The 143688-nt window shown below is 43.6% G+C and overlaps 4 protein-coding genes across 5 annotated transcripts; 2 read left to right on the forward strand and 2 right to left on the reverse strand.

Annotated features, from left to right (window-relative positions):
- The first annotated feature begins 8372 nt into the window (after positions 1–8372).
- Positions 8373–63127, forward strand: GPA33 (glycoprotein A33). 2 transcript variants are annotated; one of them, XM_031045033.2, is made up of 8 exons: positions 8373–8416; positions 8812–8934; positions 57053–57204; positions 57493–57703; positions 58209–58367; positions 60625–60738; positions 61271–61394; positions 62056–63127. In XM_031045033.2, exons 2-8 carry the CDS (start codon positions 8883–8885, stop codon positions 62132–62134), a joined length of 891 nt encoding a protein of 296 aa, XP_030900893.2. In that variant the 5' UTR covers positions 8373–8416; positions 8812–8882; the 3' UTR covers positions 62135–63127. The 2 variants fall into 2 exon arrangements, with proteins under 2 accessions (XP_030900893.2, XP_005144554.2); XM_005144497.4 differs by lacking the exons at positions 8373–8416; positions 8812–8934 and adding an exon at positions 52635–52931.
- On the reverse strand, positions 34038–43648 carry STYXL2 (serine/threonine/tyrosine interacting like 2). The gene is made up of 5 exons (XM_005144473.3): positions 43536–43648; positions 41081–41175; positions 40011–40242; positions 39036–39253; positions 34038–36868 (listed from the first exon to the last, which is right to left on the reverse strand). The coding sequence occupies exons 1-5, from the start codon at positions 43646–43648 to the stop codon at positions 34038–34040; spliced, it is 3489 nt and encodes a 1162-aa protein (XP_005144530.3).
- An 11552-nt stretch (positions 63128–74679) lies between the features above and the next one.
- Positions 74680–87966, reverse strand: MAEL (maelstrom spermatogenic transposon silencer). The gene is made up of 12 exons (XM_005144498.2): positions 87835–87966; positions 87140–87226; positions 85011–85110; positions 82187–82342; positions 81636–81677; positions 80547–80674; positions 79704–79758; positions 78884–79025; positions 77458–77520; positions 75954–76086; positions 75622–75700; positions 74680–74795 (listed from the first exon to the last, which is right to left on the reverse strand). Exons 1-12 carry the CDS (start codon positions 87964–87966, stop codon positions 74680–74682), a joined length of 1233 nt encoding a protein of 410 aa, XP_005144555.2.
- A 7498-nt stretch (positions 87967–95464) lies between these two features.
- On the forward strand, positions 95465–133000 carry ILDR2 (immunoglobulin like domain containing receptor 2). Its single transcript, XM_034074484.1, has 10 exons — positions 95465–95536; positions 104136–104468; positions 105548–105667; positions 115573–115629; positions 119923–120069; positions 120808–120984; positions 126067–126186; positions 128274–128484; positions 129384–130074; positions 130888–133000. The coding sequence occupies exons 1-10, from the start codon at positions 95491–95493 to the stop codon at positions 130921–130923; spliced, it is 1938 nt and encodes a 645-aa protein (XP_033930375.1). The 5' UTR covers positions 95465–95490; the 3' UTR covers positions 130924–133000.
- The last annotated feature ends 10688 nt before the right edge of the window (positions 133001–143688 follow it).

Genomic DNA, 143688 nt, shown 5'->3' on the forward strand with positions numbered 1-143688 from the left:
ACCAAGTGCTAGGACAGGTGCCAAGTAAACAGTAGTATCACATGGCTGAGAGCATGACTCCCCATTTATGCCAACAGGAAAGCCATCAGGGAGAATAAAATTATGAGAAGACTTGGATCAACATGTGTGCTTCTTGTTCCCTTCCTTGATTGGTATTGCTATTTGTCTAATCTTTTTGTAAGCCAGTTCAGAGATCTAAACCAACAAAAAAATGATTGATTCTTTTTGGCAAGGCTTGTTTTCTACCAATTTAATTCTCTGAACTAGCTCAGCAAAGGAATCAGGCAAGCATCTGCATCAGTGCAGAGAAGAGGGTAGGAAAACACAGGGAGAGGAGAACAGGCTTGGGCTGATTTAAGCTGTCATTGAACTGCGTACCCTACAGTAGATCTACACCACACTGTAGTTAGAACTGACAGTAATCTGTGCGTTTACAACAGGAGGACTTCATCTCTGATCAGAGAGCACATGAACAGCATTGAAACATACTAAGCAAAGCTTAACTTGAGCACGAGCTTGGACAATTACACATTAAAGCAGAAGAATCATATTACTCTTACCTTCAGAGATACTACAGATCATTAGCTAATTATTCCCCCACCAACACCCTTGTGAAAACAGGTTCTGTAATTCCCATTACATGGATTTAGCCCAGAACAGCACAGCAAGCAAAACTAGTGATAAACTCAGGACTGGAACACAGTAATCCTCTATACCAAATGAACACTCCACCATTCCGCTGTGTTGCTTATTAACCCTAAGTTAATTCAATTAGTTTCAATAAGCCAACAGCAGTCTATTACAAACTCCTTTTGCAAGGACTTTGTAACACACTTTAGAGCTCATAATTCATAACACAGTTAACAAATGTGGATATTTCATAGCTACTTGTGAAATAAGAAACTAGGGAAAGGAATAATACTGAGATCTTCAGTTTATTACTTTTACAGAGAAAAAATAAGTGTGCATTAAGCAGCACCAGTCCTATTTACACAACCAAGAAATTTAATGTAAAGAACTATAGAAAGGAAAACATATCTACATAGATTTTTTTTCCTTAGGTCAGCAATTGCTAAACAGTTGCAAATTAAATACAAGCAGCTACTTAACACACCCTAAGCAAGACCAGAATATTTTCTTAAATGTATCTCCCGAGCTCAGTCCAACAAATCCCACCCTTTTTTTTGCCCTGTATAACAAAGTAACACATTAGGAAAAGGGGTGGGAAAATTTGCTAACAGAGGAACAAATCTAGGTAGTAGTGAACAGCCAGCACTGTAAGTCTATGCAGCAACATGAGATAATCTTTCATTCACATACTAACTTAAGCACTCCAACCAAGCATATCACATTTGGGACATTCAAGTCATACTTAATTTTGTTCAACACCTTCTTTTGACAACAGCTTTGTCACAGAGACTGAAAATACATACGTCATAAAAGCCAGTCATTTGCCACGACTGTCACTGATTCTCTCAAGATGAAAATAATAAAGCCGTAAGTGCAAGTAGCAGAGGCTGCTGCCTCATTGTCACCTGTGTGAAGTATCAGCATTGAGATTATTATCCTATAGGCAGCAAGAGTTTGGATGCCTGAAAAAATATAAGAAAATTAACTGGACTAGGGTTTGCACATTAAAAATGCCATAATCTGGTTTGAAGTCTTGAAACCCACAGGAGCCAAAATCTGAGGAAAGCAAATGAAAACTGCTAGCTATAAAAGAAAACTACTGCATGCTATAAAGCTACTGCAAATTTGCTGAGAACCAGGACAGAAAACCAACATGTCTCTAAAGGAGATGAACACTATTTGAACACTATTAAAAAAAAAGGAAAACAAACATTCTGGACAGCATGAACAAAACATTTACCCCAAAATATTTGCATCCTTGAGCATCTGAACATAAGGAAAATAACAAAAATATGCTACGCTAAACAGGGAATTTACCACCTGAAATTTGACAGAGATTGACAATGGTGTCCAAAATCTCATTTTTCTGGGTAAGGCATTATTACAATCGAGTAGAAGTAGAAACAACACTTCTTCACGTCCTGTAAGAGATTCCTAATGCAGAATATGTTGGTGCTTCCCAGGTTTAAACGACAGAGTTGAAGGCTATCTCACAGATTCCACCGAGTGAGACAACTCCAAACATCAGCACCATAACTCAACCAAAACAAGCATCCAGAAGCTATCCACATTCAGCATCATCAAGCCAGCATTAACACTTACTGCTTGAATTATTACCGCAGGCTAATCCTTGAAAAACTGGTAGCACCATGAAACCTGAGATTTTTTTTTTTCCTGTTAAAATGAAAGGGTGGGGAAGCCTATATTCTTCCTCCTTCCTTCTAGAAAGCAAAGAGGAAGCCCCTAGCTCCTCTAGTTGGGCATCACCATATCGTCACAACTCTGCACCACATGCAGCAGCATGGCTGAATGACACAGTTTAGCCTGTTCTCCAGCCAGCTCTTAGACTGGTCAGTTTTCTTTGAAAAAAAGGAAAAAAGAAAATACAAGAGAAAAAGGGCAGAGACACCTTGGTAAGCGAGCAGAGATAATCAGGCAGAGGAACTATTTCATGGGGAGGACAAGCCTTCTTCTTTCTGTCTGTAATAAAACAAAAGCTGAAAGTACAGTAGAAATAGGAGAACATATTTCACTGGTAAAAATTAGGAAGCAACAGTAGCACAACCCTCTACTGTAACCAGAATCCATAGGGAAGAAAAAAAGAAGTTTTTTTTACTCTCCCATCCACCACTGATAAAGGTCCAAGAAGCAGCTAAAAACCTCACCAGTGATAAACTAACATAAAAGTTCTTACTCAAGATGGAGAAGTAGTACCCACTTATGAGTTTCAGCACCTTCTGACAAATGAAGATGACACCACAGTTTGGAAAAAGGGGCTTCCACTAATGTGTTGCTGATGAGCTTGACGGGTGAGGATGAATTTCTACCCACATAACGTCCAAGTAAAATTTTAAGCTACAATACAGGCACACAAATATATGTTTAAGAGAAATATATTTGTATTTTAGCATGTAAATACCTGAATTCAGAGTTATAAACCCCAGCTCAGCTATAAGACCACACAAGGCCACCATCCAGTATGCCATCCTATGAAAATTACTAAAACCTCAGCGACAAAAGAAATTTTGTTTGCAAGATGCAATGTACACTTTTATCATGCTGGATAAAATATCTACAGTCTCAGCAGTGGTTAAATTGCTGCTATAAAGGAAATTGTCTTCAGATAAATGGTTTCCCTATGAGAAGGTTTCAGTGCTACACCTCACCCCAGGTCAATAAATCAAATTAACTGCACCTTGTCCTCCGGCCAATGACATCATTGGCTTGACCACATCTTGTGAAGCGAGTGCAGAAACATATGCTATTTAAGGCATGAAATCATATTACTGCTTTTTGTCCAGCCAGCCTTGTGCTGCTGGTCTGTGAAACAGTCACCTGAACAGTCTCATTACCACTTCTACACATTTTTTTCCTTCTAGTATTCAAGGCCTGTCTTCACCAAGGGTGAAGAAAAAGGATAAAAAACCCGAGTTATTATTTTTTAAATCAAAATGCTTTTCATTAGCTGCAGCATAGTATTTTGTAACAGATTAAATTTAGCAGCAAACTACAAAATACACCATATGCATTTGTATGTTAACTCTCTTCCTAGTCAAGTCGCAAAGATGCTTACATGCTAATCTGGCACTGTTACTTTGAAGTACCCTGCTGTTAGGTCCTTTTTCCCCAGGGGGTGAAAACAATGGTCACTAATGAAAACCTCCAGTTTCAGCTGAAACCCATCCTCACACAAATATTTCCTTCTTTTTTTTTTTTAAATTACTACCTCTTTCTAATAAAGTAGCCCATTTGTTTTCTTTCTCAGTAGACCAATATCCAGTTCAAAACTGAATTACTCCAGGCAATTTAAGAGGATTAATTTCAATTTTCATTGGTGTTCTTATGACACAATCACAGAAAACTTATGTTCCTTTCTAGACCCTGTACTGCCTAGTGGTATCTTTTGTCATGAAACTCAAATCTAAATGAAAAGGGAAAATAAAAGAAGAAAAAACCCAAACCCAGAACAGTCAAAGATGCAAGCAGTGACAAAAGCATCTGACACACCACACTGTTAGACTGCATCCACATTAAGCAAAAAGGTGAATAAGATTATCTCCAATGTATTCAATTCTGTTTGTGTACAGAAGGAGGAGGAAGGCTGTTCAGATTTTCAGTGTGTCTTCTATAGCTCTCTCAGTGCCAGGAAATATAAATTAGAAGCAACTCTCCTTTAAGGAAAAGAATCAAGGACAAAGGGACCAAAAATGCCCAAGCCTCTGAAAAGCAGATATGAAAGGAACACCTTCAGTCTTGAGTTGCTATAAATTAAAAATAAGCTCCTTATTTAAAAGACATGAGTGTTTAAGAATCTATGAGCAGATCTGATACTGCTCAAGCCCCTGGAGGGTTTTGGTTTTGCTGGCAGGGGTGGAGTGGAGACAGGGGGGTCATTTTGGTTATTAGTAAATAAATCAAGCAGCAGAGAGTGAGGCCTAGGCGCCTGCCAGAGCAGCCAGGGCCTAGCTCTTCCCCTCCTCTCCTCACACAGCCTGGGCTTGATCTTGGGGCCCTGTGGGTTGCCAAGAAAATTTAAAAAAAACGAGAGAGAGAGAAAGAAGAATCATATTGAACCACAAAAGCACATGGGGCGAATGTAAAATATAAACACGGCGTTGGGCTCTGAGTGGCTGTTATTAAAGGTCTGAATTACTAAACATGAGAGGCGGGGAAAGCCAGGCGGCCATTTCAATAATATAAACCTCCCTGAATTAGACATTATTCAAATGAGAAGGAAAGAGAGAGCGAGCGAGGGACAGGGACGGGACCCGCAACCCCTGTGCCAGCCCACCCGGGCCGCCACCACCACCACCCGCTCCTGCCCCGGCGCCCAGGGCGAGGGGATCTGATCTCGGGTGCTCAGCACCCTGCGGGAAGGGGGGAGTTTGCCAAGCGGCCGCAGTGCCCTGCTCCCCCCAAACCCTCGGGGCTGTGAAAGCAGGAGGGCAAAAGGTGAGGAGGGCAACCACCTCTGCTAGGGCAGATCCAGCCTTCGGGGGTGCAAAACACGCGGCCTTTCCCGTTGGAGGGGAGCACGAAGAAACTCTGCCCGCACACCCCACAAGTCACCCCAGATTGAACCTACCCTTGGGGAGTGGGGGGAAATTTGCATAAAAAGCCAAACCACGCTCTCATTCTGCCTCCTTCCTAAGGCCATCCGCACCTATCCACCCCATGCCTGCAGGCCCCAGGCTCTGGGGAAATAACCTTGGCTGGGGTGACGCGGGGGGGAGTTAACGAGAGGAGAGAGAAGGAAATCAACTCTTCCCCGCTCACCCGGCCACACCGAGGGGCCAACACTCCCGTCCCCATCCGTCCTACCGCCGGGGGACCCTGCCCCACTCGGGGGGCCTCCCGCCTCCCTCCAGCCCGGCGGCCCGTGCCCCCCCCTCCCTCTCGGACCGCTCCAGCAGCATCCATGCCCCGCACACCACCACCACCACCCCCCCCCCACCCCCCCCCAATGAATATGTAAAGCGGCTTTTATTGTGGGCGTGTGAGCGGGGGGGGGAAGCAGCTACCCACCTCGGGCCGCTTTTGGGTGCGGGGATGCATCCCCCCTCATGGCTTCACCCTCACCCCTCCTCCCGCGCCCCCCCGCCCCACACCGACTCCCCACCCCGACCCGACCGCCTCGTCGTTGCGCCGCCGCCCCCCATCGCCCCACTGCCTGCCCCGCCGCCGGTGCCCCGGCATGCGGGCGGGTGCGAGTGCGACTCCGTGTGAAGGAGGCAGCCTGTGTGTGTGATGTGTGTGTGTGTGTGTGTATATATGCATGTATGTGTGCATCTCTCTGCACGGGGAGGCTGCTTTCCTTCTCTCTCCCCCCCTCCGCTTCCTCCTGTGCCGTTAATTATAATAATCCTGAGTACTAATAAATTATGCTAAGCGGGGCGGGCAGGCGGCGGGGGGGCCCGTGCGCGAGTATGAATATGAATATGTAAAACGCAGTAATGATTACCTGCCGCTGCCGCCACCGCCGCCGCCGAACTCTCATCTTGACTCGCTGCTCCTCCGTCCGCCATTTTGAATATTTTAACCAAAATCGGCCGCACGCTAAACCCTCCCTCGCGCCCGTACCCCCCACCCCCCTCCTCCTCAGCCCCTCCTCTTCTCCCCCCATCCCCCCCATCCGCCCTACTGCGCATGCACCACACCACCGCGCCACTGCCGCGTTCTGCGCATGCGCCACTTTTCCTTCCCCCCCCCCCCCCTCCGTTCCCCCGTCCACCGGGAGGTGCGTTCCCGCGCATGCGTCCTCTCCCCGCTCACCCCCGTACACCCGTGGTGCAGCCTGCGAGCGGCACTGCGCAGGCGTGTGTGTGTGTCTTCCATTCACTTTTGGCTGGAGTTTATTTAGCGTGTAAACCTTCACGCTGCACGCAGTGTTGTTTTAGTCATATCTCATCTGTACTTCTTACTCTCCCCATCCTCTTTCCCGACGCGTTCCTGTATATGATGGGGGGATCGCTGGTGGCACTGGATGGCGTGGGTGGGGGACACGGACCCTGTGCTGGTTCACTCAGCCGTCACCAGCCCAGTGTCTGACTCGGGAGGAGGTGTGCCCCCTGCGGCGCCGGGGGGTTTCGGAAAGCCTTGGCCGTGGGTTAACAGCGGCGGGGTAGGGAGTAGCCGCTCCTATTGAGGAAAGAGGGGTTGTACTCTCCGTTTTTCATGCAGTGTCCGTGAGCCGTTCTGCCGCTAGGCCGACCGGGTGTAGCGGGAGTGGTTAATAGCCGTACTAACAGAGGGGCGAGCAGATGACACTGGGTTCAAATGGAGCCGTTGGCCTGAAAGGGCATTTCTGAAAGAGCTGTTACCGGCAAGTGACGGTGTGAAAATACCTATAGTAGTTTCGCCTGCACGACAGGTACTCCTCAAGCTCAAAGCAAAATGAATCCCATGTAAATAAATAGGAATTGCTTGCAGAGAAAATTGCGTGCAACCCGCCGTTGACCGTGGAGGAGGGCAGGAGTGGTGGCCTGAAGAGGGCAATTGCTAAAGAGACGATTTTCCTCTGTCGAGAAACGCACACTGATTTCCACGCGATTTACCCCTCATTCCGGGCAGTACAATGCTCCTGGGGTGCCTTTCTCAACCAAGTATTTCCACTTACCGCATCAGATTTGACTAACATGAAGAGGAAGTCAGGCTTCCCACCTCCCTCATTAAAAGGGAGTAAATAGTAAGAGAATACAGGGACCAACAAATAAATTTAGCTTTAGATTCAAAACTTCCAAAGGGGACAGGCAATTGGCTAAGCAGGTAGAGGGGCAAAATTCAGCCGATTCTTGACAGATTTGGCAGAGTAAAAATAAGACTTTCTCACATGCTTAACCTTAATATTGTATAAATACAGGTTATGCCTGATCTTTTTAATGTACATCGATAAAAAGCAAAAGAAGATACAGAAAGTGATACAGAATGGCATTCATTAAGGATTCAGTCTTAATGTTTTCCAAGAGTCATTAACTTCAAGAGGTCAGAGTCCAAGCCAGATTTTCTTCTGGGGCTCAAAACCCTTGTGGAATAAGAGAAGGAGGCAACGATCCGTTCTTGCATGTCGTTGCTGAAGGAATTGCAAGTCATGTCAGAGGCAGTCACTAGATTTTTTTTCATTATGAGGGAAGAGCCAAAAAGGAAAGGCTGAAGGAGGGAAACAGCAGGGTTTCTCTCCAGGGGCTGAAACAGAAAGGTGGTTTTGACATTTTTATTTAAAAATAAGTTCCTCTGTTAATGGGATTTTTTTTCCACACTACAAAAAAGCCTCTTGATACTGCAGAAAACATTAGCAGAAATGCACTGCGCTATGAAAGCGAAAACGTTCCACTAACACTGTACTCTCCAGTGTTCATTAATGATACTCCATACTAGTAATTAAGAGCTTTGTCTCAGGAAGATCTGTGTTTCACTCTCAGAAGTGAACATGTAAACAAAGGCATACTGTCATGCTCCTCTTCTGTTCAGCCATGATCCTTGTGGGCCAGTTAATCCAGTTTTATGGCCACACAGTGGCTGCACCGCAACAGATTAAGGTGTAGAGAAGGGGCTGCCTAGATTAAGACTCTGAACAGCTCTAATCCTGCCTACTCTGAATATTCTCTTTTGTATCTTCCCATCTCACCTGTAGGCTCTTCTCAGTCTTGCATGCTACTTCCCACTAACCTCCTCCCTCATAGTAGCAACTTCTCACAGGTATTTGCTCCCATTACCACACCTTTCCTCTTGCTCAGTTTCTGCAGTTAGCTGGAACCCATAGCTGCCAAAGAAGTCTGAAAACAAACAGGTGGGTGGGTTGGTTTGGGTTTTTTTTTTTGGGAGAGTGCTTTTTTGGTTTTGTTTGGATTTGGGTTTGCTTTTTCCTGGTTGTCCATGTTTTCTAATTGACCAGCTATAAAGAGAACTTCATTCTGTTTGGCCACATAGCTGCTCTCCCTTTCTCTTTAAAGGTTGCTCTCAACCTATATTTGCATCCTCTTCCCTGCTTTACTTTGAATGCCTCTCTATCTGATGCCTTCCCCAAGATGTCATACATCCCTGGCTATATACCCAGGAAAGCTAACCAAATCATTAGTGATGAATAATTTATAAGGTAAATTTTACCTCTCTTTCAGTTGTGAATTGTCTGCAAACAGCTTGTGATTTCTGCAAACTTATTATTTGGTGTTACTTTCCACATAGTGCCTGTCTGGTGTCTTACTTGTGAGCAACTTTCTGGAAATACTCGAAATTTGAGAGAATTGGACACAAAGATGATACAAACCTTCCTGCAAGAAGCTGAGCACTCTGGTGTCATAAAAAGATGTAAGTGTGAAACCGAGTTGTTTGGCTGCAGTCAGAGAGACTGGGCTCACTATGGTGCTTTGGAACACACATCTTCTACTCAAACACAGCCCAAAGCAGCAAGCACCTTTGCAGTACTCCATGTTTCTGTTCTCTAACTGGACATGTCAGCCTTATAGAATCACCTCTTGCAGGGATTTTGCTTTAAAAATATTTCCTGACTGTGAAAAACAATACAGTGTTAAAATTCAACACACCTCTAAAGGGAAGAAATAGTATTTCAGGATCTTTTAAAGCTCTGCAGTATGTCTCTGTCCATTGTCTGCATTTTGATCAAGACGCCTCCTAATTCCTAGCTCTCCTTCATCTGTTCTTGTGCCTGTAGCCCAAAATTTTCTGTGATTGCTGTATTACCTTCTGAATTGTCTGTCTCTTGCTAGAATTAATTCAGTAGTGCTTCAGAGATAATTTTTATTTTTTAAGATGGGGAGGCAGGGGACAAAAGAAACACAACAGTATTTAAGCAAAAAGCACATTGGGAAGGAAATTACCCTTTTCCCCACATAGTTTTAGAATACAGAGAAATGAAGAGCAAACCTATTTGCTCTGCTCCAACTCCACTGTGCCACTCAGATGTGAATCCCAGATGCTGCTTTTCTCACACAATATCTCTTCTTTCTATCCTCTTCACAGCTGATTTCCTTCCTCAAGGAGGCCCTATTTGTAGAGTCATGGTTGCTTCAGCATTCCCTTTGGTCCTCCAGGTACTGCGGCAGAGGCTTCTGCCATGAAAGTAATTCTTTGCCCCTTAGGCTTTTGTGCATACCTCCTCAAAACCTCTCAAATCATTCCACTTTCAGACTGCTCAAACTGCCTCACCTTTAATTAAACTTACCTTTGTGTCTCTGTTTACCATTTTTCATCTGTAATACATGCCCTTTCAGAGAGACTGGCAGTCTCTCTTTTACAGTCTCATTTTTTGAATGTGCTATCAATAAATGAACAACAAAAGACCATCCATGTCTCAAAAAGGTTGTAATTTAGAGAGATGGCAGGCAGAGAGCATGGGAAAAATTGGATTAGTAGCTCCTTGGTTGAGGAGAAGTCATGAAAAGCAATAGAAAGACCATGCATAGCTCCTCCAGTGTCACGGCATCATCAGTGGGACTCAGCCTTGGGCCTAAGTGCTCTGAGGCTGTGGTGTTCAGTACTTTAACCACAAAGCTGTTTGTGTTGCTCCCCACCCTCCTCCTGTTATGAAGGTGGCAGAGACTCTCTGCCCTCACCCCCAAGGTTTGGGACCCACCAGAACCATCCCTTTCCAGTATTATGCTCTGCCCTACCTTCAAAGCTCCTTCCTGTGCACCTTGTGGGTGCTGAGCACAAACAGCAGAGGAATGGAGACTGTCCATTGCATATATAGGCTGTTATTTTCCCCTACACATGCTGCTGGCTGCCTTTGACCAGACTGCTTTCCAGCTCTGTTTTCATCCCCCTTCTGCTGTCTCTGGATTGGAGAAAAGATGAGTGGGAATCTCTGGTTTCTGAGACTTGTTGCCGATCCTCTGAGTCTCCCAGCTAATGAAATTGTAAGCAGGGAACTTGTTCCATCTTACAATACTCTGCCCCTCCCAGGTGCAGCTAGCTGCATTTTTGAAGGTAAGAAATGGAGCACAGACAGAAAGAAGCATGTTTTTCATATTAAAAAAAAAGAAAAAAAAAAGAAAAACCGTAATTCAGAACCTTCACACATCCTCATTAAAGAGAGAGGTAATCACTAGGAGAATACTTACCTTTTCAGGTGGGTTTTTCAATCTGTTTCTTGCTGTCTGGTGCTTTGGCTGCACTTTTTCTAGGTTAATTTTTTGTATTCATTTAAATGGTGGTCATGAGTGCAGCATCTGAGCGCCTTCCAATTTTAATCAATTACATCTTACAAATTACCAATTTAGAAGATACAGGAAAATTGTAACTGTGCTTTTTTAGCAATGGTAAACTAAGGCAGAGAAATTCAGTAGCGGTCTTCAGCTGCATGCGTGGTTGGGCAGCCCAAGAAGAGAGACTCCGATTCTCTACAGTGCCTTGATTGAAAGGCCCCAGAGATCCGCAAAGCTGGATCTATCTTTACCTCTCTCTCTACTCTGAGAGGGACAACAGCAGGGTCCCACAGCTTGATTCAGATCTCTTGCAATTGCCTGATTCAAGTTGTCACTGTAAAGCTGCCACAGATCTGCTTTCCATGGTTTTCTCTGCCTTCTTTTACTAAAGAGGAGCCCTTAAAAATACATAGTATTTTTTGTTATGACAGTTATTAACTGAGACTCAGGAAAAGCTCAGCTCTTACAGCAAGAATACTAGCAGTCTGACAGACCCCATATGGAAAGACAGTCTGTTTTGTACCTCTATGAAAAAGAGGGATGAGCTCCTGGTTTTTCTGACCAGTCATACAGCATGCTTTCTGCTGTAGACCTTGCGAATGCTTTGGTGCTGCTTACATGAGGAGCCAAATTGGTTTTGACCTCAGTGAAGAGGGGGCCAAGAGGGGCATATCTGACACCTTTTAGCAACCACAAGGTTTTCTGTGGAATAGATATAGCCTAAGAAACAAACACACAGCTGGAGTTAGGGTGCTTTTGAAACATTGTCTCTACCTCCCTTTCTTCCAGGACAGGGTTTTTGCTTATTCCCACTTCAGAAAGAGACTTTTCTGTCACACAGCCTAGGCTGGCTGAAGATTAGGGATTCTCTCTGCCCCTTCATCCTTGAATATTTCTTTTTAATTTCACTGTTTAAATTCCAGTTGTGTAATTACATTCTGCCTACCCCAAATTCCTCTGTAATTTCAATTGGACACGGTGTCCTTCACTTTCTAGGCAGAATTCTTGCAGTGCTCTGGGGCACTGTTAAAAGGCTGCCACTCTCCACTCTGGTCCCATTTCATGTAAATGGGGAAAGAGAATGGACCTAGATCCCTTTGAACTAAAACTGCTGATCCATATAAGCAAGACAGGGCTTGCTGTAGAGTGACAAGGCAGTCCTTACTCCATGGCAATACCCTGGGCATTTTTTACAGTGCCTCAGTCAGAGCAGGTTTTTGGAGTAAAAGTCTAAATCTGTCTAGAGGTATTTTTCCCCCGCAACACCATGCACTTTGATCACAAATAAAGCTGTGCAGGGATCCCCAGACCACTACTTTGCTGAATTTATGTGGCCTAGGAGTACCTGCTCTCACCGTTTAACATGGCAGAAATGGCATAGTGATTTAATTTAGGTGCAGAGAGTTGTATTGTGACGAAGGGGTACACAGTACAGATGCCTGCTTCAGTAAAATGCCTTACAAACATTGGTGAGTCCTGCTCAGTTTATGACCCAATCCCAACAGTTCTTACACATTTTTCTGTGCCAGCATTTTCCCTCAATCCCTACCCTTGTATCAGTCACCTAAGTCCGAGTTTGTTTTATCACAATATTCTTTTTCAAGTGTTGGTACCTACATTAGTGTGAAAGTATTTCTGCTTCTCCTACTTCCTCTCCTTTCCACTTCCTTCCTCACTGGTGGCACAGTTGCTTACTCGGTTGGTGTCCCTGCATGTGTCCCTTTTGAATATCAGAGGCACTCACCTTTTGTATCTCCACCACCACCTGCTGTGGTCTGGTGTGCAAACTGGGGGTGGAGAAGGGGAGGGAGTATTTGTTGATGGAAGGATACTTCTCCTTTGTGTTGTCTTTTAGAATATCATCTTCATGTCTCTTCATACAAGTTCTGTTCAGTGTTATGGAAGGAGTTGCTCACTTGGTTTAAAGTGATGTTCTGTGCAGCTCAGCAAAAAAGAATTGGTTTGATATAGAAACTGGAATTATTTGATGTTTGATCAATCGAAAGACATATTTTTTCACCACATGTACACCATTGTCAGAGGAAAATGGAGCTGATACAATCATTAGCAACAGAGCCCTTTGCCAAAGCTCATTTCCCCTCAATGCTAAAGTACCTTGGGTAATTCTCCTACCACACAGTGGTAAATCTTTACCTGAAATAAACATAATCTCATTGCTTGTAGTGCTGTATCTACATGGAGCCTCAGTAGTTTTGAATTTTAATAGGTTTTCTGCTATATATAGGTTTGGTCCTGCTCCCAAGAGATTCCTTTATGCCTACTGCCATGGTAGCAGACCTGAGGCTTCTGTTTGTGTCTCTGGCAAACAGCAAATAGATCAGGTGAGATTGAGTAGACCCTATTTCCATGTTTCCTTGGTTAGCTTATACAGTTAAAAGTGAGTTGTTGTTAGCAGGAAACAGAGCATGTAATAACTAGAGTTGGGTTTTGTTTGGCTTTGAGTCATAAATCTTAAAAGGAAAGGAAAGCCATCATGTTCATCCTCAAGTCTGTCATACAGTCAGCAAGGGGCAAGGCAGTAGTATGGGCAAGAAAATGAAACATGTGAAGGTACAAGTGCCAGCGGGGGGGAAGTCACTGTTGCTTATTGTCAGTTTTGGTGTGACACAGAAAGTTCAGCTAATCCTCTTAGTTACAGAGACACATGGGTGGGGGGAGATTGTTATCTCAAGCAATTTGCTGGCTCTATTCCTTTTTCTTCCTTAGAGTTTCTTTTCACCTAATTGAGCAGCATTTCTTCCTGGGACTGGTTTGCAATAATCCTGAGGCCTCATCTGGGAAAACACTGAAACATACAGGAGAATCAGCCCAAGCAAGGCAGCTATCACCCTGAGTTTCTCTCTTCATAAAGGCATCAGGTTGGCCTCAAGTGCTGATGGTTAAAAATAAGGTAAAGATTCAATGTGATGCAGAGCAGTGTGTTGATCAGAGTGAGTGATGACTCAGGAAGGTGTATCTCAGACATAGCTAAAAGGACGATAGTTAACAGCCATTCAGAAAACAAGGAACTTGAGGTGGAGCAGGGGGTGAGAATTCCACCAGAGCTTGCACGAGAAACTTTCAGTGCCAAAGGGATGTATCTGGGGTAAATCTAATCAAGAGTCAAAAGGTGAACAAGAACAATAATAACTGAGGAGGTTTGGTTTTATTTATCCAGGAGATAAGGATTCAACTACAGGAAGAGAATGAGAAAATGGCACCTCTTTTCTAAGTAGACAATTATTCCATGCACACTCACTCATGGTCAGGATTTTAATAGTCTGTTACTAAGGCTATTTAACAGTTTCTCAGCCTCAGGGCTGGCAATGTTGGTGCAGGTACTCTGCCAGATGCCACAGGTGTCTTTTTACAAAAGACCTGAATAATTAACATGGGAGAGTGCTGAAGATGGCTGTAGCCAGGAGCCATTCTTCAGCAGACTCCCAGCATTGTTCCTGGAGATAGAGCAGGGTTTGTGCTATTAGTGGGAGGACACATTTGAAAACCCTATTTTCATATGCAGACAGAGCCTTAGTCCCTGCAGATTTGAGACTGTTTCTAGCAGCATGACCTTACATTCCATGGGAGTTAAGGGCTCTGGCTCCCAAACCCTGGTGATTCACCCTGGAGAGTTTTAAGACATTACTGTCTTCGTTTACTAATAATACTCTATTACTATAGTACTAATAATAAACTTATTTTGCTGTGGTGGTTAAAGAATTCATTATCTCTGGCTGTGGATATAGGATAACTTTCAATTAGGGTAGCTACATTCCACAGAGACTATGAGTCAGAGCCACCAGATGTGAGAGAAAGAACCAGAGCAGACATAACTCACAAAGCAGTTGTAAAATAAAAGTAGTATAGTGCTTTTAATATAAAAGATGTTCTGCTGATGTCCTGCTAGCACAGGACAAGGAAGTGACAAGTTTGGTATGTATGTCATATCTAGACATATTTTTTATTTGGCTGAAGTTCATCAGTTGGCTGCTGGAACACCTCCATGCTCAAAGCTTGGTTCCAGAGAAAACTCCAGGGGTGTATTAAACAAGATTCATTGTGTGTTTCACCAGGTTTTTGACTCAGGTGCTTGGAGAATAAGGGCACCATCATGTGGTGTGTCTTGTACCTTCAGGTCACTTTGGTGTGTCTGCAGTGCACCTACATCACAGATAATAACTGTATTTCCTTAGTTCATGTCCATATTGTGAGAACAAATGTGTTAAGAAATGTAATTACCAGATGCGACAAGGGTGAGGACATCTTTGGTGAATTTCTTTTTTAGGTTTTTTTGTTTCTTTAGTTTGATGAAGTGTATTTATATTGGTAAAGTTTGATCAAAGTCAGAATTTGCTTTTCTATTCAGTAATGATTTATTTGTGTGGGGAGCAGAGGCAAGAAGAAGGGAACTTGTACATTGTACTATGTGTGACCAGCACAAAGCGGACCTTGCATCACAAGATACACAGGGAATGCTCCTTGATGACTTCTCCGGGATACTGCAATGCTTCAAACAGAACAAGGAGGAGTAAGAAAAGGGCAGGAATTGCTGGATTCATGGATCTGTCTCTTCCTTTTGCAGGTCTGCACATTTAGCTAGTTGCATGCAGGTCTAATGCACACCCTTTAACCCTTTCAGTGAGCATTTCAGCTTGCTACACTGAAAATATATGGAAAAGTCATGTGGTTTTTAGCCACAGATAAGCTTTCTGAATACCTACTCTGTAATATTAAACTGCAGCTCTGACAGTGATATAGCATTCACAGTTGCAGAGACTGTAAAAAAAATGAGAAATTTATGAAATGCATACATAATGATTTCTAAAAACATGTTTACTTTAATAAATATTCTTGTGGTTATATTTCAGATAGATAATCATTAGATTTCTATTAATCAGAAAATGAATGTCTAACACCACTAGAAGAAACAGACAGAATTACAGCCAAATATCACAAATGATAAAGCACTCTCCACTGTGAATAGGACTATCATATTTCCCAGTAGCAGCTCCCTGCCTTCCCCTAATTCCCCCCTCGTTTTCCCCTCCTTCCTTAAACACATACACATACACTATGGGAGGAATGACAGCTGTTCTTCATGGAATGACAGCCCAGGGATATTGCACCCTCCCTTAAAAAAAAAAACAGGCAAGATACAGAATAAGGTCAGGGAAGGGAGACAAAGGGGTCTCCCAGAGATGGCAAAGGGTAATTTATTGACAGATGAGATAGACGTTACTACAGAAAAATATTAAATGGATTCTTTTCCCCTGTCTTTGGAAGGGGAAAAAAAAAAAAAGGGAAGGGTTAGGAGGGATAGATGCCAGAAATAGAGACAAATTTCCCAGGAGAGGAAGCAGAAATCCTGAAGGAAATTAGGATCACGACACAGCACCAAAGAAAAAAAATATAAAATCAGTGCATCTGAAAAGCAACAAAATTCTGACTTAGAATCTTGTGTAGAAGCAATAAAATAAGTCAGTGATGGCCACTATTAGCAGCCACACTTCAAGTGCACTCTGTGAGAGAAGTGCTGGGGAAACAGAATCCCTGATTAAAAGCCAGTGGTTGAAAAGGGCTGTTGGGACATTACAGAGTTTTGCATGTGCCTGACGTCAGCAGTGAGGAAGACTCTGGGAGCACTAATCAAAGGGAGGCTGAGGGAGCATATGGAGCATGGAGATATTATTAAGGACAGAAGTGAGCCAGGGTTCATGTAGAAGAGCAGCCAAGCTCAGGATATGGGAGGAAAGAAATGGCCAGGTGTTCTGGTGCAATAAACTGGCATGGTGCTGTCAACTTTGACAGTATGTCAGGTCCCGCTGCAAGGACAGAACCTGGTAAAAGGCTTAAATAATGGTCGTTATGAATATAGTTTCCCTGGCCTAGATCTGTAACTTCTCCCAAAATAATTGCACAGAAGAGGGCAGGAAAATCCAAGGTACCAGTGCACTCTAGTTGGGGTTCTATAACTCCACACGCCTCTAGCCAAGATAGGAAGATACCAAGCAGTTGTTCCCAGAGCTGCTGACATTTAGAGAGGTTTACAATTTTCACGTCTCAGGGCTAGACTGAGAGCTAAGGCATCACCAAGGAAAAATTCCACAAAAATAAAAGCAGCAGAACAAAAGAAATTTGAAGAACAGATTTCATTTACAGAAGGAATAGATTTAAGCTGAACAGCTCCTTCATGCAAAGAACACGGGTTTTAAAGTGTGTGACTCAGTCCATGTGGTAGAATATGGGAGGAAGACTCTTTGTATGTCCACTGTAATGTGCCACATGTTGTATATTTTAATCCTGTCACCACCTGCCTACATCTTGGCCAGATATTTCCCTCAGAGCAGGTTCTTCTACCAGTTGGCTAATCTCACCCAAAAGCACCATAGCCCTTCTATTCCAGCAAGCACCCACAGCTCACAAAATCATCTCTTATGAAGTGCAAGATAGTCAGAAGCACTGGGCATTGTGTTGTCAGCTGAGTGCTTTCCAAACAGGTTAAAAAGTGACAGAATCAATATTAAACACAGGTTTAAATTATCTAGATGGGGAGTATTCATCCCATCTCTAAGACTGCCATGCTCAAGGCTGAAGGGAAAAAGAGCCAAGCCTACACTGGATTTGAAGCTTTGATACTCCAGAGCCATTTGCAGTCTTTTGAGCCTTGGGGGAGTGAATAGGACAAAGGAAAAATAAAAGCTGGTGCTTTCCTGAGTTTTGCTGTTAAATGCAAAGGAAGCGTTAAATGCTAAAGAAGGCTTCCGCTTTCAGTGAGTGATTTAGCCTAGCTTTCTGCTAGAAGGCTGCCACATGCTCAAGTGCAATCTGCCACACAGAGCCAGAGCCAATCTGATTGTTTATGAATCATTTCTCAAACAGAAAAACATAGGTAAAGCTGCCAATTTTGCCAAAAATATATGCCTCATCCATGTGATGGTCTGCATTTACATTTGAAACCACCTACATCATCACAGAGTGACCCAGATCCAAAAGATGATCTCAGCATTGGAACGTTCAGGGCAGCATATCTGGCTTTTAGGGACTTGCCTTGCATACAACCTTGCAGTTCTCTGCTGGGTCTGTTGAGTACCTGGCTTCCTTCTGTAACTGTCCTGACACCACCATGGTGAATGGGGAATCTCTTCAGAAAACAAATAAGAAATGCCAAATACTGGGTCTTCTGCAGTCTTACACTAGTGTATTTAAGGATTCCTACTGAGTTAGGGTCCTGCTGACGCTTTTATCTTGGAGATAGCGATTTCAGTGGCCACAGGACAGTTATTAACACCATACCATAACCTCTAAAAAAATTGATAAATTTTCTGTCAAATTAACAATTTGATTTGACAAGCCTCATACCCACATCATTACTAGATCTGGCATTAAAATTGTGATGTTCTTGTGCTTCCTGGAGTTTGAGAAAGGCAAACTGAAGGAGATGGGACCACCATTTCAAGCAGCAGTTATACTGAATTATAATGGATAAACATGAAAGTTCAATGAAGCACTTCTTTGCAGCCTGTGCTCACAGCTCTGAAGTTATCCTTGGTTCTCACAGGAGCCTTATCTACAGACAAGCCTATCCATGGCCCATAAGCAGGTAAGAAAAAGCAGAGAGTGGCCTTTATCAACTCAGTAGCTCAGTGTTCAGGCCCATCAGCACTTTAACTTACTGAGAGAACCTGAACCCACGTCTGAGGAAATAATCAGGCTCTTCCCTGTGTTGTTGGTTAGCCTAGCCTATTTCTTTATTTCTGTATTTTTACATTTCTATATTTCTATTCTGTTCTACTCTACTATACACTACTGTATGCTACCCTACTGTCCTGTCCTATCCCATCCTACATCATGAACTATTTCCCTTTGAATTAATTATTTAAGTATTCTTTGGGCCAGAAAGATGCAACTCAACTTTGCAGGTTAGCAGTCAGAAGTCATGGCTTGGGATGTGAAAAGCCTGCACAGATGAATGCTTAACTCTTTCACATTATGTGTTCTCTGGCAAAAGGCCTGAAATGTGTGTCTGCCCCTCTCAGGAGAATGCCTTAATCACCAGAGTTGTGCTTGTACTCTCTGGAGGCCAGTGAGTATTTAATTGTGCCACAGAGCTGAGTGATTGCTCAGGGACAATGACTTTGTCAGCAAGATGAATTTAACTGTATCTTTTGAAATTTTCCACAGACTTCCTCTGCTGCAGTATTCATGTGTGATGCTGGACTCAGTTTCAGGGTCTGAAACACACTGACAGCTGCAATCTCTTTTTCCCAGCCTGGATCTGTTTCATTCGTTTAATTTGTAAGTCTTTTAGGGTGAGAATATCTTGAATTGTACTGCATGCAGTACATACTGCTGTGGGGTTCTGGTGCTAGGCAAGACCTCTGGGTACTAATGCAGTAACAGTAAATAACTATATCCTTATGATACACGGGTAACCAATGTACAGGGGGGTAATACAGAAAAATTGTACAAGGGAGTTAAAGGAATTCCTTTGCTTAAACAAAAGTGTTGTCTGTCCTAAGTACCTGCCATTGCCATCTTGTCAAGGCATTGATTACTGCTGGAGGGGAAGAAACAGATGCTAATTCTACTGACAAAAGCAGATGAAAGGTCCTGCTGATAGGCGGCAGGAGAGGCAGACTGGGTGACCAAGCCTTAAGACCATGACAAAAGCACAGGTGTTGGGTCCTACTGATAAGCGGCAGGAGAAGCAGACTGGGTGCCGACTAACCCTAAGTCCATGTCTGAAGATTAAAAGGTGTAAAGGTTAAGAAGAGGAAGACTCATTTACTTCATCTTGAAGACCCCTACCCACAGGAGGAAGACTCATTTACTTCATCCTGAGACCCCTGCCCATGACCAGAAGGGGCACTGCGCAAGTGCAAAGGACCTTCTGGCTCATTATAATACGAAGCGGGGATAGATAATACATATGTATAGGTGGATTGGGCAACCTCATGTCTATGTATACCTTAAGAGAATAAATGTAAAGGGACAACAACCCTGAGGTGTGCATGCTTTGCAGGAGCTATCCCCATGCACCTCAGCGCTGAATAAAAGCATACCTACTTTACAACTTTAACTAGTTGTGGAGTCTATCCGCGCGTCACCTTAGCTACTACAAAATCCAAAAGGATGCTGAGAAATAAAAGGAGAAATATTTGGAAGTGTGTTGAGCATGGCTATCAGACAAAAAAGGCTCTCTCCACAAAAAGCAGGAAAAGCACAGTGTCCCCACATCAGGGCAGGTGCTATGGCGGGGCTCTGCTCTAGCACCTCAGCAGGCAGAGAGGGCCATGCTGTTTGGGAACAAAGTCTGTAGTCTTAAAGGTAAGCTAAAGCACCAGCTTAAAATGCTGGGTCTCAGTGTGGCACAGGAAGTGTCCCAGTTCTTGGGGAAAAGGGAGTGTGAGTTGAAGGCAAACAAATTTTTGTTCCTGTTTCCCTGTGTATAAAGTGGAGGAAATGTTCCCTATTAAATTCAGCAACCAACATTGAAAAAATTCTTTGGCATCCTCAGATAGAATATGCCTGGTTTTGAAATTCAACATTTGTACTTTTACCTTAAGTGGACTAAATTTTTTAAAACATGGGACTGACTTGTCAGAAATATTTCTGATGGTCTCTGCCTTTTTCCTAATGCTTTTGCAATGAATACCTATGATTTTTTCTTTTTTTGCAAAAGAGAGTCTAATTTCTACTTAGCAGTAACATTAAAGCCTTTGAATTGGGCCACATCCTGCTGCCCATGTAGTTTTGAGGACACTTGGAAAATATTTCTAACAGCAGAGAAGAACAGTGATTACCATTACACAGTGTCTTAATGGTGTGAATATTGTGGGTTATTTTCCATTTGACTGTTTATGCCCTATTTACAGTATAATCACACCAAATCAGGTTATGGCATGTCTTTTTTTTTTTCTTTCTTTCTTTTTTTTTTTTTGCAATGAAAATAGAATCTAACATATATATATATGTTTGTTTTTTGTTTGGTTTTTTTTTTCAATTTACTGTAGCTCTCCCTAAGAGCTAAGGAATTTTCAGGCATTAAGCAAGGATGATCTCTTCTCTGAAGCATTCACAACTGAGGTAGAGACCAGGAGAAAGTTGACTAAGAAAAATAACAGGCAAGTTATTTACCATTTCTGTACACTTGCAATAGCTATACTGTTGTGAACTCAGCAAAAAATGTGGAATTATAAAGGGGACTTAATTGCAGACTGAAGAGAGATTTGCCAGTGAGGTGAGGGATTGGTTTACAGTGTGTAACTGTCAACAGACAAAGCTGTGGACACGTGTATGAGGTCAGTTCAGTGAAACCATACTCTTGTCACACCATCCATATCAGGCAGTGATACTGTGTTATTGGATTAGAAGAAAACACTTAGTTGTCTGAATTTGTAAATGGTAGTATAACAGGTTAACAGCTCTGTTGATCAAGCTGAAGTCTCACACAAGTGCATGCTCACTAAAGAAAATCTGGCATCAGAACTAGGTGGCACTGAACCCCTGGCTTTCTAGCATGCTCTTTCTAGCATCCCATGGAGGAGGGAATCTGCTAGCCAGCACTTGAGAAGGCCTGGGCATCACTCACCTCAGAAAGCAGAAGACACATATCTACATATCTACTGATTGAAAATCACGTCCCAGCTGCCTCTCCAGTGAGCCCACAGGAAAAACAGGATTGCTCCCAGCGTTCAGAAGGATACATACAGATCAAAAGGGCAGTTTACTAAGCTGATCCATGGCAGTTAGTGAAGGAGATGCTTTCAGAGAGACAGCTGTGTTTTCTATTCTATACAATATGATACCATCTTCCAATTGTGATTCCTTTTTGTTATGAAGGAGAAATAAGCTTAAATGAGAAATTATATATTTGTTTACTGTCTTAGAACCACAGAATGGTTTGGCTTAGAAAGGACCTCAAAGATCACCTAGTTCTGATGCGCGGATAGACTCCACAACTAGTTAAAGTTGTAAAGTAGGTATGCTTTTATTCAGCGCTGAGGTGCATGGGGATAGCGCCTCCAAAGCATGCACACTTCAGGGTTGTTCTCCCTTTACATTTATTCTCTTATGGTATACATAGACATGAGGTTGCTCAATCTGCCTATACATATTTAGTATCTATCCCCACTTTGTATTATAATGAGCCGGAAGGTCCTTTGCACCTGCGCAGTGCCCCTTCTGGTCATGGGCAAGGGTCTCAGGATGAAGTAAATGAGTCTTCCTCTTGTGGGTAGGGGTCTTCAAGATGAAGTAAATGAGTCTTCCTCTTCTTAAACTTTACACATTTTAACCTTCAGACGTGGCCTTAGGATTTGGTTGGCGCCCAGTCTGCTTCTCCCCCACTTCTCAGTAGGACCAAACACCTGTGCTTTTGTCATGGTCTTAGGGCTTGGTCTCCCAGTCTTCCTCTCCCCAGCTTATCAGTAGGACCAATCATCTGCTTTTATCAGTAGAACTAGCATCTGCTTCTCCCCCTCCAGCAGTAATCAATGCCTTGGCAAGTGTACATTGGTTACCCATGTATCACTTCCAACCCCCATCCAACCTGGTCTTGAACACTGCCAGGGATGGGGCAACCACAGCTTCCTTGGGCAACCTATTCCAGTGTCTCATGATTTAGAGAAAACTCCAGGAACTCACCAACAAAGATTTAAGTTGACAAGCAGCTATTCTTTGTTGCGGCACCACCGGGAGACACAGGGGATAGCTCATCCAAGCGTGTCTCTGCCAGGCATAAACCAGGTTGTGATTATATTGTCCTTTGATACACGGGTAACCAATGTACAGGGGGGTAATACAGAGAAATTGTACAAGGGAGTTAAAGGAATTCCTTTGCTTAAACAAAAGTGTTGTCTGTCCTAAGTACCTGCCATTGCCACCTTGCCAAGGCATTGATTACTGCTGGAGGGGAAGAAGCAGATGCTAGTTCTACTGACAAAAGCAGATGAAAGGTCCTGCTGATAAGCCAGGGAGAGGCAGACTGGGCGACCACCATGACAAAAGCACAGGTGTTTGGTCCTACTGATAAGCGGCAGGAGAAGCAGACTGGGCGCCGACCAGACCCTAAGTCCATGTCTGAAGATTAAAAGGTGTAAAGGTTAAGAAGAGGAAGACTCATTTACTTCATCTTGAAGACCCCTACCCACAGGAGGAAGACTCATTTACTTCATCCTGAGACCCCTGCCCATGACCAGAAGGGGCACTGCGCAAGTGCAAAGGACCTTCTGGCTCATTATAATACGAAGCGGGGATAGATAATAAATATGTATAGGTGGATTGGGCAACCTCATGTCTATGTATACCTTAAGAGAATAAATGTAAAGGGACAACAACCCTGAGGTGTGCATGCTTTGCAGGAGCTATCCCCATGCACCTCAGCGCTGAATAAAAGCATACCTACTTTAAAACTTTAACTAGTTGTGGAGTCTTTCCGCGCATCACCTTAAACATGCATATTCACTAGATTACATACATTACATCATAATTCTTAGAGAATGCCTCCTGTATGCATACAAAAAAAGTGGTAGTGGGCTTTCGAAGCCCCGGGGGTTATTTCTTCATCACTTTGTTTTAGGATTATTGTCATATCAATAACCACCAGGTGGTTCTGGCAAAGCTTATTTTAGTAATTTTGTTTTCTCTATAGTTGCTAAGAAAGCCTAACATTCTTGAGGTTACATATTTACAACCCCATTCTTCAATCAACCCTATTCTTCAATCCACCCTATTTTTCAATCAACCCCACTCTTTACTGACCATCCTCACAGTAAAAAGTTTCTTCCCAATATCTCATCTAAATCTACCTGATAAATAATAGTAACCACTTGCCTTTTTTTGGTTTTGTTTTTGCTTGTTTTGTTTTATTTGTTTGAGATCCTGGCCCTTCTGTGACAGTTCACTCGACTCCTGTTTAAGATTTTCACTAACCCAGCTCATGCCAAGGCCTAATCTATGCTGGGAGTAGTGTTTTTAGTCATAGTGAGAGCATCAGATAGGCTGGGCAGGTGGCCCAGGAGAGCTGAGAGGCCATTGTGCAGCCATAATCACCTGAAAATTGCTGTCTCCTGCAACCATAATTTTTTGTCTGGTAGTTTCCTGTAAATTTAAGAGATTTAAAGAGGCTGTAATATTTTATTGGTGTCAGAAGAGGGATCTCCCTTGGACATGCTTTGTTGGCAAGCACAAGGTGCTTTGCCAGGCTTGTTGAAGCAATGGGTTTGGTGTAACTGTAAAGATAGTGTCTCTGTGCCACAATAAACAAAATACTGACTACCAACAACTGGTAGTAGAATCTGAGAAAGAGGAGTGGCAAAATTTCAGGCGGTTTGAGAGCCACTGCATGGATGTTGATCATATTTCAGAGGAGTTTGCCTCATGGTGGGCTTCTTTTAAATTAAAGAAGGGAAAAGGTAAGTTACTATGTGCTGGATGCTAGGCAGCTGTCAGAGGGCAGCAAAAGATGTGACTTGTCAAAAGGGGGAAATGTTCAGTTTAAAAGGATAACAGCTAGGGAGCCAGAGAATGCAGGGGATGTAAGCACAGGGATATACCCAAATCTATCAGTGCTAAACCTAGATCACGAACATGCAGGAAACAAGGGTGGAAGCTTGGTTCACTGGTAGTACTGGTGACCGCTGCTCCCACTGCTGAGGATTCCAGTCCAGAGGTGATGGTTGTAGTTAATGATCCCTGCCATACAGCATTCCTTATTGACACAGGAGCCCAAATACCGATGGTAGGTGAGAAGCTTACAAATGACAGCTTCTGCTTAGCAAGCAGTTAGCTTCTATTGTAGGCATTAATGGGAAAATCACTAACCACCCACTGGTCAGGGCTAAACTAGTTCTGTCTAATGGATAGACAATCCACCTGACCTTACTTTTAGGTTCCTGTAATATATAGGGTATGGATGTGCTAAAGGTTCAGTGGTGGGGAAAGTGGGAAATAGGGAACCACCCCCTCTGTCCACCAGTTTAGCTCCAACAAATGTATCCTCAAATGTTAATCTGTTGCAAACAGCTTCTCCTTTACCCCATAGCAAGCAAGTTAATATTCCACAATACACATTACCTTCTGGTGCTATTTGTCCTGTTACTGAATTGATAAAAGAGCTGGAGGAACAGGGGATCATTGTCACGTCTCATTTCCCCTACAATTCTCTTTTATGGCCAGTAAAGAAATGTAATGGCAAGTAGCAACTAACAGGAGATTACGAAGCCTTGAACACTACCACTGAACTGCTCCCTGCAGCTGTTCCCAGTATAAATGATGTAATCAGTTTTCTTAATGAACAGTCCCATGTGCTGAACCAACACCAGCAAGATACTTGAACTTGGTGTGGCATCCAGGAGATCGGCCAAGATCACTTGGAAAACACTGGATCACTTTGCAGCACTTTTGAGGGAAAGGAGTATGGGAGACTGTGGATGCTGTGGGAGTGAAATTAATCATATGATCCAAGACCTAGGTCTACTTTCCCTCTCCCTAGGAACTGTTGAATTCCTGGACAAACAATTGAAACCTGTCATTCAACCGGCATACTGTGGAAAATATCCACCTACAAAGTATGCTTAACTTTGTTAATGCTTTCTATGGTAAAGTGGTATCACTGAAGATAATGTTGAGAACATCTAAAAGTCAAGAGCCTTTGTGTGTTGGACAATTCAACCCTCACACCGGGGCATCTGACACTGTGTTATGTAAATGTAGATGTACTATGCAATGACCAAACACATCCATAGAAGCTTGCAACCTCCATACCACTTCCGGATATGCTCTTTGCTCGACTGGGGAGTATGAGCAGCTGTCTTGGGCAACATGGTCTAATGTGAGGTGTCCCTGCCCATGGCAGGGTGTTGGAACTGGATGATCTCAAGGTTCTTTCCAATCCTAACCATTCCGTGATTCTATATCTCTGTTTGTAAGACAGGGATGAGAACAGAGACAGAAATACTGGACTTTGGGTGCCTAAATCCTTTTTGTTGGTGTTTAATGTGTAGTAGCCCCAGATTATTCCAATATATTTTCAGAAATGAGTAGTGAAGTTCAGTGGAAGAAAAAGCTCCCTCAGAATAGAACAGAATAGCTTTCTCAGGACTACTCTCATACTTCTACAGTTAAAAAAAAATAAAATAAAAAATATACATGAGGGAGTTATTGATGAACAGTAGTTTCAGCCAATGAAACTAAAATGCTCCAGGCTGAAATCTCCTAAAAGCAGGTTGCAAGCTATCTCCACAGCCCTGATCACCAGACGGCAATTAGTTTCTCAGGCACTCACTCTTCCTTTCATCTTCCTGATGGATATTTCATCTGAGTTTATGCTCTCTTCTCTTGCCTTCCTTTCACCTCTCTGCCTCTGTTTCCAATAAGACTGTGATCTGTCACAGACTCTCAGTGGACAAGACCTATACCTCCCATCACTGTCATAGCCAGTTGCACTAGACAGACCAGGATGAAAAGTGGTTTGAGAGAAGCTGTCATGCTTCAGGGCATAGACTTGAACTCTAACCAAGGAAGAGAGATGCAGGAGGGCTTCAGGCCAGGCAGGGAGAAAAATGTACTCAGGGCAGGTTATTCCATAATTACCCACTTAAGCTTTTTTTATACCTTCTGAGATGCATCTGTTTCTGGCCAACATCAGAGACAGAAGGGGTAGATCACTGGCCTGATCCATAAGGCAAATGAGTTTCTTCATTATTTTTGCTGGTGCATCTTCTGAAACTGCAGTGAAATCCCTTGCCAAGCATGACCCTTGCTCTGCCAGTGATAGCCAAAACCCCTTCCCATAGCCCCATCCTTCACACTTCCACAAGCAACACAGAGAGAAGCCAGTACAAAGCCAGGTCAAGATGATAAGAACAAAGCCTTGAAGACTGCTTTTAGATACCAGCTTTACTTCAACAGAGAAGGAAATTTTCAAAGAAAGAGGTGAGCTCTTTCTATCTCTTTCTCAGGCAGGAGTCTCCTGGGAGGCGTAGAAAACAGCTTTCATTTTAGTGAGTCATGATATTTATGGCCCTTTTATGGGTTTTATTTAAAAATATAAAAATAGATGGACTTAAATCTATTTCAAAAGCAAGGGGATGGGAAGGGGAGAGACAGAGCATATGAAGGGCATGTAGGTCTGAATCATCTGCTGATGTTCAAAAGAGGATCAAACACCTTTGTTTTAATATGGACTCCTTCTACCAGTCATGAGGATAATGTCTGACCTTTTCTTGCATAGACCCTTTTATCCCTAATGACTTACAAATTTTGTACATACACTACCACCAAGAATCTTCACTTTAGGATTAAACTATTAAATTATGCAACCTCAGCACCATGCAACAGTTCAGGTGTGATTGCCCCCAGAAGCAGACTTTCAGATCATGTCTCCTGCAGAAATGAAAGCTTTATACTGTATTCCTGAGGGGCAGCTGTCAGCTTCTGCTTGCTCACATACCAGAGTCTCATGTGGGTTTTTATCCATCCTATTTGTGGTGTCTGTTCAGCAGCTGAGATTGCACACTTTTGAGGGCCTCCTGCTTTTCAAATGTGGAATCTTCTCTGACCCTTTGCCTCTAGGCAATACTTTTGATCCAATTCACAGACTAAGGAGCACATGCCTTGCAAAATTGTTGAGGGAGGGAAGTTTAAGTTGAAGGACTGGGGTTTGCATTTAGTTTTGAATGTAGTTAGGCCCATGGTCATTTTATCTGCTCTGGGAATGAACCTTCATAGATTGTGACAGATACTGGGAAATTTCCATGAGCAAAATGTACAAAGCTACCCATTAATTGGTAGCTCCATACGGGCTGTTGTGTTTCACAAAGCCCTCCTCTCAAGCAAGGGGGGAGAGATGTCCTGCAAAACTAATGAAGAGCTTTCAACTGGATCTGAGCTCAGTATGGAGTCATTGCAAAGATCAAACTGGTGGGATGGTCCATGGTGGTCCAGTTGCAATGTTTAATACCAGGTGGTTGCGTACTGCATCTTTCTTTGATATGGTGCCTGCAGGAATCAAATGGAGAGCTCACAAATAGCAAATCTTTAAAATCAGGCATGTTCCTGGCAGGACCTGACCTGAAGCATGTAGCTATCTGGCCAGCTGTAAACAGTTCTTGCCACCATGGTTATTTTCTAATATCATTCAGAAGTGCAAAAAGACTCTTAAGACATTGATCTCCAGGTAGATGCTGTTGGTAGTTGGGTGATACTACAAAAATGATCAGTTCCTTCAAATATTTCTGTGTTTTAACTAGTATCATCCGTGTCTTGGCTCAGTTTTTTGCCTACACACATGCCCTTCTGACTGGAGTCATCCTTTCTTTCATGGTTACTTGTGCAGAACCCTTACACCATTTTGTGCAAACTTGGTAAGTTTGAATCAGGTTTGAATATTTATTGATCTGACCTCGTCCATTCTGTGGTGTGTTCTTTGATTTAATTTAATGACCGTAAAACATTCAGGTATGCTGCCATGAAGGGTGCACTGGAAAAAAATAGGTGATTGGTTGATTGATTGATTGATTGATTATGTAGAGGCTTTATTCTCTCCATAGTTAGCAGTGAAGCTAGTTTTCCATTGTACATTTGTGTCATCCAGGGCATACATATCTGAAGTAAACCAGTCTGCCTGCCAGTATGAGTCATATATGGAAGCAGCTACATTCTCGTGTAAGGATTAAATTTGTCTATTTTAATGATACATGCAAATAAAAATCTTCAAAATGCAGTTCAGAGGGGAAGGTTCAAAGCACAGACAGGATGTCCCTTCTGCTCTCTCAGACAGTTTTCATGTCACCACACCAGGATAATTTGGCACAGACATCCCAACATTAACTTTAACCTGTTGGTCTTGGGAAGATATGAATTCATATTGTTGCCTGCTTTTAGAAGTCATAAATATTTCCGCTTTTTATCTATCTGTGCATGCACCCTGTGGCATGGGAACAGTAGTCACAGGAAAACTCCAAGCTCAGAAGCTGCTGAATGGTTGTAACAGGGGTATAGATGGAAGCAACATGAAATCAGCTCCTTAATATGTTGAAATGTACCAAAGAACCAAAGGCAGTCTGGAAAAAAAAAGGGGAAGATTCTTCCATATCCAAAAAAATTCTGTTCCTAGGAGTAGCCAAATGGCAGGGTGTTCATTTAAGTGGATTATGCTGGTATTGGTAATACACAACCTAAATACACAACCTCATTTTTTTTACATGAAGAGCAATGTAATGAATCTTACTGGCATTTAAATTATTACTCCTGGGCAAGTAAATTAGCATCTTGCTAAGACAACTGGGATAATGCGCACACCATTTAGAGCTATGCTCCTACCTCTCTAGAAAATTGTTTATTTGTTACATATAGTTCCAATTTTGTAGGTCTTCTTCACAATTAGAACAGCCACAGATTTAACCCACTTTTATTTTTCTAGATGACAGGTGAAATTCCAGAGAATAGGTAGGTAGCTCACAAAGAGGTTTTGCTGGAGTACATGAATGTCTGTTTCCAAGCCCTAGACTATATTAATCACATTCTTTCTGCGTCAATGTTGGACTGTCTATAAATTTAGGACGGTCATGGATACTGTGTTTTCATGTTATAATGTCTGTATTGAATGTATTCCAGCTGAATCCTTTAAGGAAAGGCAGGTAATGAGACATAACCATCCCCAAGCAAAACTTCTTGTCTCATAATTCACCTAGCTCTCCAGTACAGCTAATGTGCAAGCATTTCTCAAGGAGCTGTGAAAGAAGGAAAATGGTGCTAAACTCCTTTTAAAATTATCCAGTCTAAACTAGTGCTGCACACAATAAATCATATTGCTCTGAAAATCCTAAATGGGGGAATGGGCCAGAATGCAGATGTTAACAGTAGGAATAACTTACTTCTGGCACATTTCTGCTTCCTTCCAAACTTGCTTCTGCACACTGAATTCCCAGTCTAGCACAGATGTCTAGCACAGATGTAATTTTATCATCTCTCTCCTACTATGATGAGTACCATTTCCATTTCCCCCAGTCCCCTTCACATTTCTCACCAATCTGTGTTTTCTGTAAATCCCACCATCTCCTTCCTTCCCACAGCAGCTCCCTCATAACCTTTCCCCAGATTTTTATACATCTAAAGAAATCAATATTTTACATTAGCCTCCTCAGCTTACATACATATCTTACTGTCTCCATCCAGTGCAGGTCCCCTTCTTCATTTGCCTCTTGTCTTCACAGCTCTTTTTGAACACTCACCTCCTAGCTGTCCGGCTTTCATCACTTTCTTACTCCTTACTTTCATCACTTTGTTATTTGTTACTTCACTCAGACCAGCTTCAAATGGGTTTCTCTCTCATGTATCCCTCCACATATGCTGAGTTTCTACATTGTTCAAAGGACCTTAAGGAAACAGAGTAGTAGAAATGAGAGGCTGGCTATGAAAAAACGCAGAAGGACTTGATGAGACTGAGCACTGAGATGGCAGATGACATCCAAGGCTAATAAATGTAAAACATTACAAATAAGAAAATTTAACTTATGAAATGATGATCTCAGAGCTGACCATTGCCATTCAGCAACCATATTTTGTGTATGTAATAAATATATACTGGATAGTATGTGAAGATCTGGTCTCTCATCTCAAATGTGACAAAGCAGAACTGGAAAGGGTTCAGAGAAGAACAGCCAGAATAATCAGAGACATGGAGCAGCCCCCAAATAATGAATAGGTAATTCAGGCTGAGAAACAGAGAGCTAAGGATGGGGCATAACAATAGAAGGGGGTGAAATCTAGTGGGGCACATACATACTAACTAGAGATTATTTTAGTATTAAAGGAGGCTACTGGGCAGTGGGTTCAGAATACACAAAAAGGAGATGACTCAGCATTCAGTAAGTTGTGGGACTTCTTGCCACAAGAGATCACCGAGGCTAGCAGGTACAAGGTTATAACGGCTATAACTCAAAAATTACTAGGCACCTCCATAGAAGGAAAATCTATCAAGGGCTATTAAATACAGAAATATCACATCTGGCTCAGGAAGTCCTTGAGTTTGCAAATGATTAGAAACTGGAAGATCATGCTGGGGTAATATCACTTTATATTTTCCCCTAGGTTTTTACTGTTGTTCTGTGTCAGAGACAGGATATTGAGCCAGATGGACCTTTGGTCTGACCCCTTACAGCCTTTCTGCTGTTCCTGTGTTTATAATCTTAACTGACTGCATGGATGCTCCTTGCACTTTCACCTTCTGCTATACAATGCCAACAAAACCCCTCCTGCTTACAGGAGCAGACGGAGGCTGAACAAAAATACAGGTCCCAGTGCATTTTTGCTGAAAAATCCTTCATAAATACTTACCTGCTCTTTTAATCTAGTGTAAAACCAGCATCATTGCTGAAAAAACATTCACTTTGCAGCTTTGGTCACCTGAAACAATTTGTGCAGACCTCTCCCCTTTCACTGATTCCCTACCTCCTTCTAAATTCTCATCTTAAAACCTGACTTTGTAGCCTGTCTTCAACCTCTGAATTTCTGTCTCTCCTGGTTATTGGTTTTATGACTGAATGCTTTAATATTTTCACCATGCAAGGTCTTTATGTCACTGTTTCATGTAATTTATACCTGTGAGCTAGAGCCTTTCCCATCTTGCTTTCAAGCACAGGCCATGCACAGACTGCATGGAGTCCAAAATGATCCCCACCCCCTTATTGCTTTGGGGGTTTGGCTTTATTAACAAGGATATAAGCAATAAGAAAATAAAGTTCAGCTATTTCTAAGGCTTCTCCCTCATGACTGCTCAGCCAGCATCTTAGATGGCCTCTCCCCAGCAAACCATTTTTATCTCCCTTTTACACAAGTGAACTAATAAGCCACCTACCTCAGTGAGTCAGCAGAAACCACTTAACCCTTTCCCAGAAGGGTCAAAACTCGCTATCAGGATGGTTTGGCTCAGGCTTGTTACAGAACCATATTGTGCCCCTCGGTCTTGAATAATTTATTTGTGCAACAGACCTAGATCACTGTTTAAATCAAAATGCTACCTCAACTGTAGGCTGTGCTGTACAGTGCAAAATGAAACCAATTACTGTATCATATAATGCTTGTCTTTTACAGTGTAAGATGCCCCCTACAGTACTGCAGAAAACAGCAGCCAGGCATAGTAGGAAGCTGGAGATTTTTCCAAGGGAACCAGCCTTTGGTAAAAAGTAAACTCAGTGTCAGAAGGTATTGCACAGTTCCACTTTGATCCATTGAAATTTAAGACCTTGACGTGAATTAGAAGCCTTATAGAATCTCTGGATGCTTGAAACACAAACAAGACTTATGTCTTTAAAAATGTAATCTGAGTTTACTCAAAAAAACACAAAAAACCCCAACTCCTTAGCAAAAAAAAAAACCCTCACAAGTAAAATACATTCTTTCTCTTATTTTCCTATCCCTGTTATTGTTCAATCACCTGATTTTGAGACTCCATTCACCTGACAATAAGTAACTATCATTTACCCTCATCCTGGCTGTCAGAAAGAGTCATCTTTGTCTTCAGAGAAGCAGGGATAATGTCTAATCAGTGAGTTATAGTTGAGAGTTTTAGGAAAATTGGCAGCCGCATTTTTTTATAAGTAACCATTATTTAGATAGCATTGCTGATGTGCATGGTGTCATACAGACAAGGACAAAAATCAGGCCCTCACCCTGTGGAGCTTACTGTCTATATTACACAATTAAAACAGAGAATGGTACTAGCGTAATAGTAATAGTGAGTTCTAAGCATCACAGTGGGAGGTAGAAGAGATGCAAGAAAGGCAAAACTTCCTGCATCATCCCCCCATTGTTGTTTTATACACAGCTCTGCCAGAGGGTTTTGTTGTTTCAAAATACAGCCTGTACAGAGGAGGGATCAGATCATTCCAGAGTAGAAATCAGGATAAACTGGCTGAGGTGTTTATGAGAGAGGTGAAGGATGTGGACTGGTGACAGAATTGTGTGCTTTGGTGTGTTAAAGATGCAGGGTCACACAAGCCACACAAGTGATGTTGTGGCAGGGCTGGGAGGTCATGTCACATAAGCTCACAAGATTCTGCAGGGCATAGAAAGACCTGAGGCTCTTGGTGTACTCAATTAACGTGGAAACTGTGCCCCTTCTACCCACTCTGTAAAGTGGGCTCTGTACCTCATCATACAAGCAACATGTTAATGTAACAAGCCAGCTAAATCTACCATCTCCTAAAAATGAGCTTCCAAGTACCACATTTGACAAACACAACAATTTGTCCTTAGGTGCATGGTGCATTCTGCCAGTGCTTTAGTTATATGTCACTTTATTATGGGGTCGGTTTGTGTATCATTCTTTCAAGGCAATCATGTTGAAAATTAATACAGGGCAATCTGACTGTAGACATAAAACCCCAGATTTAGCTGAGCTGCATACATGAATCAAAGTGAAGTCAGTATTTCAGAAACCCAGGCTAGCCTAACATTAATCCTAGCCCTAATTCCATCTCTTTAACTACATCAGAACATAATTTTTAGACAGCATTTGTATTACTGCATTTTTCTTTTGTTGACCCCAAAATAGCAGGAACCAGCCATACTGGAGCAGAGAAGAGTCCATCTAATAGAAAAGAATGGCACCACAGGAATACATTGATTACTGCATTAAACTTCTGAAAAAAAAAAAAAAGCAGCATCTTCTTTTTTCTAATATTCAACTTTGCTTCTCCTACTTAGTGAAGCAAAACAGTACATGTATTCCCCTGAACTGTCTTATTTCTGTAGACATCCATGAGACTGGTGCAGAAAATGGAGCCTACCTGGCAGTATCTTCTCAGTGGTATAAAGTAAAACTGATTAAGAGAGAAACATTTTTCAAGTTCCTTGAAAAGGCTGTTGGCTTCTTCCATTTATGATCAAAAAGATCCTAGAAAAATAATGTCCACTCTTTAACAAGACTAGGAAATTGAAATAACCAAAATGGGATGTGATTGGTCTTTTTACTTGAGGTGCTTTTGCTATTGAAACATCATCTGTCTCCTAACGGCTTCTAACATTGTGCTCCTGCCTACATTGATCATTTAACACTAGCATCCTCTTTCTGACAAATCACAAACACTTCCAAAACTTGACCTCTTCCCTTTATCGCTTTTGATTAAGAATAGAACTATCTGCAGGAAATGCCCTACAAACCACAAAGGATTAGCAGAAATATAATGATGAGTGATTCAGAGACTCTGTGGCTCTGCTTGTGTTTCTATAATCTCATCTTGGTCACTCTTCTCGTCGCCGCCGAAGCTTTGCTGTAGTTTCTTCTAGTCGGCTTCTCCAAGCAGCAATAATGGCATCATCATCCATCTCTTCTTCCTCTTCTTTACGCATGGTTCGCCTGTACTGTGAGAACTGTCTAGATTCAAATCTTTCTTCACTTTGTTCCACTTTTGCCTCCTCCTTTCCATCCTCTTCAGACTTTGAAAAGCTCTGCCTGAACTTTCTCTTAGCTCCAAATTCTGACATGTCTGACCTGGCTTCTTCTTCACATGCTTCAACGTGATATCTAACTCGACTCTGTGTAGATGGTTCAGGGGATTCAGAGTCAAAGGATGGTTCAAGTGTTTGTCTGAAAACGTACAGCTCTGGGCAATTTTCTCTGGAACTTGTTGTCTCACTGACCCTTGACCTTGAGAACTTATACATATTCTTGTCCTCTTTTGCAGAAGCAGAGGAAAATCTTGACATGGTTCTCAGTGAATCTCCTTTTGACTCATAGGAAGAAGAGCTGTCCAGCTCTTCTCTTTGGGATCTGGAGATTCTGTAACTGGATGTTTCAGAATCCATCTCTCTAACTGTGGATGATCTGCTATATTTCTCTCTAGCCTTCTTGCTTTGATCATAAAATGATGATGGTTCTCCTTCTGCTTTCAGGCCACTGAGCCACTTGGTAATATCAGTCTCTATCTCTGATTTCAGTACACCTGTGTTTGCAGGCTGACTGAACAGATCAAAGATTCTGTCAGTTCCTTCAAGATGTGTTTGCAAGGCATGCCTGTGGTTGTCTGTTGTACTCTCTCTGTCATCTTCTATTTCCTTGTCCTCTCCTTTGGTCATCTTTTTTTTAAATGAAGTGCTCCGTTTATTGTCTCTGATCACCTTTTCAGTTTGGTAGTCTGTCATTTTCTCTCTCATTTCCATTTGCATCTCCTTCTCCTTCCTCCTGATTTTCTTTAAGTCAACCTCATCAGCAAAGAGGCTGTACAGTGGCTTGCTTGTCTGTGTTGTCTTCATGTTTGAACCAGTCCCTTCTCTTCTTGCATTAGCTGAGGTATTGCAAGACAGGACAGACTGAGACTCAGCCTTGTGCATATCCTGCTGGTGAAGCTGAGAAGTAGCAAGAGATGAGCTACTTCGAGCACAAAGGGGATAAACTTTAGCATCTACATGCCTGCCAAGGTCTCCTGACATTGTGGAGGCCATTGCAGATGATGGACGGGACAGCATCATGATCTCATTTTGCTTCTGAGCAATGGTTTCATTGACCACATTAGTGATCCAGTTCTGAATGCTTGCCATGGATATTGTGTCACCTGGGCTGACCGGGAGGTTGAGAAGTGGTATACTTGGCATCTGAGGCTGCCTTGCCCCTGTATTGCTCCTGCTCTGTGATAAAGATGAACGATTTGTCTGCATGCTCAGTGCAGAAGCTGCATCCTCGGCACCACCTGCAGAAGGTTCTGAGGCCCAGAAAGCTGACAGTGGGATACTCCCACTCATCGTACTGTCTGTCTCCCAGCTACACATGGACTGGCTTTCTGCTAAAATCTTCTTCGTATGTTCAAGGAGCTCTACACGCCTCTGCTTCTTTTTAGTTGATGCAGAATCCTCACTTTTGGCAAATTCCACAAATTCCTCCTTGCTTTCACTGCCCACCTTCTTCTGGCGCTTCATTTTCCAAGCTTGGTAGGCAGTCAGGTTAATATCTGACAAACTCTTTCCTTCTGTCCCCTCCCCACCTGCCTGGATGCCATCTTCTGCTGGAGATGGTGCACCAGATGATGATGGTTCTAAATCTTTCTTGTGAAAGCCAAACTGAATCCTCTTGATCTTCCACCTTTCCAGAGGAGTCAATTTGTCTTTCTTCTTTTGGCAGAAATTGTAAAAGGAGCTACTGTCTGAAAGCACACTCTCCTCATCCACATCCCTCTCCTCTCCTGTTTCTGGGGGATGTCTCTCCCCCCAGTTTTTCTTCTTAGAATGATACCTTCGAGCAGCTTCCTTCTCAATCTCCAGAAGCCTCTGGTTCCACATGTCCCATGTGCTCTCTGAAGACATAGAGCTTGTGCGGCTCCTCCTCATCCTGCTTAAGCTACTGGCTTCCAGCTGTTGTCTTAGGTTTCGGATCTCAAAACTGCTCACACTCTCAACGTCATGGAATTCACCTGGTGGGTAAGGTCTTCCTCCCGTGCAGGCATCTCCATACTCCTCTCTAGGTGGACCCTCAATTTGATATTTCTCATTTCTGCACTGCCAGTCATGGATCCTCTGTTCCACATCCTCCTCATATTGTTCCCCTTTCTGATCCAGAAGCTTCGGTGATGTTCTTCTACCATGGTTAACTCCTGGTTCCTTTGTAGGCAGACCTTGTTTCTTCCTCCATTCCTCATACAAGTGTTCCTCTTCCTCCTCACTGATGAGGGTAGAGTGTTTGGAAACCCAGCTAGTTTTTTCCACTGATGAAGAGCTCATCAAACTACCCAGCAGGCTGGTGGTGTCCTCTTCTTCTACTGTGATGGAGTGGGCTTTGGCTCCCATGACGCTTTCTGAGTCCCCAGCTCCAGATGACTGGAAAGAAGTCCCTGCATTGACAATAGGACTTTGACTAGGAGTGACTTCTTCACTTCCAGTATGCTCCAGCTCTCGCTCCTCTAACAATTGCTCATTGAGATCCCTTAGCTGCTTCAGAAAGCCATCGTTGGGGTAAATGGCACGCTTCTTTCTCAGAGTCATCAGAGCCTCCAGAACAGTCATGTGGTGGTAGATCATCAGGTAAGCAGCCACCAGCACAGCTGAGCGACTGATCCCCATTTCACTGTTGACAAGGATTTTGCCTACAGATATTGAATGGAGAAGCAATTAGCTATTTCCAATAACATAGAGAAGTTGCCCTGATATATATCACAAAAGGGTTTTCTGAATAGTGTTAAAAATTATATGCTATATGTTTCAGTAACTGAAAGCAGTTACTAAATATTACTAAAAAGTTACTAAAGTTCCTAAATATTTGTTAGCTTTATCTTAATAAAATCTAGATATGTATGAATGAAAAGCACATTAATTTTAAAAGTTGTGAGCAGGCACAGTTTAAGACAAATAATATTTGTATTTTCACCTACACACTTCACTTCCCCAAATAATCAGAAAGCTGTTAATACATTTTAGAAAGGCAAGTGACCCACTATTCTTGACTTGCTGGCTGACATGGGGTAAGATGTTTAAGCCTTCCGTGATTCTGTTTAGCCATATATAAAAAGGGAGATACCAGCATTAGCCTCCAGGAAGGTACTAGGATGACATTTTTTTTTGACAGCACATTATAGGACTGAAATACAATTTAATATTATTTTTATTCTATTTTTTCCAGAATCCACATCTGCTGTTTTGCAAGGTACATTCAAAGATTTGCATATAGACTGGCTGGAAACCAGAGTCATAGTGTATCTCAGCACAGGAGAACCAAGTAACTAGCAGAAGAGAGCAGATTTGACTCTGACAAACTGGTTGATACAGCTGCTTCAAACTACTGGTAACCACTGTTCTGCAAACAGTGACTGCAAGGGATAGAGCCAAAGCTGAGGATATGCTTTATTTCACAGCATTTACACAATAACGGCCTCTTTCAGGAAACTAAGCTTTGGTACAGAATTATTTTTTAAAGTTACTTCTGTAGCAAATTACAGCTAAAGAGAAAGAGAGGGTAAATGAGGATTTGCTAGCTTGCAAGTAACTGAAATTACTGTTTCTACATGTATGATAAAATCCAGTTTAATGAAACTGTTTGCACTGAAAATTAATGAAGCCAGTTTAAACACAACTTTTCTGCCTGCTGATATGTTACTGCAAGTATTTACCTAGTGAACCTATTCCTACAATCCCAAAATGTTTTTTACATTTATCTTAGGATCAAGATCCTCAGTTGCCTTCCAAGTGTTTTAAACAGCCAGTGAAATCTATCCAAAAGCTCACCAAAAGGGGGAGACCTCATTCCTCTGCTTTCTTTCAAAGCTTCTGTCTCCTTTCCTGTGTCAGCTCAGGTACTCACTGGACACTTAAATGAGCAGTTCAGCAGACTAACCCAAGGGAAACCCATCTCTTCCCTGCTTGACTGTAATTTTTTGCTAGTTTAGTGAGTTGAAGGGTCAATGAATGCCAGCAGCAGTAAGCACCTGTACTATGCCAAGTGTAACAATGGGAGTTATGAGGAACATTGATGCTCCTCGATATGCCTCCTCATGGTGCTTGGTGAGCTATTAAAATTGGCTCAGCTTTTCTTGTGTACTAACAAAACCTTGCTCTTTTCTTCCTGTCACTTCTACTAGGAGGTAATCTGTTGCGTCTTTACAAAAATTACATGCAGTGAATATATATATGAAGATTATCATAGATATCATTTTCATATTGGATTCCATAAATATATTTCTAACTGTCCACTGAAACTGCAAAAAAATTGATCAGTATGTACTGGAGGTCTACAGAATAACAATTGCCATGAATGAGAAGTCCAGCAAATTATACAGTAGCTTGGGTGTACACCCAGGTGTTCAACCCATGTACACCCAGGTGTTCAACCCAGCTGTTTGGATTGTTCTAGTAAATCAGCCTGCTCTTTTGCATCCTGGCAAAAGTGAAACTCTCAGTGTACAATATATATCAATATACAGTATTACATAATATCAATATCTTAAAAATATTTATTGGTGCAGAACTTCACCTCTTTGCAATATGTACTTTCAAAGCACCAGAGGGAGGTGCCTTACAGCCAGTTTGAGTCTGAAGATATTGGGCTTGCAGCAAGAACAGTCAGGCTGCCTCCTTTCCCTAGTTTTCCCCCTCCTGTTTTGATTGGGGCATGGTAGAAACAGGCAAGAAAAGTTCCCTGTAAATGGATACAGAGAACGTAGTCTTCTCCCCAACTACAAGTGTGGCATCAGCTGTTAATCGTAGTAACGCTTCCACCCATTAATTCCCAATCACTATGAACCACTGCAATCCTCTTACCCCTGTAAGTCAGCAGTGCTTCATCAAGGAACTCTGCAGCTGGGCGGAAGTGTTTGGAGATGTCCATGTCTGGAAAATCATCCACTTCAATGCCCAGGTACTGGATATTCAGACCATTGTAGAAAGCTGGGCCTGTGTATACACCTGTACCATGAGCTGCATTCAAGACATGTGTGATCCCCAATCTCTTCAAACGGCTTTTGTTCACTGCGACACTTCTTCAGAAAGGAAAAAAAAAAAGGAATGTTAGATACCAGGGCTCCTATTTCAGGTAGGAGAGAAAGTGTTTGTTACTGGTCTACAGAGCTTCCAGTCTGTATATACACTGTATCTAACATGTGGCTCCACCTTGATGTCCTTTAAGAGTTCTACAGGTATTTTTCTTTTCAATACTGAATGGGAAAAGAAAATGAGAAACCTGCACTCACCACTAGAGCTGCATGTGCGGTTTCCAGTACAGCTTGATTTTAAACTCATCCTGCCATCCTAAGTTCAGGTTGATTACTTATTTCTCAATTTTTATCACTCTGTAATTGTTGCTTTACCCTATATCCACTAATTCTGTCTGGTCACTTGCACAGGTGTCTCAGACAGCTGAGCCACAGTATAGAAGACTTAACCATTTCCACTCAGTATTTGATAGGACATTTCTTTTTTAACTCTCTTTTACATAATAAAAACTTTACTTCCAATTTCAGGGACAGTCTCAATCAGAACAGCGTCATTTGTGCTCATTTGCCTTTTCCTCTCCCAAATTGTTGAAGCATCAAAAGAGCACAGGGAAGTTGCTGATTCTAATCCAGAAATATTTACTTTTCAGTGCAGAGATCTTTGTGAGTATATTCTGAAAACCACTTTGGAGCTCTCTGGGGATGAAAGGTATTAGATACATGTAATACATGTTATGCCTTCAATAGTTCCATCTGACCCTTCACTGGAATCTCATGCAACTTGGTGACAGAAGCTTATACTCACTTTTCTGCTATGAAGACATTAGGCCAGACTTCATCCACAGCATCCCTGGGGGTCTCCAACCTGTCCTTCACAAGTGCCCTCTGCAAATCCATCACACATGGTGTGTTAAACAAGCTTGTGTCATCAATCTTTTCCTTAACTCGGTTGTACAGATCTTCCACCATCAGCTGCCGTGCAGACTCTAACATCCTGGGACACGCTGAGTCTACATTGGCATCCTTTGTCTTCAGTTCTGGAATAAACTGACATTGTAACTAAAAGCATGTAAAACCCATGCAAACCTATGGCCTGTCATTCTTTGTTCTTTCTTTGTCAGTTCTTTGTGGATTGCTTTTTCTCCCAGTAACATCACACCATCCTGTCTGCAATGTCTGCATTACATGCCTTAAGGTAGTAATGGGAAGAGCATATTGCACTATCTTCTCAGTACACAGACCCACACTGGCCAAAGGCCTGGGAATTGAGGGCTCACTCATTCTAGCTCCAGAAGAATGCAGTCTACAGCTTCCTTAGGAGGGGAAGTAGAGAAGGAGGTGCTGAGCTCTTCTTCCTGCTATCCAGTGATAAAACACGTAGGAATGGTTCAAAGCTGTGCCAGGGGAGGTTCAGACTGGACATTAGGAAGCATTTCTTTACAGTGGAACATTTCACTGGAACAGGCTTCCTAAAAAGGTGATCAATGGCCCATCCCTGTCAGTGTTTAACAGGCCTTTGGACAATGCCCTTAGTAACATGCTTGAGCTTTTGGTCACCCTAAAGTGATCAGGCAGTTGGACTAGATGATCACTGTAGGTCCCTTCCAACTGAAATATTCTGTTCTATTCTACTCAATTTTTTACAGTGCAACCAGCAAACTGTATTCATCACTGTGGAAGATGATTCTGCCACAGATTCAGTTCACAACTTCAAAGGAAGTCACCAAAGCTTTCTGTAAATTGTCATTTCTTTGTGGTTTTCATCTCTGTCTCAGGTGGGGCTTTTTTATCATTTAGGACCTCTGTATGAGAAAGGCAAAACAAGTACAACTCAAGTTTCTACTACTTACATATTTCTTTTACTCTATCTCTTACCTTCCTTGATTATCTGTTTGGCAGCCACAGCAGATGACAGATGGATTGGCTCCATGAAGATGCTCTCTGTATCAGCATCTGACATCACTGAATACCTGCCAACCAACCAAAATGCCTATTAGGCAAATGCCCTCCACTGGGATCCCATCTCCAGACTTCAGCCCTTTTCACCCATTCCAGAAGAGAGCAGAAGGAACTGGTAGAAGGAAGCCACAGCTTTTCTACCAACCCTCAACTGCTGCTCTCCAGTGTGGCACTACAGGCTTCAAATGTGCTATGGTATCCAGTGTTTGCAGGATGCATACAGGTCCCATGCAGAAAAGCTGCAGTGGGCTGGGAGTGCAAGAGAATAGACTGGTGGAGGAGTTTTTGTGTAGAGAAGATCAGTGTCTGCTTTGGGAGTGGGACGGGAAAGGATCACAAGGAATAGTCTCACAAGTAGCTCTCAAGACAGACATAAACATTGTCCTAATTAGAATTTACTGAACAATTCAAACCAGATTATGCTAGAAAACTGTTGTTTTTTTCCTGTCAGCTAATTATTGGGAAACATCCTTTGAGTTATCGCAAGCTGCAATACAAGCATTAAGGTTGAGGCCTGTGAATCTCTCCCTCAGTACTCACTGAACACTTTGTAGCATAAATCTATGTCTTTCCACTCACACAGCATTGTCTAACTGCAGCTTAGTAAACAAATATGAAACCCACAAACACCTTTGACAGCAGTTCTCTGACACAGTGTGATTTACATACATTTTTGTTAAGCTAAAAAGGGCCAGAAAACCAAATGTATTTCCAACTGGGTCCACCTGTACAGTCCAAGCAAATCTTTCCTTTTTTAGACTAACAAATGTTTCACAGAGCTTTTTTCCTGATGCACACCCTCTAGATTTCCTTTCAAATATATGGCACAGATCATCAGGACAAGTTTGTAGCCACCACATAAGCCAGTTGGCAATGCAGGCTTGCAGTACTTGCAACGCACTGTGTGGTTTTGTTTAATTAAAGCAGGAGAGGGAGGATGATTAACGTGCAGTCAGGGTGCAGCAAGTGTCTGGAGAGCTCAACTGCCTTCATTCTCCAGAATCAAAATGGAAGGCACAGCCATAGAAAACCCCTTAATAGGCTCATCTAGATCATTTAGTTGGGTTCCAACACTTGTCAACTGTGACTGAAAGTAATCCTTTTCCAGCCCTTCAAAGGAGTTTATGAGATGAGCAAAGGGAGTCTCGGTCTCATTTACAGGAGCTGACACAAATTTGCAGCTATTCCCTGCCTTCAATTCCTTTTGCTGGAAAGGTTGCCTCCAAGCTTAATAAAAAGATAACAGCTGGTAATAATCTGCCACTACAGCCTCAACAGATTTTACCTGTAGCTTCCTCAAGCATCTGTGAAACACACAGGTACAGAACTGCTCAAGCCTGGATGCTTCAAGTGCCTCATTCTGGTTGGGATGACCTTACCATTTTCATCATTGCTCTTGACATTGACAGCAAGACAAGGAGGGAAAAAAAAAAAGAAGAGAAGGAAAAGGAAAGGAAGGCAAGGGAAGGCAAACGAATACACAGGAGAGGTGCTTCTGTTCACTTCGAGTCACCAATGAGCAGTAGGATAGTGATTTACCAAGTTCAGTACACGATTTTACTGTACGTGAGTTCACTGAACAATGTTAAATCACATTTAGTTAAATTAAATAAGCACTCTGTCTTCATTTTTCTGCAGTGCCCCACAGGTAATGGGAAATATTTCCTAACCTCCTACTTGTTGAGGGCCACTGGGATGGGTTCTTTTCATTCCCCACTCCCTGCCTTCAGCTTAAAGCATCTCAAAGTGTACAGAAAGCCCTGCAGAGCATTTTGCTTTAGGAAAAAGAGTACAAATGGATGCATTTTTCCTTATTTTAGGAGAAAACACCCCTAATCATGCTTTTTTTGCTTGAGGTAACTCACTTTCTGCTTGCACTGTGACAGCCTCTTGTTTAGTCCCTGAAGCTTGTAGCTAAGGATGATTCTGAAGCATCCCAAATCCAAAGACCCTCAGTCTTTTAGGTCCTGGGAAAGACTAATATCAACATAAAAAAAAAATCCACAGATCCTTAAAATACAAAGACAGGGCTGAATTTAGGAAAAGAAATTCCAGCATGGTGGTGGATGTAAGAGGATGAGACACGGAAGAACAACAATACCACTCCGTAGTAATGCTTTCTGCAATTTACCCGCCTTTGTGTGTGCGTACACTTTTAGCAGGATGGATGAAGTAGTGCAGGAGTCCTGTCTCTGAATTCTCTCTCCCTGCTGGCATGCTAACCCCCACCACAGAAAAGGGAAGCTCTGGGATCCACACTTGATCCTAGTGTGGGTGCAGAGAAGGGGTGGTGGAAGAGGTGGGAAGGCAAGCTGATCTATTACTGTGCTACCAGGAGGCTGTGGCAGTGGCTGTGGCAAAGCATACTCACCGGCTGGGTGAGGGGCTGCGGAGGTAGTGGGCCTGCACGGCTTTCACGTCTGGTCCCTCATCCTCCTCACTGGGCACCACTTGCTCGCTGTCTGAATCTCTGCTGCTGGCCATGGCAGCTGTGAGAGGATCTGCTGCAAGGGGAGCACGGCAGGAGGGAGGGTGTTACAGAGGAGGCCAATCTGGGTGGCAGTGGTGGTGGGGGTATGGCAGAACGGGCTCCCACATCTTGCTTCTACAACCTTGTGAGGGGCCCTTGCCACAAGGCAGCCACACTGGCTCCTCTGCCAGGGTTCCTGCCATTCCTGAAGTCTTGTGCAGCTCCCTGGCTGCTGCCCAGCGAGCACCCATGTCCTTCTTGCCTGTGAGTAAGTGTGCAGGAAGGCCAGGAAGGAAGGGGTGGCAGGGAAGAAACTCTATCCCCTCCCTGGGTGGCTCAGGCATGCATGGTGGCTGGAAGGAACTGTACACAGCCAGAGCTGGACTGGAAGGAGCATCAGGGGCAAGAAACATGAGACCTCACCTCCCCAAAATGAAACACTCCTGAAAACTCAAGGCCAAACATACTTCAAGCCTTCGGACTTTGTCCTTGTAATCCTTTGTGTGCAATCTGCTGTGCCTGCCCTAGGCATGGGAGACCAAGGGGGGCACTCCTTTCAGTTAGGAGCATGAAAACACAGCAGTCCACGTTCCCTGTGCCTGAGCAGGGTGACTCCTGCCCACTGTGCCATGACTGCTGCTGGCAGCTCCAAACGGCCGAGCAGCCGGCCCCAGGAGGGAGAACCGCAGCCATGTGCCACCAGTGGGTGAGGAGCAGCTGCTGCTCATGGGGCAGTGTGAGGAGGGGGAGCAAAGAAAGGGCACTTACCCCTGTGTGTGGGGTCCTTGCTGGAGGTATGGAGACGAAGTCCAGTGAAGAGGGCAGGAAACCTGGCAGGAAACGGTACTGGGCGCAGAGAAATCAGTCCTCCACTCTTGCTCTTTCTGTAGCTTCTTCATCAAGGGGCAGGACAAGTGTCAGCACCAAACCTTTATCAGCTTTCTAAATATAGTACTATCCTAACGCTGCTGGATTGCACAGGGAAAGAATTCAGTGCCTCATAGATGGCAGCTGGTCAAGCACTTAACTCCTTCCCCGCTGTGGGCTGGATCCTCTGACTTTTCCCCAGTTGCAGGAGGAGCCCAGAGAAGAGCCCAGAGCCCGTGAGGCTGAGCCTCCAGAGGGCATCCAGGCAAGCAGGATCCCACCAGGCACAAAGTGAAATGCTGATATGACCTCTGATGTCCTTGGGAAACACAGTAAAGAATGAGTCACTCCAGGCTTACCAGAAGCAGACTACCTGGACTTCTGCAAGGGTTTTGATATCATTCCCCACAACATTCTTGCCTCTAATTTGGAGACAGTTGGATTTGATGGATGGACTATTCAATGGCTAATGAATTGGCTGGATGGCTGCACCCAGTTACAGTCTATAGCTCAGTATCCAAGTACTGATCAGTACTTGGAGATCAGTAACAAATGGTGTCCCTCAAGCTTCTGTACTGGGGCCAGTACTGTTCAATATATTTATTAATGACATAGACAGTGGGACTGTGTGCACCCTCAGAAATTTTGTGGATGGCACCATGCTTAGTGATGCAGTTGATTTGGTAGAGGGAAGGGATGCCATCCAGCATAACATGGACAGGCTTGAGGAGTGGACTCATGAGAGCCTCATGAGGTTCAACAAGGCCAAGTGCAAGGTCCTGCACTTGTGTCAGGGTAATCTCCAATAGCAGTGCAGTCTGGGGGATGAAGGGATTGCGAGCAGCCCTGTGGGGAAGGACTGAGTATACTGATGGATGAAAAACTGGATGTGAACCAGCAACATGCTTTGCAGCCCAGAAAGCCTGGGCAGCATCAAAAGGAGTGTGACCAGCAAGTCAAGTGAGGTGATTCTCCCACTCTACTCTGCTCCTGTGAGATCTCACCTGCAGCACTGCATCCAGCTCTGGAGCCCCCAGTACAAGACATCAACCTGTCAGAGAAGGCCCAGGGGAGGGACACCAAAACTGTGAGAGGGCTGGAGCACCTCTTCTATACGGAAAGGCTGAGAGAGTTGGGGTTCCTCAGTCTGGAGAAGAGAAGGGTCTGGGGAGACCTTATTGCAGCCCTTCAGTACTTAAATACTATAAAAAAGATGGAGAAATACTTTTTACCAGAGCCTGCAGTGACAGAGTGGATTTAGATTAGATATAAAGAAGAAATCCTTTACTATGAGAATGGTGAGACACTGAACGGGTTGCCCACAGAAGGCTGGGGGTGCCCCATCATTGATGCGTTCCAGGTCAGGTTGGAAGAGGTTTTGAGCAACCTGATCTAGTGAAAAATGTCCATGTTTGTGGCAGGGGGGTTAGACCAGATGATCTTGAAAGGTCCCTCCCGATTGATTTGGAGAAAACTCCAGGAACAAACTTGCCAACAAAGTTTTCAAGCTGACAAGCAGGTATTCTTTATTGTGGCGCTGGGAGACACGGGGGATAACTCCTCCTAACATGTGTCTCCCTATTGCTACACAAGCCATCCTTATATAGTCCCTGGGCATACATACATATTCATGAGGCTACGTATGGATTACATCATTTTCCAGAAAGCTCCCCGCATGTGTACAGAATTGTGGTGGTGGTCTCTGAGGGTCGTTTACTTCTTCCAACAATCTTCATCACTTCTGGCAGCCTTTGAAGCACGCACAGTAGATGCTTATACCAGTTTAATTGGTTCGTTAGCACCAGAGACATAATAATCCTCCTATCCTCCTACTTATCAATGAGTTTACCCGTAGCCTATCCTGGACACCTGCTATTCCCAGATACTCCTTATCCCTGCGTCCTGTTTTTCTAGACTGTTTTTCTTAAGACCACATCAACTATAACGATTTATCTTGTGCCAGTATGTTCTCTATCTGTACTCTATTTTTTTCTATGTATTATGCACCTCAGTAATTTTCCACTGCTACTGTTACAAAGCCATTGAACTTAACTTGCTTAAAACTAATTCTAAAGGTTTATATATTCCATTTTGTGTTCCCCTTGTTTCACGACCCAAACCATTCTGTGGTTCTATGATTGCATGATCAGCTGAATTTTCTTCTTGGAAGAGCTAGGACTGAGGTACGCTGTGTCTTCTTTGATTTTCAAAGAGGAAACCTTCAGTTCCCATCTCTTGACTTTCCAGCAAAACTCGTGAGCCAGGCTGGTCTGAGGCAGACCAGATGAAAACCCAACTGCTATTTACCTGTGCCGAGGGCTCCAATTCCAAGGCATGCAATGACATCCCACTGTTGATTCCTTTTGCAAACAACCAAGTAAACAAGAAAGGAAGTGGAAAAGAAAACTGACCTATCTCATACTACAGATACCCTTGATCATACATCATACTGTGTAAGGCCTGCATACCTCCCTTCCTTCAGACATGAGTGTTGCATCCCCACATGCAGATGGGGCTACAACTGTAGGGATACCACATCATGGCAGGGAAGAGCTGTGAAACAGGCACTCAAGTCTTTGTGTTCTCATATCCTAGACTGGTGTTAATACAGTTACTGGGGTGAGCAAGTAGGAACAAGAGAAAGTGGTATATTGAATCTCAGGTGTCATGTAAAGGGGAGAAACAGATTACTGCTTCTGCAATGCAGTGCCACATATGTTCTTATCTATTAGTGCTAACTGAGGCAGTAAGTGATCTAAAGATCCTTGTAAATGGACTCCCTTATTATCAGAGAACAGAATTTTCAAAGAACCTAACTGTTGTGGGAGCAGGTATTCCATTGATACCCAATAAAAACTTTTAAGTCACTGAGCTGCTTCTGAAAATCTTGTTTGTGAATCTTTAGGATACACCTGCAGCAGGGGATGATGGCTAGACCTGAAAGCCCTGCCGTGCCCACCACAACTGTCCACATGCAGAGATGCAGAAAGGATTGTGTATGTTGCAGACTTGTGGAGAACAGGCAGACTGTGGGCAGCCTGGCAGCGCTTCCTCCCTGCTTGTTAAAAGTTGTTACCTTTTGGGCTCAAGATGACCATGCAGAACAGAAGGAAGAATGCTGGAAATCTTTGCTAATGAACATTTGCACATGCAAAAATAGCCAAAAGTAACAAGCTGCAAGCGGTTGGGCATCTGTCATTGGTGATTAATATATCCATTCACAGATGAACCCAAACAATGTGGCCAGGTTCTGTCCTCTTAGGTGGGAATGATGAGATCTTGATTGAAGGTGCCTCTTCCTCAGCCTTAGCAGGAGTTACTATCATTTAGTGTTAGCACTGTGCTACCTACACATTAAATTTCATAGGCAAGCCTTATCATAGTATGTATTTTTGGCAAGACAATGAAGCCCCCTAGTTTCATATTAAAGCTTTTCTTACCAATGACAGTTTCATCTAAATATGCTAATAGTATCCCCTAAAAATCCTATATAGAGCAAAAGGATTTCCCGGATCTGCTGCCATCAGCAAAAATGTAAGGAGTTTGAGGATTACATTACCTGTGGATGAGTGTTGAAGAAGTCAATGTGTGTCAGCCTATGCTAAGACACAGGCTTGTATTAGCATAAGTGGCAAAGCTAACAAAACTAACTAACAAAATAAATAAATAAAGTGCATCTAAACAAGTGTCTTAATATCAGATTTATATAAGTAACAGTTGTTGAAGCATATGCTCTCTATGACACCCAGGAAACCAGTCTTATTTAGCTGAGTCTCCAAAGAGAACATAATGTTAGCACCAACTTATTTGTAATGCAACTATGTGGCTGACAGAGGCAGGATAAAATTTTTCCCACAGTGAATAATTTCCACACCAGCATTTCTACACAAACACCAAGTAAGGCAGCCTGTCTGAGGTAAGGACTGTGAGATGAAATCCAGTGCCTGTCCCTCCCCACTAGCACAGTGGAACTAGACGCGTGCCAATATGCTTGGAGAGGATGCACCTTGTTACTTTTACAGTTAAATGACAAATTCATGTGAAAACAGTTCATTTGTTTTAGGGTTAATGTGCAGTGCTTAATCTTCATTGCTAGTATTTAGACAGGTTACTAAACTCAGACCTGCTTTAGGTATTCGAGGAACTCTATATGCACTGTTCTCAGCTTAACTCTGCACATTCTCTCTATTGTGGGTTTTTACTGGCAAGTTAAGAAAACACTCTAAACACCGTGTATTTCCAAAAGCAGTGGGATTAAAAAGCCTGGTTTCCAATGGACATGTGTTCTGCAGTCCAGATGCCCCAGTGTGATAAACACCCCTCATGGAGCCACAGATCTGGCCCCTGTGCTTGCTCACAATACCACATTTCCCTACATGCCTGGCTATGCAAAACATGAGACAGACCATTGGCTGCACAACCACAGATTCATGGAATGGAAAACAATAACCAATGCCTAAGAGGTACCATTAATTTAGATTTCCCTTTTATCCCAACTGATTGGGAATGCTGATTCTTCTGAGACTGAAAAGAACTTCCCATCTTTAAGATTACAATCTGTCTGTCAAGCTTAGCTGAAATTGGTCAAGTGGGTTTTGAAATTATTGTGGAGGAGAGAAGAGATGCTGTATAAATGACAAATGAAAGTCTTATTTCTGTGAAAAGGATAATAGCAAGCTTACCAAATTGGTACAGAGTCTATCAGGAACTGTAAACCAAGCTCTTTTGGTGAACATTCAAAACTGTTACATAGAGAACTAACAGAGGGAAGCATAGGCAGATGGTGTACAGTGAGGGCAATTCTGTCACTCTCTCTCTTCATTAGATTCAGTTAAAATATTAAACAGAAGTAAAATTGAAAGAGTGAAGCCTAAAGATTCCACAGCCTCTCCAGGGAGAGGAGATACCTAGTCCAACCCTCAGCGAAGGCAAGGCCACCTAGAACAGGTGTTGTGGTTTAAACCAATCTGCACAGCTTGTTCACTCACTCCCCCCGCTTGCTCCCCCAACTCCCAGAGAGTTAGGAGGGAGAATCCAAAGAATGTAGCCCTCACGGGTTGAGATAAGAACAGTTTAATTGCTAAGGTATAACACAAATCACTACAGCTACTACCAATAATAATAATAATAATGAAGATAAAGCAAATAAGAAGTGAAGAGAATGCAACACCTCACCAGCCACCGACCCATAACTCACCCCACCCTGCCCAACTGTGCACCAACCGATATCTCCTTCATCCCCCCAGAGCTCCAGCCCTTCCACATCTCTCCGGTTACATCCTGGGTATGACATGCTATGGTATGGAATACCTCTTTGGCCAGCCTGGGTCAGGTGTCCTGCCTCTCCTTCCTCCTGGCTTCCCCTCCTCCCTGGCAGAGCATGAGCTCAGGAAAGGCCTTGGACAAACCAAACATTTGAGCAGTAACTCAAAACATACTTGCTATCAGCAACCATTCTCAGCCTGAAAGTCAAAACACAGCACTGCACCAGCTACCAAGAAGGAGAAAAATGACTGCTACTGCTCAAACCAGGACAGCAGGTTTCACGGGAAAGTGTCCAGGCAGGTTTGCAATGTCTCCAGAGAGGGAGACTCCACGACCCTCCTGGACAGCCTGTTCCAGTGCTCTGCCACCCTCAATGTGAAGAAGTTCTTCCTCATGTTGAGATGAAACTTCTTGTGCTTTAGTTTATGGCCATTGCTCCTCATCCTCTCACTGTGCACCACTGAAAAGAGTCTGGCACTGTCCTCCTGGCACCTGCCTTGGAGATACTTATATGCATTGATGAGATCTTCTCTCAGTCTCCTCTTCTCCAGACTAACCAGGCCCAGCTCCCGCAATCTCTCCTCATAAAGGAGATGCTCCAAACCCCTGATCATCCTTGTGGCCTTTCACTGAATCCTCTCCAGTATTTTCTTGTATTTCTTGTACTGAGGAGCCCAGAACTGGACACAGTACTCCAGATGGTGTCTCACGAGTGTTGACTAGATGGGGAGAATCACCTCCCTCGATCTGTTGGACACACTCCTCCCAGTGTACCCCAGGATACTATTTGCCTTTCTGGCCACAAGGGCATACTGCTTGCTCATAGTCAACTGATCATCCACCAATACTCCCAGGTCCTTCTCAGTTGAACTGCTCTCTAGCAGGTCAGCCCCCAGCTTGTACTGGTACTTGGGGTTCCTCCTTCCCAAATGGAGGACCGTATACTTGCCTTGTAATGCAGTGTATCAAAGATGTACACATACAGAAGGAAGGATTCTTTTCCTATGAAAGATTGCCAAAGAATACAGTTTCTATACTCATACATGCTTTAATTTGCTTTGTGCTAACAGTTTGTTTGAAGAGAACTGAGGTTATGTATCAAACACAGGAGTATAGATAGTCCCTTCTATCAGAGGGATTTGATTTCCAGTCACTTTTAAGTTTCATTGTCTTGGAGGTGTTTTGAACAAGTGACACACAGATGAAAATACAGTCTTCAGAATGGCTTCTGACAGGTTTACCATGCAAGTATGGGGTCAGCACAAGATCAAGATCTACATCCACTTTCTTGGACTACACAGATAACGACTGTAGCCACACACTTTTGAGGTAGCCTCATTCAAAAATCAACACCATCACTACATTATGAGTATGGTTAACCCCATCCAAGATGCCTAAAATGATTGCTCACACCCCAAAAGTGACTTTGTCTCTCAAACACCTAAAAATAGAGCATAGATGACTATTCCAGATGGAGACAGCCCTTGCTGCCTATTGGCAGTGAAGACTTTAAAAGACATGCTAGCCTGACGCACTAAATTAAATGTAACATCAGATATGTGCCTGAGCTGCCATCAGTCCCTCTTTGACACTTCAGTCAATTATACTAGTAGTTATTTATGCTTTCCAAGTACCCATCCAGAACACGTAAGTAGCAGCTGGACTTGCACTGCACACACCTCAGTGGGCATATAGTGGGTACACAGTGAGTATACGCATGCTATGAGCTTATCTATCTTCTTCAGTGGAAAGGTAGACAGGACTTTTGGTACCTGTGGCTGTTGTGCAAGCCACACAGTGGGGAAGCTGAATGGTAGACAAAGGAACCTGGTAGAAGTGCATCTTACTTATATAATGATAACCCATTAGTCAGCAAATTATCATCAAGTATATGGAATCATAGAATAGAATCATAGAATAGTTAGGGTTGGAAAGGACCTTAAAATCACCTAGTTCCAACCCCCCTGCTATGGGCAGGGACACCTCACACTAAACCATATCACCCAAGGCTTCATTCAACCTGGCCTTGAACACTGCCAGAGATGGAGCATTCACTACCTCCCTGGGCAACCCATTCCAGTACCTCACCACCCTAACAGGAATGAATTTCTTCCTTATATCCAGTCTAAACCTCTGCTGTTCAAGTTTCAACCCATTACCCCTTGTCCTATCACTACAGTCCCTAAGGAATAGTCCCTCACCAGCATCCCTGTAGGCCCCCTTCAGATACTGGAAGGCTGCTATGAGGTCTCCACGCAGCCTTCTCTTCTCCAGGATGAACAGCCACAACTTTCTCAGCCTGTCTTCATATGGGAGGTGCTCCAGTCCCCTGATCATCCTCGTGGCCCTCCTCTGGACTTGCTCCAACAGTTCCATGTCCTTTTTATGTTGAGGACACCAGAACTGCACACAGTACTTCAAGTGAGGTCTCACGAGAGCAGAGTAGAGGGGCAAGATCACCTCCTTTGACCTGCTGGTCATGCTTCTTTTGATGCAGCCCAGAATACAGTTGGCTTTCCGGACTGTAAGTGCACACTGAAGCTGGGTCATGTTCATTTTCTCATTGACTAGCATATATTTTTACTGGTATTACAGTAAGTGGAATTAGATACCTCAGTCCCTTAAAGCCTGAATGGGGGAAATTGCCTGCATTGAGAAACAGTTCAATACCTTTGTAACTCTGGCCCTAGGCTCCCTTAATAATTTTTTAAGGTAAATAAGGCTTATCCTCTGCCAGTTATGTATCATTACTGGCATGACGTCAATTGTTGTATTGTACACTCCCAGTCACCCCACCCTTCAGTTTGCCTCTTTATGCACCTGCGTGTTAGGATAAACTGGGAAAAGCAGTTTAATTGAGGAAGAAAGTTCACAATTGGGGAAGGAGTTCACAAGTCTGCTCTCTGCCCCCAGACAGAGAGCAGTGACCAGTGTCAAAGCCTACTGGTCATATGGCTTGTCTTTCTGGCTGTAAGGGAAGTGGCAGACCACAGAAGCAACACTTTATAAGAGACTGAGGAAAGGAACTTGTGAAGCAGCCATTCAGCTAAAGCAATTACTTACCCGGCCACCTAGAGCTTACAAGGAAGAACACCTTGAAGTGAAAGAAAGGAGAGGCGATTTGAAGAGCAATGAAAAGACTTTGGCTGTTTGTTTCCAGTGCAAGTGAGTACTAATTTGGTTGTGTCCTCAAGGGCTGGGTAGAAGGAAACAGCACTATAATGGAGTGCTCTAATGGACTTCATGTGCTTCTTTTTCTGTTTAGTAAAAGTTCCTTCATGCTTATGATCAAGCAGTGTTGTTTACTGTCTCTGAGCATCCAGACTCACAGGTATTTTCTAAAGCTGCAAGACAGTCTTAGGAACAGGAAAAGAATGCCACTCTTCATGAGGCTGGAAAGTACCTTTTAAAAAACAGTTTCAATAGTTTTTGTTAAATACGTGAACTTCCTCAGCTGGGAGTGGAAAAGCCCTTGAGTTTTATTATCCCTAAATCTGCATGTACCATACATTTCCATCACCTAAACCCTGTTATTTATATATATTCTGATACAACTTGCAATCGCTGTATATTATTCATGTCAAGGGGATGCACAACAATCCCTACTAACACATATAAATCAGCTAGCATGCACCTGATCACAAACTTGCCTTTTCTCATCCTGTGTTGCAGAGTCTGCAGACTCAGATCCATTGCTTCTTAACCTGTTTTGTCTTCTCTTACCTATGCTCCTCTACCATCTTCAAAGCTACATGTATAGAAATAGCTTGGGTTTTTTAACCAAAATTCTGAAAACCTCACTACAGAAAGAGCCATGAGAAGAAAATTCACAAAGTTTAACACAGTTAGAAAAAGTGGATGTTCTCCATAAGCAACAAATGTTACTTTGCTCATGATTTGATGATCACAATGTAAACTGTGTAACACCACTGGTGGTCATTCTCCTTTTTAATTATTCTCTCCTTTCGTGCTATCCAAAATACAGATGGGAAACTTTTCAGAGCAGAAAAGTGTATGTTGGGTGAAGCTCTTCTTGCCTGTTTGGGCAGGACTAAAATGATAATAGTTCAGTGTTAAAATACTAGCCTGTGAAAAAATTTTGAAGGTAGATTCCTGCAATTTCTGCACTGCACTGGAGTGGAGAAACAGCACAGGACCTGGCAGTGCAGGCTGAGAAGCCAGAGCTGCCCTGAATTGGCTGCATCAGGGTCTCTGCACAGGCTGACTTCTGCTGATCAGCTTTTGATTGCAGGTGTGTGTGTAACTGGTGCTGTAAACTCCTTGCTCTTCACAGACATTGTGAATCAAACAAAATATTTACTTTTACTGCAAATTGCACATTTAAGATGTTTCCTCTCTCCCACTTCAGAACTGAATTTCAGCTAAATACTGAGATTAAGTATTGAGGAATTAAAAGTCAAGGCATTTCCTTGTTAAAACATCACTACGTTTCCTACTTTTCTCACTTGCTCAATCTACCAAGACAAATGAGCAATAATAATTTTGCTTGATCAGAATATCTTTTTTGTTAGTGAACAAAATATCCTTCTCATTGTTTCCAGTTTATTAATTCCCCTTTGCACTAATTACACTTAGAAAAGTATGAGGAGACAGGTCACTTTAATTTTCTTCTTCCTTTGTACAAGTATAAATGTTTAAGTTGTGCAGACGGAGATAAAACCTTTCTCAATTTCTTACAATGTTATAAATGTACTAACTGATAATCTAAGGCTCAAATGTAGGTGATGCCATCCTTTTAGTACTACACAGGCTATTCGTCCTCTCTCATCTCCTGAAATTCTTTCAGAATTGGCCCACCCCTTCCTTCAGCCATACTTCAAATAGATTCTGTTTAATGTCAGAAAACAAACCAAAACTACCCATACAAATCCCTGCAGAATAAACCCCTATTTTTGGACATGCTGACTATGACCAGCTGCCTGTTGGTGGCTTTGTGAGGAAGTGAAATGTAGTGAGGAGAAAGGAGGAAATTGGTGTAAGCAAATGGCATCCCAGACTGCAACCGTGCAGCTTCCCCAAAGCCAGAAGGAGCCTTTAATGAGGGAGGAATGGGAGCCAGAAAGATGTTGTGGGTGAAAAACAGATCATCAGAAGTCAGTCACTGAGGTGACAGCAACAGATTAATAAGCAGTCTCACTTGTATGGGCTGCATCTGTTCCATGTGGTGTTCAGTTCAGCTGCTCCCTGACTCTGCACTGAAGACATGTTTGGAAAAAAAACAAAGGCGTCATTTATGGTAGGATTTGACTCACCCAGTTGGAAGAAGGAAGAGCACTTGTGAAGGGAAACCTTAGGGCTGGGCCATCTTTTCTCTGCCTCAGGGCAGAGTTAGTAACTGGTAAGTAAACCCCAGGCCTGGTGGAACCAGTTTCTGAGTGACTAAAGGGTCAGGGAATCGTTTTCCCTCCATCTCCTAGTACAACAGTAATGGTTTTCAACTAAATGCAGAAAAGTGTTTCTATCCAGTCCCAACAGGTTAGAAAGCTTTCTAATTCGAAGGCATGATGAGAACATCGACAGTTAGAAAGAGCCCTTGGGCTATGCAAACATGGGTGTTGCACTGGATGCTCCAGAGCAGTGAAAGACCTGGGAGTGGCTGCAATAAAACCATATTAGCAATACTTTGCTCTGCTGTTTTCCTTCTCATAGCTGTCAGCAGCTGTAAACAAATTAATCCCAGAGAGAACAGAAACCGCTACCACCATGGTGCAGAGGAAGAGACTAAAACACATGCATAACTAATGAAATGTGCAAGACCACAGGATAACTCAGTTATGGGACAGGGAATGCAGAAAAACGGGAACTTTGGCTAAAAGCAGATCTTCATGCCAATCATCCCATGTTACCCTTTGTAATTACCTGCGTTACTACCAGTAGTGACAACAAAACCTTTTGGGTCCCTACACTGTTGTTTTCTAATGTACACTACTCTTCACTGCTGCTCTTGATTGCAGCCAAGGATCTGATAATGCCCAACTTGCCAATGGCTTACTCACCTAATGCATGTGGCTGTGGTGTTTTCCTGACGAAAAAAAAAAAAAAAGTATTCACAATCAGTTTGCAGCTCAAGGTGTAATCCAGACATCTTCTGCTCTCACCCTTACACATTACATTTCCTCATGGATCTTATCTGGAGAGAGGTGTGGCAGAATGAGGATGCAAAGCTTGCTAGATGGCAACTTTCCATTCTACTCCTCTCTGGGGAACACTTGACTCAGCCTGGTTCTCTCAGAAGCATGCTTCCCCACCACATAAAGCATGGCCCTCTTGGGGAGAACATACAACTCTGCCCTCCTCCACTTTCTGCCTTACTGGACCATGTTTGTCTTTACCACGGGCATGCCTCTGAGCAGCGCTCTTTTCTTTGTCCCTGCACTCCCTTTACCTAGTTTCAAACTTTTTTTTTTTCAAATGATTCAGTTTTGTGTCAAAAACTGAAAAAAACCAAAACAAAACACAACAACTAACCAACCATACATAACAAAAATTGCAGGGAGAAAGCAGGTGGTTTTACACATAGGTTCCCACAGGCATGAACATCATCTAGAGCAGGGGCAGAGGTAAACCTCCAGCTGAATTCTGAGAATACCTAAGGCCTGCCACTAGTTAATGTTTAGGTATTAAGCATCAAGTCAAACAGAATACAGCATACAAGAAACACCTGCCCTGCCTGTGCCCTGCATACTTCACCAGGGCACAGATGGATTTCTCTGTTATTCAAGTCTCAGCTGTTCCTGTGCTCTGCAGCTCTGGAGAAAGGTGACTACTCCTCTACACATTTAAAAAAACTAATAGCTATTCTTCTGTTTCTTTCAAGTTCTCATTACTTTTCTAGGTTTTTCTCTTTTCAGGGCATTACATGAATAGGACTTGTTCCCTTAGCACAAAACATCACTTGTCTATGGACTTGGATTGAGGCAAGTTCTTTGACAGTTTTCCTGATCGCTGAAATTCAACAATACAAATTTGCTAGTTTAGCCTGAATCCTTAAGACTGCTTGATGCACTTGTATTACCTGTATCTCTGTACATTTAGAACTGTCAAAGGATATCAGACACACTGAAAGAGGACTCAGGAAAAAAACCTCAAACCAAACAAAACATCACCTCAAAACAAACAGCCAACATCACCTCTTGCTCAGTGGGGAATGTCATAGATGACAGAGGGTATGCAGTCTTACTGTGGCATGTAACAAAAACAAAGAAACAAAAGTGGAATCCAGACATCATCAATTTTGCTGAGTGCAGCATTTATTCTCTTCCCAGTTCTGGTGACTGCACATGCCCTCACTGTGGAAGCACCTGCCAAGGAAACAAAAGTGGCACGAGGGAACAATGTTACTCTCCACTGCCAGTTTAAAACCGAGGCTTTGATTGACTCAGGAGACATTGTCGTCTGGAGAAAACTCAATAGTGTGGTAAACTATAACAGTATGGTAAACAATAATGTGGTAAACTGCATAAACAAACATGATAGGGCACAGAGGAGGGGTGGCTGGGAGAGGAAATGGAAGCAGGACTCAGGGTGGGCATGTGCTTTGGGAAAAGAAAAAAAAGATTCCTTCAAGACTCTCAATCTCACAACTACACAAACAGAAACTGATTCTAGAGGCAATATATCCATCCATGGGCTAATCCATCGAGTTAGGTAGTAGACTCACACAGAAGAAACTAAGACTACTAATTTCCTCTCCTTCTCTCTCAAGGATGATGCTGTCACTAGGTATTTTGATGGACTTGTCCAGTATGGCAAGGGCTACGAAAAGCGCATACAGTTCAGTGGTGATGTTAACACAGGGGACGTGAGTATCACCATCAACGCAGTGACCATGGCAGACAATGGCACATACCTGTGCAGCGTGCGGCTGAGGAATGACCCCCCCCGGCAATTCACAACCTTGTCTCTTTTCGTACTTGGTAAGCATGATAGAGGCAACACCACATCTGTTAGATAGAACTGTCCTTCACTTTCCCAGGACATCCTCATTCACAATTCTTTGGTCTTTTCCCACTACTATGGAAGTAGATTGGAAGGCTTGGAGCATCCAAATCCCTTAGATGCCTGACTGCAGAAAATAAGCTTTAGAGTTGTACGGTTCACTTTTCTAGCAACCGTTGTCTCATTACAGGGTATTTCTAATTCCCCCTATGGCTTGTCACACTCAGGTTATCAAAGGATAGGTTACCCAACACTATTGGACATATCCCAAATAGCATCTTACAGTTCTTTCTTGGATGATTACTGTAAAGAAGGGAGAAACAAATTAGGTACATGTTCACTCCAGTTCCTTTGAAAAGAAGGTGACAGGTGCAATACCAACCTCTGTTTAGCAAGAATAAAACACACAAGTACAGGAGATGGGTTGAAACAAAAAAAAAATACTTCTGATTAATAAAATTAATTATTTTTTTCTTTCTTAAGTTGCACCATCCAAGCCAGAATGCAAGGTTTTGGGGACAGCAGAATATGGACAGACAATCAATCTGACCTGCAATTCTCATGAGGGCTCCCCAAAGCCCAGATATACCTGGCAAAGCTTCAATGTACAAAATGAGCCCCGTGCACTACAAACAACAGAAGGTATGAGAAGTTGAAACACATCACCTGTCAGAGCTATTTGTAGATCAGGGCTGGAAAGATTTTGAAATGCAAATACAAAAACACACAAGGATTTTTTTTAGGAAGTTCCCTGACCGGGATTTTGAAAAGTTGTCCTTTTGATGTAAGACACATTCACAAGTCACTTAGCAAGGAGAAAGGACTGTCACCTGAAGTAACGATGGTCAGTAAGGTTTTCACTTCAGCTCTCATCTGGTGAGAAAGCTGGCTCACTCTGGAAGCAGCCAGAAATAATTCCTTCTCAATTGCTGTGTGTAAGGGCATAACATGAGGAATAACACTGAGGTTTTTAACTGATGTGTCTTTGTATCTCAGCTTGCTTGACAATGACCAGGTTGCTTTCTGAGATGAAGGCAAACAAAAGTTGGCTCTTGAAGCAAAAGTAGCTTTCAGAGATGACTTCTCACATAGAGGAAAGTGGTATGAGAATCAGTTATACCATTCCTGCTCTGAGCATGAGAGAGGCTTCTGGCTTAGGACTGTCACAAAGGCCCAAATATTTAATTTGCTTTCATTTTAAATCAGAACCTGGGAATAAAAAAAAAAAGAAAAGAAAAAAAACCCAAAACTCACTCTCCATGACAGGACATTTGGTAGAACTATTCACACAGAAATAAGGGTTTAATTCTCTTTGAAGTGTAGTAGTGATAGAGGACTAAGATTTGTTCCTTTAAACAACTTTGTTTCTTCCTGGTATGTTCAGCACCAGAACGACTAAGTATTTGAACCTACCCTTCCTGGTATAACTTACTGTAACATCACTATGTAAACTAAACATACTCATAGTCAACTGTCTGTTCAACACAATAACCGACTCTTGCATAAATTATGCAAGAGACCAAATACCACCAGGGACACAAGCCTCATTCATTTGACTGACAACTAAGCGGTGCCAATGCATCACGCACAGCCCTGGACACACCAGGATTTGTCGTTTGTAGTAGGAGCTGCCTTCCTGCTTCTGTTGACATCCTCCTGTTCTTTCCTGGGACAGGGGTCTCTTCCATTTCCACCTCATTTTGCTTACCAGAGCACTGATGTCCAAGTAGCATGCCAAGTGTCCCCTTCTGCCCCAAGCTGGCTGGACACCCTGCTGTCACTACAAGTGACTGCTTTCTGTGCTAAACAAGTCCCAGTGCTCCAGAGTGCACACAAGGCCCTGAGGAACCACTCCAAAGCTGGTAGTATCCGACCCATATTTTTCCCAGTTTGACTCACCAGTCAATTCTTTTGATTTAATATGGGAAAATTTACAGTCCAGTTACAGGCTGCTGCTCTGGAAGCTGTAAACCGCATACTACACCCACAAAACAAAAAGGCAAGCAAGCACAGACCATATAACCGTATTTAGAGACTAAAATAACTAACTCATCATGCAGTCTGTTACTTCTTGCTTTGTATGCTCTTTAAGTATCTGGTGCTAGGCACCATCAGTGACTACAGAGAATCCCAGTCCCACAAGGTGGCTGGAAAAAAGTGAGATTACAGGGAAAACAAAATAGGAAAGTCACCAAAAAGTATTCAGAGCCTTTCGCTTTTAGAGCTTTTATCAAGTTGATAATAACATAAAAGCATGTACTACACAGACAAATGTCAGCTGGAGATGTAACAAACACAAACTGACTGCTTGAGCTTTAGCATGTGGTTCTGAGCTCTGTTAGGTTGGACAGAAAGCATCCGTACCACAGCAATCTCATGTCATTGCATTTCTTTTCCTTCATTTACTTTTACAGCCTTCATGGCCTCTCCCAGACCAGAAAACTATTTCGCCCACTCCTGAATAAGTCAGATCTAAAGTCCCAAGAGCTGGAGGACTGAAGAGCTTTTTGTTCTTTTACAAATTAATTCATCAGGTGGCCAGTTCTCAAAGCTAGACGCTGGTTTGGGCCATCATATATTTCTCAGCAAACTCCAGTGCAAAAGAGCTTTCACTAAGCACACATTCCTCTTCACCATCTACAGCTTTCTAAAAGGAATGTTTGAATGCCAGACATTCCCTGTAATCAACTCAAAACAGCACACTTCTGTTTGTCCTCCCACAAATCACACTAAAACCTAGCAACAAGCATGGCAGGCCCTGAGCAAGACAGAGCAATCAATCAGATTTAATAACCTCTCATCACTCCAACTACCCTAGGCTGGAATTGAAGGGCTGCTGTCCCCTACTTCCTTCTCTTAATTCTTCTCTTTTTTGGGCTGGATTTGTGTTTCACAACAGGGGAACAAATAACTCTGAAGAACATCTCAGCTGATACCTCTGGCTTTTACATCTGCACTTCAACAAACATTGTGGGAAAGGAGTTTTGCAACATGACAGTCAGCGTAATGCCACGTAAGAGACAGACTTACTTACTGGAAGAGTGGTAGCAAAGAATGGATCCTAGCTAAGTGTCAAAAGATTAGTGGAGGCAATACAGTCAGAAGTATGAAATTCTTCTTTCTCTCTCTGAAAAAAAAGCATACTTTTTAACTTTTAAGTCAGAGTCTCTGCATTGTTTTACTAATAAAGCACTCAGTAACTCTAGGGTTAGTTCACAAATGACAAAAAAATATGCAGGGTGAGATAGGACTGAGCCCCAAGAGTCTGAAACTGAACTGTATCAACTGTACCAACAAGTACAGCGGTTGTGCAGATCCAGGATCTCCTCCATATCGCTTTATAACTAATTGCTCCTGCAGACTTACCAGCTACCTAGTACAGAATGAATTCCAGTTGCTGTAGTCAAACAAACATGGCTTCTACTTACTGTGGATCTAGTAGTGAGATCTGACCTCTGGTGGTGGGATTCGAAGTTCAACGATTGTGCTGATGGCCTTTGATATTGTTTTGAGTGCAAAGCACTAATCGTTTTCTTCCTGTCTAGCATCCATGAACATAGCTCTCTACGCCGGCATCATTGGTGGAGCTGTTGCTGCAATTACAGTTATTAGTATTTTAGTCTATTGCTGCTGCCGTCAGACAGAGAAGGGAAAGGACTATGAGATGACGTAAGTACTTTTCTCTAGAAAAAAACACATGGGAGCTATGAAGGATTCAGGTTCTCCTTCCACCCTCAACATTATAGAGTGGAAGACACAGGAGGAAGAAAGAAATCAAGGAAAGCATGCACTGCTTTCTCCTTTCAGTTTCTACCCTAGTAGCTCCCAGCTCTTCTCTTACCATATGCCCACTATTACCAGACATCTTTGTGGCCTCTGGGGTAGAACCAAAACAATCAAACCTTGGAACTGAATTACCAAGCCAAATTCAGTCAAGTATGCACAGCTACTTGATAAGCAAAGCCCAGACTGTTTCCCATTTCCCTGAGCTCCTACAGCCGTCTCTGTCCTTGCTAGCCTCATACAGAACCAAGGGGATCTGTATTCAGAATTATCACCCCAAGACTGAAGTGTTTTGTTTATTCTCATAATGGAAACAGCCCATTGGAAGAAAAGATACACCAATCACTCTTTCTCTACATACATGCTATTAAAAAACCCCAGCAGTTCAGGTACCTCTTGCATCACCAGTGAGACTTAATTTCTGGAGTTCAGTTTGGTACACTTCCAGGTCAGCTTGGGGCACTCTAAACCCCTTTAACACAAAACCTCTTCAGCAACATTTCTAGCTCATTTAAATTAACATCTCTATCCCTCAACGATATTTTAGGGAGCAAGAAGATAAAAGTGAACACTCCAGGGAGGCACCTGCAAGGCATCTGAGAGCAGAGGATGTTGAAGATGAATGAAAACGCAGGAGGCCAGTGCCATCTTCAGGCTTTACTGAGGCACAGACACTGCTGCAGAGGAGAAACCAATCCCTCTTTTTTACTGCAAGAAATTTTTTCAGAATAATAAGGTGAAAGCTGATGGCTCTGCCTTCCAAATTCTGGAAGAGAATAGCGTTGTCTGCCTGTAAAAAAGTGATTACATATAGAGAGTACACAACCTCAGAGCAGAAAATGCATTTGAGGCACTGTTTCATCCAGTCATCTAAAAATAACCAGTCATCTAGACTTCCCACTCCCTCAAAAAAGAAGCCAGTCAAGTCTATTTGGAGAACAGAGTTACTGCTGTAACCCCAGCTCCACGGAAGCTTCCAAGGTCACCAACAGAAAGTCATAAAGGAAAAGTGGTCTTGTTCATGGTGTTACACGTGCCACAGCTCACAGCATTGTCCACTACAGAAACTGTTTTATGCAGACTAAAGCAAGCTGATTTTGAAGGACATTTTATTAAATGTATTCTCTGTATACATTATACATGCACATATAAATAAAAATAAGAAAACCATTCACAGATGACCAAGGAAAGTCTCCTATTTGGAACAACAATGCACACTAATGGAATGGATAAGGTAATAACTTAGATGAATTTGTAATTTATCATTTCCTTCTGACTGTTGCATGGGCAAGTCAGTAATAATCCATTGCTGCCACTTCTGAAAAAATGACAGTGTGAGAACATGTATCTGGCAAACAGATCTTCAATAAAAGCAGGGGGGAGGGGATGATGACACAGAGAAAATGTACCATTTTATTCAAAATTGTAACAATTTAATCAGAAGCACTGTTTGTGCAAATGTTGAGAGAACTCCCATCACTAGTTTATCATCTTTGGAATGGAATGGACTATCTTTGTCCAAAAGACTGGCAACATGGTATTAGCACAGTATCAGAGCTGTTTGAGCTTTGTTTATTTGGTTTGGGGTTTTGGTTTTTTTTGTGGTTTTTTTTGTTTGTTTGTTTTTTTAGGACATGTTCAATAAATAACTTACACTACACTATTTATTCTTTCAAAGGTCTCTACTGCATTGTCTTGGAATCACAGAATGTTCTAGGTTAGAAAGGGCCTTAAAGCTCACTTAGTTCCAATCCCCTACCATGGGCAGGGACACCTTCCACTAGAGCAGGTTACTCCAAGCCCTGTCCAACCTGGCCTTGAACACTGCCCAGGATGGGGCAGCCACAGCTTCTCTGGGAACCCTGTGCCAGCGCCTCACCACCTTCACACAGAATTTCTTCCTTATGTCTAATCTAAATCTCTCCTCTTTCACTTTAAAGACATTCCCCCTTGTTCTGCCTCTACATGCCCTTGTAAAACATCCCTCTCCTGTGTTCCTGTAGGTATTGTAAGGCTGCTACTTCTTCAAATTCAGGAGTTTAAGCGAATTCCTGCAATGCCTTCCCCATACCCTTTACCCCCAAAGTTGTTGCTTTTAAATCTGTAAGAAAACTCTAACTTTCCAGCAGAACCAGCAACTCTTCTACACACATGCAGTACTTTCTAGATTCTGAACTAGAAAAATCAGACTACCAGAACTGTTATTCTGGCTTCTTTTCTGCCTGCCTCTGTTTTACTTGGTACTTAAAAAGACAGTTATTCATTTCAACTATTAGCAATTTCAAAAATCAACAACCACAGTTCTTTACAAAGTACAAACAAGCCCAAATCTCTTCAGTAATGAAGAAGCTGAAATGTAACTCAGCAAGACATTCTAAGGACTTATTCCCATGTTTAGTTTGGATGCATGACAGAATGTTGCAAAAATGGATAACAAAAAAAAAAGATCTGCATACAGAAACTAAAGGCAGATAAAGTGCACAGCTCTGAAACAGAGCTGATATTTTATTCTCTTTTGTAACAAGGATAGTACAAGTTATCCAGTTTGCATTATAACAAGTTTTTACTGTGAAACAAAACCTATTTTTTTTTTCTAAATGTTACAGGTACTTGTCAGCACTCTGCATTCCCTCACAAACACCTGCACCCTGGGGCTGAAGAGGGCTTCTGCTGAGGTGTAATAGTGTGCATTCAGATCTTAACTGGAAAGGACTTAATTACCAGAAGTATTTACGGCCAGAAACTGGCTCTGGTCAATAAATCATTTTAACACTATGTTACCTATCCCATTCTCTTAACTTTTAGAGCATGTGAAGCTTAGTTGCTGCTTGTTTAGCTGATGTCTTTGGCTATTTTAAGTAGAAGAAAAATACAGATTTGCTAATCTGCATTAAGTTACCTGAAGAAACCAGACAAAAAAATACAGAAGAGATAACACAATGACCCCTAAACCCATTCATTCAATTCTCTGTAAGCAGGTTCTGTACCAACTAGCAGGGAAAAAGCAAAAGGCATATTTGACAACCATTAAAGCAGAACTACTTATATTCTGCAACACTGAGAGCTCAGTTCTACGCTGGGAAATACAGTAAGTGATAGCACACAGAGAGATGGCTGAAATATTTCAGTGCTGCTTATAATATCTCCCCCCTTTTGTTTTCAGTAAGACTAACATTTTGGAAGTTTTGTATTTATCAGAATGCTACATGTATTTTTCCTGAACCAATTTGTTAAACTCAGTCAACCAGAAATACACAAATTCCTATCTTTCTCCAAGGTTTTCCTGTGACTGAATTACTTGTGTATCTTGTATGTCTTTTGAAGCAGGAATAACTCCAAGAGCCTGTAGTATACCCGCAGCTTTAAACAAAATTCAAGCAGCACTGACATATTTAGGGGAAGATGGGAAAAGCTCCCAATACGCAATTCCAAAGAATGAATGTATGTACACCCAACTTCAATACTCCCCTCAAAAGGCAAGAAGTAAGCAGAAAATGAATGACCAGGCAAAAAAGTAAATTCCTACTTTACCTTCTGCACAGCCTATAGTAAATCACTGTTATGTTCAACTTTCACAGGCTGTTTCCAGTAACCTTCTTCTCCTTCACATACCCAAAACCACATTTCAAGAGGACTCACTCCATTTTTCCAAGGAGAACAGTGGAGCTGAGTAGCCTATGGTTTCCTAGATAATCCTTTTGACAGGTGTGTGCAGTATTTGCCTTCCTTTGCTGTGCTTTCCTGTGCTTTCTGGGATTCTTCAATGTATCAGGCAGCTTTCTCAGCATCCTCAGATGCAACCCATCTGGCTCTCTGTACTTGTATGGATCCAGAACCCCCAGCTGATTCCCGACTTGCTCTTCATCCACTGCTGGTGTTCTCTTCCCTGAACCCTTCCTGAGCATAGAGATCCAAGAGACCTTATTCGAAAAGGCTGAAACAAAGGTTTAAGCACTTCAGCCTTATCCATGGTACTCCAGCTATGTTACTAAATAACTCACACAATTCAGAAACAAAACTTCCTGTGCAGTCTTTCACTGCTAACAAAGTCACAGAAGCTCTTCTTGTTGACCTTGATCCCTTGCAAGCATCAATTCCAGGTGAGCTTTGGCTCTCCAAACACCATCCCTACAGGCTGGCCAGTGTTTGTGCACTTTTCCTTTGTAGCCAACACCTGCCTCCGCCTGCCTTCCCTGCTACTAGACTATTGCATGTAACTAGAGAGCAGCCATGAGTTCCCTGCATAGACAAGAAAGTCACTCAATACACCTACCTGCATTCCTGGACTTCCCTTGCATTTGGAAGATCCTGTTCTTTATGAACTCCTTTATTCTTCAGAGCTGTATGAAATCCCCAGGGATTCCACCCCTACCCATTTCCTGCATTACCCCCAGGTCTGCTCTCACTGCCTTCCTCTCTCTCATCAGGATTTTGAGCAGTATTTCCAGTATAGGGACACACAAAAGCTGGCACTGCTACTGCTTATTTCAAGATTTGGTGCACAGTTCAGAATTGATCAGAGTTAATTACTTCACAATCCCTGTTGCTAGAGCAACAGCACTACTTTTCTATTTATTTGTATCATCTGTTCCAGGAGAGACACCAAGGCAGTCTTCTGTCTGATGGAGTTCACAGTACAATGAACAAACCATTAAGATTAATTCTGGATGTGTTGGAATGTAAGGGGAACTTGGGAGTTTCTGTCTCCCATATTTCACGTGTTCACCAGGGAATAAAGAGGACTGTTTAAGAATGGTGGAGAAGCTTGTGGGAGCTCCAAAGACAGAAGCAAGGAAAAGTGAGGGAACACAGATAATACAGGCTTAATCAAAGTGTCTGCCCATTTCTTCTTTTTACTGAATCACTGCAATAAAAATTAATTGGCAGCTCATTCTGTGGTTGATAGGGATGATAATCCTATCAACCATATTCCTATCAAGGTATAAGAATACCATGGAAAACATCAAGAGGGTGGAAACTAAATAACAAACCTGCTATCCCCCTACCCCACTACAGTACATTTCCTCTGCCAAACGGAAAGACGTTAAAGCCTTTGCGGTCAGCTCCATATACCTCCATCTATCAACCAGAAATTAAAAAAAAAAAAAAAAATCAGTTTCACACATATACTTGAGTCACTGAACTCTGGGGAAAAAATATTAAATTCTTGCTAATGGGAAGGTTTCACATTTTTTAATTTAAACTAACAGGACAAAATCACAGGCCTTCTGTGTTAATTAGACAGGATTTTAAAAAGAGATCGGGACCAGAAAACTACAGCTATTTTGCAAAGAAAACAAGACAGGGCTTCCTTGAATCTGATATTCAGCACACTACCATTTGGTGGCTCAACACAGAGGCCCTGACATGACAGCAAATTTTCTACGTGCAATATGGAATCACAGAATAGTTAAGGTTAGAAAGGACCTTAAGACCATCCAGTTCCAAGCCCCCTGCTATGGGCAGGGGCACCTCACATTAAACCATATCACCCAAGGCTTCATCCAACCTGGCCTTGAACACTGCCAGGGATGGAGCATTCACAACCTCCCTGGGCAACCCATTCCAGTACCTCACCACCCTAACAGGAATGAATTTCTTCCTTATATCCAATCTAAACCTCTGCTGTTTAAGTTTTAACCCATTACCCCTTGTCCTGTCACTACAGTCCCTAAGGAATAGTCCCTCACCAGCATCCCTGTAGGCCCCCTTCAGATACTGGAAGGCTGCTCTGAGGTCTCCACGCAGCCTTCTCTTCTCCAGGCTGAACAGCCCCAACTTTCTCAGCCTGGCTTCATATGGCAAGTGCTCCAGTCCCCTGATCATCCTCGTGGCCTCCTCTGGACTTGTTCCAACAGTTCCATGTCCTTTTTATGTTGAGGACACCAGAACTGCACATAATACTCCAAGTGAGGTCTCAAGAGAGCAGAGTAGAAGAGCAGGATCACCTCCTTTGACCTGCTGGTCATGCTTCTTTTGATGCAACCCAGGATACGGTTGGCTTTCTGGGCTGCGAGCGCACACTGAAGCTGGCTCATGTTCATTTTCTGATTTACCAACACCCCCAAGTCCTTCTCCACAGGGCTGCCATGAATTTCCTTTTTGCCCAACCTGCAGCTGTGCCTGGGATTGCTCCGACTCAGGTGTAGGACCTTGCACTTGTCATGGTTAAACTTCATGAGTTTGGCATCAGCCCACCTAACAAGCATGTCAAGGTCCCTCTGGATGGCATTCCTTCCCTCCTGCGTATCAAACAAACCACGCAGCTTGGTGTCATCGGCAAACTTGCTGAGGGCACACTCAATTCCATTGTCTATGTTCACCAACAAAGATGTTAAACAAGACTGGTCCCAACACCGATCCCTGAGGGACACCACTCCTTACTGGTCTCCAGACGGACACTGAACTGTTGACCACAACTCTTTGAGTGTGATCATCCAGCCAGTTCTTTATCCACTGAGTGGTCCACCTATCAAACTGACGTCTCTCCAATTTAGAGACAAGGATGTCGTGTGGGACAGTGTCAAATGCTTTGCACAAGTCCACGTAGATGACGTCAACTGCTCCACCCCTGTCCATCACTTTTGTAGCCCCGTCATAGAAGGCCACCAAATTGGTCAGGCAGGATTTCCCCCTAGTGAAGCCATGCTGGCTGTCACCAAGCACCTTGTTGTTTTTCATGTGCCCAAACATGCCTTCCAGGAGAATCTGCTCCCAGATTTTGCCAGGCACAGAGGTGAGACTGACTGGTCTGTAATTCCCTGGGTCATCCATTTTCCCCTTCTTGAAAATGGGGGTTATATTTCCCTTTTTCCAGTCATCAGGAACTTCACCTCTCTGCCATGATTTTTCAAATATGATGGCCAGTGGCTTTGCAACTTCATTCGCCAACTCCTTCAGGACCCACAGATGGATTTCATCAGGTCCCATGGACTTGTGTACATTCAGGTTCTTAAGATAGTCTCGAACCAGATCCTCTCCTATAGTGGGCCCAGGGTCTAGGTTTTCACAGTCCCTGCGTCCGCCTTCCAAGACTTGGGTGGTGCGGTCAGAGCCTTTGCCAGTGAAGACTGAGTCAAAGAAGCCATTCAGAACCTCAGCCTTCTCCAAGTCCTGTGTAGCTAGTTCTCCCGAAAGCTTCCGGAGGGGGCCTATGTTATCCCTAGTCTGTTTTTTAGCCGCTACATACCTATAAAATCCCTTCCTGTTATCTTTAACATCCTTAGCCAAGTTTAGATCTAACTGGGCCTTAGCTTTCCTAACCGAGTCCCTAACTTCCCAGACAACAATTCCTGTATTCATCCCAGGCCACCTGCCCTTGCTTCCACGTTTTATAAGCCTCCTTTTTCCTGTGAATTTTTCTCAGCAGCAACTTATCCATTCAAGGGGGTCTCCTGGCCCTCTTGCTGCACTTCCCTTTAGTCGGAATGCAACACTCTTGAGCTTGTAGCAGGTGATCCTTGAATGTTAACCAAGAGTCTGGGGCCCCCTGCCCTCTAGGGCTATATCCCATGGAACCTTGCTAAGCACATTCATGAAGAGGCCAAAGTGCTTGCTGCATGCTCTCCTCACTGTCCTGAGGACCTCAAATTCGACTATCTCGTGATCACTGCATCCAAGACTTCCCTGGATAGTCACATGTCCAACGAGCCCTTCTCTGTTGGTGAGCGCGAGGTCAAGCAGGGCACCTCTCCTCATCAGCTCCTCTATTGCTTGCAGAAGGAAGTTGTCTTCCACACAATCGAGAAACCTCCTGGATTGCTTGTGCCGGGCTGTACCGTCGCCCCAACAGATGTCAGGGTGGTTGAAGTTCCCCATGAGAACAAGGGCCTGCGAGTGTGAGGCTTTTCCTATTTGTCTGTAGAGTTCTTCATCCACAGGCTCCTCTTGATCAGGCGGTCTGTAACATATCCCCACAGTAATGTCTCCCATCACTCTTTTCCCCTTAACCCTGACCCACAAACTTTCTGTCAACTGATCACCTGTCCCCAGACAGAGTTCCATACTCTCCAGCCTATCCCTAACATAAAGGGCAACTCCCCCTCCCCTCCTACCAGGCATGTCTTTTCCAACACTCCAGTCAAAGGAGCCATCCCACCATGTTTCTGTGATGCCTATTATATCATAGCCCTGTAGATGTGCCCACATCTCTAATTCCTCTTGTTTATTCCCCATGCTACAGGCATTTGTATAGAGGCATCTGATCCGAGCTCCAAATGAAGGTGGCTCATTGGCTGGAGCGGCTAGAATATCACTACATTGCTCAGAGCATTTATTATAGGTGCTGGCAACTGACTGGGTGTGTTGGGATGGAATGATGTCCCCCTCCCCCAACACATCTAGTTTAAAGCATCCTTGACAAGTCTGGCAAGCCTCCCAGCAAAACCACTCTTCCCTTTCTTTATGAGAGCAGCTCCACCAGACCCCAGTAGTCCTGGCCTACAAATGTGGGCCCCATCTTCAAGACATGCAAACTCTTGACTATGACACCACCCTTTTAACCATTTATTAACCTGTCCAATCCTCCTTGCCTTTGGATGGTCCTCCCCTGTGTCTTGGAGAATTGTCAAAAAGACTATCTGAGCTCCAGAGCCCCTAACCACCTCTCCCAGAGCTCTGTAGTCCTTCTTTATATTCCTCAGGCTACTACTATCTGTATCCATAGCACCCACATATATCACTAAAAGTGGGTAACAGTCCATGGGACTTACTAGAGCAGGCAGCCTCTCCGCAACATCCCTGATCCGTGCCCCAGGTAGGCAACACACCTCCCCTTGCAACCGGGTCAGGCCGACAGATGAGCACTCCTGTCCCTTTCAAGGCAGAGTCCCCTACTACTACAACCCTCCGCTTTTTCCTGGTGGCACCAGTAGAGATCTTCTGTACCAGTGCACCAGCTGGCTGTTTCTGGTGCATTTCCTCATCAGCCCACTGCAGGACAGCAAAGTGGTTCTGGGCAGGGACAGTAGATTTAGGAGGAAGTCCCTTGCTTTTAATTATCCTCTTCCTCCTTTTGTTGTTTTTGTTACCAATTCCCAGCTTCCCAGGTTAACAGCCTCCTTCTTTCCTCCATGAGTTAGAGGGGAAGCTTGAGGCCCCTGCACTGTTTGGGCCTGGAGCAAACATTCTTGCTTCCTCTCAGCTTCCCTGACATCTTGCAGCTTACTGACAGCATCCTGCAGCTCAGCCACCTGCTGCAGGAGGACCTCCATCAGGGAGCAGCGAGTGCAGCCCTGCCCATTCTGCACCTTCCCCTCACCAGACCAGTGCAGGCACTCTCTACACTCTGAGCTCTGCACCACAGCCTCCCCTCTTACTGGCTCTGTCTGGGTGCCTACGCTGGCCGCTCTCGGGTCAGCCAGGGCAAAGCTCCCAGACTGGACCCTGGGTCGTACGGCGAGTGCTCACCATCCCGCTCGCCTGCCCGCACGAACTGCTGCGCAAACTGCCTCGACCCGCTCTGTTTGCCCGCTCTGGTCGCAGTGCTCTCTGGGGCACTTTTTAACCCCTCACAGTTGGTGCCACTCCTCCTGGCTCCGCCCCCTGTGAGTCAGCTCCTGGCGGTAGCTGAGCTGCCGGCTCCTGGGCAAGTCCTGTAGAGGCCTTGAGGCTCTGTCCTCGGTGGCTCTTGTTGCTCTGAGGTGAGGCTCCTGGACACTGATCTCCTCCTGCTCCGCTCCGGTGTTACAGGCGTCCTCTCTCAAGCTACTCATGGATCTCACTCCAGGTAGCTGGCAAAGAACACACCCAGTGAAACTAATACGAACTGTGCCATTTGCTAAAGGATCACAACACTGCCTTCTCCAGTTTGAGATGTACCTGAACAGCAAAACTTACCACCTGATGTTTAACAGACCATCCACCCAGGAAATCCCCAAACTACTGCCTTCCTTTTATCTTTTAAGATTTTGATGACTAGTATATTGCTAAAGACATAGTAAAGATCTGTCCTGCTTTAGACATAACAAACTCTGGTAACTTAAAATGCAGATCCCGAAACTGGCACAAGTATTGAGGTCACAGACCTCAGGAGTACAGAGACTTCCCTTCTCACACATCAGGAAGGCAGTAAGAAGGACTTCTGTGCACACATCTGAATGAGAATGGGGAGCTGGTCATAAGGGACAAAAAGGCAGCCATGCGACTGAATACCTACTTTGCCTTGGTCTTCACCGGGAAGATCAGCCTTCCAAAACAAATTTCAAAATCAAAGACATCAAATTCAGCTATTACTGTATCTACAGTATATCTATATATATTTAGGAGAACATTTCTGCTACAGAATAATTCTCATAACATCCTTAGCTGGAGCAGTCAGTGGTTAATAGGAACTTCTGCATACCTAGCTTCTACAGTTCACTGAAAGAAGGTGGACAAGCCACAAATGCACACCAGGCAAATTTACGGTTTCTACTACACAGAAGTAGTAGCTGCTGCTTATTCCAGATGAACATGCTTTATTTTTCAGAATCAGTTACACACTCTTCAAATGGAATGTAAAAGATTATGTTACTACAGGTTAATATCCAGATGTCGCAGACTACATCAGCAACATTGTTACCACAGTCCATTGTGTTTTTATGACAACTATTCTCCCAGCCAAAGCTTTTATAGTAGAGAACAGTAACACAATTCAACAGCGTAACTACTATCCATGTAACAAGAACAAAAATACGTATTAATTTTGTAATGTCTATGCAAACCCAGGATGACTTTTACCAATGACTGTTGGGACTGAGTGAGCTACCCTAACGAGGGCACAAAGTCAGGTCTGACAGAATATGTTAAATGCCTCCTTCACAAAAATTAGCTCCTTAGTTCAATTACCTGTAACACCCATACGCAAAGTACCAAGTTGCTGTTACTTTTTACCACATGGAAATTACATGTTTAAAGCTCCCAGGCTGCATCACTCCGCTCAAGAGCCACTGCGCCTTTTCTTGGTTTTACTTCCCCTTGAGAATTTTGTCATGCAAGTGGAGAGAATTCTATTCCAATTTTAGCTCACCATTTATGCCTTACCAATACTTTCCCTTGCACTTAAGAAGTGTGCTAAGGTTGTAAGTCATCTTTCCCTCACCTTTACTTTTCCATTAAAGCAGAGAAGCATTACTGCATTGTGCTTCCCAGGCAGAATTTTTCAGGAAATCAGATTCAAACTGCAAGACCACCAAGAAAGCAGAGCTCCAAAACAAATGAATTTTCCATCATCCTGCAACAGTTAGGAATCCCTCTCAATATATACAGAGCAATAGTATTAAATGAGTTACATCAAGTTAGTGTACTCACTACACAGATTGTACAGTTTTCACTACCAGAAAAACCACAGGTTTTTGGTTACTCGCGCAAGACAATTACTGCCCTAATTAACAGCCCACTGCCTACCTATAAGACTACCTGTAACTAGGTCTTCCATAGCTTATGTACTGGTGATAAGGTATAAACATGCCACGGAACTCTAACTCTGTGTTTCTCAATTTCTGCTCAAATTCTTCTTATCAGTCTTGAAGATAAACAACATCTTAAACATAATAATAAATGCTCTTTGGTTTGTGTACTCTAAATATGAACAATAATGAATTCTCTTCTTCATAAAAACTGAAACATGTAACTTTTACTGCAACACCAACATCTGGAAAGGATTAAAATATACCGTTCTGTATGTTCTTAAGTATCAATGCAGCAAGAACTGTCAATTAAGACACTTGAAATTTTAACAACTCTATTCCAATGCAGAGAAGCCCTTACCACTAGTAAGCAGACATTCTTAGTTTTTACAACATCCCCAGATGCTTATTGTCCCTTACCTGGCGGAATTTAGCAGGTAGAAGAATTCAAGAAAATTTAGTGATACAGGCAAACTTAGATAAGAGGCATAAAAATAGTTCAGTGATCCTGCAATACTGAAAGGGCATTAGCTGGCCTAACAGCAACTTTTTAAACATACTGATCAGCATGCTCAAACTTATTCATAAATATGCTGACCTCCAATTTTGAGTGTGTTGTGTTTGGCTTTTTTCCTCCCCCCATTATGCAGAAGAATGAGCTACCTAATCTTCAGTTTCAGTTCCTACAAAAAATGCAATAGCTATCTTCTCACATTTAGTTGCTATGGAAACAGTATTTCACAACTGGGCCTCTGTTGGAACAAAATGTAGAAACAACTGAAAAAAATAAGCTCTTGTTTCTGACAATCGGTTGCTTAAAGACACACAGACTAAGGACAAGGCTCAGACAACAGACAACTTTTTGGGAACTAGTTCAACACACCTCCATAAAATTAAATAACTAACTTCTTAAGGATACTTCAGTCTCCCAGTTCTTATGTGCCCTCAATAATTTATGACTGGTATCTACCCAGTGAAGTTATATCTGCAGATTCATATATCTGCTGGAATTTAGTATTTTGCTCAAAAATACCTGTAACACCTAAACTTGCCTTCAGTCTCTAAGTTTGAGGGACATACATTGTTTTAAAACAACAAACTGATGCAAAAGAAAAAAAAAGAAATCTGTATTGTACTTGCTCCTGATGTATATAACCTGTGCCCCCAAAAGAACATTAGTAAATGGACACATTTGCCACCACATTTCTTCCAAGGCAAGTCTTTCTGCCTTGAATGGCCACTCAAATTTTTTGTGGCTAGAACTGACAGATTACAGCAAACCTCCAAGACTGTTACACCTTTTAACTCCCCTATGGCAGCCATTCCTACCTTCAATGCTGCCACCCCACCCTGCCCCTCCCCATCACTTCTTGAGGAAGAAACTGTTATGAAATTCTGTCTTCCACATGCAGGAGAGGGCAAGGAGGTTATGAAAAGAATAAAGCACTTGTTTAAAATCACACAGACCACTAAGAATTGTTCTAATGCAGTGATATTGACTAATCAACTTTGAATTTGAACTCCAGTAAGAAACAGAACAAGTATGGCATATATTTTTAAAGAGAAGATACAACTATCAGGTCCCTTCAAAGTAAGTCTTCCTGTAGATAATGACATTTTTGTTGTCTTTAAATCTTGTCAATAGTTTTACCATTCTAACAAGAACTTGAACTGTCAAGGTTTGCACGTAAGATGAAACACTGCAAACTGGAAAAAACTGCTGGTTATCTTAGAAAAACACGAAAAAGTAGAATTTACAGCTGTCCTGGATGCAAAAAAGACCTTCAGTTACTGAAAGACTTGGTTAGATCAGATGAACTTTTCAACAGTCGAGTAATTCCTCTTCCTCGCACAGTGCTTGCTCCATAAAGGGAGGTCTTCACACCACATGGAGAATTACCTATTAAATTAAATACAGTTTGTAAATCAAATCAACCTTCAAAGCTTGCATAAGTTAATGGGCTAATACTTCATACACTGTGGAGGTGAACCTATTCAGCAGCTCTAATATGGAAAGTCAGATACAGAGGCTGTGTCCTCTATGCACACCAAGACCATAAGAAATCAAGATTTTCCGTTGCAACACTTTGAGTTTGAATTTGAATTAAATTATTTAACACTACAGCATCTATTGCATATGCAAGCAAATAAGCTACAAGCTTAGAATTGCTATAGTTATTTGTCTTGCAAACTGGATTCTGTCCCTCTGAAGATTAGCTATGAACTACCCAGATGAACTGAGCTCATGTGCCTTCCATTAAGGAAATTTCATCTCTAAAAACAAGACTTTAAATAAGCAGTCTTGATAAACTAAGTTATAGTGGAATACTTGCAACAAATATTAGCTGAACCTTCACATATAATTATCTGAGAGCAAGGAGAGCATTTTAAAGACTGCCCTGCCTCAAAGCACCTAAGCATATAAGAATGGACATCATATAACAGAAAAGTAAAGGGGTAAGATTCAGAGAGCAACATTTACAGGAAAACTGCATCCTGAGAGACCTTTCTGACCCTAACATTGTATCTGATAAGAAAAGGGTAACTCTTTCTGTCTTCAGAAATTCAGTGAAAGCCATATTCAGGAACAAATACAGCTTATGCAGAGGTGTTTAAGCTTTATGTCACTTACAGGTAACATCTAAGCCCCGAAACTTGAAAAAGCATCAACTGGATTAAGTTTAAATACCTCTTTCCCCTTATAAATGTGAAAGTATTGGACTCACAATTAGAAGGAACAAACTCTTGATGCCAACTTGGAGAAGCAAAATGTCTGTCGCAGGCAGGACTCTCAGCCTTCATATTCTGTATGAAGACATAAACATCCAAAATAATCTATGTGTCTTTTAAAATGCAGCATACACAACTATCCATGAAACCTACCAATTACAGTCAAAACTCGCAAGTACTGACCCAGCTAGTGATTATTTTTATTTCATTAGTCTTACCAATATATGCCATGAAGCAACCAAAGAGAAAGCAGCTAAGCTAAAATTGGTAAATCTGAACACCTGAGTTAAGCAAGAATAAAACAGGGTATCAGTTTAAAGAATCTGACCTGAAAACGTCCAGCATCCAGTATCACCATCTTGGTATTTGTGCTTTCACCATTCTCAAGATCTTGAAGAGGCAAGTGAGCTGCTGTCAGTGAGACTCCATATGCACTAGCTAAAGTTTTACTGATGCAGTAACTTTATGGAGAAAAAAGAAAACAAGAGTTTAGCTACAAGGGTTCTAATGCTCATGTACAGAAGTACAGCATTTTTAATTCTTCAGCTGGCAAACAAAAGCAACCCGAGATGCAGAGTAGAAGCTAAACAGTTACCCTGCATCCTTCCAAGGCCACTAGCCTATTTTACAGCTACGACTGAAATTAAAACAATTGCTTCCCCACACTATCAAATGCAGCCAATTAGAAGAGTCAAAAGCAATGTTCTTTTTGCAAGACATACCAGTACATAAGAGGCTTCTGAATGAACCTGATTCATTATCCTCTCCCTTAAACTGCTGCCGAGTGTGATCTTATATTGTATTTCCTTCTGTCCCAATTATTTACCTTCCCTTTCCTCACACCTGAAAAATTTTAGAACCTTATGTATTCATATTATATGTAAGGCAGTATAAAAGTCCCCAAAGTAGATATACTAGAAAACACTGAGAATGTCTCACCAAATACAGGTATACTAAAACTCTACAAAAATTCAGTGAATTCCAATGTAATTGACACTTCTCTCAATTCTCCAACAGTTCAGCAGTAGCAGTCATTTTTCTCCTCCTTAGGAGCTGGTGCAGTACTGTGGTTTTGACTTTCAGCCTGGGAACAGTGCTGATAACAACAATGTTTTTAGTTGCTGCATAGTAATGTTTAGTCTGACCAAGGACTTTCTGAGTTTCATGCTCTGCCAGGGAAGAGGGGAAGCCAGCAGGAAGCAGAGACGGGACACCTGACCCAAACTAACCAAAGAGGTATTCCATACTACAGCGCATCATGCCCACTATATAAACTGGGACAGTTACCTGGAAGGGTTAGATCGCTGCTGATATCAGTCAGCAGGTGGTGAGCCATGGTGAGTAGGGATATTCTCCTGTTATTTCCCTTATAATTATTACTATTGGTGGTAGCAGTAGTGGTTTGTGTTATACCTTAGTTACTGGACTGTTCTTATCTCAACCCGTGGGAGTTATGTTCTTTCAATTCTCCTCCCCAGCTCTCCGGGAGCTGGGGGGGGGGGGGGTAGGAGGGTGGGGAGAAAGGGGGGGAGTGAGAGAGTGGCTGCATGGTTGGGCTTAAACCATGACAGTGGAGGTAGTGAAAAGATGAGAGTGATGGATTAGTATCACAGAAGTTACATTACATTTAAGTGCCAACACTCACAGCATATTCTAAACCACATAAACAACAGCTAAAGTTAGAACAAAATCTTCAGAGTGCAGGGAATAAATGAAACTCAAGATCTAGAACTCCAGTGCTCCAGGCAGTCAGAGAAGCCAGAGCCAAAAAAGTGCCTCTACAACAAAATAAAAAGCCATCATAGTGGAGATAACTCCTTAGCAATACTTACGCAATCTTCTTACAGGATGCCAAAGCACAGCAGAGTATGTCATTCTCTTCATGCCACTTGCACCTACATGACATGAAGTTCAGGCTTATTTCAGAAGCATCAGCATTTTTAATCAACATGAATAGCTGGGTCTGGTCAGAAGAAACGGGAACAAATATTTAAGAATTTTGTCTCTGTGACCTTATAGTACCTTTACAACTTCACAGAGGACCAGTACTGAACAAGGAAGCTCCAAGTGGTTTATGAAGAGTTAAAAGGCATGCATAAAGGCAAGCTGCTTCATGCTGAGGTGGGAGGAAAGAGAGGAAAGGGACCCTATAAGACAAAAAGTATTTAAAGGTAACAATCTAACGTTTCACATTAATGTGAAACCATTCCTTTTAGTATAAGCACTTCATTTTCCTCTCCAAATGCATGTTTAAAAATACATTTTCCCACTCTTGAAGTTTCCCTCCAATGTGAAGATACGCATGGAAACGGAAAACTACCTGTCTATAAAACGATAGCGTGACAATGATTATCCCAATGGATCTTAAAATCCACACTGTAAGGAGACTTCAAACAATAGCATTTTCTTATTTTAATGATCTACTAAATTTTAAGATCAAATTATTGGTTCTTACAGTAGCAGAGGAAAAGTTAAAGCATATTTCCAAGCCAACTGTGTCATGACTAAACACTGCCCAAGCTACATACACCACAAGCTACACTTAGTTGTACAATACAGAAGAGTCTGAGAGCAGGAAGAGCTTTACTGTCCAAGACACATTAAAAATAATAACTAAAAGAAAAAAAACCAACAAAACCCCCCACCAAAACAAAAACAAAACTCAAAACCAAAACCAACCAACCAAAAAAAACAAGAAAAAGCAACACCACAAAAACAAAACAAAAAAACACCAAAAAAAACCACCAAGAGCAAAACAAGAAAAACACACACAGAAAAAAATTCTATGAAGTAAATACAATTACAGATACATAACAAAGAACATTCATTCTGAAAGAAAAAAAGACTGAACTTTGAACATTTAGGCTTGAGAACCTGGTATCTACCACTAGCAAATATACCTTGCCCCTCATCACAGCAGCAGCATGAGGCATTTGATATATAGTAAGAGGCAGGTCCCATCCAAGTTACACTTGTAAGAGTCTCGATCTTATCACTTTTATGATTTCCAGTGAACCACCACAATATATTTTATTTCTATTTTGATCTTGTCCTTAAAATTAGGGCTCAGACTCAGCACTAAAAAGCACTTTACACTTCTTTTGGGAAAGAATATCCATTTCCAGTTGTACTCATAATGTAACAAGAAGGATTTGAAAGCTTGCAGAACATTCCAGCCTTGCAGCTTACAAGCTGTACCACAGGGCACCAGGACACACCAGGCTAATATATGCTTCCACAAAGAAGAACAAAACATACCTGGTATTACTGGAGAAATCCCACAGGAAGGCATCCAGTTCTCTACACACCCAAGTCTTGGATGGCTTCTTTTGGTATGTCTTCTGGTGCAGCTCTATTACCAGGTCCTCTACATCAAGGAGCTCCAGGTGACTCTCAATGCCTGTAGCTCAGAGAACACCCAGGTCAGGAGAACAGAAGTCAGTGAAGATACAGTGGAAGATGTCCCTGCCCACAGCACAGGGTAGGAACTAGATCATCTTTAAGGTCCCTTCCAACCCAAACCATTCTGTGATTCTATGAATATTCTCAGCCCACTTCTCAGTCTGTCCCTGCTCATTGTCCAGCCTCTTACCAAAGCATCAAAGATCTGGTAAAGCTTAAGTTATCCCACCAGTGGTTTTACTAAAACCTGGCTTCTTAGCAAAGTGGGCCATCTTATATTCCCATAATTTCCCTCCACCTCAATAGTAATGTTACCCTGCTTGCAGGCCAGCTCTCCTCAGAAGCTGTTAGCTTTGCCATTGGTTGCTATCTGCTCACTTTCACAATAATCTCACTGCCTCTAGTGCTCCTTTAAGTGGCTGAGCAAGAAAAGAGTGCATATATTCTCCAGATGTGCTCATTTAGCCAGTAAGCTGCTCATGCCGCCATTTTACTATCAGTGATGCGGAGAAAAAGAAGAGGAAGAAGTACACAAACCACTTCTAGCTATCAATACCAGCTTCTATGAAACCTTTGAGACCCCAAGATTTTTGACAAACACAGATGTCCATGAGTACATTATTTTTCTTTGGGGAGAAGGATAGAAGGGGAAGGCCAAAAATGATCAATTTCCCACCTGTGATGCTAGCCATTCGATTGAGGCACCAGCTAATTCGGAACCTGTCATTAGACTAGAGGAAAGAAAATTTCAGCCATATTGAAGTACAGTATATAATTCTGACATCTGCAAGACTTCTGACTATGTCCGAAAAGGTCACCTCCAAAACAAAATTCAGTGTCTGTGGGACCAAATATAGACTCTTCCTGAAAATCATCTTGAAAAGGAACCAAATACCACAGAGGCTTTCCAACCAAACCCCAGGAGAAATTCTGGAAATGAAAGGTTAACCCATAAAACATCCCTTAAGTGCTCCATTTTTATTTTTTTTTAATGTGTACTTCTTCAGAGCTTCCTATATTTATGGATGGAGCCCAAGATCTTGACCCTCCCTGACTTTTTAAGGATATTAGGCTTAAACAACATCAAAATATAATATAGCTACTATGAAGCTTAAAACAGCTCCAAGTCCTAACATTTAATTTTGCTCATTGGCAAATTAAACTTGAGCAAAAATTAATATGTACAGTATTCTCATGGGGAAAGACAAAAACATCCCTTAAAAAAGTCTACTATTCAGCACGATCAATTTAGTGTTGATCTTAAAAGCCCTTAACCCAAGTCAGAACAATGTTAGATACCAAGTGAAATGCTGATCAGTAGACCAGAGCCAGAGGTGCAGGCTGAAAATAAGGCAGAAAGTTGTGTCTTTGCTCTATGGAATTGGGAAGCTTTAGAAAAAGAGTATCCTTTCCCATTTGTGGGCACACTGACTAGGCTTTAGATGGGTATCTTAGTCATCCAACAAAAGTGAAATTACAGATTTTGACTTAAAGCATCTTACTTTGACCTTGACCATACCCTGCAGTAAAAGCGAGGCCAAACACCTCTGGCTGGCTGGACAAACTCAAGAAGTTCCCATAAGACAACCGCATAACAAGTACGTGGAAGATGAAATCCAGATACAGGGATCTTGTGAGTGGCATCACCTGGGTAGGACAAGAAAAAAATTACAAGTCCTGTTTCCTTAAATGATCAGAGCTCCCCCCTCTGTATCTTTTTATATACATACGTTGGAGATATTCAAGGCCCGCCTGGACAAGCTCCTGTGTGATGTACTCTAGGTTTCCCTGCTCTTGCAGGGGGGTTGGATTAGATAATCTTTCGAGGTCCCTTCCAACCCTTGGGATTCTGTGATTCTGTGGAAAGCACACCTCCTGTGCCCTACAAGCAGGGTCTCAGATTAAGCTATTAAAATCTGCTTCTTTCAGCAGAAGACTGGCAGGTGTGGGCTGTGAGCAAACACATACACTCCCCCCCCTTTTAAAAGTCCATTATCTAAGTGTTTGATATAGGAAAACATGGGCCAAGTTTGTTCCCTTTATACACAACAGGAGGAAATGTCCTAATAAAACAAGCTGGAATCTATAAACACGGAAGAGTCACAAAGGAAAAAAGGCAGGCCAAACCAGACAGAACAAATTTACAAATACTTAGGCTTTGTCAATACATGTAGAACTGCAAAACACAAGGTCTATAAATAAACAAGTATCTTTGAGTTAACCAGTTATGAATTAGCACTTCATGCTGAAGATAGACACATGGACTATCAAAGAAAGGATGCTTTGCTCAGAGAGCCTTGAAAGCTTTTGAAGCCATACAAGGCTGTCCCATTTAAGAACACACTGCAGTTACTATTGAATTAAAAGACAGAAAACAAGTAACTGCCATTGAACCATTCTGGATGTGTGCTCTGCCATTTGTGGGTACAAGAAACATAAAAGGTGAATGTGACAAGCTGCTCTGTCACTCCATTCTCTTTGAAGCTTGCCAAGTTCCCAGCAGGAGAAACAGCAGGTTCAGAAGACATCTGTATCCAGATGAGGTAAGCTGAGTCTAAGCCTGTACACACACCTCTGTATACCATTCTTTTTCTTCAGTGATACTCACTAGCAGCCTGGCAGTGGTACCGAAACCCACGTGGTGGTACTTCTGTAGAAGAGGAGGGGAGATGGAAAAAACAACCATCATCCAGCATCCACTATGAGAGATACTTATCTCTGAGCTAGGCACTATAGCTTCATGTACAGAAAGGAACAACTTAACTTTCCCTTATGGCCTTGCGCAAATGCCACAACTATTTTGAAAAGAGTTCTTTTCAATTATATGCATTTAAAAAACCAAGTATATTGTATAGTGCGTGTGGTTAGGTCAAATCAAGACAAACATTCATTGCCATGAAATATAAGGCACAAACATCTGAATGTCCTCCTGGATTTATTTTACACTTTTTGAAGCTTACTGCATTCCTAATGCTTAAGTCCATCTCTTCAGGAGTAATCAGCACAGCTCTGATATTTTAAGAAGACCAACCACTTACAACCAAAGAATAAAGCCTATCTTAAGACCAGAGATCTAACCTGGGCAGCAGGTATTAGAAAACCTCCCTCTCACTCCAAAGCAACATGAACTACATCTTGTTTCCCTTCCTTGGGGCTCACCTGGCTCTATGAAGTGATGGAAATCATTCATTATGCCATCCTGCAGGGAGTACTTGACGCACCCTATCTCACAAGGCAGGAAGCGCTGTTCACAGTGGGATGGCAGCTTGCCATGGCTGTAAATGTTCAGGAAGTAGAAAATGTCTGCAAGTACAGCTGAAAGGGAAAAAATAAATTCAAAAGAACCATCAAAAGTTACACCAAGCCATATGGCCACACCTCATCCAGCAACAGTTTCAGTGTGCTTTCTTACATGAGTGTATGAAAAGGGTAATAACTAAGAAAAACACACAGCTCTTCCTCTGTACTGCAGGCAAGGTAACTAATACTTATGCAAGAGTCAGGCCATCTTAATAGCTCTGGTATATCTTCCATAGATGCTCCTGTGTGTAGAGGTAGGGGCAGAATAAAAATTAAAATAAAAGCACTTAAAATTAAGACCCCAAACCCACAAGAACATTGAGAGGCCTGGAATCCAACTACTGCTTTTCATGACAAGTCATTTCACCCTTTCGGAAAATAAGGTTCGGGGTGGGGGGTGGGGTAATCAAAAAAAAAAAAAAAAACAACCAACAAAAAAACAACCCAATCAGAAAGTACAAACCAGCTTCACAAGCCCAATTCAGTAACTTACACAAGTCAAATGAGCTGATAGTACTCTGGGGTAGGAGGAGAAAATAAACCAGCCAATTAAAAAGACAGCTTCTCCTCTGACAAAAAAACCTTCCAAAGAAGGCAGCAAGAACACCCAATGCAAATGTTAATAAATACATTTGTTTAGTAACTTAAAGAGCATCCAACTATGAACAATATTTCACAATATACCTTAATCTTTCTCATCACCTAGCATTCTCACTGAAATTTAAGACAGCTGTTTAATCTTTATGCTTAAGCTCTGTCTCTCACCAAAAAAATACTACATTTCTGTCCTGAGTTCAGCAGTATGAGTCATTCTTATCCTTCTTAGTGCTGTGTTTTCAACTTTAGCCTGGGAACAGTACTGATAACACACTGATGTTTTTAGTTGTTGCTAAGTAGTGCTTACTCTGATCAACGACTTTTCAGTCTCATGCTCTGCCAGGGAGGAGGAGGAGCCAGGAGGAAGCAGAGACAGGACACCTGACCCAAACTAGCCAATGGGGTATTCCACACCACAGCACATCATGGCCAGTATAGAAACTGAGGGGAGTCACCCAGAAGGCCCAGATTACTGCTTGGGTCAGGCTGTGTATCACTCAAGTGGGTGCTGAGCAATTGTATTCTCTCCCTTTGTTATTTCTCTTACTATTATTGGTGATAGTGGTTTTGTATTATACTTCGGTTACTGTACTTTTGTATTATACTTTGGTTACTGTACTGTTCTTACCTCAACCCATGGGATTTACATTCCTGGGATTCTCCTCCCTATCCCTCCAGGAGTAGGGGGAAGAAGTGGGAAGAGCAAGCAAGTGGCTGTGCAGTTCTGAATTACTGGCTGCATTTAAACCACAACAATTTCCTACTGAATAATAGAGATCTGTAACTGATTTTACACAGAAACAATGCTGTATAGATGCCTGACTTTATGCCACTGAACACCAGCTATTCTAAGCTTGAATGTCGGTGCTCTCTTACATGGGTCTTAAACTTCACAAGCTGCAGGGTTATAGGAAAGATAGCTCTCCTACCTGAGTCTGAACTGCTTTCCTTGTGAAAAAAATCTCGTATAGCTACAGGGAACCATACAGGACTTTTACTGGAAAATATTAAGGAGCAGCATCATAAAATGCATTGTGGTTACCCTTTATCATTATACCTCTCAGTCAGTTTTAAAGATCAGTTGTGCCAGCTCAAGCCATGACCAACCCAATCAAACCTGCATCACAGTAACAGGGGAGCATGACCTCTGTTAGGGAGGCTGCTAACAGGTACTACACTTTTTATGGAACTCTCTCATGCCCCTCCATAACCATGACAACAGGAATGCATTCATAGACTTCTTGAGTAAAAGGCTTGAGCTGAGTCTTACCCACACAGCAGATACAGCTTATATGAACTGGCTGTTTGATCTACCTTGTAAGCATTATCTTACTTATTGCATATATTATAGTTATTATTATAAACATAAACTTGCTTATATGCAAGCTTATTATTAAGCATTTATCATTTTTCAGACTAATGTAACATTAATTGAGGAAAAGATTGCAGGTATGTTCATTACTCAATTCTAATTAAAATATCCATCTGAAAGAAGGGTAACAGATAAAAAAGGTTTCATTTTTCAAGAGTTCTTTCAGTAAGAAAGAAAGCCAGGATGTTATAAAAGCACTGACAAAGTACATATCCCCTCTTCCAGTCTCCCCAAAAGGCCAGGTCATGATTTTACTTAATACCTCTACCATACAAATTTTGAACTTTGCTATCGAGCAACTCCTCACCCTTTAATACAGTTACAAGTACAGGTTGTACAATAGGTACAACTTGGACTAGGCTTCGTAAGTAACAAACTTCTATTAGGAGTTGAAGAATTATCTTTTCCTTAAAAGCCTCTAAATAATTGTAAAGAAACTATTAGTGGCTATACTCCCATCAAGCTAAAAAACAGAAGATAGAATTATTTCAGGAGTGGGAGGTGGAGCAGGTACAGACACACATTTATTTGCACTGACTTTTCTTTATACTATGAAACATCTTTTTACAACAGTAGACCAATAGTTTAAAACAAACAGCTGACACAGATGAGTTATTGGCAATATATAAACTGCCTTTGTATAGGTACCATTGAGAGTATCTACAAAGGGCAAGCTTTAATCTATCAGGATTAACTGCTTTAAGCTTACTATACCCTGATCATTCTTCCAAGACATAACAGAGGCATCTGGAAAAGTCACACAGGGCATCTTTGTGGTGGGACAAGCAGGAACCAGAGGAGCCAGATCACATGTCTGAAAAAGATTGAAAAGTTACTAATAAATAATCAAGACTCCTGGCACCCCATAAAGTCCTTCACCCCCTTAGAGAAAAATATGAAACCCACCAACAGCTATGATTAAGTAGAACAGTCTGCAGTTTATATATAAGCCGTAGATCAGGAAAGCAAGATTTCTCATCTAACAAAAACTGAGATACATGTCTTAGTACCTCAGTCAACTCACTACAACTGGAAAGAAAAATGTAATTCGGGAGGGGGGGGGGGGGGGGGGGGGGGGGGGGGGGGAGATTTTTTTGGTTCAACCACTTGTCACAGGCAAGGGACTTTTCAAATTATAATTTCAAAATTTTTTCCATAAGGTTTATAAAAAACTTTGGCACATGAAAGTTGTCTTTGCTAGGAATCATATCAATGGAAACCTGATAAAACCTGAAGGAAGTCATCAGATTGCTCCAGCACAGAATAAGGGGCACATATGCCCATGAAACATTGCAAATCCACATGCTTGTAAGAGGACAGGAATGGGGAACGTGGCAGGCACAGAGAATTCATTTCAAGACCACAACTTGGAATAACATCCACATCTAGGTACACTAATTCCAGATGACCACTTCAAAGTTTGTTATCAGTACGAACTATAAAAAAAGAAAAAAAAGAAAAAAGAAGAAAAAACTAGTCTCATTCAAGTACACTTAAGTTGTCTCTGAAAGATGACCAAGACCTTTCACTGCACAAAGTAACTATGGCTGTCTACATATAAGGGTGTGATTAATACACTGTCATCACATATAATCTTACACATGCACACTTCCCTATTTCCACTGACTGGCAGTAAGGATGAAGGTCTTTGTTTTGGTAATTATTTCTTTACATGATTATAGCTTCCTAAAATGCTACAACTTGTGCAAGAAAATACAGAAGCCCCCAGTTATGACTTAGTTGTCATTTCATGTATCTCCCATGTATGAAAATGGAGCTTCATTAATTACATAACCCTAGCATGCTAAGTCACACAGAAGCAGTCATGTTTTGAACAGCTCTTCTCTATCCAGGCAGGCCCCCAAAATCTAAAAACACTGCCTAACATCTCCCATTTAGTCTTGAGCAATTTGACTAATCCAGATTTCCTAATTACTCCAAATGACAATCATCCTGTCATGCTTTTAGCATCATATAAGCATTTAAAAGTCCCAAACTTTGCCATCACCAGCAATTCGTAGTTCACAATTAGTATTAAGTAACAGGGAAGAAATAATTGCAATATTATCCATTTACCTAATTGTGCTCTTTGTTTTGACACAAAAGGTTTTAGACTGCCAACCAAGACTGGAATAGAGTGAGGTTTCTAACACTTCACATAGCTCAAACCCATACACCTTTTAAAGACAGTAAATAGTAGAAAAGCTCTGTTTAGTACTCTCTCACCACAACCTAACAGCTTGACCTGTTACTTCTACATTGTAGGCCTTTGCCCTCTACTAGTCTTATTATACTCTTCATAATCAAGCCAACCTTAAAACAACTGAAAGGTATAATCAATCTTTTGGTGCATAGCAATATTTCATTGACCTGATCCACCACAGCACCAATCAAGAATGCCAAATCTGCTGCACATTGTTTCAGACTGTCAGACAAGAACAGCCTAAATTAAGGACATCCATGAAGCAAAAGCAACATGAACCTATGACCAGAGTCATACTGATTTACAGTATTTCAAATCAATTAAGAAACCCCAACACTGCAAAATACCACAAAACATAAAATTAAGTTGTTAGAGAATTATATTTTACTTGGTAAAAGAGATCAAAGGAACAAGCTATGCTTCTTTAAAATGGTATAGAATATCCTCACCTTCAATTCAAACCAGAACATTTTTCTGCGTAACTTTTGTAACAGCACGGACTACCACAGCACTCATGATCTCCAGAGACTGAAGGCTATGGAGAGCAGGTCTTCCATAGCATCATAGTTGACCAAACCCCAACCCCATTCACTCCCCCTTATTTGGTTGCACTGGAGGTTGTTCCTTCCTCAGCATTTACCTCTTTCACTGTCTTCTGAGAGCATTTCTTTCTACTCAACTTATGAGCCTTCTCTGCATATGCCATCTTTTCTTCTTTAGTCAGCATCTTTAAGGAAAACAAATTGGTAAAAAAGGTTTTTACTGATTCCTTCTAGCAGTCCCACAAACCAAAAAAAAAAAAATCCATTCAAGAAATTAATTACACATTTCCAAAGGGCATTATCAATACTTGGCAATAACTACCAACACTGACCCAACCAGTGGCGAGTAGTAGCCTTCACTCTAACAAAGCCATAAGCTTTGGTTTGAAACACCTAGCAAGCATATGCATTTGAAGCATTTCAGGTGAGGGCAAACTAGCACTCCTCCATCACAAAACGAGATCGTCTGAAACTTCTCATTCCAGCCAGGGGTGCCAGTATCTACTGTACACAACACAGAGCTGTGCTTCCCCCCACACCCAGGCAGCTGAGGGGAGACCAGCTAACCTTACCTCCAAGAAAGGCAGTTTTGTCCCCAGCACAATCTGCACAGTAGCACTATCACACAGCTCCATCTTACGTGATGAGTGCTGATTCGACACCAGCAAGAGACAGATGAACTACTACTTAACCCACAGTCCACACACACCACACCCGGGACAAAACCGCTCTGTGGGCCCTCCCCTGCCCTCGTTGCCATCAAGTCGCATTAACTCGAGGCTATTCCTCTCACCGCCCAAGCTTGGGAGCAATAGGGGATGGCGTCGACGACACAGGTCACGGGCAGCCTACGCCGCTGCAGCTCAGGCAGCTGCTCGCTCACGAAGCAGCAGTATGGGCTGACAAACCCTTTACGACGTGACATGGCGGCACCCGCGCACCGCCTGCCTCGGAGCTCGCCACACCACAGCTGAGTCGCAGGCACCCTCCCTACAGGGGGACTCTTAAGCAGACGCCGCCGGGGTGGAGCAGAGGTGTGCCCGCCTTCAACTTCGGCGGCGAAGGGAGGAAAACTGTTACATGGCGTTCCTCCCACTGCCCCTGCGGGTTTCGGTGTTATCTGAAGGTGACGGGGAGGAGGGCGTGACATGGTTGCTTGTTTGGGTTTTGGTGTTGGGGTTTTTGTCGTTGTTGGGTTTGGGTGTGTGTTTTCTTATTTTTCGTTTTTAAATGCTCTTTGGGTGCTGAAGGATGAGAAACACCCAATGGGAGCTTGCACCAAGTTCTCACAGACATACACAACACAGGGTCTCCAACCTCACAAAATGGCAGTATACCAATTTTTCAAAGTAAAAGGGTCACTCTCCTTGATATCCTTTCAGTCTTAATAATGCTATGCATTAAATTTAGTAAAATCCTTATGAACAGTGACTAAATACATTTATGTGGAGAGATATATTCATAAAATCACAGACTGACTTGGGTTAGAAGGGACCTTAAAACTCATCCAGTTTCAACCCAAAGGAGGTAGCTGTTGTTCAAGCCTATATCTTTGGCTTAGCTGATTATGTTTGTTACTGCTGGAACTGTGGGTAAGGTTACATCAGATTCCTTTGCATCTCACTTGTAGCTGATTCTTCTGAGGGTTAAAAATGCTGGCCCTTTCTTATGGAGGCTGTTCTGTCTTGCTCAAATCCAGTAAAACGGTTTTATTTTATGTTTGTGAACCACTGACTGAGTTTGCCATTAAACATAAAGGAGAGATCAATGGCACAGCTACAGGTAGGGCAGAGAAGAGATTCAGAGCAGCCCTGTGGAGAAGGACTTGGGGGTGCTGATCAATGAGAAACTTAACATAATCTGACATCCATGTGCGCTTGAAACACAGAAAGCCAAACATGTCCTGGGCTGCATCAAAAGGAGCGTGACCAGCAGGTCAAAGGAGGTGATCCTGCTCTTCTACTCTGCTCTTGTGAGACAGACCCCACTTGGAGTATTGTGTGCAGTTCTGGTGTCCTCAACATAAAAAGGACATGGAACTGTTAGAACAAGTCCAGAGGAGGGCCACGAGGATGATCAGGGGACTGGAGCACCTCCCGTATGAAGACAGGCTGAGAAAGTTGGGGCTGTTCAGCCTGGAGAAAAGGCTGCGTGGAGACCTCAGAGCAGCCTTCCAGTATCTGAAGGGGGCCTACAGGGATGCTGGTGAGGGATTATTCATTAGGGACTGCAGTGACAGGACAATGCGTAACGGGTTCAAACTCAAACAGCAGAGGTTTAGATTGGATATAAGGAAGAAATTCATTCCTGTTAGGGTGGTGAGGTACTGGAATGGGTTGCCCAGGGAGGCTGTGAAAGATCCATCCCTGGCAGTGTTCAAGGCCAGGTTGGACAAAGCCTTGGGTGACGTGTTAGTGTGAGCTGTCCCTGCCCATGGCAGGGGGGTTGGAACTAGATGATCTTGAGGTCCTTTCCAATCCTAACTATTCTATATTTCTATGATTCTGTGACATTGCTGAAAATGTATAAAATCGTAATGTAAACTCAATGAGAACAGGGAAGGATTTTTAAAGTTTCTTGTGAAAAATCATTCATATTCTGGTCCAGTTCCTGATACATTAATGCTAAATGTCTTGAGAAGACACTGCAAGAAATAACTTTTATCTTGTCAGCACAAACTTCTGCTCAGAGTCTATTTTTTTTCAGGCAGAAAGGGCAGTATTTACTCTTACATTTCTCTAAGAGTTGTTGCTAGGAGTGCATCTGTGCATGGTTTTACTTTCCTTCACACAATGTTCTCTTCTTTGCAGATTTGAGACCCACCCTTCAGCAGCCATTCCTTTTAAAGAAATTTAGGTAATGTGTTCATCAACTGTTTGAAAAACATAAGGCTCTAGTAATAGCTCTCCTAGATCTAGAGGTGTGGTTGGTAAATAAAATTCCTAAGCAGCAGAGAGAGAAGGGATGTTTCTAGTGGGATGGGGGCAGAGATAAAACAGGGAACAGATCATCTTAAGATCACCATGTCATCAGCATTCTTCCCCAGGGCCCTGAGGAGAGCCCAGCACCTCTGAAGGAACTTGTATTTTAACTCTGATTCTCTGCTTCTCAACTTAGGTGGCAAAGGAGATCTATGTACCACTTATACCAATCTGTAAACAACTTTTGTAACACTGCAGTCATTCCAGCAGATAAAAGCAGTATTTATATATTACTTTTTTTTTAAAGGCACTTAATTACATTATTTGATATGCCAGCACTTAACTCCTAGATACCTGGCCTTGGTGGAAAACAAGGACATGGCTGTGATAACCCAGATGTATGTGAGCCTTAGACTGGGTGCTTGTTAGACATCTATGTTCTCAGGTCTATCTGAGCATGCAAAGAAGGAAAATTTTAAGTGTGTAGTCAATTCTGACAGTACATGTGAATTTTCAATTTCAAGCTGCTGCTGAATGAAGGTTTTTTTAAATTGCAGTTGTTATTGTTGGTACCATTTTTATTGTTAGGTACCATTTTTCAAAGTCTTGTTTTGGATCTGGCCCTAAGTAGGATGACCTGGGTAATTTTCAGACTGACAGGAATCCCAGGCAAAAGAACAGAATCAGTGATACAGGAGTTGCTCAATAATGAATTAATGTAATAAATGCCAGTCAACATGGGTTTGCAGAAAATAGATTCTGTCGCATTTGTTTGTAATTGCATCAAAAAGATATTAAGTGTGTCTACTAAAGGTAATGCATTCAGACACATGAGGCATGTGACTTGACACACAATATTGAACCAAGGAATTGCAACTATACAGAGACCATTCAGTCCCCCATTAAAAGATTAGCTTAGGATGTCTCAAAATGTAATTTTAAATGAGGAATTGTAACAGTGCTTGGGATGCTCTTTCCAGATCTGGTGTTTGCTCAAGAATATAGAAAAATAACAAGTCTGTTGAACTTCCAGAGAGAATGATAAGGGTACTTTGATCATAACCTGTTGTTAACTCTGTTCAGAAATGCCTTAAGGCAGCCCTTCCATCTAGCTTGACAGTACTAGAAGGTGAAGTTAGTTGAAATCGGGGGCAGGATGAGGTCTCTTCCAACCCAAAGTATTCTGTGATTCTAACAGATATGCTGTAGTTCAAAAGCCATGTAGTGTGGCAAAGTGATTTCACCTATTTTATTAAGAAAGCTGGATATGATAATAACAAATACCTAGTTTGTGAATTCCAGCTCCCTAAAGGTATTTGTGCTGCTCACAGCTTCTCTACAGCCAAAGCCATAGAGAATTTAACAACTCATTATCTCCTCGGTTATCTGTAGATATGCAGTTTGTCTTATTCCTGTTCTTTGCATTTTTGCTTATGGTAACACACAGAAGAGCTGGGATAATTTATTTATGATCTTCTGCTTATACGATAACTTCACAAAACATTATTGCTGATGTGTACTTAGTGTTTTACTTAAATTAAAATTTCAGGTTCTCTCTAGAAGTGTAGCAAAGGGACTCTGATTTTTTGGTGTATGAAAAAGAATAAAGAGCAGCACAGGAAATTTATACAGAGGAGTAAACACTATGGAAAGATGCTGGGGGGATTTTTTGTTTGATTGATTGTTTTGTTTTGTTTTCTGATGCTGAATTTATATTATAGAACTCAGGGTTCATTGAAATGAGAAAGTAAATTTCTCCATTAAGCATTCTAAACATTTGGTACCAACATCATGGTTAAGTTAACAACAAAAGCAGTTTACGTATCCGTATTACTCATGACATTAATGGTAAGTAAAAGCTCTGTATTATTGTGCTATCAAATGTAGCCAGGTAGCTCAGAAAAAATAACATGTCCAGAGTGCATATATTTCAGCAATGTCTTCCTGTGAATCTATCAATGATTAATAAGAGATTTCAGTGTAACAGTAAACAAAGAAAAGTTTTAGTAGCTATTCTGAAGAGACTCACTAAATGCTTAATAGCTACTGTAATATGCTGGTCTCAGTACTAAATCAAAAGAGCAGTGTCTATTGGCTGAATCTAGTATGACATCCCAGAAAGCTGTTGAAATCACTGTTTCTATGGAAATTTCTACAAGGGAAATCTGGGGGGGCTGTGGATGTGCAAAAGTAGGCATGAAGAGAAGTATCTTAATGGAATGTTCCAGGATGTTGATGAGATGGGTCATTAAGAGGGGGTGTTGGTGTAAATTATTCCAGCTGGTAATTTAAAAAGCTGGTTCCGTTTATCATGATAAGGTCATTTCCTTATCAACAGAGGAAACGACCACAAAAGACCCATGCTAGTAGATGAAAGGAAGAAGGAGGGAAGTAGTAGGCAAGTGTCAGCAGCTGCTACAGCATGAACAAAAAAGTGAGTTTGTGTCCGTATTCTTCAGCTGAATTTGTTCATGAATCCATTGCTTAGAGAACTGATCCAGACAGAGCCACAGTATCACTTGTATCAGTGTTGTAGCGTGGTATGTTGCCAGTTCAGTCTGGGGATAAATTATGCAGGACAGGCACAGGGAATTTGGCTGTTCGGGTTGTCATGTGACTGAGGGAGACAAAGGTTGAAGTCTACCACTGTGTTGTTTTCAAGGGACAGTGAATCCCTGCTGGGCTGTGGCTTGAAGCAATCTGGCTAATTGCACAGAAATTTACCCACCCTTTGAAGGTGAAACTGGGCTAGCTGCAGCCCTCCTAACTAGTGAAAAGACAACATCCCAGCATTAACTATTAAGCCAGCTCAGATGTTGCAATACTCAGATCAAAGGTCTGCAGAAATCTGGAACATTTATTCAGGGCTCAGGCATCCATCATATCTGCATATATACAAATGACAGATCACATTAAGTGAAAAAGAACCGTACAGTGAGTTTGAGTATGAAATTTTCAAAGCAGCTATAAATCCAATGTTACAGGCAAAACAATGGTGCTTCCTTCTATTTAAAATATTTCCTTCCTTTGTTGTGAGTCAAAAGTTTAGCAAAACTGACGTATACCAAATTTATTTGCAAAAGCTGGAGTAAAAAAACCAACCAGACCACGCTAGGAGTAGCTAACAATAGCGATGCACAAGATATTGTACTGCTCCCAGTCAGATCATATCAACATCAACATCAACACTGTCACAGGAAACTCTGGATCAGGTCCTGGCCAATTAAGCTGCAGAAGGTCAAGGCACCAGGATTTCACTTGAAGTTTTGAGGGTTATCAAGAAAAATAATTATGGGAAAGAGAGAAAAATAGCTTTGTGTTCACCTTTCAGGAGTCAGCCCATACAAATCTTCGTGCATTATAGCCTACAGATCCATAACAGTGGTGAGGCATGCTCTCAGCTGATGCAAAGGATCACAGCTCCATCCGAGTTGTGTTTCTGGAAGCTGAAGCTGTGGCCCTAACATGAGTTTCTGCTGTGTTTTCCTCCTGCAAGTACGCACAGAGGCAATGGGGTGTCAGATCACTATGTGCTGAAGGAGATCAGCTCTCTGTGCTGTTGCGTATGTACACTCTTTAGCATAACAGGGTCTTGGTTCTTAATAGTGGCTTTTTGCCAGTGCTGCAAAACAGTTAAATTCATCATGTATTAGGTCAGAGGAACACCAGGACACTGATTGGGGTGTAGGGTTTTGTTTTCTTTTTTTTTTTTTCCAAAGCAATGTTGAATAAAAACAAACTTCTATGTGAAAAGTATTTTTAAAAGACATTGAGTAGCACTGAATAAAACACTTAAACCCAGACTTGCTGCCTAGGGATTATCTCCTTGCTTAATTCCGTTTTAACGCTATTAACAGAGGGCCTGCAACTGTTCAAAAACAAGTAAAATGTTTCAACACATCTTTTATCATAGCAAACATGCTGTTTTGCTTTTTCACTCAGAAATTATTGATCTATTTTTATTCACGCTTTGGAAATAAGCTTATCTTGCCTGTAGAGAGGTTTAGTCTGAAAGGCAGAATTATGAGGGATCTACAGGCAGTCAGAAAATATTGGCTAGAATGCCAATGGCTTGTTCAGTTTTACTTCCAGCACCACTGTGCACCCTGCCTTCAGCAGTGGGACACACCTCTGCGGCTCAGCTTTGTGTTAAAAAAACAGAATCATAGAATCATAGAATAGTTAGGGTTGGAAGGATGTTAAGGTTGTTTATGTTCTTTGGCAGATTCCAGATGAGAAGTTGAAGACTACTCCCACCTCTCAAGGGGCTCACTGACGCCTGCAGAATCCAAACACCAGCCAAGTGCCTGAAAAGAAAATGCCAGTAGATGAACAACATGCAAAGGGAAGCTGTGCTGGATGCTCTGAATGGTGGGTGCCACGCTGGAAGGTGCTTCTCTGGTGCTGAGCCACCTAAGAGCATGTTGCTGTTTTGCCAGCTCTAGGCCTATGGACAATTCCACTGACTTACTTTGCTTTCATAGGAAGTTTATAGGTTTTAAGTATAGTATGTATGTGTACATGTGCTCACTGTGACCAGGACCATTTCATTTCACCTCCACATCCATCGTTTTAAAAGTTATCTTCTTCAGCTGTATTTCTTGTTGGCTGTGCCCTTCCTCCAAAAATACTTCCACGCCCTTCCAGCGTCATGGTGGCAACAAAATATAATACCCCACAACTTGGCTGTCCATTGTTAACAGCCAGAATATCTATTTTGCATCTAAAATTATATAATTATAAATGGGTTGGGTTAGAATCATAGTATCATAGAATCGGTTCGGTTAGAAAGGACCCTAAGATCATCTAGTTCCAGCTCTCCTGCCACATGCAAGGACACCGTCCACTACACCAGGTTGCTCAAAGGCGTATCTTAATCTAAAATTACAGTAATTAGTTGCATCCGTGCCCATGCTGAAAGTGGAAACCCCAGGGAAATTCCGAATTGGAACAGTCTGCATTCATTTGCCAAGGCATACATTTGTTAAATTCGGGAAGGACAGATGATCGCTGTGGACATTTCCCAGAGTTCGCCTGTGAAGTTGTGAAGCGGGACGGGGCAGGAGCGAAGGGCTTGAAGCAGTTGCAAAGAAACATGCCATTGTGCCGGCAAGCCGAGGAGAGCTCCGGCCGCCCCCCGGCAGCACCGGACAATCACAACGCGCCCTTGGTAGGGCAAGCGCGCTAGAGAAGCCGCTTCGGAAAGCCGCCCCCCGCCCGGCCGAGCCCCGCCGCCACGGTGTCCCTGCCTGCCGCTACGTCCGGACAGCGGCGGGGCCGGCCTTGACAAGTGCCCCCCCGTCGCCGCAGGGGCCGCCAGCAGGGAAGGGGAGGAGCGGAGGCACACGGCACGACCGCTTGCTGCCAGCCCGGCCGAAACTGAGGGGAGGTGGCTGCGGGAGCGCCGGCCGGGGCCGCCCCCTGGGCCTTTCCCACCGCCCCTCGGCATGGTCGCGCCCGCCCTGCCGCGCCCCCGCTCCGCGCCTGCCGCCCGCCCGCCTGCCCGCGCTGCCCGAGCCAGCGGAAAGATGGATGGGCACGTCCTGGGCTGGATCGTCCTCCTGTGGCTCGCAGGTAGGGCTGGGGGGCTGCCGGCTGCGGGTGTCGCGGTGGCCCCAGGTGCCTTGTGCTGTGCCTAGACCGGCGGGCTCTACGTCTTTCTTTAGGACGAGAACAGGAGGTTTGGGATGTGCCACGGTAGACTGTGGAGGGAGCCGACCGGGGGGAGCTTTTCTGGGGGCGTCCCGCTGTGCAGTTTGCTGGCACTTCGCGGAGAGGACTGGATTCGCTGGGGACGTGGGGAGGCAGCCGGCGCCTCGTGCCCGAGCGGAGGAGCACAGGTCCGCGGGGCATCGGTGCTGCTGCTGCCCACGGGGGATGGTTGGGCCAGTGTTTACTGCGGCGCTAAGAGAGAGAGGAGTGCTCTGTGGCTGGGAAGGTGGGAGCCAGCCAGGGGAGGCAGCGGGAGAGCAGAGGGAGGCCGGAGCGTCCTTGGCTGCGTTGCAAGGGAGATGGAGACAGCCCTCGGCTCACACGCCGGGCCGGGAACAATTGCAGGAACTTCTCCTTTCCCGGTGTCCTGGATGCGCACTCCGTCTAACACAGGTGTGAGAGGAGGGGGCTGCCGGGGGGGGGGGGGGGGGCAGAATCCGGCTGTGCCAGTGATGGTGTTGTATGCACAGCATAGGCCTTTGAGCGCAGGACGGGACTGCCGCTCGGTAGCGCAGCTTGCAAGCCACCTCCTGTCCGGCTGGCTCCCTATGAGGTCGGGCAGGCCCTTCCTAAGCAAGGAGGAGGAGAGAGGGAACAAGCTGAAAAGTGGCTGGATCTAAAAACTGAATAACAAGGAAAAGGGAGCGTAGGGTTTACGGCAGAGTAAGAGCGGCAGGGCAGGGAGGAATCAGGGAGAAATAGGATCTGCTCACTCCTGTGAGCCGGTGCAGCATCCAGGCACAGGCAGGAGAAGGAACCTTTGGGAAAAGCTGCAGCAGGCTGGTCTTAGGCAGGCAGGTTACAGGCTGAAAGAAGCAGCAGACACACTTGGATTAAGTGGCATTTGTTTCCCACCACCACCAGTGTATCCTACAAAACCAAAACCAAGCAAACAAAAATAAAAACCCAACCCAAAACAAAAAAAAAAAGAAAAAAACCAACCCTCAACCTTTTCTCTCTTCCTATTCAGATTTTAGGATTCACAAGTGGTAAATTCGGCTTTTAGTCATAACACCTCTCTCCCACCACCCACCTACCACTTTCCTTGCTTTTGCACTCTGAGTCATCTTCAGCACCAGTGCCTGCCTACTGCTCCCTTCCAGGGTTTCATGGCCTCATCTGGGGCTTTGGCAGCTCCCAGCTCGTTCTTCCTTGCCTCTCTCCCTGCCTCTCTCCCTGCCTCCCTCCCCACCATTTGGCTGCTTCCAGGCGTATCCCACTTCACTGAGTTGGTCTGTCGTCCAGCCCGTCCGCAGCTACCACCCTTTTCCTACTAGCCATAGTGGTATGCTGATAAATAACATAGGGGACTGGTAGGAGGAGTACAGGGTGAAGATAAACTTGACATTACATTCCTCCCTCTTTTTAAAGAGCTTCATTATCTGGACATGTCTGGCTAGATCAGGACTTTTCCATCAAGCTGAAAGGCTGGGCTGTTGACACCTTTCTTCCTCCATTAAAAGTAGTTAATGATTACTGGCAGCTACCGCTGTTTGTATAATGCGGAGAGAAGTACCGCTGCAGTAGGAAAACCTTCTAGTTTCCTCTAGTCTTGCGCTTGGAGACAGATCTGCGTGCTGCTGGTGCTGTCAGCCGCAGGCAGGCAAAGGCTTCTGACAGGCAACAGGTTAGCTGCAGCCGTGTGATGAGATGGAGGCAGCCAATATCCTCTTGCTGCCCTCCAGCCTCTCGCCGGTGCCGCCGAGCGATGGAGCCCGCGCTGCTGTCCTCTTCCATGGCTGGGAGAAAGCAAACAAGTAAAGGTGTGTGTGTGTCAGCGTCTGTGTGTGTGTGCACAGAAAAGGGAGAGAGGCTAGCAAACATGGGTTCAAGGTTTTCCTCTCCACAGTGGCTGTGCAAAGGAATGAAAGGTCTGCAGCAAGGTAAGGAGCCCTAATCCAGCCCGAGTGGTACACTCCATTCTGGGAAAGAGAAGTGGGGGTTGGGAAGTGGAGGGGGCAGGGTAAGACACAGAGTAGAAAATAGGGAGGAAGTAGGGAAACAAAAGGCAGCAAGAAAGAGGCTTTCACCCCCTTCTCTCCCCTCCTCCCTCCTTGAGGTGGACTGAGAGATGTCTAACAAGCACTCACAGTTCCTTTCCTCCCAGCATTAATTCTTCTCAGTCCTTTGTCTTTAATTTTTGGCTCCTGCATTTATCTTTTGTTTGGTTTTGTGCATTGTGACTTCTTACTGGAATTGCAAATAATTCTGTGTGAGATACAGTGGTTTTGGTTTGGCTTCTCATCCTCCTGCCCTGCTTTCCCACCTGCCTAAAGCTACTGCTTGAGTAACAACAGCAAAGGGATGGTCACCCTTTATTCCTTCCTGTGGAGTGACATGGGTTTAAGTAAGTGTGAGACTGTTTTCTCATTCTAGAAAAAGAAGATACAGTTTGCCAAGTAATCCTTAAGCTCCTGTATAAAGCTGGTTCTTGTAAATCACCAACTGCATCTCGATTCTGGAATGAATCCTCTCCTTGTATGTATCATTATTCGTATGAATGCTGCAATTTCTAATGATTTTAAACTAGAGAGAAGTGAAGACTGAACTCCAGTTTTACCTACAGAACAAGCAGAGCACTTTTTTTTTTCTGGTTCATGACTCAGGATAAGTGTGGAAAGATGGCCCTTAGGAAACTGTCCGTATTAAAATGTGATCTTCCTGTTAAACAGTTTTTCATCAACTGGTATACTACAAAGGTGGGTAGATTTACCTTTGCTTTCTCAGCCCGAGTTTAGGAGAGCAGGCAGCAACAGCACAATGGCAAAGTTGTGATTTGCTGTTTCCTGGCCAGCAGAACAGACTTCTTGGGAAGACAGGGAAATGGATGGGCTGTTTTATCTGCCTTGAGTTAAAGTGTTCATTTGACTTCCTTGACTACCTGCCCACAGTATGTAACTGGGAAGAAATCTCATACTTTTTTTACTTTTTATTCCTTTGAGATTACCTTGACCAGGACTGCCAGCAGTGGAAGTCCTAGTGTTATCCCAAAGACAGGCTTGGTACTACAAGGCTTGGACTTCCCATTTGGACTCTTCCCATTTCTTTCTCAGAAGTTAGTGGTGACCAGTTGCTGAGTGATAGTTTTGGGAGTGATTTCTGGGATGCTAAACCAGGTCTGTAAACTAGGAGTCACTCGACAATTCTAATAGCTTTTCAGACAAGGTGGATTTGATCTGGTGGCCAAAGCTGAGGTAATTCACCTGAAAGCATCCAGGGTGACTTTTGTGAATGTGTGAAAGGGGCAGGTGGTTAAAGAGTGTAATGAGTGCAGGAAAGCTGGTGTAGAGGCCCCAATACCTAGGAAAGCCTGGGGAATGTCCTCAGCTCTTGGGGAAGCCCTTACACAGTTTCTGACATTTCACAGCTGTGTACTTCCTTAGAGAACTCAGGAGCATGGAGGACAGCATCACAGAGAATGGGGAGAGCAAGAAAAAGCCTGCTGCAGTCAGTTTGAAGAGGCTGGGCCTTGTCCTACATGGAGTGTTACGTTTTGAGGTTCTATGATGTAAGTGCTGGGTGTGCAAGGTTGTGCTTTTGTCCGAATGCTTTGGTTTTGCCCCTCTCCAGGCTAAGCAGGTAGGGAGCTGAAATTTTCAGTTTTTGCTACAGAGCTGTAAAAAGCAGTGCCATGCTTTCACCTCAGCTGCTGCTGACCTGGTTAGGCAGTGGTTTCTTGCTAGCTAAAAAAGTTGACAGTTAGATGCCAGGTTGCTAAGAACACAAGTCTGATAGGAACCAAACCAAGGCATCCAATTAATTTCCTATAAGCTACTCAACATAATCTGATGATAATGCCTTTCGTTGATAAATTGCATAGATTGGATTTAGTCCAGCATGAGTAGGCAAGAATCTGCACAACACAATCTCAGTGATCCCACTGGCTCCCCAGTCACCTGTTTACACATCTGTTTATCATCTTTGACTTTTCAAAGTCCAGATCTTCCATTTCCTGATTCACATTTGAAAAGTGCAGATGGTATGCCTGTATTCAGCAATGGGGGAAAGGACAGTTTTAATTTATGGATAGAAGCCAAGGTGCAAAGAAGATACAGCATCTCCTTGCTCAGCAGTTTTTGTTTTGGGAAGTGATACAGACGACCCTAGGAGCACTACCTCTTACCAATGAATGTGTGCTTTTCTGCCCTTAAGTGTAGTCTAAGAGGAGTTTTCCAGAGGTTTCACAGCATCAGCTTTAGTGCCTCAGGCAAGTGGTAGAATGAGCCAAGTAATAGCAAAGGAAGAGATAGGATGTATCAACAGATATGGACACCCATGCTGACCTGAAGAGTAATGTGTGCTGCCTTCTCTTGGACTCAGATCTTACATGCTAGAAGGATGCAGTCTGAAACTTGTTACACTGAACTACAGTGTTTGGCCTTGCCATTATTTACAGGAATTAGTGCTTCTGATCAACCCTGTTCTAACTACATCATCTTTAAAGGTTCCTTCCACCCCAAACATTCCATGATTCTTGATTCTATCCAAAAAGGCTAACTTAAGTCTAAGTTTTGAAGCTAAATCTTCCTAGGATTCATCTAACCTCAGGGAGGCTTCTCCAGGGAGCAACTAAAAAGCAAGAGCCTAAGTTATCACCTCTCAATTGCCTTCTCTCTTTTGCTCGTGGAAGGTGAAGATCAGGCTCACAAGGCTCAAATGTGCCTGTACCGATATCCCCTCTATAATCACTTCTGGAATTCTCTTTAATCACCACTAGAATGTATTAGTGATAGCTTGTATGTAATGTTGACTGCATAGTTTGAATGCATAATCTGAGGACAGTTCAGGAAAAGAATCAGAGAAAGGAGACAAATATACTTTGCCAATGAGAAACAGACAAACCCTATCCAATGATGTTTCTGAAGCATAATTATTTTTAAGCTCTTTCTCTGGGAGTGTATACACATGCACAGATACACAAACCGGTGCATCCTTTTATTCTTTGAGAGGAAGTATATCTGTTGTTCTTTAAAATGCACTTGATTGATATTTGCAGACCTTTCTCTGGGGATTTAGGAGAACAGAAAAAAGGTAATCCAAATTGTTATGTATTCATGAGACTACTCTCATGATCAGAGTTAGATATTTCTTGTGAAAGTTCAAACATCAAGAAATTCACGATGAACAGGTTGCTTCTCTGGAGTGCAGGAAGAACATTTCCATGATGCTTTTGAAATAAGGGCTTATCTCGCTCTGGCTCCATTAGTCAAAACAACACAGCACAATTCAGTTTCTTTTTAGTCCTTCTTGTATTAAACTGGACAAAGAGGTTGTAAATCCACCATCTTGTCTTCAGGCAGCTGAATATCCTGGTGCCACTTTTGATGGATGCTGTTACAGCAATGAGGTACTACATGAATCGATTCTGACACATTTTTTTTGACAGAGGAAGTAACAGGTGTATAATTTCCCAGTTCAGCCATAATTGTATATAATTTGACTTAAATGGAGTTTCCACTGCTCCAGTCTCTCAATCTGAGGCTCTGTGTTGCTCCTAAAATACTATTTCTGGAAAGAATCTGAAAATAACTTCAAATGTTAATAAAGAGCTTGGGATAGAATAGAGAAGATGCCAGGTAATTCACTGCACATTTTCCGAATGATTTTGAGTAGGAAAAGAGTTTCTGTGTTTTCCCAACTGCTTTGCTTTTCTTGAAATAAATATTCACATGGGGGTGGGTGGGGAAAGTTAGATGAGAATTTGTTAAAGCTCAACTAATCATTTAGTAAAGCAGTCTCTGGCTTGCCAAACTCATAAATCTCATTAAGAGGGAAGGAGGACTGTGGTACATGGTTAGCTGAAAGCACTGTATTTAGTAAGCAGCATACTTCGTTCACAAGGGAAAGATTTAAATATTCACTGTGTCACTCTTTTGTCCCTGAAGCTGCAGTAACGTGATGAGTCACTTGATCAGCTCACATCACAAGCTGGCTTTGGCTGCAGACTGCATGGGGTCAGGCATAGAGTTGCCAGATGTGGGTTTCACCTGGACCCATTTGTTTTTCAAGGTGCTTGTCATGTGTCTTGCATTCAGATACAACCTGGGAAGCACAGGTCTCTGGAGAGGAAAGAATAAGACAACATCACTGCTTGGTTCACCTTGGGAAACAAGTGGTGACATTTTCTTAGTGCCATGTAGCTCCCATGTTTCTGCCCCTCTAGTCCCTGGGAAAAGGAGTAATCTCTCTGCCTGTTCCTTGGGAAAGTGGGGACCTGCCTAATGCTACTGCCTCTCCTGTGGGAGCATCTTTTTGGGACCTCAGCTGTGTTTTGTGGTACTCTGGAGAATACCCACACTTAACGGTGTTTGGATTCGGGTGCAGGCACTTTTGGCAGAAGTAATGATAACTCCTGTGCAACTTTCACATGGCATAAGTACCATGTGCGTAGTGTAACGCATCCCTTTGCAAACACCGTAGCACCTCTGCACTGTAAGCAGTCACCAGGGTCAAATCCTGCCTAAATCACTAAGTCTTTGTTAGTATCAGTGACTGTCTTGCCTCTCTGAAATGTGCTTTCCACTAGGTTCTTTCCATACTATGTTTTTATCCCCTGACTTCATTGTGATATATGGTTTGGACACTGATAATTTGTTGAAATGAATATTCATTCTTGGTCCAGCTTCTTCCCTTTGATTTTGACTTCTGATCATGAATCTCTTTCTTGCTTTTGCTTTTCAGGTCTGTGGCTGTCTCCATCTTGATCTTGTCCCTTCATGCTTGCTGTTACACCATTGGTACATTTATTGTTCTCTGTTTTAAGCTCCAGTGCTTGAGTCTACACCTTTTTTTTTCCTTCTTTTTTTTTTCCCATCCTAAAGATATCTCCTGTCATATAATTTTCTTTTGCCAACTTCCATCTCCTTTTCATCCCTGCTTTCTGGAGCGGGTGGTTTATTTTTGCTGACTCTTATTTCCTCTCCTCTCTGCATCATTTCTTAATCTGCAACCTGGCTCCAGCCCTTCAGAGACAGCCCCTCCAGAGCCTTTCTTCAGCTTCTTCCAGCTGAATATAAGCTTCTTGGTTAAACATGACATTCCATGATTGTCACCCTGCCTATCCTTCTGCTTCCTACACTTAACCTGATACTTTATGCTTACTCTTCTTTCTCTGCTTTTGCCCTTCTCTGCTACTGCTTCCCAACATTAGGAAGCTTTTCTTTGTCCTGTCTTTTGCTTCATCCCTTAGCTTCCCCTAACGTCCATCAGTGTCTCTTCTGCTTTATTCTCTCCTATGTTTCCTTGTGTCTTGTCACCTTTTTCACTGTGCACTGCTCTGGGCCTCGAGGTGTGGGGTAATTGCATGTAGGGAGCTGCCATCATCATTTCCTGTACTGAAACTGGATCCCATTTCTCCTATGAACCTCCACCATCAGGTACAGCTGCCCCCCAGCTGCAGAAAATGCCTCTGGTTACAAACTTCCTTTTAGTTGCTCTCTCCTTGCCCCTGGGCTGTTTCACAGGCCTGCACATCCCTGCCTGGGGAAGTGTCAGGGTACATTCTAGCATGTGTCCAGCATTCCAGTGCTCTCAGTCATTGCTGTGCAGCACAAGGAGGAGGGAAGCAATGCAGGGCATGCATGCGAGGTTTTGGCCATTCCTCTATGGGTGGATGAAGTACCTCATTCTCCTGAGAGCTCTATGCTGGCATTGCTCTTAGCTTTTCCCTAAGCCACCCAAGGATGTAGGAGCATTCCCATGTGTCTTCTCCAAGGCTTGAATATGTCAGCTCTGGGCAGCAGCTCTCCTGTAGCTGGTAGATAAAGATTGGGTGTTGAGATCCATCTCCTCCCTGGGAATGTGAAAAACTTCAGTGTTTGGACCATTTTTCTCTGTATCTCCCACATGGAGCAGTTTCTCTCAGTGCTGTATGCCAGGCCTGGCAGGAGCTGTGCGATTCTGGATCCACTCCTTCATGCACCTCTAGAGTTTGGCAGAGCAAACACCACCAGCTGGGCACCAGTGCACCATGGGCTGAGCCAGGCACTGCATGCTGCATGGCTTTCAGAAAGGAGGTGTGATGCCACCAGAATTGTGGGGGGGGTGACTTATTCTGCATTGGGATTGCTGTGAACTCAGGATCTGGCCCCTTGGCAGACCTGCTGTAGAAGCAAAGTGTGGCCATCCCTAAAATACCTCTTCCTAGTCTGTGTACCTGCCACAGAAGCCGTGAGTCATCATGCCACTGTGCTAGGGTATCTACAGAGCATAAGAATATTATATTTGAGTGGTTAGCCCCATCACGCTGTATTTTTCCCTGTGGCTGTAGGCTATGAAAAAAGCAAACTTCTGCTGCCAACACCCATGCTTATGTACATTGAGGAGTTATTGCACCCTAGCACCTGAAACAGATGGTTAGTTTAATTTTATGTACATGGGGAAAATGGTGCTATGATAAAATGCAGTAGCTTCCTCTTCAGGTAATGCTGAGGCATATGACACTCATGCTTTTGTCTTTTAGCTGAAGTGGAAGGCTTGCAGGTTACCATGCCTGAGAAGAAGAAGGTGGCCATGTTGTTTCAGCCTGCTCTGCTTCGCTGCCATTTCTCCACTTCTTCTACCCAACCAGCTGTTGTGCAGTGGCGGTTTAAATCTTATTGCCAGGACCGAGTGGGAGAAGCTTTGGGAATGGCGACTTCTGGTTTACAAACGATGAGCAAGAGGAACCTGGACTGGGATCCCTACTTGGACTGTGTGGACAGCAGGAGGACAGTCCGAGTTGTGGCCTCCAAACAAGGATCTGCTGTCACTATAGGGGACTTCTATAAGGAAAGAGACATCAGCATTGTCCACGGTAACTCTTCCACCCCTGTGATGCTTGATGGGGGTTTAGAATGGACCTGTTTGGGATACTGGGAGCTGGCAGTAAAATTGTTCAATTCGCTCCCTTAGGAAAGCCTGCTGGATGTCAGACATTTAGGATTTAGCCAACCAACCCTAGACCCAAAGTTAATTTCCTTTGGTGCATCCCTTCATCTGACTTCATATAGCTCTCCAGCCCTCACACGGTATTCTTTTCCCCTTTGAAGAACAGGTTTTTATTTCTGGCTTCTGCATATTGCTCCCTACACAGATTTTACTTAACAAAGGGGCATCAGCAAGAAAGGTATAGATTCAGTCTCCATGCACTAGGTTTCTCTTCCTTGCAAACTTCGTTGATTTTTTTAACCAGTTCCAGAATACCAAAGTTATTCTACATCTCATGTTTGCCCAACTCTGGACTTCATTAGCTTATGCTGTCATGAACCTAAACCCATACAGTCTTCAGCAATGTGAAAGGAAGAGTTTTTCATGGGGTGAAGTCAGGTAGGGTGGACAGGCGGGGTGCAGGGTCCTTTAAACACTTGGTCTCGAAGGATGTGCGGGAAACCTTGTCCCTTGAAAGCACAAGGCTTCTGCTTGGCTCGGGAGACCACCAAGCCAAAAGTAGAGGCTCCCTCCTGTGCAGAGCATGTGATCAGCCTCAGCCAGTGAGAGTGTTTTCCTTCGTCTCTGTGTAACCTCTTCAGCAGATGACTTAAGTGCTGTGGAGGAGATACTGTCTAAGCAATTCTTGCATGACAAGAATACTGTTGGACCCCAAGCTCAAGTGTCAGGAAGGACAGAGAGTGACATTGGTTACCCCTTACGCTCTCTGGACTTACAGAGTGAGCTGTCTCTTCTGGCATTACCTGTCTTCCCACTTTCAGCCACAGAGTCTGGAGCCTGTTTTTTTTTTCCTGAGTACTGTGATATTCTGGATAAAGTTAACCCCCCTTCTTAGTAAGGAAATGAAGTGGATTTGGGACACAGAGATGGACCCGGTGCTTTCAACACTTCACTCTTCCTATAGGTGTTGGAAGGAAAGCCTGACTTACCTTTTTTGCCTTTCAGATGCAGACCTTCAGATTGGGAAATTGATGTGGGGAGACAGTGGGCTCTATTACTGCCTTATTATCACACCGGATGACGTGGAGGGCAAGAATGAAGAATCGGTGGAGCTGCTTGTGCTTGGTAAGCCTTCTTGTCAAATTGCTTTTTCAGCACATAGGTGATACATCTTTCCTTCTGCACTCTTGCTCTCTTTACATATCTGTATACCATATTAGTCTGGGTGTAAGATCTATGTAAAACAGTACTTTCACAATTGCCTTGCACCCTGTGCAGTCATTCACACCTAGGCAAAGAGAGTGGCAAATGCTACCAAACCAGAATAGTAATGTTTACACCCACATTGCTGACACATTACACTGGCATAAATGACTACAGCAAAGTGCAGGGCTGTGGAAAATCAGAACCCTTGTTCTTAAGGCATAAAATAATAAACTTGCAGCAAAGTGAACACTTGATTCAGAGTCTCTTAAAAATAGACACCCAAAAGATATCAAATTGTATGCTTTTTGTAGTCTTTTACCATTTCCTTGGCCCACACTGCTCACCTGTGAGGATGTCAAGAAGCACTCTGTTTTATCTCCTTGAGTGTGTCAGTTTGGGAGATTTTTGTCTCTCCGTAATTATACTTGTTCAATTAGAGTTGCAGTTTCACAGCCACCTTAATCAGGTCTAAGCTGGTGCTGCCACTAAAAGGACCTGTTCTCCCTGCAGCATGCTTGGCTCTGTTTCTGTTAAGCTCCCTTGAGCAGTATGGTGAGCAGGATAAGTTTCTTTCCTGTTTGCAGGGCTAGCTTTCAGTGATAGCTTCCACAGTTCGTGTCACTGTAAAGGCCAGAAAAGCACCCATTCCCACTAGAGCAGAGAAGAGGAGTGGAATGGGCCTTTCAGTGACGTTGATTGACACTGCTGTGAGCCAGCTTTAGTAGTTTGCCCCTAGACTGCCCCAGGAGAGTAAGATGAGTTTTTCCCAACTTACTTTAAGACCTGCTGACACCAGCGTTTGCTTGCATGGTTCTTGGGTCTACAGATTCTGTCCATCTGTGAAGGAGAAAGCTTGGGTCTATAGTGTGTAGGTGATACGTAAAGGCATACTACAGAACATGTGTATCAAGTGCCCTTACTCTCCTGGCTAGGGTCAGAGTTTAATTGGCGCTTATGCTTGGGAGTTGTAGTTGTCATCTCAAAGTAAACCAGATGGAATGGGTGAGTGACTATGACAGTACCATCATCACCCCTTACTCCTTCAGATGTCAGTCAAGCTGTGGACAATTGGAGAATGGATCCCTCCAGAAAAGTGTCACAATCCTGTCTAAATCCACAGTGTGACTGTGTATCATATGCTAGCTAGTAACAGGCCCAAGGATAAACTGTGTTAGTTCAGGTGAGGTTCTGTCTGCTAGGTGGCAGTTGTAGCTGTTCCATAGCATCTCCAGAGGAGCTGTCTGTGACTGTGTGGTGATGGCTGCTGAATTTTGTCCCTTCTTCACCTTCCTGTACAGGATTTGGTGTCTTCCTCTTCTGTGTGTCTACAACTCTGCTCAGATACCAGTGATGAAACAATGCCATGGTAACAGGAAGAATCTGTTTTTCAGTGTGTACAGAAGACTGGGGGGGGGGGGGTGGGGGGGAAATAAAGACATCCTCTCCTCTCCTTGATGATGTCACTGGCCCCAGTTTGCTGTAGTTACAGTAGGAGGAAACATGTAGCTTAGGCTGTAGCTTGACCACATCTGCTTTTCTGTTCAGCCTGTGGGTCTGACCCTGTGCTATGTGCAGCACTCTCCCAAGTTTGGCAGCAGCATGAAAGCATACTTTGTTCTGCTGCATGCTGCTTGGTGCGACTTGTGTGTCTTTTCCTGGGTAGTGTGTATGGAGGCAACATTCCAGCTTTTAGAGTGATTCCAGGTTATCTACCCATTTTCATCCCTTCCTTCATCCCTCCCTTCCTGTTCCCACCTTAATCTTTCCCATTTCCCTTTTCCCTTTGCTCTTATTTTATTTTTTTTTTTCATTTACCTCTCCCCATTGATGGCTAATGGAGGAAGCAGCCAGTGATGAAAATACCATTTCTTAACATTCTGGCATCTTCTGGGACATTTTTTATTCCATCCGACTGCTTTGAGGGAGGCAGTGAGTACCGATGAAGATTGGAGCAATTCCACAGTCCTAAGGGACATGTGGTGAAAGGGTTTTGTTTGATGTTTTGCTGTTTGCTGCTCTTTGGGTGAACACAGACTCCCTGTTAGAGCAGTTGGAGCAGTGGAAGGATAGTGTCTGCAAGATACACTGCAAGATACACTATGATTCCCCCAGCACATTGCTGTTTGTTCCCTGCTGACAGTGGTCTTTCGAATATAATTGACATTGCTTGTTTTGGAGCTACTGCATGACTTAAGCATAGATTAGAACATTGAATCGAGCAGAGGTTCATACTATCAATGGAGGAACACAGGAAAGTCAGAGCAGAAAAGGAAATAGGAAAGCATCCCTTCTAGTGGTTTCATATTAATGCCAAGTTGAAAGGTGTGTTTAGGTTAGAAAAGATCCTGTTGGACAGGGCAGTTTAGTATCGTGTATTAGAAACCTTGAGAGGTCTGAGAAGCAAAAATGGTAGATACCTAATAGCATTAACAAATTAGTGGAAATTTGTTTACCTAGAAATGGAAGATCCTGCTTTATACAGTGAATTACACTGTTAAAATTGATCAAAAGTTGCTTTATTCACAACTTGAGGCAAAATCTAAACCACAAAAAATTACAGTATTTTTTTTTTCCCAAGGGAAGCAATCACAGAGATTTCTAGTGCTGTCTTTAGTGTCGTTCACTTAAGCTGGCCTGGGTCACAATGGGATTGCATGTTGAGTTTTGTCACCTGGTTATGTGGTGTTGACACACAAAGCAGTTGGACAACATCAGAATCCCATGTGCTGTCTTCATTTCAGGCCTATTTCCGAAAAACATATAAGCATTTATTTATATCCATTTGTGCACAGCAAGGCTGATAAGATTTATAAGGCATACCTGATGTTAAGCATGTGCTTATGTGTTTTGCTGAAAAGACCATTTAGCAGGTTTTGCTTAGTCAGGGATTTTAACCCTCTCTAATGGAATCAGTGAAGGTAGGGGAAGACGGGTGGTAACCTCTGTGCCTCAGAAGCACAGAAGGAGGTTGGCTGGTAGTGAGTCTCCTGCAGAGTAAGGAAAAAAACTAAAAACTGTTATCACACTTTTATAAAATAGTTGTATTTTGGTGGTATTTGGAATCTCCAAACAGGGTCTAGCATGACTGATAAGAACTCTGCTTCTGCTGCAGCAGGACTAGACTAGTACAGAGCTTCACAATTCCACAGCAAGAGTCAAGTGATGCTCTCTGCATTTGTGTGTTCTACTAGAAATGCAGAACCCTTTACTGACAACTGGGCCAATTAATCCATTTGAAGTTTTATTAATTTTTATTTTTTAAAACTTAATCAATTGAATCAAAAAGGCTGAATCTTATTTTTAAGGAAGTCTACATTTACATCTTAGTAGCTAGCGGCTGTGTGTCATGCTTCTTGAAACACAGTGCTATTAACCAAATTGTTTTCACAGCCCCTGTGTTACTGCTTTTTATCTGAGAACGTCAGTGAGCTTCAGTAAAGTTGTTCATTGCAGCCTTTGTTGAAGGGAACTGCAAGGGCACCAGTGCAGTGGATGCTGCGTGCCTGGAGTAACCTCAGAATCAGAAGTACAGGTCAGTGGATACCCCATTCTAGCTTCATGTGATCCAGCTCACATCAGGAAGCAGACTATTTTACTTGCATGGGATTTTGTATAACCCAGTAAGCCTTCCCGAGGGCCAGAATGTACTAATCAGGTGAGGGTCCTGTGAAAGTAGCTATACTGCTCCTTTGCAAGCTGGTATAGCTACAGGGCAGTGGCTGTAAGGGATAGGTAGGCACAGCTGAGTATCCGGAAGTGCATAGGTCCGTGCAGGGTTGGCATTATGAGATTTTACACAGCTTAGACATGCGTTGTGAAACGGGCTTCATTCCCAAGGACATATCAAATACCTGGAAGAAGCAGGAAACTGATCTGCTAATCCCAGTTGTTGGTTTGATACTTTGGTTAGGGATATACGTGCTTTACTAGATGGCTGTTGCCTGCTTGTTTTTTCCATCCAATTTGGCAGCTAATACTACATAAATTATATATTAATTAAATATTATTTAATAATTAATCTTTTAGAAGCTTCAGCTTCTGCCTGTGTCAGGCTTTAAATAACAGCAGTTAACACTTGAGGCTTTTGTTAACTTCTGAAGTCAGCTAGCACTTAACCTTTGCAAACTCACATCTTTGGTAGTCTGTATTACCAGCCAATATCCACGGAGGCTAAACCCAAAATCTGTTAAGTCTAACACCCATAGGTAGAAAAGAATGTAGATACATACACAGCATATTACACAGTAATTAATGTACTAATAGAGATGTGTGTTGGCTTTCAGAGAGGATAAATCTCTACTGGGACATGTGTGTATGGTGTGCAATGCTAATAAGGCAGTTCTTACTCAGCAAAGTGACTCAATAGTCATAAAAATAGCCAGGTTTGGAGTCTCTTGTGTGCCAGGAGAGTCTGTATCATAAAAGTTGATGTGGTTTTGGAAATGGAAAAGTCCTTGGCAGAATTTTCCCTCATAAGAGGTTTTAGGATTTTGCTCTGTTTTGGTCACAGCATTTGCCAGGGATGTCAGTGCTGTTGGTCATGCCAGCAAGGTGTCTGTAAGCAACTTCACAGTGAGGGCTCTCCAGCCTTGGGCTGTGCCTTTGTCACCAAGGGCAGGTAGTGCCAGCAAGTGATGGAAGTGGCATGGGAGCCCTCCACTTAAAAATCCAGGGAAGGTTTTTGTGTCCTCCCATCCTCAAACTGCAATCCTGTCATCACTCTGCATGGCTGCTCTGCCCAGGGCCACTGTGCTGCCGGTTTTGTAATCCAGGCCCAATCCCCCTTTTCCTGGCCCAGCCTATTCCTAGTTACTTATTTCACGCCATTTAGGAGTGCTACTTGTTGCCAAAGTTTTTTTACCCCTCTTTTCCTCCTTATTTGCCGGCAGCAGCTGCATGCTGCTCACAAAGGAGACTGGCATGATTAAAAGACTTCCATTACCAAGGTAGCCATGGCAACAGCCTCCTCGGAGGTCTTTGTTGCCTGCTAAAACTTTGATCTCCAAGAGGGCCTGCTGCTGTTTCTCCCTCCAATTGAAGAGATGTATGGGAAGAAAGGATAAAGTTTACTCCAAGCAGAGAGAGCACAGAGGAACTCATTGGAAAGCTGTGCTCTCCCAATAAATCTCACAGCAGCTTTCTAGAAAAAGTATTGATTTACAAGAGATACAATTCCTCTGCTGTGCCTTCCAGCCTTCCCCCAGGGCAGCGTCATGTGCTGGGGCCTCTTGCTGTGTCACAGCTGGCAATTTTTTCCACCACTGAGGAAGAAATAGTTCTCTTTATAGCTGCTGCCTCCTGAGGTGCCAGTGCTGCTGGAAGGGCTGTGGAGGCAGCCCTGGGTAGAGAACCCAATTCAGTAGTTAGTCCCATCTTAACGCAGTATTTATCTAATTTCCGCAATTGCCAGTGTTCACCATGCTCCTGTATTTGCCCAGTTGCTGTGTTTGTGACTGTACCTGTGCCATCTTTATTCATGCCACCGTTTCTTTTCAGCGGCACCACTTACTTACCCTGATTATTTTTATGTCTCTTCTCTACAGACTTTCTGCTAATTGTCTGTTTGACTCCAGGTTCTCCCTTCATCTGCTGCTATTTGGTTCTCACTCTCTCACCCACCCGCCTCCTGTGTATTAATTCCTGTCCTCAGTTGCCTCTTCTGTATCTCTGCACCTCCTCATGGTGCTCTGCACCCCCATAGCTTTCCCTTTCCATTCTTCCTCCAGCCCTCTGCTGCTGCTCTCTGCCGGGGCAGACTGGGGGCTAGCAGTCTCCCTTGAACTTCAAGGCTGGCCAGGGCTTGGGGTGTGCTTTGGGTGCCCAGTGAGAGGCCACTGTGGATGGGTAAAGCCCCAGAGTGGCATGGTAGGAATAGAAATTGGAGCATGTCCTAGATCCATGATGGAATGAGGAAAAGCCCCTAGTGCTAACAGAGGTGCCCGGGATAGCTCTGGTGAATGGTGCTGTTGTCTATTCTGTCTTTCTCCTGGGGTGTGTGAGCTCTCACAGAGGAAATGTAGCCCTTGCAGGTGGGAGCACAGAGCTGCAGCCTGTGCCCAGCCATATCTTGGGGTGCTTGCAGTCCTCTTTCTCAGGTGGGCAGGGCCACTGTGCTGAGGTGGTGTGGTGGTCTCTTGGCAGGACGTTTTCCTAACTTGTTTTCTCCCACCAAATACTGTCTAACCTCAGCCCTCCACCTTAAAGTTTCCTTAAAAAAATAAAAGTCTGGTAAGCTTAATGCCCATGCAGGGAGCAAGCAGCCTGAGTATAGAGAGCCACTGGTAGGACTCTGGCCATGTGCACTGGTGGCGTTTCAGCCATGGCTCCAAGAGGAGGCCATGCTCACTGAAACCCTGCCCTCTGCCACAGCTTCAGGCACTGTGTGACCCGCCATGGTGCCATGCTCTGCTTCACTCCACTGGCTGCTTCCTGGCTTTGGGGTGTGCCATGCCCAGGACGGGCTTGAACAGGGCAGCAGCAACTCTTGTGTCCCCCAGAGCTGCCCTGCCCTGCATCTGCTGCAGGCGGACCGGGTGCTTTTGCTCCACTTGTTGCTGGCAGCAGCAGCGGCAAGAAGGTCACCTTCAATGAGTGTCACTGTTGGAAGCCTCCTGTTGCTGTGACAACCACAGGGTAGCCCTGGCAGTGTGTCTGCAGCCTGTTGTCTTTACCCACTAAGGGTGTCGGGAAGGGTTAGTGAATTAATTGAGGCCAGAATGGGGAGGGGGAGAGCTGGGGTGTGTCAAAAAGGAAATTCATGGCAGTCCTGCAGAGAAGGACTTGGGGTTGTTGGTCGATGAGAAAATGAACATGAGCCAGCTTCAGTGTGCGCTTACAGCCCAGAAAGCCAACCGTATTCTGGGCTGCATCAAAAGAAGTGTGACCAGCAGGTCAAAGGAGGTGATCCTGCTCTTCTACTCTGCTCTCGTGAGACCTCACTTGGAGTATTGTGTGCAGTTCTGGTCCTCAACATAAAAAAGACATGGAACTGTTGGAACAAGTCCAGAGGAGGCCACGAGGATGATCAGGGGACTGGAGCACCTCCCATATAAAGACAGGCTGAGAAAGTTGGGGCTGTTCAGCCTGGATAAGAGAAGGCTGCGTGGAGACCTCATAGCAGCCTTCCAGTATCTGAAGGGGGCCTATAAGGATGCTGGTGAGGGACTATTCCTTAGGGACTGTAGTGATAGGACAAGGGGTAACAGGTTCAAACTTAAAGAGCAGAGGTTTAGATTGGATCTAAGGAAGAAATTCTTTACTGTTAGGGTGGTGAGGTACTGGAATGGGTTGCCCAGGGAGGTTGTGAATGCTCCATCCCTGGCGGTGTTCAAGATTAGGTTGGATGAAGCCTTGGGTGATCTGGTTTAGTGTGAGGTGTCCCTGCCCATGGCAGGGGGGTTGGAACTAGATGATCTTCAGGTCCTTTCCAACCCTAACTATTCTATGGTTCTATGTTGAAAGCTGCTAGGGGCATGCCAGTGCAGGGGCAGGCTTTGTGCTTGTTGGCTGTTGGCTGGGCTAGCCGAGGTGGCTGAGCCATGGTGGGGTTTATTCTTGCCAAAGGCCCTCCTGGGCTTTGTGCATCCCCTGCAAGTGGGCTCCCCAGTGCTGCTTGAGCCCCTCTGATGGGGCAGGGGGAGCAAATTCCCCAGGCAGATACGCAGCAGAGCTGAGTGAGGATGCATAAGCTGGGAAGTACTTGACTGCTCTAAGGTACCACAGTAAAGCTACTTTGGATGTCTTTTGTAATGAGTTACCAAGTTCTCAAGCACTGTTATTTTTTGAGGGGTACTCCTCTGCCCTTAAGATGGGGTTCCTAAGATCCACCACTAGCAAGGGTTGAAGCTTTTTAGGTGAACTGAAAATAAAGGAGGCACATAATTGGACTCATGAGGTAGTTTCTGCTCTTTATAGGTGTCACACCCTTACCTCTCGTACCACAATTCCCACCCCTAAATTAGCTATATACCTCCAGATATTTATCCACTGGAGTCAAGCTGTGTGTCTTGTGTCTGCATGAGTGTGGTTCATGTGTACACTGTTAGCATGTACACAGAGGCCTGTGAAAAATCGCATGTTTGTTTGTGCATGCTTGGAAAGTAAGGAATATGTTTAATACATGCATGGAATATAACTTAAATCTAGGATTCTGTGACACAAGGCATACGTTTGGTGCATGTGTTTGGAGCCCGCTTGTGGCACCTGAGACAAGCCACATATGTGCCTATATCTTGAGGGCAGAAAACATACGTAAGCATTTTCCCAAGCTGGTTGTGAGCAGTTTGGACACTTGATGTTTCCAGAAAATAGACTGCAAAGAATATCATGAAACTCTTCATATATGTAGATAAAAATGTTGTAGTAGACTGATGGCAAAAGTCCTCCTTCAGAGTAGGAAATGAGGAACAATTATCTCAAGGATCACCACTGTATCTTTTGCTAAGGCTTTGGGAGCACCTCATCATGATGGTGTTTCTGGGAGTACTGGACAGATTTGATGAGTTGCGATCAGTTGCAGAGCACTCCCTGCATTCAGAGGATGTTTATTATGGTTCCAGTGGACATCCTTGTGGATTTTTGATCTCTACAGAAGCTCTGCTGAAGCACTGAGTTCAAAAAAGGACAGTAGGAATTTGATTATAGTATGCTTCAGGATCAGACTAGATGCCAAGGAGCTTGGGATCCAGTTCATCATTGCTGCTTAGTGCAGGACCTGAAGGGCATGTGGGGAGGTTAAAGGTAGCACTTGACCACTTCTGCACTGGCTTACCCTTAACTGCTTTTGTTATGTTATATCCACAATGTATGTCTCTCTTAAAAGCACAGTTCTCCTGCCTTTTGCATATCTTTGTAAAAACCTAGCATGATCCTGATGCTGTATGTGCTATATATGTACATAGGGCTGTTCTGCTGATACACACCTGAACACTGTGCAGGACATTTGCTGTATATTAGAAATATCTCAGACAGTGCCAAAAGGAACAGGCACCAAGCTGCCTTTGGGCTTGCATTTTGTTTGTGTTTAGTTATAAATTAGATTTTGCAAAGCTATTCCACAAATTTCCACATGGATCCTTCCCTGGTTGATTTGCTTCGCTTGTGGCATGGTTTAAGCCAAGCCAGCAACTCAGCACCACACATCAGTAAAGCCAAAACACAGCATGGCACCAGCTACTAGGAAGCGGAAGAATAATTGTTACAGCTGAACCCAGGACAGCTTGAGAATTAACTTTATATCACACATTCTCACCAGGTTGCTTGTGCATCTCGAAATCAGTAGCACATACTCATAGTCATGCTTCAAGACCCCTTTCCTGGAGGTGTTTCTGCAGTTGCAGAGCCCCATGTGGAGAGCACCACCCACAGGTGTTGTATGCGTGTGGTTGACTTGTCAAGAGCTTTGGGTTAATGATGTTTCACACCCATCCAAACTGCATCAGTTCATTTAAAAAGTAAACTAAATCCTTCGGTTTGAGGGCTGTTGTGCATTTCCAGGAGCTTTTTGCATGTGTACAGTGTAACTCCAGAAAGATGTTACCGTGTAATTGTGCTAAGGAGACCTCCTCTTCTTGTCATTTTGTGTCTAGATTGAAGAAGCTCTGTTCAAGATTCTTTTCCCCCAGCTCTGCTGATAAAGATAAAATGCAAGGACACAGAAATGGCAGAAACCAGGCATCAAGCAGGATGACATCTGTGGTTGATAGGATGCACACTTAAAGTGGAAGTGGGCTGATGAGGAAGGGGACTGGAGGCTAAAACAGGGGCTGGGGAGTGTGTATTTCTTGCAGTAACCTATCTCCTTGTTCTCCTCCTGTCTTTTCTAGGCAGGACAGGGCTGCTTGCTGATCTCTTGCCCAGTTTTGCTGTGGATATTATGCCAGGTATTCAATCATTTCACCCTCCAATCACCCAATTATCTGTCATCTTGTCTGTCTAGCCCTCTGCAGCATCTTTATATGGTGTACATTTCACTCTTACATGTGTTTTATCTGGGGAGAAAAAGATAAAAGCTTATTGCTTACTGGGAAAGTGTGTTGGGTTTAGATCTGAGAGAGCTGATGCTGGCACTTGGGGGAGGAATGTCCATGCTGGGATCCAACATACAGAGATGGCTGATGTCATGCCAGGATCAGTGTGAGAGCAGAAATACCAGGGCAGTTGAGGAGAGGTTTTACATCAAGCTCTCTGCTCTTCCCTGCTAGCACAAGGGTAATGCTGCTCCAGCCCGCAAGGTCTCGGCAGCCTTATGTGCCTGTATGGCTTTGTACATGAGCTGCTCCTTGCAGTGATACCTTCTCACCAGACCCTATCCTGCAGGCACTGCTACAGCCATCACCACAGATGGTAGCACAGGAGGTGTAGAAATAGAGCAGCCCATCACTGACATAGTCCCTCCTGTGCTGTATGGCCAGAGCGTCATCTAGGTAACACTAAGTGGTTGGACCAAGCCATGAAAGCTCTGTGGCCATGATAAATCCCTTGCTAGCCAAACTAATGAGAGCCACCAGTTCTGGTGCTCTTTGCAGAGGAAACAGTGATTTTACTTAAAAGGAAATAATGTCCTTGAAGGGGAAAAGCTGTGAGAACATTTAGCCCTTGAGTCATCAAATCATCCCCTGACAGTGCCCAGAGAGTGCTTCTTTCACAGGTTTGTGCAAAAATGCAACTCCACATAAATGTGTGAAGCTATTTTCAAGTCTGTCCTGAGATACAAATGGAGAGAAAGCAGACATTCACCCACCTCCAGTATAACCCAAAGCTCCCTGGAATTCCAGCATGGTAGGAGAAGGGTTGGTCTTTCCACCATAGGCAGAAGTTGATTATCCGTTGCCTAATACTTTATTTTTTTTTCCCCTCCACTATTTACAATTTTATTGAATGGGTATAAAATTCATGCTGTTGACCAGGTAGCTTTCTGGTACTCTCACTGCATGGGTATAGACAACAAGAAAGTGGAAAAGGCAGCAGCAAAACAGCGAGGACAGTTAGCATTTCAGTTTGATCATCATCTGAATCTCAGGGTTACACAGTTCTTTCTGGAGCTGGTTGGATCTCAGTTTTGTGAGAGCCAGCAGGCTCATTTGCTGTTTTCTTAAGCTCGCCAGAGAAGCCAATGGTCTAATTTCCTGTGAAGCAAAATCCTTCCTGATTCATAGGTCCTTATGAGTGGGACACTTGATTTCAAACATCCACTGCAGTGCTGAGCAAGTATCTGGCAATGCACAGTGTACATACTCTCCTGACCTTTTGTACTCCTAGAGCGTTTTCAGAGAGATCACAGTTACAATGGACTTGCTGTTTGTGTTTTTAACTCTGCCAGGCTTTCATCCTTTATGGAGTGGTTGTGAACTGTTCACTAACAGTTCTGGAGATCTGACATCTGAGCTTCATTACATAGCTGTGGCTGGCCACTTCTGTCATGCGATACTGTTTTCACCACCTTCTTTGTATCAGTGATGGTTTTAGAAAACAAGATGAGAACATGACAAAAAGCCACTGAGCTGTTGCCCTGCTCAGATTGGTATATATTAGGAAGCGCAGTACGGAATAATATGGCTCGCTATCTTGATTACTATCCTGAGTGTCATTAAATTTATCCTTTCCATAAGCTTAGTAAGCTTAAGGGTAGTTTGGCTTTGGCATTGGATCACTTGCTTTGATGTGCTTCTTGTAGCTTCCACCTATGTTACTCGTAGCCTGTTTATGCCCATTTATGTAAGATTTTTAATACCTGGTTTTCCTCCTGGTGTTCATCCTCCTAGCATATTAACAGGCGTCAGCTACACTTGCTCTCAGCCCTCTTTTTAATAGACTAACAAAGCAAGCTTCAGCTCTCCTGCTGCAAGGCAGGCTATCAAATCACTTTATCCTCTCAAATCCCTGCCTTGCAACATGTCCAACCTGAATTCATCTTTTCTTGTCCAAAGAGATGTATAATAACATCAGTAACTTCAGATGAAGTTACACAGGGGCCTTGTATGAGGGCATTAGTATTTCCTTAATGCTTCTGGAAATCCTCCTCTGTTGCGTGTAGGAAGTACATTTGCTGTTTCTGTGGCTGTATTGCCTAAGTGGTTACAACTGTCCTATGATGGACACTGGGTAATTTGGTTTTTGTTACTTCCAACTAACAGAACCCTGTTCAGAACACAAATTGTTCTTAATCTTTGAACATGTGACCTTGAAAGTATTGCTGTATAACTTCAGATTCAATATATTGCTGCATTTCATGTTTCTTATTGTAGGCCTAAGGACAGCTGTCTCTTTCTGTAACATATCCCAGTCTTCATCTTTAATGACAATGCTTCGCTGCCACTTACCCTCAAGATACATTGATACATTCTTATTTTCAGTGTCAAAGTCATTCATGAAGATATTAAGATAGCACCTAGAACCATCACTTGAGGAACTGTATAAGCAGTCTCCTCTCAGCTTTTCCTTTTCCATTCATGAATGCTTCCCTCCAGCCATTTCCTTATTCATTAGCTGAACTTTTCTCAATATATAGTAATTTCACCCAAAAAAATTACTCCACAAGGTCCAAAATTATTTGTAAGTTTAAATGAAATTCATCTGTTTCAGCCAAAAAAGAAATAAAATATTCAAAAAATATAAAACATTTCACTTGACTTTTCCGAAGTATTTTGATTTGTGAATGCCAGCTCTCTCACTGTCATTTTTTAAAGGGAATTTTAAGTTCTGGATTTAAAATGGCATTTAAAAAGGGGAGTTGTTTGTAAAAGAGTTAAGGAAAACTCCAAAAAAGCAAAGAATTTTACTTTCATTCAAACAGAATGCTGTGGATTAATCAAAATTGACATGTATTATTTTTGTGTTTTACTAAGAACTAGAAAAGGAATCTGGTTTGATTGTTCCAAGTGAAACATTTTTTCATGGCTTTTCAGCTTAGCGATGCAAGTGAGAGGTGCACTATTCTTCCAGCGTGATTCTATACTCACATTGTAATCCTTGTATCAATACGTCTTCATCTAATGATAATGTACCAGGAGACCCCTTAGTGAATGCTAGACTTCTGTTTGGTATCAGTGGTCTGCTGTGTTCTTCCCACTGGGGTGGGTGTGGGGATAAACCCTACTCCAGTTCAAGGCAGCCCCACTACTTCTTTCTTTGCTTTCTCACCATCTTTCCGTGGATGGTTTCTAACCTGGGTACATCTGGAGTTTTCCCTACCAGCCCTCTAACTTCTAGATAGGTTGGTGCATCTCTCTAAATGTGTTTAAACCAACTCTTGGCCTCCTGTATGTTCCAAGTCTTGAAGTTCCTTTGCCGGGATGTGTTCACCAACCACTTCCCTAATGCATGGAATTCCCACATGGCACTAGGCACAGCTCTGTGCATACCATCTCCTGCCAAGTGTGGTGGGCAGCCATGTGCAGGGCTGGGAGCTTCCCCAGCAGCCTTATCTGCTCCCACTACAGCTGCTGCCCCTTCCCATTCAACCCCATCCTGTTTTTCATGGACTGGCTCTTCTGTGGTTTCACTTGTTGAATGTTTTTCGCCTGCTCCCTTTTGGGGCCTGGCAGATAACATCTGAGGCTTCAGGGGATAGAAAACATGGTTGTTAGGTTTGCTGGCTGGCTGCAGCACCTGAATAGGTTGTTCGTTTGGCATATTGAAAAGAATAATTGCCTATATGAGCCCAGTTGCAAAGGGGCAGGCTTGCCTCATTTATTGGCCTGTTTACAGTGTGCTTTGCACCAATGTTTGTCCCATTAAAACTAGGATGTGGGTAAGGAACAAACACACAAGCAGGGCATGAACATGGCAAGGAAGAAAGAGGCTTTGATGAGATCTAAACACTAATGGATCTTGTCTATTAGTGTTCGTAGTGTTTTAGTAATGGAGCATATCCTGCAGCATTTGTACAGGTCTGCTGTGGGGTGAAAGGTGTCTGTGCTGTGAAAGAGCAGAGCTCCTGCCTCCCAGGCAGCCAGAGACATTGCAAGGGACCATTCTGTAGCTCCATTTCTCACTATAGTGTGCCGTTTCTGCTTTAACACAGAGGAGGATGTAGTCCTAGACCCACAGGGAGTCAGCTTCTGTTATTCACCTGTTTTGCACCTATGCTCTCCCCTGCCAGGATGTTGCTGATGTTCCCTTTCACAGCAGTGTGCAATTCTGTAAGTATCTCTATTTCTCCCCTTATTTTCCAGAGTGGGTCTTTGTGGGCCTGGTGATCCTGGGGGCATTCCTGTTCTTCCTCCTGGTGGGGATCTGCTGGTGCCAGTGCTGCCCACACAGCTGCTGCTGTTACGTCCGCTGCCCCTGCTGTCCCGAGTCCTGCTGCTGTCCCCGGGCCTGTGAGTGACCCTGTCCAAGCCTGGTGCCAATCTTCTCCTGTGCTACTTCTGCTCCCTGGCAGAACAGGAGGAGAATCTGCTTCATATTACTTCATTTGCCCTGAGCACTTGACTGAAGAACTAGTTTTTAGGGAGAGAAGCATCTGACCTATTGCTTGATTGTTGAGCGCTCAAAGTTAATTACAAATGTTATTCCCCAAGCCCTCTCTGCCTTGCCAGCTGTGCCTGTTTCTCCAAAGTGTCATGCTCTTCTTCCAGAGTTGTGTCAGTTAATGTTGCAGGTCAGAGCTAAAAGCATCCTGAGAGGTTTCTTCACAGCAATGCAAAGCAGCTGCCCTCTAGAACAGTGCAAAATCCAGATGACCCAGCAAGGTTTCTGGTCAGGCTCAGGCAGATCTGTCAAGTTTCATGAGCTTCATCCCTGTTGCTTGAGTCATCAGTTGTTTTTAAAGCTGAACTGCCACTAAATCATAGCAGTGGTGATGCCAGCTCTAACACCCTGAGTTTCTTTCAATTGCTGGGCATCTTGCAGGGCTCATCTGACCTGCTGTGTGCATTTTTTAAACTCAGTACCTTTTGAGGCTTAGAGAGTTTCAAATTGGTCCTTGTCATTTCATGTGTCCAGTTGTCTCCTGCTGGGCTGTCACCAGTGTTGGTGATGTGCAGGTTTCAGCCATATGCTGTGTTGGTCTGTGGTAGGCCAATGTGGTGCTGACTACTCTTCTCTTTCTTTTTCAGTGTATGTAGCAGGCAAAGCAGCAAAAGCTGGGTACCCTCCTCCAGTCTCTTCCATGCCAGGTGCATACTACATCCCCAGTGTTCCTGTGACTGGTGTCCCGTCGCCTGCTGTGCTGATGGATAAGTCCCACCCTCCTCCCTTAGCCCCAGGTGACACCAGTGGAGGAAGCCAAAATGGTAATTTGCAGTGCAAGGCACAATATTCAGTCTTCTTACCGGGATTGGGGCTGGGAAAGGGAGGAATGATTGTCATTGACAGAGTGGTGTGAACAGGAGAAACACGGAAAAACTGCATTTTAATCCTGCTTATCACAATGACATCTGTATTTCTTAGGGCCACACAGTCCAACTTTTCTAGTGCCATCAGGACAGTGTCAGTTTGTGGGTGCCTCTTTAGGTCAGCAGGGAATGGGAGGCTCAAGTTTGTGACTGGAACCCCTCTCATTACTCCTGTAAACGTTTACTTGTGGAGGACAGAAAACAGTTTCAGGGGAGCAGAGGCAGTGGCTGTTTTCTCCTTAGAGAGAATGCTTTGCAGGCTGCTTTCTTTTGGTAATCTGTTCTTCCTACTCTGCTTGCCCTCTGGCAGCAGATCTAGCTGCAATGTGCTTTAATGTCCCCATGGCATTTTGGGCACAGGGATGTGCTCCCTCTGTTTTCTGCCCAAGAATTTTTGCACTGGATCCCCTACTCTGTCTTACAGAAGTCAATAGGTCACTTTTTGTTCAGCCTTTGTATTTAGAAAATTTGAGTGATAAAAGGCTTCTAACTAGTAAGGAGTTGTGTATCAATGGCAGACACAGAATGTTAAGTATGATGACCCTCTTGGTGAGGGTCACTTCTCATCAAGGAAAACCAGGGTAGCTGTTTAGCCACATGCTAGGTCTTTAACACTAGCATTTCAGGATCAGAGTGGCTATATAAATTCAAAAATGCTGCAGCGGAAAGTGACTCTCACCGATGCAGTCACCATACTGACAACAGTATGTTTGCCATTCGTCCAGCCACATGCTTGGTTTCAAAGCACTACAGTAAATATAGTTTGTTAAATTTTCTTATGACAGTGTGATAAGATACTTCTGAAAAGACAAAATCAAGTAGCATAATCAAATAATTAAGCTTTTGGAACAACCCTATGTATTATGTATACAGTATATGAACCTTCTGGAATTGCAAATATTATTTTCCTTTAATAGTCATACTTTCCCCCCCACACTTGAAATCAAAACAGACCTGTGGAATGGAGCATTTTGAAATAGGAAATAAGTCAATCACTGATACAAAGCACAGCATATCCAACTCAAAAACCTTTGTTGGAAGATGATAAATGACAGCCCGGTGCTTTTCTTTTTTTCTCCTGTGAAAAGTCTCGCTGCATGTAGAGCATGGGGTTAGCCATGGAACTCCAGGGATTTTTTAAGAGTCAGATCAGAGCCCCAGTCTTGTCTGTGCTGTACGTTACTAGCAGAGCACAAATGCAGAGTAAGAAACTGGATATGTTTGTAACCAAATGGAATGGCTCTCAGCATCCTGTTCCCATTACACAGATATATGCACTTATTATATAGTCCACATCAGCTGGCTGGGCTTAATCACTCAGCTCAGGACCTGAGAGGAAATACTATATATTGCAAAGAAAACCAGTATTATAAAAGCTCTGTTTCTTGTGGCAAGACATCAGATGTTCTTCAGCTTTTTATTTTTAATTAATAGTTTTTGCAGTATTATGGACAAACACTTACGGATCATGCATATATTGTTTTAAGGTTTTCCTTGAGCTGCAGAGCTGAAGAAGTTTGATACCCTTCTTAAGGTCCTTTACAACGCCAGAATATCCCCTAATTATAGGCTGTAGGAGAGAAAGCATTATGTGGCTTTTCCAAGCTATTTATTTGCTAGTTGGCCAGACAGGAAGCTAAACAAAGCAGGTAATGATTGGGTTTATAATAAAGGCCTTTTCTCAGGAAGAGCACTAATTATGGTTTCTGTGTCCCCCACACAGCCAGTGTAGGTCTGATTTGAAATTTGGCATCTTTGACACTTCAACCTTTCTGTCAAGTTTATTTAAAAAAATGGGGTCAGAAGTGCTGAAGGACAGAGACTGGATGATTCTCCAATGCTGACTGCCAGGCTACAAAGTACAGCCTTTGCCCTAGATAGTTTCTGTGCTTACAAATGACCCCTTTGCAGTGATACAGTGAGCAAACATAGGCATGAGGATATTTAGAAGATTTGTCTAGGGTTATATAAAACCCATGTGACAAAGCTCCAGTGAAGCCTAGGAACTCTATCCTAAATTTAGGGCTGAACAGGATAAAAAGAACCAAAAACTTTCATCTTTCTTTAGAAGAGTGGTGGCAACACATAAGCTAGGATGTATGCTCTGTCTATTGTAAATGCAGTAGTCCCCTGAAGACTCTTGCGTAGACTCCTTGAAACATGCACATGGGGAAGCTTTTGATCCAAGAGGTGGACTCCAGATCTTTCATATGAAAGGCGTATAAGGATGAGACATCATTTACTTCCTAATCACACTTGTCTGAAAAAAATAGCAATGCTGTCCTCTCTGGGGAGGGAAGCAGCTCACAGTTTTGGCTGACTTGGTTCCACCCACAGAATAATAAAGAAAATGTCTAGTTAAAGAGAAATTAGGCATTAGAAATTTGTGAAGTGTTCAGGAGAAGAAAATATGGTCTAACAGGGAAAAATGTTCCATTCCCTTTGACTTCAGTGAATAGTTCTGGACAAGTGGTTAATATCTCTGCATCTTTATTCCCGTATAATTAAGATGGGCCTAAAAATATTCAGACCTTATTAAAGGGTTCTGACAATTTACAGATGAAGAAGGATGTGAGGAGGAGGCAATAATATCTTTGGTTCTCACATAAAGGAATAATAAAGAGATTTGAGAAGTTGAACATTCAGTTGTGCAAAGTAATAAATAAACATGGACACAAAATATCCTTCATCTGTCATGGAAAATACTTTCTATGAGCTGTTTGTGGTTATCTTTGCAGATTTAAATTCAGTTAATTTCTAGATGCTTGCAGAATTAACCAATAAATTTACTTGCCCTTGATACACAGCTGCAATAGCAAGTTGAGCATGAAGCTAGTATGAAACCTAGCTAATTAGAGAAATCTCCATCAGTTCCAGGAGCTATAGATGCTGCCCCAGTAGATACCTGGCACAGCCTCAGCATGAGTAGTGGCTCTGGGGAGATAGAGTTTGGAAGCTGCCTGTTCAAGTTCCCAAAAGGTTGTTAGTAGGTCAGAGTAATTTCCAGCTGGTGCTTGTTTGTACCCCTGTGTATAAATGGGGTGTTAGCCTGGGTGAGCTCCTAGTAGACACATTAAAAGAAAGGATATTGGGAGACCTCCTTCCTAGCAAAGTAGCAGACAGGTCAACAGTGACGGTGAGGTGCTATTGCTTGCACAGTGAAGCTGGAGTCATCACTTCTGAGGCTAGTCAGTCCAGCCCCTCTTCATAGCAGCAACCTCACTCCCAAGAGACATGATGGTCTTCTGCTTTGGTTCCTTGTGTTCTGTCAATCACTGTGTGCATTTGCAGTCATTGTGCACACATTTGTGGGGATAATAAAACATAGCAAAACTCAGACTGCTGTCAGTTAAGCTGCCTGGAGACACGTTGAAAGCAGGACCCCGATAGACTCATGTTTTAACATCTAATACCTTTCCCAAATACACATAGACAAGGTAATATTTCAGGATGTAGTTATGTACCTTACATGTGCACAAACAAAACCCACAGTAATGCAATTTCCTCCTGAAGCAATCTGTGGGATTATTGCAGGAATCATTCCATCCATTTCATGGCACAGCCATTTCTGAAGCAGGGCATGGTTATTTAATAGCACACAGACACATGCACAGCAGTTTCATACAGAAGGTGCCTAAAAATACCTCTGCCAAGTTCTTGTTCAGCCCACACAGTGCATACTATGCAACGTACCATCAAACCCATATGTTAGTAGCTCAAAGTATTGGGAGTGTGGGATAAACCAGAAGAAACAGGTTGGTTCAAAACCACCGTCCAAGTATTTAAATCGTGCCACAAGAGAAGCACTTGTGCAACACTGCAGTATTTACACAAGGGAACATTATAACCCTATGCAGGGCAGACGGGCTCCATTTCGTAGTGCTAAGTGGATTGTCCTCAGACAGTTTTTTAATGAGGCTGAATTTGAGGCTTGTCGTACTGGTTTGTACTTAGACCTGTATTTCTGTCAGTCTTGAAACTGCCTCAGGCTGAGATTTTTCTTAATTAATCTGCTATAAAAGCCTTATTTTCTTCAAAGTTCTGATAGGTGGGGTTCTGTGCTTGCTGACTATAGACCTGCCTTGAGTAAATCAGGCTCTTCATAGGATTAGCAGGCAAAGTGTGCATGGAGCCAGCCTGTTGGAGTAAGAAAGAGCTGCTGTGGCTTCAGGTGTGTAGGAGCTTCTTTTCTACACTCAGGAATGTGGGATAACCAAAAGAGCTGCCCAGACTTCCCTGCAAACGGAGTAATCTCAGGGGTCAGGTACTTAATGTATGTGTAAAACATATGTTTTCTATAAAATCAAGCATGTAAAGAACACCAGAGTAGGCAGCTTCAGTTACCAGTGGTCTGGTTGGCCCCATCATTAGGTTCAGTATACATCTCAAAGCACTGTGATGTACTTTGTGGGACTTCCTGTGTTTCCTTCTGTATTATCTGGAGCTTCTCCTACCACATGCTCTTCAACCTGCGTGAGCAGAATTCATAGGGATGGGAGGAGTGGTCTGCCAAGTGACAGCTCCCAAATGCTCAGCCACCTGCTTCCCCTGCGGACTGAGAGCTTACAGCCCCTGCTGCATAGAGGAAGCCTCATCTTCTGGGACTGCTTCTCCCATACCATGACGAATCCTTTCTGGAGTGCTGAGGAAGGGGAAATGAGTGCTTTTCTTTCTGCCATCCTCTGGGGGGGATGGAATCACTCTGTGGCAGTGACACCACTTGATGCATTTGGTTGTACAGATTGGGCATTTCCAAATAATTTTTGCTGTTACTGCAAGCTTTATAAATGATGCAGCTGCTCACAGCTACACATCCCACGTTACAGACAGATTTCTTCTGAAGCAAAGACTGACTCAGTCTGTTTTGGAAGACGCAGCCTACCTGCCTGCAGGCATGAGCTCAACTGTAGAAGCAATATTGTCAGAAAGTCTCCTTGGACTTAACCATATTTTCCACTAATGCTTTTCTTTATTCTCTAGCAGTGTGCAAGGGGTACAGGATCCAGGCTGACAAGGAAAGGGACTCCATGAAGGTGCTTTACTATGTGGAGAAAGAACTGGCTCAGTTTGACCCAGCTAGGAGAACGATGCGAGAACGATGTGAGGAACAAGCATGGTTTAATTATTTGTTTTTCTCACTGACCTGAAAAAGTCTGCATGCTCATAGTTAAAAGTTCACTGGCTTTGCCTTAGAGCCATCCTCTAGGATATGATGCCCAGGATATGGTACTTGGGGCAGTTGAATAAATGCCTGAATAGATTTCAGGCATCTACAAGTCCAGTATCTGAAGGGGGTATATAGGGATGCTGGGGATGGACTATTCATTAGGGACTGTAGTGATAGGACAAGGGGTAACGGGTTAAAACTTAAACAGGGGAAGTTTAGATCAGATATTACTGTTACGGCGGTGAGGCACTGGAGTGGGTTGCTCAGGCAAGTTGTGAATTCTCCATTCCTGGTGGTGTTCAAGGCCAGGTTGGATAGAGCCTTGGGTGGCATGGTTTAGTGTGATGTGTCTCTGCCCATGGCAGGGGGTTGGAACTAGATGATCTTAAGGTCCTTTCCAACCCTAACTATTCTATGATTCTATGGTTCTGTGTTCTGATTTTAAAGATTTGCTGCTTACCCAATCATCACAGAACAAATAAGGTGAGAAATACCAAGATTCTAATGAAAATTGTCTACATGGATAATTAAACTTTTGGATCATCAACATCTGCAATGCCTTCTGCATCCTGTGGTGTGATAATAGCTGGGGTATTGTCTTCACAATTTCTATATCCCTTACAGTGTGGTGCCTGTAAATTCCCAGTGTGACAAAATAAGAGATGGATGATTTTGTTAAAAGCATCTTTTTGTGGGCTGCAATAACCATGGTGTGGTTGGGAAGATGCAGAAAGGTGGTTTCAAGTGGCTATTGCCCTGCAGAAGGAGCAGCCACTACAAGAAAGATCTGAGAAACTAGGGGTTCATCAGATTTTGTGACACTGGTCAACATAAAATCAGAGGTGGCACACACATCATTATGACAGCTTGGCAGTCGGACAGCTGCTGGTGAAGGGCAGGACAGTGGTGAATAGGGACATGATACAAACTCAGAACTTCTGTGTGGAGCTCCTCACTCTCTCCTGATAGCCTTTTGCAAGCTTTATTTCCCTAAAGAATGGCTGAGGCTGCTCTGAATGGGTGTCAGAATACAAACCCAAGTGAGGATCTTTCCACATTAGGAGGCAGAGGTGCAGTGGTAGGACAAGGTGTGTGCATGAGGAGGGCTTACAATGCTGATTGTTATCCTCTAGCTGTTCTGCTGGAGGAACAGGCTGGGGGCTCAGTTGCCCCAGCAGCATCCGACTCATGCAGAGCTAACCCACATTAGGCACTGGTAGCAGCTCATTTAAAACACGTGTGAGATCCTGCAAATCAATGAAAGTGTGTTAGGGAATGACACTACATCAAAGCTATGTACAGATTAGGCATAACTAACAAATTATGTATACTTCTAAAACAGTCACTGCTGAGCACACTGTATTCTGCACCCACAAGATCTACTATAAAAAGACCTCTCCAGATTGGTATGTCAAGCCTCCAGATGTCAATGTGCTTGACAGGGTACAGACTGACAGTGATTCAGACAGTCTCTTACTTTTTTGTTCATCTTTTTTTGAGGGGGTTGGTTTTCTTTTAGCTGGGCAAGTCAGGCCAAATCCAGAGCCAGCCTGTTTCATACCAGGAAAGGGAGAGGTGGCACAACTGCAGTGATGGTATTTCACCAAGCTCAGTGCCCACCTCACAAGGCAGCACAGCTCTCATGTATTAGTGAAGCAGGGCTAAGGAGTGATTTCTACATGAAGGTTGGACTGTTATCTGTAACACAGCCATCTGATGTGATGTGATGATCTTAGAATATCCCACCTGGTTGCCAGCTACCAATTTAGAAGACCTGTAGGTCTAACAGCAGCTCTGTGTCCAAACTGAGCCACAGCAATCTTGGGCAGGAACAGTCAAGGGTGTGGAGGAGGGTCTGGGATTCCATTTTGATTTCTTTCTAACAGAGGACAGCTCAGCTTCTTTCTGAAAAAGCTGCACCTGGGCTTACCACAGCATTCCTGTCCTGTCCTTCCCTCCCTTCTTGCACATGTTATAAGGTAATACCTGTCTAATTTATTTTCTGTAACATCCCCTACAGATAACAACACCATCTCTGAACTCAGCTCTTTGCATGAAGAGGACCTGAACTTCCGTCAGCCCTACCGTCAGTCACGAAGGAAACCTCTGCCTCCTGCTGGGGACCTGGATGGCGATGCTGAATACTGGGCTGGAGTGATGGGTGGGGGTAGCACATCCAGATCACAGGCTGTCTCTGATTACAGAGATGAGCGGGACACTTTCTGGCACAGGTGAGGAGTGCCGTGTTGGGAAGCAGCTATATCTGGCTAAGTAAAATGGAGAAGGGACAGATGGACTGATAGCTCTTCTCAATTTCCTGCTGCTGTGGTTCTGCTCAGCAGGACAGAGGGTTAGAGAGAAACATGAAATCTGGAGTTGTCACTAGATGAGGTCAGAATAAATCTGATTCTCACAAACTGACTGAAGCCTACCTAGCTGGGCAAAGCTAGGTACCAACCCCATTCCAGTGGACATAAAAGTGAGATCAGTAGGAAACCAAACCACCCTTCCCAAAAATGCTTTCTTGAGATTTGTTCCTGATCCTTCCAGCACATTCTAGTGCTGATGCGCTGATTGGGTGTCACACCCTGGTGCTTTGGTGCAGCAGGACCTGTACACCAGGCCTGAAAGACTGGCACTCTGATGCTTGGAAGAGATACCACATCCTTCCCTCACATACCAGCAGCCCAGTCTCCTGAACAAAGTGTCAGGGATTTCCTTCCCTAAGTACTGGACTATTTTGCTAGTTTGGTTTCTTTAAACCTGCTTCAAAATCACTCTGCTATGAGCTTCTGTAGCTGGGCTCATGGGTTTTCCCAGCAGGACATAGACCTACAAGCTTTGGGGCCAAGGAGAAACAAGTCTAACCCTACATATTGGAGGACAGGGAGATGCACTCTGAGGTTAATCTTGGGTAACTTTAGACATGTACAGTACCAAGCTGCTTTGACAGCAGAGAGAAGCAGGGATTTTGAGGATGTGATGCATCTCTCCCTACAGAAGATGATGAAAACAGGTCAGATGATTCATGCTCCAGGAATGCTTGTTTCTCTCCATTGCCTGTGAAGGCAGCTGATAAGATGAGCGCAGCTGAATCCTTCCCTCTAACACTATCTCTTCTCTCTTCCAGCCAGCAGAGATCCAAGTCTGAGATGTTGTCCCGTAAGAGTTTCTCTGTGGGAGTGCCGGCTGTCTCCATGGATGAGCTGGCAGCCTTTGCAGAGTCGTACAGCCAGCGGATGCGGCGAGCAGACAGCCAGGAAACACGACGCTTCGAGCGCTCAGAGTCGCATGGCAGCCGCAGCGGAGGGCTGCCCCACCAGGATGGCTCCATTGAAGAATACTACACCAAGCGCAGCAGAGGGAACCGGGAGCCGCTGACAGACTCGGATCAGGGCTGGTCATACAGCCCACCCCGGAGACGTGCCCATGAGGAGAAGCACCTGCCCAGGCTGGTGAGCCGAACGCCTGGAGGGAGCCAGAAATACGATCACTCCTACCTCAGCAGCGTGTTGGAGAGGAAATCTCGGAGCTATGATGAGAGCGGTGACCATAGTGAAACTCCCTCGAAGCTGAGCTTGCAGCCCAGCCAGAGAGGAGGGGGAACATACTATGCCTGGTCACCACCTTCTACCTACAAAGCCGAGAAATCACAGCAGCAGTCACAGCAGCCGCCATCATCGCCTGAGCAGGAGGATGAAGAGGACACCCTGCCCCCATACAGTGAGAGGGAGCTGAGCCGAGGCCCTTCATGTAGGGCCAGGGAGCAGGCCTACCTCAACGCCTCTGACAAGAAGAGGAAAAAGGACCCCAAGAAAACAGTGAGGCCGTGTCTGGTGCTCCTGATCCAAATAGGCTGAGCAGGGAGCCACCAGGCAGGAGTCACTAATCAGAGTTTATGGGCAAGAGGGTTCTGTAGTCTGAGTGTGGGAAATCCCAATTGAGGGTCGTCGCTGTGTTAAGCAGGCTATCACTGTGGGTGTAGGAGCCCTACACAGGACTTCATGATGGAGGGGAGAGACAGATTGCCTAGGTATGGGGAGGTAAGGGATGTTTTTGGTATTTAAGGCCTGGTGATCCAAGGAAGTGGGAGTTCATCTAGTGTTTAGGAGAATCACGGTAGGGAAGGGGACTTACTTGGGGCTTACAGAAATCACAGGGCATTGCTTTGGCCTTGATCCTTATTAAGGAAGAGTTGAGAGCCTCTCTTAGTCTGGACTGGGACAGGGCTAATAGCAAGGCATGGTGTAAGAGACCTTGTCTTTCTGAAAGGGGTGAGATGGCAGACTCCTGTGGGTGCATACCCATGGGCATGTGTAGGGGCCATGCTTGCTGAAGGCGTTCCTCGCTCAGGATATCAGCAGGACATCCTGCCATAGCCCACACTAGTGAGGACTGATGAGTTCATGGTTTTTGGGGAAGGGGAGCTGTCCAAAGTCTGCTCCATGAGTGAGACCTTGTTGCTAGAGCAGCTTGGTTGTTAGGCCTCAGCTTAAGTGACGTGTAAGAGAGGAAAGGGGTGTGAGAGAACAAAGCTGTTGTTCTTCTGTTGTGTCTTTGTCAAAGCTACGTCTGTCTCTTTGTGTTCCATGGGTGCTTTCCTGCTGACTTTAGTCTTCTGTTTTTCCTCTCAGAACGATTTCCCAACAAGGATGTCCCTTGTGGTTTGAAGTTGTTGTGGACATGTCATGTTGATGGGCTGGATACTATGAGGTGACTGCAATGGAAAAGAGAGAGAGCAACAAGCAAGACAAACCTCCCGTGAATCTGTGCAGCCATTGGCCATGGACTCTGTTTCTACTGTTTATCTCATCAGGGAAGTAGAGGCTTTCACAAGAGACAGACTCCCATGAACAGTACTCGGTCTCAGAGGCTCTGTGAGTCTGCCAGGGATATGAGGCCAGGGCTGTCTTTGGCACCAGGTTTTCCAGTGCGCTCCATTTTGTGCTGGAAGGTAGCTGCATCCCCACTGTCCCTGCAGCCCTAACTACAAGTGAGGCTGCCTGCGTGCCTCCTGCCCTGTCCTGTGTGCAGAGAGAAGCCTTTGCGCTTAGCTCTTGCTCTCTCTGTCTCCTCAGTTCTCTGTTTGGATCAAAGTTGTCTCCATACTTGCAGTTAGAGCCTTTTCTGTATCATCCCCATGCCGGGAGAAAGCTTTGTTCTTAGAACTGCAGGCCGCCTCCAGCTTGTCTATATAATTCCAGACACTATAGAAAAGGACTGGTGAGATGTTACTTTGGCAAGGGCTGAACAGAGAGAGAGAGACAATTATGGACTGGTTAGTTCAATATGTTTAGTTCTGTTCGTTGTGTGACGAAAGGTGCAGGTGAGATTGATGTATTATTTTGAAAGTGGATCAAAATAGCTTTTATTGTGAGAGCATGATGTGTTTTTCCCCTCACCCCCAACTTCGTTTTGTTTTGATACTGTTACATTTCTTTGCAGTCAAGCTATGACCTGTAGAGCTTCAAGCTAGAATATCTACTCCACCATACCATAAGCAGTGCTCCAGGCTTGCTGGCACTCTGCTTCCAGCACCACAAGACATCTCTGCATAGCAACCTTTTGTTTTAAAGGGCCTTTTTGTTTTAAAGAAGCTAAAAGGAGAAAGTCTCAGAGGGCAGCGGTCTCCATTCTGTCCTACCAGTATTACTCTTCTCTAGTCATTGTTCTGAGACACTGAAAATAGTAGTAACAGCAGTGAAAAAAGAACTAACCCTGTGGATGAACACAAGCTTAAAGAGTCACCTTTTTCACTTACAGACATTTCATTTACCTCGGTTGTGACTGAGATGTTTTTAGTGGCTGTTGTCTCAGGAGCAGCTTAATTTCAAAGTGAAGTACTTCAGATTGGAAGCCTGATGTTCTGATTTACATTAGGTATACTGCAGCCATTTCATTAATTTTTAGCTGCTAACATCATAACATGAAGGAAGATGATGGGAATATTTTAAGGTCCAGTATCTTGATCCCTATTATATCTAGAAACAACTTAGTGTTCTGCTGTGTTACGAACATTGTCAGCCTACGAAATGCCATTTCTGTTCTTACTGTGGAAATCTGGTGAGCTGTCTAGCCTCAGGTGCTCATTCTGGCAACACTGGTTTGAACATAAGATCTACAAACATTGCTGCAATTCTCTGTTAATTTCTGTATTACTCTGTTGCCAGATCAGTTCACCAGGAACAGTCAGGGGAAAGGAAGACTAATCTTCATAGAGTTGATGACAGTGCAGTCTTCGTGCTAGAAAGTGATGAAAAACTGGCTTGCTTGTCCTGTGCTCCTCTTTACATCCAGTTGCAGTGATGTAATTGTGATGTGCATCCAATTACAGTGATGACTGTAATTTTGGAAATCCTAGTCCTGGGACTTACAGGCCACAGGACTAGAAGTCCCCTTTAAATATAGATAGCTACTGTATGGTCTTCCCAGAGCTGCCTTCTTTCTAGGTTGAACAAGCCCAACACTCTCAGCAAACCCAACTCCTGTCTCCATAGAGGAGGTGCTCTAGCCCTCTGATTGATTTCTTCGCATCCTCTGGACCTGCTCAGGCAGGTCCATTTCTGCCTTGTGTTGAGGACACCAGAACTGCACACAGTACTGCAGGTGGGGTTTCACAAGAGCAGAGTAGAAGGGGCAATTCACCTCCCTCTACCCACCACAGTCCTTTTGGTGCAGCCCAGGACATGGTTGACTTTCTGGGGTGCAAGTGCATATTGCCAGTTCATGTCCAGTTTTCATTCAATGGTACCCACAGGTCCTTCTCCATAGTGCTCCTCTCAATCCCTTCATTCCCTAGACTGCACTGATATGGGGGGTTGCCCTGACCAAGGTGCAGGATATTGCACTTGGCCTTGTTGAACCTCATGGGGCTGTCAGGCTTCCTCTGAATGGCATCCCTTCCCTGCAGTGAATCAGCTGCACTGCTCAGTGGGGTGTCACTTGTAGACTTGCTGAGGGTGCACTCATTAACAGAGACTGAACAGTACCAGTCTTAATACAGGTCCCCCTTGAGGGACCTTGCCATTAACTGCAATTCTCTGGGTGTGGCCATTCAGCCAATTCCTAATCCATCAAATAATCCATTCATCAAACCCATCTTTCTCCAGTTTACAGACAAGGATGTTGTGTGGGACTGTGCCAGAGGCCTTACAGAAGTCAAGCTAGATGACATCAGTTGTTCTTTCCTTATCCACCAGTGCAGTCACTCTGTTGTAGAAGGCTTCCAGATAGGCACTATTTGTCCTTTGTGAAGGACTGTCTCTGATTGCTTCCCTGCCACCCACATGCCTTGACATAGCTTCCAGTAGGATCTGTTGTATGATTGTACTGAACATGAAGGTGAAGCTGATCAGTCTGTAGATTCCAGGGTCCTCCTTTCTGTTCTTTTTAAAAATGGGTGTGAAGTTTTCCTTTTTCCAGGCACTGTGGGCCTGACTGCCTGAGAATGGCTTAGCAGCTACATTTGCCAGTACAAGCCAGATATATCTATTTGTATTTTGTCTGGAGAGACTAAATCTTAAGTATTTCATCTTTTCTCATCTTTGATACATGTTCCTAGGACAATCCCAGCACAGTTAAAAAGAGATAGTTGCCATCTGAGGTCCCCGTGGCCTTGAGAAACCTACAGAGCTACACTACACACTATTTTAAATTAAACACTTCATCCCAGACATATGATGATACTAGCAGAAAGAAATGATGGTGTTTTGTTAGTCTGAAAACCTTGGGAACCCTATGCCATGAATTTCAAAGGAGCTTAGTGTGCTGTCTTTTCCATCAGATATCCAGCAGACCCAGGAGACATTTTACACAGAAATTTGAAAGTGCATCTACAACAATGACTGTGTCAGTAGGGGCCAGAATGATGATTTAACAGTCTCTAAATACCTGTATCTTTTAAATCACACTGAAAGCCAGAGCGTCACAATCTCCTCATTTCAGTTATGTCTGTCCCATATCTCAGTCACTGTAGTTTATTTGATCAAGCCCTCAGGAATGAGTTGTGTGTATTAAAAATACAAGCTTTCTCAGTTTTTTGAATCAGTTTTGTTTGCTCAATGCTGGTACTTCGGGACATTGTGTACACTGTGCTTTAGAAGTTGCCATTTATGTATTTAGCTTATAAATAAGTTGTTGCAAGCTAATTCCCTTCAGAAAACTATTTTAGTTGTAGAACCAAGTGTTCATAGGAACTTTCTGACATTTCCTTTAAATCCAAGTACCTGAAAAAGTATTGAAGATTTTGTGATGAGTTTTACCAGGTGCTAAAAATTTCAGCCTCAAAAAAAAAAAAAAAAAGAGCAGGTCTTAATTCCTTGAAGTCAGATGTGGGCAGCACCCATTAGTTGGCTGCACCTTGCTCTAACATCATGGATTTCTTATTTCTCTGTGCAAATCTGAAGGCCTTTTCAGTTACTTTTCAGTGTCTCCTCAGGCCATCTTTATTTTTCTTACTAGAAGTGCACCTGCAGCAGCACTGTGTGGACCAAATAAAAAAACGAGGGCTAAGGTAGAGCTTGGCTTCCACCTCTATAGCTACACAACCCTAATGAGCTGTGTGACTTGCAGCGGAGGGGAGCCAGAGGTCCAGAGGCTGACGGAGATCCTGAGAGGAGCCTCTTGTTTCAGACAAGAAGTGATGGTTTGTGCTTGTTCCATATGGTTCAGAACATTTGCAAGAGTGCTGGCACTGGAAGCTAATGAGCCTGGTTATTATGGGAACTCAGATGATAAATTTTCCAGTGATAAATTTTTATTGCTGGCCTAAAATCAAACCCCTTTTCATACAGGATATGGATGTCTGGGTCATGTCAAGGATATAAATGGTTTTGTGGCCTTAAAATGAAGCATCACAACAGTGATTTCCTACTAAGACAACTGAGATGATGAGTGAATCCCGTAAAGAAGAAAAAAGTCCTTGGAGCAACAGCAGGATAAAGCATCAGCCCTAAGTTTGGCTGTGCTGTCAAAAGTGGGATCTGGCCTACTGAAAAAGTTTTGACGTAATAGGATGGGAAGATAAATACTGATAGTAATGACTCCCCAGCAATCCCATTATTCCTTTGAAGTACATTGTAAAAATTCCAGTGTGTGGCTTCAGTGGAAAATTAACAGAACTATGAATACTTCAAAATGTTGAGAAACTGCAGCATCTACCATCTCAGCCAGCTAGAATTATTCAGGCCCTTGTGCTGGCATACAATATAGAGGACTGAAACTGTAAGCGTCCCAGCCTTCATTAGAACAATTAGGTCAGTGAGGGCCACCTCCCCTTCCCCACAGCCAGCACTGGCAGCAGTGGGTGCCAGAATTCCCTGGGCTCCTGCCCTGATGAACATGAGCCAGCAGTGTGCACTCACAGCCCAGAAAGCCAACCATATCCTGGGCTGCATCAAGAGAAGCATGACCAGCAGGTCAAAGGAGGTGATCCTGCCCCTCTACTCTGCTCTCGTGAGACCTCACTTGGAGTATTGTGTGCGGTTCTGGTGTCCTCAACATAAAAAGGACATGGAACTGTTAGAACAAGTCCAGAGGAGGGCCACAAGGATGATCAGGGGACTGGAGCACCTCCCGTATGAAGACAGGCTGAGAAAGCTGGGGCTGTTCAGCCTGGAGAAGAGAAGGCTGAGTGGAGATCTCATAGCAGCCTTCCAGTATCTGAAGGGGGCCTACAGGGATGCTGGTGAGGGACTATTCATTAGGGACTGTAGTGATAGGACAAGGGGTAATGGGTTGAAACTTAAAGAGCAGAGGTTTAGATTGGATATAAGGAAGAAATTCTTTACTGTTAGGGTGGTGAGGTACTGGAATGGGTTGTCCAGGGAGGTAGTGAATGCTCCATCCCTGGCAGTGTTCAAGACCAGGCTGGATGAAGCCTTGGGTGATCTGGTTTAGTGTGAGGTTTCCCTGCCCATGGCAGGGGGGTTGGAACTAGATGATCTTGAGGTCCTTTCCAACCCTAACTGTTCTATGATTCCATGATTCTATGATGTCTGGATCTCCCCTTGTAGCTCACTGAATTGGGGTTTTCCTTCTGGATTGTGACTTTGGGTGCCTGTTGCCTATGGATCAGCAGTTGCACACCCATTTCCTGACCTTTTACAACCACCCCCTTCTAAATGGGCAATACCAGTTTACCTGCAATGTAAGATAAATGGTTTTGCAATCACCAAAGAGGTTTTCATATGCTGATCCTCTCTGGAGCTACCTAAAACTGGCCAGAGAAATTCGTGGGAGGGAGTAGCAAAGAAAGGATCAGGCGTTGTAACTGACCTTTGCAGGGAGGAGAGAAGGGCCATTCTTGGAGCATTTTTCTTCAGGGGATTTCAGTATGGGTAACCACACATAGGTGCCACCACTGGGCTGTGACCAGCTTCCTCTGCCATCAGAGTGATCTGATGCTGCACAGAAGAGCTGTGCTTGATCAAGTTGCCAGTTTTCTCTTACAGTTCCAGGTTATCTTGAGCAAAGTAACTGCCTACTCTCCACATGCTTGAAGAGGACTCCTGCCTCTTTTGCACCAAGGTCCCTCCCAAAGCTGCTTCCCTGACTGAAGAGAGGCAAGACAGCCTCTGTATCTGTACAAATACAGATCCCTGAGATGCAGCCATCAAATAACATTTAGGAAGCCAAACCTTGCCACAGACTGTTACAGGTAGATAAACACAACACCACAGTGTTTATCATGCTCTGGCTATTCTGAAAATAGTTTCAATGTTATGGAGATTGTTTATCTGAGAAACTGCTTTGAGCTATGTTTCTTTTTCTTCAGGAGGCTTTCACACAAAGATGTGGGTGAGGATTTGTTCTGTGCAGGTAGGTACAGGGTTTGGGACACAAAGAGGCTTTAGCTCACTTCTTGAATGGGTTGAGGAGCAAAGAAACCTTTGCAATAAGCTGGGTGCTGTAGATGTGACCCTGTGACACTTTGGAAAACTCTGTGATACAGCATCTCCATTGTGTTGTACTGGCCATTCCTGCTTTGTACAGCAGCTGTGACATTGAAACCATCTTCACTGTCACTTGGGGCTCTTAAAGTCCTTTTCCCATTGCCTGCAAGATCAAAAGAGAGATCTATTACATAAGGTGACAAAGCTATCATTTTGATATGATCTTAAAAATGCCAGCTGGATTACCAGCATTAGAAAAGTATAAATCTTAAGAATAAAGTTAGCTAATACTAAAGGAATGCATCTGCCATGATTCCCATATGAATTCTCTTGTGACTTTTATGGGTGCTTTTTGACATCCACACCTGCCTGCATAGAGGCCTTTGACAGGAAAGACTTTCTCCCTCCCTTTCTGCCTGTAATTTTTTGTCATGCTTGTAATCACTCTCTATCCCCTTGTTCTTGGCTGTTACCAATTAACCTTCAGTGTTGCACCCAGGGGTTCTGGGCAACTCAGATGTAGAGTGAGTGGTATTTTGTAAAAAGACATTTTTACCCCCTATAAAAGCAAAAATCAGAGAATACACAAAGTGACCCCCCCAAGCCTTCTGGATATTCTTTGAAGCCCAATGGGGGTGTTACTGGAAACATTTTCAAAATTAAAGCTGAACATAATTTCAAAACAATTAAGTATTGTTTTCAAGCCCAGGGCTGCTGCAGTCAGAGCTCTGGAGTGCAAACAACAGGAGCAAATACATTAAGTTTTCATTGTCCTTGGTGAGAGCAGCAGCAGAGAGAAGCAGCATTTCATGAGTCACAGAAAGAAAGCACATGGAATGCCAGGGTGCTATTAGTTACATTTGAGTTTGAAAGTATAAACCAAAAGTTGACAAGCTCATTTGAGAAGCATCATTCAGTTCAATGAAATGGCAAGGTTTTAATCTCTAATGCCTGGTGGTGGCATTATCTACCATCTTTCTCTACCACACCTGCTCACTTCACATAGAAAAAATACATCTTTATTTCTGCAAAGCCTCTACTGCTTTTGAGAACAACGCATCCTCTGTGCCCCAAACACCAAAATGGACTTGGAGGTGAAGGAAGCATATCATGCACTTCTGTCCCAGGCTGTCCGCAGAGCACCAATGCTGTCCTGATGGTGCATCCCAACAGGGTCACCTTCAGTTCTGTTTGTACAAGCCACACACCCCAGAGACTCAAGGTGGGAGCATGGTTTCCACTGCTGCTACCTTTTCATAGACCCTGTTTGAAAGCCTTGGCCCAGGGTATAGTCCTCTTGCTGTTTATCAGTGAGCTCTGGGGTTCTTTTTCCTGCTGCTGTTACCTGGAACAGCCATTTCCACCCATTATGCAGTGAGTGAGTAGTTTTCTTTGCTGTACTTAGTTGTTATTTTAGTTAGATTGTCCTTCTCTCCTGTAATGAATTATTTTCAAGGGGGAGGGGGGAGGACATAACAATACCCTGTATAATGAAAATACAACACTTTTATACCTTTTTGGGACACATCCTCAAACTGCAGGATGCTTGCAGTTTCAAAGTTGTTTTTGAGATGTCAGCATGGAGGATAAAAGCAGGAAAACTACTGCCAATCTGCCTTTTTATTACCCTGCAGGAAAATAATTCGTCCACTTTTTGCTAAGAAATGAGTGGTTTACAACTCTTTTTTGATTAATGTATGATAAACCAAACATTTTCTAGTAGAGCAGCAGACCCCTGCATGAATTTCATACCAAGCTCACAGGGTAACATATACAAGCATGTTCTGCCCATCCTACTTTCATACAAGAAACACCTGTAAGTACTCCATGGAGCCACACTACTTTACATAAAGGATAAACTGATTTTGAAGACCTAAAAACTTTTTCCTTGTGGATTTTATTGGGAAACAATCTTCCTACAGACACATTCTTTCCTTCTGGCAGTCTGACTCTTTCATCCTTATGTCTGCTGAGCTCTGGACCAATGTTTTTTTGTCCTTCATAAACAAGCAACTTCATTTAGATCTTGTCTCCATGTTATAAACAATGCATGTGGGCTCTCACACTGTTTGCAGACATAATCTGAAAGGCATTTTCATGTTTAAACCCGTATTTGCCAGGCGTTATCCAGCCAGGCACAGAAAAGCCACAGGCAGCTCCCCACTCTTTCCCAGGGCGCGTCATGCCTTGGCTCCTCAGCTTCCTCCCTGTGGAAAGGGAAGCAACGCAGGGTCACCTGTTTCCTACAGGAATGCTGGTCAAGCCCCAGCCTGCTCAGCCCTGCTCCAAACTCCTCAGGGATGCATTAGAACTTACTCGACTGGTAAATATGGATCCAGACACGAACGTTAAAGAGAGAAAACCTCCCGCACCCCCGTAACCGAAAATGATACCCCTGTGCCCTTCGGTGCTGACGAGAAGGTTGGGGAGCCTCTGCCAGCTTTCCCACAGGAGCGCCCGAGCTCGGCCGCTCCCCACCGCTGAGGGGATTCAACCGCCCCACCACAGGGTGTGGCGCTGCGCCCCCTGGCGGCCAGCCATGATGCCGCGCGGTCCGCAACGGCCGAATGGAGTGTGGTGGTAAGGATCTGTAACACCCGGCTCTGAAAATTGTTAATTGTAAACAGCTCAACATCCAGTGCAAACTGTTAACAAGTGGTGTCCCTCAGGGATCGGTGTTGGGACCGGTCTTGTTCAACATCTTTGTTGGTGACAAGGACAGTGGGATTGAGCGCGCCCTCAGCAAGTTTGCCGATGACACCAAGCTGTGTGGTTCGGTTGACACGCTGGAGGGAAGGAATGCCTTTCAGAGGGACCTTGACACGCTTGTGAGGTGGGCTGATGCCAACCTCATGAAGTTTAACCATGACAAGTGCAAGGTCCTACACCTGGGTCAGAGCAATCCCAGGCACAGCTACAGGTTGGGCAGAGTGTATGCCCTGCAGAGAAGCCCTGTGGAGAAGCCCTGCTGAGAAGGACTTGGGGGTGTTGATTAAAGAGAAACTGAACATGAGCTGGCTCCAATGTGTGCTCGCACTGGGCGGAATCAGAAGAAGCGTGACCAGCAGGTTGAAGGAGATGATCCTCCCCCTCTGTTCTGTAAAGACCTCACCTGCAGTACTGTGTTCAGCTCTGAGGCCCCCACACAAGAGGGATGTGGACCTGCTCAAGTGAGGAAGGCCATGGAGGTGGCCAGAGGGCTGGAATACATCTCTTGTGAAGACAGGCTGAGAGAGCTGGGCTTGTTCAGCCTGGAGAAGGCTCTGAGGAGACCCTACTGCAGCCTTACTTAAAGGTGCCTACATAAAATCTGGAGAGGGGGTTTTTACAAGGGCATGTAGTAACAAGAGAAGGGTGAATGGCTTTAAACTGAAAGAGGGGAGACTTAGGTCAGACATTAGGAAGGAATTCTTCCCTGCAAGGCTGCTGAGGCGCTGGCACAGGGTGCCCAGACAAGTGTGGCTGCCCCATCCCTGGCAGTGCTCAAGGACAGATTGGATGGGGCTTGGAGCAACCTGGTGTAGTTGAAACTAAGTTATATTTAAGGTCCCTTCCAGCCCAAACCATTCTATGATTTTATGCTTAATCCTTTTCTTCTCATGTGTGATGGCACACTGTCTCTTTTGGCCTCTTCATTCCTTCTCCCTCCCACAACTCCCTCCACAGTGAAGAAATCTCCAAACCTACAAGAAGGAAGGGTGAGCATACCTTGAAGTCAAATAGGTGTGGGAAGACATGACATCAGAAATACTGGGTGGTCACCCAGTTCCCTGGGAAGTTGCTTCTGGTTGGGGAAATGTTTATGCTAGCAAGGTAGAAGCCAGGGGTACACCTCAGCCCCCACAGTAATTTTGCTTGCCTCTCATTACAGGTGAGGCTATTCTGTGTCCAGACCCAGTTGGCCCAGAACTCTTGCCTATAGATACAGGTCTATCATTTCTGAATTAGAGAAAGGAGCCTGAAAAAAATTACCTGAAGTGGCACAGGACCACTTACTGCAGGAGGCGTAGTGCTTTCAGTTAGTCCTCTCTGTGGATAGAAATCCTTCAAGTACGTTTGCATCAGCCCCTTTAGAGTTGGTGATTGTGTCCCGGCTATCACATTTTCTCTTTGAGAAGCAGATTAGTCAGCACACTTGTCTCTGAATAGGTACTCCAGGGTGGTGGGAGTTTCAGCTCAAACTGGATGCATTTTACAGTCAACAGCCTGCTAAATTATTAATTTATTTAAAGTTCTCTGCTTTCTGGCAAAGCCAGAATGCGTGTTTCTACAGGCCTCAGTCCTGCCCACCTTGCAACTGCAAGCTTTGGCAGGGACTTAACATACTGTAAGGTGGAGATCAGGTAAAATTGTAGCATAGTAAGCTGAAAGCTTTATCTCTTATAGATACATTACCATGTGCTATGTAAGGACCACTGCATCTATGTGTCATCATTAAATTTGCGTACAATCACAGAAAAGACACTTGTCCATACAGGTGGACTTTCAACTGGAAGATGTGGATTTAATGCAAGTCAGCCAAAGGAGAACTGTCCCAAGTCTGACAACACTGTGGGATTGCACTCTGTTGAGGAGCGCATAGCCCAGCACAGCTTGGAGCTGCTGGCTGTGGGAAGCTGCATTCTTGTCAGTGTTACCAACAAGAACTGGAACTCCTCTCTCATCTTCAGGTCAGTAAGATTCTGCAAGAAGGGTGAGGTTGCTAACATGGGGGCTACTTTAGGTATATAAGCTCTTCTTGCATTTATTTTTCAAGTTTTTGGCAATCTTAGACTTGAAAGGGTAAGTCTGCACAGTAAAAGTTTGAGGCATACCTGCCTAAAATGCAGGTCCTAAAAATCTTTATGCATGGACTTAGCTGCTATCACAAAACGTGTGCAGAGAAGATATGTATGCCTGGTACCTGGAACATTTTTCTTCAGAACTCAAAGCCCCAGCACCTTCAGCTGAAACTATCAGCACAAACGGTCAGGACTGCTGGGAAAGTAAAACTATTCAAATCAAAAAGTCACAGCACACTCACATCCAGGTGCAGCCTGGCAGCCAGAACCCACCAACACACTTTGGAATCTGTATCTCTTGCTGAACTGCGTTGCTGAGACCAGGAGAGCACCTGGTCCCACACACAAACAGGGCTTTACCTGACAACCAGTGACAGAACTTGTGTGGGTAGCAGAACTGGAGCCTAAGGTATGTTTCAGGTAGCACCGGGGGAGTGAAATGCCATTTGTTTGTTGGTGGTGTGTTTTGTTGTTCTGTTTTTTTTTTTTTATATACTAGAAATGTATATTTATATATAGTAATTTTCATCTTCACTTGTCAGGAGAGATCTGAGGCTTCCTGCTGTTCACCAGTCTGGTATCTGAGTGGAAAATTTCATTGCCCAGTTTCAGTGATATGCAACTTATGCTGGTTCTTACGAATAGTTATAGAAGGCAAGTTACTGCTACGGGGCTCAATAATCAGGATGTCTCCATGGAAAGCCTGTTATCCTGATGAGACACGCTTCTTAAGTAAGCAAATATGCTGCATTGTAGCTGAAACAATTCCTAACTCTCCCAACTTTCCTCATCAGATCACTGAGTCCGGAGTTACAGAGTCTCCAACAACAAGGGGTTTTGAAGGATTTCAAATTAATTCCAGTCTAAAAGTTCAATGCTCAAGCATGTGCAGCATGCATTTCAAAATGTGTTTGAAGAGCACTAGCCAAATCTTGTCCTACTGCAAAGACCTCTGAAAGGAAGAGAATGGGTAGTGTCCCAGTATTTCTGGAAAGACCAGAAATCCACCCACTTCTGGATGTGTCACAACTTGCAGACAAACCAATTCAGAAGCAGCCCTTACATCTGATCTTAACTGATTTCCTGTTTGAGTACTTCAATGACACTGATTCATGGGAAAACCAGAGAGAAGCCATGGTCAAAATATTGGGCAAATTGTTTAAGGTAATGAGGGAGGACACTGTTTTTTGTGAAGCAGCTGGTAGTGAGAGCCTGGAGGAGAAAACGGCTGCCTGGAGATAAGAACTAAATTCAAGCACAGGAGCAAAGTGAAGGGGGACATGCTGGTGTGCTTCAGCATGTGAAATGTCAAGACAGAAATGGTGTATGAATATTGCTCATCTCACTCAGCTGACTGGTACCCTTAGGTTATGCCTACACTAGTACATAATATAAGCCCCAGGATTTAACCTGGGTGCTCGATCCCTGATCATCTGCTCTGCAAAACGTATTAGCGTACTATATTATATAGTAAAATCATTTGCAACAGCCCACATTCAGTAAGTCTGATTGCTCCGGAAGGACGACCAGTTGAACAATTCTGGTCACCAGGACCTGCAAGAGGTATGTGTCTACTGGGCTGCTTGTGAGGCTGGGGCCTAGACTGGATGTATAAAGCTTAAAATGAACTCTCCAAAGCCTGCCATTTTAAAAAAGTAGATCATCTTACAGATCAGACCTAGGGCACAGCTGTGTCAAGTTACTTAGCACAGTTGTATTAATTCAGGCTCTAGGGGAGAAGGTCGGAGTAGAGTGAGAGCAA

The sequence above is a fragment of the Melopsittacus undulatus genome, chromosome 2 (assembly GCF_012275295.1).
Source record: "Melopsittacus undulatus isolate bMelUnd1 chromosome 2, bMelUnd1.mat.Z, whole genome shotgun sequence".
NCBI classification, from domain to species: domain Eukaryota; kingdom Metazoa; phylum Chordata; class Aves; order Psittaciformes; family Psittaculidae; genus Melopsittacus; species Melopsittacus undulatus.

Bases quoted from the DNA above. Each gene is read 5' to 3' on its own strand.
- STYXL2 (XM_005144473.3), bottom strand. From the start codon at position 43,648: ATGGCCAGCAGCAGAGATTCAGACAGCGAGCAAGTGGTGCCCAGTGAG. The intron at 39,254-40,010 runs GTGAGTATAAGC...TCCTTTCTGAAG, and splicing joins AATGTCTTCATAGCAGAAAA to AAGTGTCGCAGTGAACAAAA. The intron at 36,869-39,035 runs GTAAGAGGATTG...CAATATCTGTAG, and splicing joins AGCACTGCTGACTTACAGGG to GCAAAATCCTTGTCAACAGT.
- ILDR2 (XM_034074484.1), top strand. From the start codon at position 95,491: ATGGATGGGCACGTCCTGGGCTGGATCGTCCTCCTGTGGCTCGCAG. The intron at 105,668-115,572 runs GTAAGCCTTCTT...TGTCTTTTCTAG, and splicing joins GGTGGAGCTGCTTGTGCTTG to GCAGGACAGGGCTGCTTGCT. The intron at 128,485-129,383 runs GTGAGGAGTGCC...TCTCTCTTCCAG, and splicing joins CGGGACACTTTCTGGCACAG to CCAGCAGAGATCCAAGTCTG.
- GPA33 (XM_031045033.2), top strand. From the start codon at position 8,883: ATGATACAAACCTTCCTGCAAGAAGCTGAGCACTCTGGTGTCATAAAA. The intron at 58,368-60,624 runs GTATGAGAAGTT...GTTTCACAACAG, and splicing joins TGCACTACAAACAACAGAAG to GGGAACAAATAACTCTGAAG. The intron at 60,739-61,270 runs GTAAGAGACAGA...CTTCCTGTCTAG, and splicing joins GACAGTCAGCGTAATGCCAC to CATCCATGAACATAGCTCTC.
- MAEL (XM_005144498.2), bottom strand. From the start codon at position 87,966: ATGTCACGTCGTAAAGGGTTTGTCAGCCCATACTGCTGCTTCGTGAGC. The intron at 82,343-85,010 runs GTATAGTAAGCT...TTTCCCTTTCAG, and splicing joins GTCTTGGAAGAATGATCAGG to CTGTACTTGCAGACATTTTC. The intron at 79,759-80,546 runs GTATGGTCAAGG...TCTTTCCTCTAG, and splicing joins GGCCTCGCTTTTACTGCAGG to TCTAATGACAGGTTCCGAAT.